The sequence below is a fragment of the Somniosus microcephalus genome, chromosome 8, assembly GCF_052327205.1.
Source record: "Somniosus microcephalus isolate GS21.2 chromosome 8, FLI_Smic_1.0, whole genome shotgun sequence".
NCBI lineage: Eukaryota > Metazoa > Chordata > Chondrichthyes > Squaliformes > Somniosidae > Somniosus > Somniosus microcephalus.
This window is the reverse complement of record NC_140994.1, coordinates 146,911,992-147,055,645: the sequence shown is the minus strand read 5'-3', so window position 1 is coordinate 147,055,645 and position 143,654 is coordinate 146,911,992. Positions and strand designations below refer to the sequence as shown.

General features: G+C 46.5%; 1 protein-coding gene and 1 long non-coding RNA gene across 9 annotated transcripts; one reads left to right on the top strand and one right to left on the bottom strand.

The window, feature by feature from the left end:
* Window positions 1–30,552: 30,552 nt before the first annotated feature.
* LOC147113857 (uncharacterized) lies at window positions 30,553–66,534 on the bottom strand. The gene is made up of 3 exons (XR_015079292.1): window positions 66,446–66,534; window positions 64,294–64,395; window positions 30,553–31,928 (listed from the first exon to the last, which is right to left on the bottom strand). It is a non-coding gene; the product is annotated as an uncharacterized LOC147113857 (long non-coding RNA).
* LOC147113856 (CXXC-type zinc finger protein 5-like) lies at window positions 66,178–98,243 on the top strand. 8 transcript variants are annotated; one of them, XM_085995224.1, is made up of 4 exons: window positions 68,631–68,980; window positions 70,033–70,095; window positions 81,128–82,104; window positions 95,356–98,243. In XM_085995224.1, exons 3-4 carry the CDS (start codon window positions 81,310–81,312, stop codon window positions 95,398–95,400), a joined length of 840 nt encoding a protein of 279 aa, XP_085851350.1. In that variant the 5' UTR covers window positions 68,631–68,980; window positions 70,033–70,095; window positions 81,128–81,309; the 3' UTR covers window positions 95,401–98,243. The 8 variants fall into 8 exon arrangements, with proteins under 8 accessions (XP_085851358.1, XP_085851350.1, XP_085851354.1 ...); XM_085995225.1 differs by lacking the exon at window positions 68,631–68,980 and adding an exon at window positions 69,205–69,404; XM_085995226.1 differs by lacking the exon at window positions 68,631–68,980 and adding an exon at window positions 69,205–69,435.
* Window positions 98,244–143,654: the final 45,411 nt, after the last annotated feature.

The following is a 143,654-nucleotide window of genomic DNA, read 5'->3' as shown; positions in this document are numbered from 1 at the left end:
CTCTTCTCCACTCTGTTCTCCTCTCTGCTGTTCACCACTCTGTTCTCCTCTCTCTGTTCTCCACTCTGTTCTCCTCTCTACTGTTCTCCACTCTGTTCTCCTTCCTCCTGTTCTCCACTCCGTGTTTCTCTCTCCTGTTCTCCACTCTGTTCTCCTCTCTCCTGTTCTCCACTCTGTGCTTCTCTCTCCTGTTCTCCACTCTGTTCTCCTCTCTGCTGTTCTCCACTCTGTTCTCCTCTTTCCTGTTCTCCACTCTGTGCTTCTCTCTCCTGTTCTCCACTCTGTTCTCCTCTCTGCTGTTCTCCACTCTGTTCTCCTCTCTCCTGTTCTCCACTCTCTTTTCCTCTCTGCTGTTCTCCACTCTGCTCTCCTCTCTGCTGTTCTCCACTCTGTTCGCCTCTCTCCTGTTCTCCACTCTGTTCTCCTCTATGCTGTTCTCCACTCTGTTCTCCTCTTTGCTGTTCTCCACTCTGTTCTCCTCTTTGCTGTTCTCCACTCTGTTCTCCTCTCTCCTGCTCTCCACTCTGTTCTCCTCCCTCCTGTTCTCCACTCTGTTCTCCTCTCTCCTGTTCTCCACTCTCTTCTCCTCTCTGCTGTTCTCCACTCTGCTGTTCTCCAATCTGGTCTCCTCTCTTGTGTTCTCCACTCTGTTCTCCTCTCTGCTGTTCTCCACTCTGTTCTCCTCTCTGCTGTTCTCCACTCTTTTCTCCTCTCTCGTGTTCTCCACTCTGTTCTCCTCTCTGCTGTTCTCCACTCTGTTCTCCTCTATCCTGTTCTCCACTCTGTTCTCCTCTCTGCTGTTCTCCACTCTGCTCTCCTCTCTGCTGTTCTCCACTCTGTTCTCCTCTCTCCTGTTCTCCACTCTGTTCTCCTCTCTCCTGTTCTCCACTCTCTTCTCCTCCCTCCTGTTCTCCAATCTGTTCTCCTCTCTCCTGTTCTCCACTCTGTTCTCCTCTCTCCTTTTCTCCTCTCTGCTGTTCTCCACCCTCTTCTCGTCTCTCCTGTTCTCCACTCTGTTCTCCTCTCTCCTGTTCTCCACTCTTTTCTCCTCTTTGCTGTTCTCCACTCTGTTCTCCTCTCTGCTGTTCTCCACTCTGCTATCCTCTCTCCTGTTCTCCACTCTGTTCTCCTGTCTGCTGTTCGCCACTCTCTTCTCCTCTCTCCTGTTCTCCACTCTGTTGTCCTCTCTACTGTTCTCCACTCTGTTGACCACTCTTCTGTTCTCCACTCTTTTCTCTTCTCTGCTGTTCTCCACTCTGTTCTCCGCTCTCCTGTTCTCAACTCCGTTCTCCTCTCTGCTGTTCTCCACTCTGTTCTCCTCTCTCCTGTTCTCCACTCTGTTCTCCTCTCTCCTGTTCTCCACTCTGTTCTCCTCTCTGCTGTTCTCCACTCTGTTCTCCTCTCTCCTGTTCTCCACTCTGTTCTATTCTCTGCTGTTCTCCACTCTGCTCCCCTCTCTGCTCTTCTCCACTCTCTTCTCCTCTCTGCTGTTCTCCACTCTGATCCCCTCTCTGCTGTTCTCCACTCTGTTCTCCTCTCTCCTGTTCTCCACTCTGTTCTCCTCTCTGCTGTTCTCCACTCTGTTCTCCTCTCTCCTGTTCTCCACTCTGTTCTCTTCTCTACTGTTCTCCACTCTGTTCTCCTCTCTCCTGTTCTCCACTCTGTTCTCCTCTCTCCTGTTCTCCACTCTGTTCTCCTCTCTCCTGTTCTCCACTCTGTTCTCCTCTCTCCTGTTCTCCACTCTCTTCTCCTCTCTCCTGTTCTCCACTCTCTTCTCCTCTCTGCTGTTCTCCACTCTCTTCTCCTCTCTCCTGTTCTCCACTCTGTTCTCCTCTCTCCTGTTCTCCACTCTGTTCTCCTCTCTCCTGTTCTCCCCTCTGCTCTCATCTCTACTGTTCTCCACCCTGTTCTCCTCTCTCCTGTTCTCCACTGTGCTCTCCTCTCTGCTGTTCTCCACTCTGTTCTCCTCTCTCCTGTTCTCCACTCTGTTCTCCTCTCTGCTGTTCTCCACTCCGTTCTCCTCTTTGCTGTTCTCCACTCTGTTCTCCTCCTTGCTGTTCTCCACTCTGTTCTCCTCTCTGCTGTTCTCCACTCTGTTCTCCTCTCTCCTGTTCTATACTCTGTTCTCCTCTCTCCTGCTCTCCACTCTGTTCTCCTCTCTGCTCTTCTCCACTCTCTTCTCCTCTCTCCTGTTCTCCACTCTCTTCTCCTCTCTGCTGATCTCCACTCTGCTGTTCTCCAATCTGGTCTCCTCTCTTGTGTTCTCCACTCTGTTCTCCTCTCTGCTGTTCTCCTCTCTCCTTTTCTCCTCTCTGCTGTTCTCCACTCTTTTCTCCTCTCTCGTGTTCTCCACTCTGTTCTCCTCTCTGCTGTTCTCCACTCTGTTCTCCTCTCTCCTGTTCTCCACTCAGTTCTCCTCTCTGCTGTTCTCCACTCTGCTCTACTCTCTACTGTTGTCCACTCTGTTCTCCACTCTGTTCTCCTCTCTCCGGTTCTCCACTCTCTTCTCCTCCCTCCTGTTCTCCACTCTGTTCTCCTCTCTGCTGTTCTCCACTCTGTTCTCTTCTCTCCTTTTCTCCTCTCTGCTGTTCGCCACTCTCTTCTCCTCTCTCCTGTTCTCCACGCTGTTCTCCACTCTACTGTTCTCCACTCTGTTCTCCTCTCTGCTGTTCTCCACTCTGTTCTCTTCTCTGCTGTTCTCCACTCTGTTCTCTTCTCTGCTGTTCTCCACTCTCTTCTCCTCTCTCCTGTTCTCCACCCTCCTCTCCTCTCTCCTGTTCTCCACTCTGTTCTCCTCTCTCCTGTTCTCCACTCTTTTCTCCTCTTTGCTGTTCTCCACTCTGTTCTCCTCTCTGCTGTTCTCCACTCTGCTCTCCTCTCTACTGTTCTCCACTCTGTTCTCCTCTCTCCTGTTCTCCACTCTGTTCTCCTCTCTGCTGTTCGCCACTCTCTTCTCCTCTCTCCTGTTCTCCACTCTGTTCTCCTCTCTACTGTTCTCCACCCTGTTCTCCTCTCTGCTGTTCTCCACTCTGTTCTCCTCTCTGCTGTTCTGCACTCTGTTCTCCTCTCTGCTGTTCTCCACTCTGTTCTCCTCTCTCCTGTTCTCCACTCTGTTCTCCTCTCTCCACTTCTCCACTCTGTTCTCCTCTCTGCTGTTCTCCACTCTGTTCTCCGCTCTCTGTTCTCCACTCTGCTCTCCTCTCTGCTGTTCTCCACTCTGTTCTCCTCTCTGCTGTTCTCCACTCTCTTCTCCTCTCTGCTGTTCTCCACTCTGCTGTTCTCCAATCTGGTGTCCTCTCTTGTGTTCTCCACTCTGTTCTCCTCTCTGCTGTTCTCCACTCTGTTCTCCTCTCTGCTGTTCTCCACTCTCTTCTCCTCTCTCCTGTTCTCCACTCTCTTCTCCTTTCTGCTGTTCTCCACTCTGTTCTCCTCGCTCCTGTTCTCCACTCTGTTCTCCTCTCTGCTGTTCTCCACTCTGCTCTCCTCTCTACTGTTCTCCACTCTGTTCTCCACTCTGTTCTCCTCTCTCCTGTTCTCCACTCTCTTCTCCTCCCTCCTTTTCTCCACTCTGTTCTCCTCTCTGCTGTTCTCCACTCTGTTCTCCTCTCTCCTTTTCTCCTCTCTGCTGTTCTCCACTCTGTTCTCTTGTCTGCTTTTCTCCACTCTGTTCTCCGCTCTCCTGTTCTCAACTCTGTTCTCCTCTCTGCTGTTCTCCACTCTGTTCTCCTCTCTCCTGTTCTCCACTCTGTTCTCCTCTCTGCTGTTCTCCACTCTGTTCTCCTCTCTCCTGTTCTCCACTCTGTTCTCCTCTCTGCTGTTCTCCAATCTCTTCTCCTCTCTCCTGTTCTCCACCCTCTTCTCCTCCCTTCTGTTCTCCACTCTGTTCTCCTCTCTCCTGTTCTCCACTCTTTTCTCCTCTTTGCTGTTCTCCACTCTGTTCTCCTCTCTGCTGTTCTCCACTCTGCTCTCCTCTCTACTGTTCTCCACTCTGTTCTCCTCTCTCCTGTTCTCCACTCTGTTCTCCTCTCTGCTGTTCGCCACTCTCTTCTCCTCTCTCCTGTTCTCCACTCTGTTCTCCTCTCTACTGTTCTCCACTCTGTTCTCCTCTCTGCTGTTCTCCACTCTGTTCTCCTCTCTGCTGTTCTCCACTCTGTTCTCCTCTCTCCTGTTCTCCACTCTCTTTTCCTCTCTGCTGTTCTCCACTCTGCTCTCCTCTCTGCTGTTCTCCACTCTGTTCGCCTCTCTCCTGTTCTCCACTCTGTTCTCCTCTATGCTGTTCTCCACTCTGTTCTCCTCTTTGCCGTTCTCCACTCTGTTCTCCTCTTTGCTGTTCTCCACTCTGTTCTCCTCTCTCCTGCTCTCCACTCTGTTCTCCTCTCTCCTGTTCTCCACTCTGTTCTCCTCTCTGCTGTTCTCCACTCTGTTCTCCTCTCTGTTGTTCTCCACTCTTTTCTCCTCTCTCGTGTTCTCCACTCTGTTCTCCTCTCTGCTGTTCTCCACTCTGTTCTCCTCTCTCCTGTTCTCCACTCTGTTCTCCTCTCTGATGTTCTCCACTCTGCTCTCCTCTCTACTGTTCTCCACTCTGTTCTCCTATCTCCTGTTCTCCACTCTGTTCTCCTCTCTCCTATTCTCCACTCTCTTCTCCTCCCTCCTGTTCTCCACTCTGTTCTCCTCTCTGCTGTTCTCCACTCTGTTCTCCTCTCTCCTTTTCTCCTCTCTGCTGTTCTCCACCCTCTTCTCGTCTCTCCTGTTCTCCACTCTGTTCTCCTCTCTCCTGTTCTCCACTCTTTCTCCTCTCTGCTGTTCCCCACTCTGCTATCCTCTCTCCTGTTCTCCACTCTGTTCTCCTGTCTGCTGTTCGCCACTCTCTTCTCCTCTCTCCTGTTCGCCACTCTGTTGTCCTCTCTACTGTTCTCCACTCTGTTCTCCTCTCTTCTGTTCTCCACTCTTTTCTCTTCTCTGCTGTTCTCCACTCTGTTCTCCGCTCTCCTGTTCTCAACTCCGTTCTCCTCTCTGCTGTTCTCCACTCTGTTCTCCTCTCTCCTGTTCTCCACTCTGTTCTCCTCTCTCCTGTTCTCCACTCTGTTCTCCTCTCTGCTGTTCTCCACTCTGTTCTCCTCTCTCCTGTTCTCCACTCTGTTCTATTCTCTGCTGTTCTCCACTCTGCTCCCCTCTCTGCTGTTCTCCACTCTCTTCTCCTCTCTGCTGTTCTCCACTCTGATCCCCTCTCTGCTGTTCTCCACTCTGTTCTCCTCTCTCCTGTTCTCCACTCTGTTCTCCTCTCTGCTGTTCTCCACTCTGTTCTCCTCTCTCCTGTTCTCCACTCTGTTCTCTTCTCTACTGTTCTCCACTCTGTTCTCCTCTCTCCTGTTCTCCACTCTGTTCTCCTCTCTCCTGTTCTCCACTCTGTTCTCCTCTCTCCTGTTCTCCACTCTGTTCTCCTCTCTCCTGTTCTCCACTCTCTTCTCCTCTCTCCTGTTCTCCACTCTCTTCTCCTCTCTCCTGTTCTCCACTCTCTTCTCCTCTCTGCTGTTCTCCACTCTCTTCTCCTCTCTCCTGTTCTCCACTCTGTTCTCCTCTCTCCTGTTCTCCACTCTGTTCTCCTCTCTCCTGTTCTCCCCTCTGCTCTCATCTCTACTGTTCTCCACCCTGTTCTCCTCTCTCCTGTTCTCCACTCTGTTCTCCACTCTGTTCTCCTCTCTCCTGTTCTCCACTCTGTTCCCCTCTCTCCTGCTCGCCATTCTGTTCACCTCTCTCCTGTTCTCCACTCCGTGTTTCTCTCTCCTGTTCTCCACTCTGTTGTCCTCTCTCCTGTTCTCCACTCTGTTCTCCTCTCTCGTCTTCTCCACACTCTTTTCCTCTCTGCTGTTCTCCACTCTGCTCTCCTCTCTCCTGTTCTCCACTCTGTTCTCCTCTCTCCTGTTCTCCACTCTGTTCTCCTCTCTGCTGTTCTCCACTCTGTTCTCCTCTTTGCTGTTCTCCACTCTCTTCTCCTCTTTGCTGTTCTCCACTCTGTTCTCCTCTCTGCTGTTCTCCACTCTGTTCTCCTCTCTCATGTTCCATACTCTGTACTCCTCTCTCCTGCTCTCCACTCTGTTCTCCTCTCTGCTGTTCTCCACTCTCTTCTCCTCTCTCCTGTTCTCCACTCTCTTCTCCTCTCTGCTGTTCTCCACTCTGCTGTTCTCCAATCTGGTCTCCTCTCTTGTGATCTCCACTCTGTTCTCCTCTCTGCTGTTCTCCACTCTGTTCTCCTCTCTGCTGCTCTCCACTCTTTTCTCCTCTCTCGTGTTCTCCACTCTGTTCTCCTCTCTGCTGTTCTCCACTCTGTTCTCCTCTCTCCTGTTCTCCACTCTGTTCTCCTCTCTGTTGTTCTCCACTCTGCTCTCCTCTCTACTGTTCTCCACCCTGTTCTCCACTCTGTTCTCCTCTCTCCTGTTCTCCACTCTCTTCTCCTCCCTCAAGTTCTCCACTCTGTTCTCCTCTCTGCTGTTCTCCACTCTGTTCTCCTCTCTCCTTTTCTCCTCTCTGCTGTTCGCCACTCTCTTCCCCTCTCTCCTGTTCTCCACTCTGTTCTCCTCTCTACTGTTCTCCACTCTGTTCTCCTCTCTGCTGTTCTCCACTCTGTTCTCTTCTCTGCTGTTCTCCACTCTGTTCTCCGCTCTCCTGTTCTCAACACTGTTCTCCTCTCTGCTGTTCTCCACTCTGTTCTCCTCTCTCCTGTTCTCCACTCTGTTCTCCTCTCTCCTGTTCTCCACTCTGTTCTCCTCTCTGCTGTTCTCCACTGTGTTCTCCTCTCTCCTGTTCTCCACTCTATTGTCCTCTCTGCTGTTCTCCACTCTCTTCTCCTCTCTCCTGTTCTCCACCCTCTTCTCCTCTCTCCTGTTCTCCACTCTGTTCTCCTCTCTCCTGTTCTCCACTCTTTTCTCCGCTTTGCTGTTCTCCACTCTGTTCTCCTCTCTGCTGTTCTCCACTCTGCTCTCCTCTCAACTGTTCTCCACTCTGTTCTCCTCTCTCCTGTTCTCCACTCTGTTCCCCTCTCTGCTGTTCGCCACTCTCTTCTCCTCTCTCCTGTTCTCCACTCTGTTCTCCTCTCTACTGTTCTCCACTCTGTTCTCCTCTCTGCTGTTCTCCACTCTGTTCTCCTCTCTGCTTTTCTCCACACTGTTCTCCTCTCTGCTGTTCTCCACTCTGTTTTCCTCTCTCCTGTTCTCCACTCTGTTCTCCTCTCTCCACTTCTCCACTCTGTTCTCCTCTCTGCTGTTCTCCACTCTGTTCTTCTCTCTGCTGATCTCCACTCTGTTCTCCTCTCTCCTGTTCTCCACTCTCTTCTCCTCTCTGCTGTTCTCCACTCTGCTGTTCTCCAATCTGGTCTGCTCTCTTGTGTTCTCCACTCTGTTCTCCTCTCCGCTGTTCTCCACTCTTTTCTCCTCTCTCGTGTTCTCCACTCTGTTCTCCTCTCTGCTGTTCTCCACTCTGTTCTCCTCGCTCCTGTTCTCCACTCTGTTCTCCTCTCTGCTGTTCTCCACTCTGCTCTCCTCTCTACTGTTCTCCACTCTGTTCTCCACTCTGTTCGCCTCTCTCCTGTTCTCCACTCTCTTCTCCTCCCTCCTGTTCTCCACTCTGTTCTCCTCTCTGCTGTTCTCCACTCTGTTCTCCTCTCTCCTTTTCTCCTCTCTGCTGTTCGCCACTCTCTTCCCCTCTCTCCTGTTCTCCACTCTGTTCTCCTCTCTACTGTTCTCCACTCTGTTCTCCTCTCTGCTGTTCTCCACTCTGTTCTCCACTCTCCTGTTCTCAACTCTGTTCTCCTCTCTGCTGTTCTCCACTCTGTTCTCCTCTCTCCTGTTCTCCACTCTGTTCTCCTCTCTGCTGTTCTCCACTCTGTTCTCCTCTCTCCTGTTCTCCACTCTGTTCTCCTCTCTGCTGTTCTCCACTCTCTTCTCCTCTCTCCTGTTCTCCACCCTCTTCTCCTCTCTCCTGTTCTCCACTCTGTTCTCCTTTCTCCTGTTCTCCACTCTTTTCTCCTCTTTGCTGTTCTCCACTCTGTTCTCCTCTCTGCTGTTCTCCACTCTGATCTCCTCTCTACTGTTCTCCACTCTGTTCTCCTCTCTCCTGTTCTCCACTCTGTTCTCCTCTCTGCAGTTCGCCACTCTCTTCTCCTCTCTCCTGTTCTCCACTCTGTTCTCCTCTATACTGTTCTCCACTCTGTTCTCCTCTCTGCTGTTCTCCACTCTGTTCTCTTCTCTGCTGTTCTCCACTCTCTTCTCCTCTCTCCTGTTCCCCACACTCTTCTCCTCTCTCCTGTTCTCCACTCTGTTCTCCTCTCTCCCGTTCTCCCCTCTGCACTCATCTCTACTGTTCTCCACCCTGTTCTCCTCTCTCCTGTTCTCCACTCTGTTCTCCTCTCTCCTGTTCTCCACTCTCTTCTCCTCTCTCCTGTTCTCCACTCTGTTCTCCTCTCTCCTGTTCTCCACTCTGTTCTCCTCTCTCCTGTTCTCCCCTCTGCTCTATCTCTACTGTTCTCCACCCTTTTCTCCTCTCTCCTGTTCTCCACTCTGTTCTCCACTCTGTTCTCCTCTCTCCTGTTCTCCACTCTGTTCCCCTCTCTCCTGCTCGCCATTCTGTTCTCCTCTCTCCTGTTCTCCACTCCGTGTTTCTCTCTCCTGTTCTCCACTCTGTTGTCCTCTCTCCTGTTCTCCACTCTGTGCTTCTCTCTCCTGTTCTCCACTCTGTTCTCCTCTCTGCTGTTCTCCACTCTGTTCTCCTCTCTCGTCTTCTCCACACTCTTTTCCTCTCTGCTGTTCTCCACTCTGCTCTCCTCTCTCCTGTTCTCCACTCTGTTCTCCTCTCTCCTGTTCTCCACTCTGTTCTCCTCTCTGCTGTTCTCCACTCTGTTCTCCTCTTTGCTGTTCTCCACTCTCTTCTCCTCTTTGCTGTTCTCCACTCTGTTCTCCTCTCTGCTGTTCTCCACTCTGTTCTCCTCTCTCATGTTCCATACTCTGTACTCCTCTCTCCTGCTCTCCACTCTGTTCTCCTCTCTGCTGTTCTCCACTCTCTTCTCCTCTCTCCTGTTCTCCACTCTCTTCTCCTCTCTGCTGTTCTCCACTCTGCTGATCTCCAATCTGGTCTCCTCTCTTGTGATCTCCACTCTGTTCTCCTCTCTGCTGTTCTCCACTCTGTTCTCCTCTCTGCTGCTCTCCACTCTTTTCTCCTCTCTCGTGTTCTCCACTCTGTTCTCCTCTCTGCTGTTCTCCACTCTGTTCTCCTCTCTCCTGTTCTCCACTCTGTTCTCCTCTCTGCTGTTCTCCACTCTGCTCTCCTCTCTACTGTTCTCCACCCTGTTCTCCACTCTGTTCTCCTCTCTCCTGTTCTCCACTCTCTTCTCCTCCCTCAAGTTCTCCACTCTGTTCTCCTCTCTGCTGTTCTCCACTCTGTTCTCCTCTCTCCATTTCTCCTCTCTGCTGTTCGCCACTCTCTTCCCCTCTCTCCTGTTCTCCACTCTGTTCTCCTCTCTGCTGTTCTCCACTCTGTTCTCTTCTCTGCTGTTCTCCACTCTGTTCTCCGCTCTCCTGTTCTCAACTCTGTTCTCCTCTCTGCTGTTCTCCACTCTGTTCTCCTCTCTCCTGTTCTCCACTCTGTTCTCCTCTCTCCTGTTCTCCACTCTGTTCTCCTCTCTGCTGTTCTCCACTCTGTTCTCCTCTCTCCTGTTCTCCACTCTATTGTCCTCTCTGCTGTTCTCCACTCTCTTCTCCTCTCTCCTGTTCTCCACCCTCTTCTCCTCTCTCCTGTTCTCCACTCTGTTCTCCTCTCTCCTGTTCTCCACTCTTTTCTCCGCTTTGCTGTTCTCCACTCTGTTCTCCTCTCTGCTGTTCTCCACTCTGCTCTCCTCTCAACTGTTCTCCACTCTGTTCTCCTCTCTCCTGTTCTCCACTCTGTTCCCCTCTCTGCTGTTCGCCACTCTCTTCTCCTCTCTCCTGTTCTCCACTCTGTTCTCCTCTCTCCTCTTCTCCACTCTGTTCTCCTCTCTGCTGTTCTCCACTCTGCTCTCCTCTCAACTGTTCTCCACTCTGTTCTCCTCTCTCCTGTTCTCCACTCTGTTCCCCTCTCTGCTGTTCGCCACTCTCTTCTCCTCTCTCCTGTTCTCCACTCTGTTCTCCTCTCTCCTCTTCTCCACTCTGTTCTCCTCTCTGCTGTTCTCCACTCTGTTCTCCTCTCTGCTGATCTCCACTCTGTTCTCCTCTCTCCTGTTCTCCACTCTCTTCTCCTCTCTGCTGTTCTCCACTCTGCTGTTCTCCAATCTGGTCTGCTCTCTTGTGTTCTCCACTCTGTTCTCCTCTCCGCTGTTCTCCACTCTTTTCTCCTCTCTCGTGTTCTCCACTCTGTTCTCCTCTCTGCTGTTCTCCACTCTGTTCTCCTCGCTCCTGTTCTCCACTCTGTTCTCCTCTCTGCTGTTCTCCACTCTGCTCTCCTCTCTACTGTTCTCCACTCTGTTCTCCACTCTGTTCTCCTCTCTCCTGTTCTCCACTCTCTTCTCCTCCCTCCTGTTCTCCACTCTGTTCTCCTCTCTGCTGTTCTCCACTCTGTTCTCCTCTCTCCTTTTCTCCTCTCTGCTGTTCGCCACTCTATTCCCCTCTCTCCTGTTCTCCACTCTGTTCTCCTCTCTACTGTTCTCCACTCTGTTCTCCTCTCTGCTGTTCTCCACTCTGTTCTCCACTCTCCTGTTCTCAACTCTGTTCTCCTCTCTGCTGTTCTCCACTCTGTTCTCCTCTCTCCTGTTCTCCACTCTGTTCTCCTCTCTGCTGTTCTCCACTCTGTTCTCCTCTCTCCTGTTCTCCACTCTGTTCTCCTCTCTGCTGTTCTCCACTCTCTTCTCCTCTCTCCTGTTCTCCACCCTCTTCTCCTCTCTCCTGTTCTCCACTCTGTTCTCCTTTCTCCTGTTCTCCACTCTTTTCTCCTCTTTGCTGTTCTCCACTCTGTTCTCCTCTCTGCTGTTCTCCACTCTGATCTCCTCTCTACTGTTCTCCACTCTGTTCTCCTCTCTCCTGTTCTCCACTCTGTTCTCCTCTCTGCTGTTCGCCACTCTCTTCTCCTCTCTCCTGTTCTCCACTCTGTTCTCCTCTCTACTGTTCTCCACTCTGTTCTCCTCTCTGCTGTTCTCCACTCTGTTCTCTTCTCTGCTGTTCTCCACTCTCTTCTCCTCTCTCCTGTTCCCCACACTCTTCTCCTCTCTCCTGTTCTCCACTCTGTTCTCTCTCCTGTTCTCCACTCCTTTCTCCTCTTTGCTGTTCTCCACTCTGTTCTCCTCTCTGCTGTTCTCCACTCTGCTCTCCTCTCTACTGTTCTCCACTCTGTTCTCCTCTCTCCTATTCTCCACTCTGTTCTCCTCTCTGCTGTTCGCCACTCTCTTCTCCTCTCTCCTGTTCTCCACTCTGTTCTCCTCTCTATTGTTCTCCACTCTGTTCTCCTCTCTGCTGTTCTCCACTCTGTTCTCCTCTCTGCTGTTGTCCACTCTGTTCTCCTCTCTGCTGTTCTCCACTCTGTTCTCCTCTCTCCTGTTCTCCACTCTGTTCTCCTCTCTCCTCTTCTCCACTCTGTTCTCCTCTCTGCTGTTCTCCACTCTGTTCTCCTCTCTGCTGTTGTCCACTCTGTTCTCCTCTCTGCTGTTCTCCACTCTGTTCTACTCTCTCCTGTTCTCCACTCTGTTCTCCTCTCTCCTTTTCTCCATTCTGTTCTCCTCTCTGCTGTTCTCCACTCTGTTCTCCTCTCTACTGTTCTCCACTCTGTTCTCTTCTCTGCTGTTCTCCACTCTGTTCTCCTCTCTGCTGTTCTCCACTCTGTTCTCCTCTCTGATGTTCTCCACTCTGTTCTCCTCTCTCCTGTTCTCCACTCTGTTCTCCTCTCTCCTGTTCTCCACTCTGTTCTCCTCTCTCCTGTTCTCCACTCTGTTCTCCTCTCTCCTGCTCGCCATTCTGTTCTTCTCTCTCCTGTTCTCCACTCTGTGCTTCTCTCTCCTGTTCTCCACTCTGTTCTCCTCTCTGCTGTTCTCCACTCTGTTCTCCTCTCTCGTCTTCTCCACACTCTTTTCCTCTCTGCTGTTCTCCACTCTGCTCTCCTCTCTCCTGTTCTCCACTCTGTTCTCCTCTCTCCTGTTCTCCACTCTGTTCTCCTCTCTGCTGTTCTCCACTCTGTTCTCCTCTTTGCTGTTCTCCACTCTCTTCTCCTCTTTGCTGTTATCCACTCTGTTCTCCCCTCTGCTGTTCTCCACTCTGTTCTCCTCTCTCCTGTTCCATACTCTGTACTCCTCTCTCCTGCTCTCCACTCTGTTCTCCTCTCTGCTGTTCTCCACTCTCTTCTCCTCTCTCCTGTTCTCCACTCTCTTCTCCTCTCTGCTGTTCTCCACTCTGCTGTTCTCCAATCTGGTCTACTCTCTTGTGTTCTCCACTCTGTTCTCCTCTCTGCTGTTCTCCACTCTGTTCTCCTCTCTGCTGTTCTCCACTCTTTTCTCCTCTCTCGTGTTCTCCACTCTGTTCTCCTCTCTGCTGTTCTCCACTCTGTTCTCCTCTCTCCTGTTCTCCACTCTGTTCTCCTCTCTGCTGTTCTCCACTCTGCTCTCCTCTCGACTGTTCTCCACTCTGTTCTCCACTCTGTTCTCCTCTCTCCTGTTCACCACTCTCTTTTCCTCCCTCCTGTTCTCCACTCTGTTCTCCTCTCTGCTGTTCTCCACTCTGTTCTCCTCTCTCCTTTTCTCCTCTCTGCTGTTCGCCACTCCCTTCCCCTCTCTCCTGTTCTCCACTCTGTTCTCCTCTCTGCATTTCTCCACTCTGTTCTCTTCTCTGCTGTTCTCCACTCTGTTCTCCGCTCTCCTGTTCTCAACTCTGTTCTCCTCTCTCCTGTTCTCCACTCTGTTCTCCTCTCTGCTGTTCTCCACTCTGTTCTCGTCTCTCCTGTTCTCCACTCTGTTGTCCTCTCTGCTGTTCTCTACTCTCTTCTCCTCTCTCCTGTTCTCCACCCTCTTCTCCTCTCTCCTGTTCTCCACTCTGTTCTCCTCTCTCCTGTTCTCCACTCTTTTCTCCGCTTTGCTGTTCTCCACTCTGTTCTCCTCTCTGCTGTTCTCCACTCTGCTCTCCTCTCAACTGTTCTCCACTCTGTTCTCCTCTCTCCTGTTCTCCACTCTGTTCCACTCTCTGCTGTTCGCCACTCTCTTCTCCTCTCTCCTGTTCTCCACTCTGTTCTCCTCTCTCCTCTTCTCCACTCTGTTCTCCTCTCTGCTGTTCTCCACTCTGCTCTCCTCTCAACTGTTCTCCACTCTGTTCTCCTCTCTCCTGTTCTCCACTCTGTTCCCCTCTCTGCTGTTCGCCACTCTCTTCTCCTCTCTCCAGTTCTCCACTCTGTTCTCCTCTCTACTGTTCTCCACTCTGTTCTCCTCTCTGCTGTTCTCCACTCTGTTCTCCTCTCTGCTTTTCTCCACACTGTTCTCCTCTCTGCTGTTCTCCACTCTGTTCTCCTCTCTCCTGTTCTCCACTCTGTTCTCCTCTCTCCTCTTCTCCACTCTGTTCTCCTCTCTGCTGTTCTCCACTCTGTTCTCCTCTCTCCTGTTCACCACTCTCTTCTCCTCTCTGCTGTTCTCCACTCTGCTGTTCTCCAATCTGGTCTCCTCTCTTGTGTTCTCCACTCTGTTCTCCTCTCTGCTGTTCTCCACTCTGTTCTCCTCTCTGCTGTTCTCCACTCTTTTCTCCTCTCTCGTGTTCTCCACTCTGTTCTCCTCTCTGCTGTTCTCCACTCTGTTCTCCTCGCTCCTGTTCTCCACTCTGTTCTCCTCTCTGCTGTTCTCCACTCTGCTCTCCTCTCTACTGTTCTCCACTCTGTTCTCCACTCTGTTCTCCTCTCTCCTGTTCTCCACTCTCTTCTCCTCCCTCCTGTTCTCCACTCTGTTCTCCTCTCTGCTGTTCTCCACTCTGTTCTCCTCTCTCCTTTTCTCCTCTCTGCTGTTCGCCACTCTCTTCCCCTCTCTCCTGTTCTCAACTCTGTTCTCCTCTCTGCTGTTCTCCACTCTGTTCTCCTCTCTCCTGTTCTCCACTCTGTTCTCCTCTCTGCTGTTCTCCACTCTGTTCTCCTCTCTCCTGTTCTCCACTCTGTTCTCCTCTCTGCTGTTCTCCACTCTCTTCTCCTCTCTCCTGTTCTCCACCCTCTTCTCCTCTCTCCTGTTCTCCACTCTGTTCTCCTCTCTCCTGTTCTCCACTCTTTTCTCCTCTTTGCTGTTCTCCACTCTGTTCTCCTCTCTGCTGTTCTCCACTCTGCTCTCCTCTCTACTGTTCTCCACTCTGTTCTCCTCTCTCCTGTTCTCCACTCTGTTCTCCTCTCTGCTGTTCGCCACTCTCTTCTCCTCTCTCCTGTTCTCCACTCTGTTCTCCTCTCTACTGTTCTCCACTCTGTTCTCCTCTCTGCTGTTCTCCACTCTGTTCTCTTCTCTGCTGTTCTCCACTCTCTTCTCCTCTCTCCTGTTCCCCACCCTCTTCTCCTCTCTCCTGTTCTCCACTCTGCTCTCCTCTCTCCTGTTCTCCACTCTTTTCTCCTCTTTGCTGTTCTCCACTCTGTTCTCCTCTCTGCTGTTCTCCACTCTGTTCTCCTCTCTGCTGTTCGCCACTCTCTTCTCCTCTCTCCTGTTCTCCACTCTGTTCTCCTCTCTACTGTTCTCCACTCTGTTCTCCTCTCTGCTGTTCTCCACTCTGTTCTCCTCTCTGCTGTTGTCCACTCTGTTCTCCTCTCTGCTGTTCTCCACTCTGTTCTCCTCTCTCCTCTTCTCCACTCTGTTCTCCTCTCTCCTCTTCTCCACTCTGTTCTCCTCTCTGCTGTTCTCCACTCTGTTCTCCTCTCTCTGTTCTCCACTCTGCTCTCCTCTCTGCTGTTCTCCACTCTGTTCTCCTCTCTCCTGTTCTCCACTCTCTTCTCCTCTCTGCTGTTCTCCACTCTGTTCTCCTCTCTGCTGTTCTCCACTCTCCTCTCCTCTCTCCTGTTCTCCACTCTGTTCTCCTTTCTGCTGTTCTCCACTCTGTTCTCCTCGCTGCTGTTCTCCACTCTGTTCTCCTCTCTGCTGTTCTGCACTCTGCTCTCCTCTCTACTGTTCTCCACTCTGTTCTCCACTCTGTTCTCCTCTCTCCTGTTCTCCACTCTCTTCTCCTCCCTCCTGTTCTCCACTCTCTTCTCCTCTCTGCTGTTCTCCACTCTGTTCTCCTCTCTCCTTTTCTCCTCTCTGCTGTTCGCCACTCTCTTCCCCTCTCTCCTGTTCTCCACTCTGTTCTCCTCTCTCCTGTTCTCCACTCTGTTCTCCTCTCTGCTGTTCTCCACTCTGTTCTCTTCTCTGCTGTTCTCCACTCTGTTCTCTGCTCTCCTGTTCTCAACTCTGTTCTCCTCTCTGCTGTTCTCCACTCTGTTCTCCTCTCTCCTGTTCTCCACTCTGTTCTCCTCCCTCCTGTTCTCCACTTTGTTCTCCTCTCTGCTGTTCTCCACTCTCTTCTCCTCTCTCCTGTTCTCCACTCTCTTCTCCTCTCTCCTGTTCTCCACTCTGTTCTCCTCTCTCCAGTTCTCCACTCTGTTCTCCTCTTTGCTGTTCTCCACTCTGTTCTCCTCTCTGCTGTTCTCCACTCTGCTCTCCTCTCTACTGTTCTCCACTCTGTTCTCCTCTCTGCTGTTCTCCACTCTGTTCTCCTCTCTGCTGTTCTCCACTCTGCTCTCCTCTCTACTGTTCTCCACTCTGTTCTCCTCTCTCCTGTTCTCCACTCTGTTCTCCTCTCTGCTGTTCACCACTCTCTTCTCCTCTCTCCTGATCTCCACTCTGTTCCCCTCACTACTGTTCTCCACTCTGTTCTCCTCTCTCCTGTTCTCCACTCTGTTCTCCTCTCTGCTGTTCTCCACTCTCTTCTCCTCTCTCCTGTTCTCCACCCTCTTCTCCTCTCTCCTGTTCTCCACTCTGTTCTCCTCTCTCCTGTTCTCCACTCTTTTCTCCTCTTTGCTGTTCTCCACTCTGTTCTCCTCTCTGCTGTTCTCCACTCTGCTCTCCTCTCTACTGTTCTCCACTCTGTTCTCCTCTCTCCTGTTCTCCACTCTGTTCTCCTCTCTGCTGTTCGCCACTCTCTTCTCCTCTCTCCTGTTCTCCACTCTGTTCTCCTCTCTACTGTTCTCCACTCTGTTCTCCTCTCTGCTGTTCTCCACTCTGTTCTCTTCTCTGCTGTTCTCCACTCTCTTCTCCTCTCTCCTGTTCCCCACCCTCTTCTCCTCTCTCCTGTTCTCCACTCTGCTCTCCTCTCTCCTGTTCTCCACTCTTTTCTCCTCTTTGCTGTTCTCCACTCTGTTCTCCTCTCTGCTGTTCTCCACTCTGTTCTCCTCTCTGCTGTTCGCCACTCTCTTCTCCTCTCTCCTGTTCTCCACTCTGTTCTCCTCTCTACTGTTCTCCACTCTGTTCTCCTCTCTGCTGTTCTCCACTCTGTTCTCCTCTCTGCTGTTGTCCACTCTGTTCTCCTCTCTGCTGTTCTCCACTCTGTTCTCCTCTCTCCTCTTCTCCACTCTGTTCTCCTCTCTCCTCTTCTCCACTCTGTTCTCCTCTCTGCTGTTCTCCACTCTGTTCTCCTCTCTCTGTTCTCCACTCTGCTCTCCTCTCTGCTGTTCTCCACTCTGTTCTCCTCTCTCCTGTTCTCCACTCTCTTCTCCTCTCTGCTGTTCTCCACTCTGTTCTCCTCTCTGCTGTTCTCCACTCTCCTCTCCTCTCTCCTGTTCTCCACTCTGTTCTCCTTTCTGCTGTTCTCCACTCTGTTCTCCTCGCTGCTGTTCTCCACTCTGTTCTCCTCTCTGCTGTTCTGCACTCTGCTCTCCTCTCTACTGTTCTCCACTCTGTTCTCCACTCTGTTCTCCTCTCTCCTGTTCTCCACTCTCTTCTCCTCCCTCCTGTTCTCCACTCTCTTCTCCTCTCTGCTGTTCTCCACTCTGTTCTCCTCTCTCCTTTTCTCCTCTCTGCTGTTCGCCACTCTCTTCCCCTCTCTCCTGTTCTCCACTCTGTTCTCCTCTCTCCTGTTCTCCACTCTGTTCTCCTCTCTGCTGTTCTCCACTCTGTTCTCTTCTCTGCTGTTCTCCACTCTGTTCTCTGCTCTCCTGTTCTCAACTCTGTTCTCCTCTCTGCTGTTCTCCACTCTGTTCTCCTCTCTCCTGTTCTCCACTCTCTTCACCTCTCTGCTGTTCTCCACTCTGTTCTCCTCCCTCCTGTTCTCCACTTTGTTCTCCTCTCTGCTGTTCTCCACTCTCTTCTCCTCTCTCCTGTTCTCCACCCTCTTCTCCTCTCTCCTGTTCTCCACTCTGTTCTCCTCTCTCCAGTTCTCCACTCTGTTCTCCTCTTTGCTGTTCTCCACTCTGTTCTCCTCTCTGCTGTTCTCCACTCTGCTCTCCTCTCTACTGTTCTCCACTCTGTTCTCCTCTCTGCTGTTCTCCACTCTGTTCTCCTCTCTGCTGTTCTCCACTCTGCTCTCCTCTCTACTGTTCTCCACTCTGTTCTCCTCTCTCCTGTTCTCCACTCTGTTCTCCTCTCTGCTGTTCACCACTCTCTTCTCCTCTCTCCTGTTCTCCACTCTGTTCTCCTCACTACTGTTCTCCACTCTGTTCTCCTCTCTGCTGTTCTCCACTCTGTTCTCCTCTCTGCTGTTCTCCACTCTGTTCTCCTCTCTGCTGTTCTCCACTCTGTTCTCCGCTCTGCTGTTCTCCACTCTGTTCTCCTCTCTCCTCCTCTCCACTCTCATCTCCTCTCTCCTCTTCTCCACTCTGTTCTCCTCTCTGCTGTTCAGCACTCTGTTCTCCTCTCTCTGTTCTCCACTCTGTTCTCCTCTCTGCTGTTCTCCACTCTGTTCTCCTCTCTCCTGTTCTCCACTCCGTGTTTCTCTCTCCTGTTCTCCACTCTGTTCTCCTCTCTCCTGTTCTCCACTCTGCTCTCCTCTCAACTGTTCTCCACTCTGTTCTCCTCTCTCCTGTTCTCCACTCTGTTCCCCTCTCTGCTGTTCGCCACTCTCTTCTCCTCTCTCCTGTTCTCCACTCTGTTCTCCTCTCTACTGTTCTCCACTCTGTTCTCCTCTCTGCTGTTCTCCACTCTGTTCTCCTCTCTGCTTTTCTCCACACTGTTCTCCTCTCTGCTGTTCTCCACTCTGTTCTCCTCTCTCCTGTTCTCCACTCTGTTCTCCTCTCTCCTCTTCTCCACTCTGTTCTCCTCTCTGCTGTTCTCCACTCTGTTCTCCTCTCTCCTGTTCTCCACTCTCTTCTCCTCTCTGCTGTTCTCCACTCTGCTGTTCTCCAATCTGGTCTCCTCTCTTGTGTTCTCCACTCTGTTCTCCTCTCTGCTGTTCTCCACACTGTTCTCCTCTCTGCTGTTCTCCACTCTTTTCTCCTCTCTCGTGTTCTCCACTCTGTTCTCCTCTCTGCTGTTCTCCACTCTGTTCTCCTCGCTCCTGTTCTCCACTCTGTTCTCCTCTCTGCTGTTCTCCACTCTGCTCTCCTCTCTACTGTTCTCCACTCTGTTCTCCACTCTGTTCTCCTCTCTCCTGTTCTCCACTCTCTTCTCCTCCCTCCTGTTCTCCACTCTGTTCTCCTCTCTGCTGTTCTCCACTCTGTTCTCCTCTCTCCTTTTCTCCTCTCTGCTGTTCGCCACTCTCTTCCCCTCTCTCCTGTTCTCCACTCTGTTCTCCTCACTGCTGTTCTCCACTCTGTTCTCTTCTCTGCTGTTCTCCACTCTGTTCTCCTCTCTGCTGTTCTCCACTCTGTTCTCCTCTCTCCTGTTCTCCACTCTGTTCTCCTCTCTGCTGTTCTCCACTCTCTTCTCCTCTCTCCTGTTCTCCACCCTCTTCTCCTCTCTCCTGTTCTCCACTCTGTTCTCCTCTCTCCTGTTCTCCACTCTTTTCTCCTCTTTGCTGTTCTCCACTCTGTTCTCCTCTCTGCTGTTCTCCACTCTGCTCTCCTCTCTACTGTTCTCCACTCTGTTCTCCTCTCTCCTGTTCTCCACTCTGTTCTCCTCTCTGCTGTTCGCCACTCTCTTCTCCTCTCTCCTGTTCTCCACTCTGTTCTCCTCTCTACTGTTCTCCACTCTGTTCTCCTCTCTGCTGTTCTCCACTCTGTTCTCTTCCCTGCTGTTCTCCACTCTCTTCTCCTCTCTCCTGTTCCCCACCCTCTTCTCCTCTCTCCTGTTCTCCACCCTGTTCTCCTCTCTCCTGTTCTCCACTCTGTTCTCCTCTCTGCTGTTCTCCACTCTGTTCTCCGCTCTGCTGTTCTCCACTCTGTTCTCCTCTCTCCTCCTCTCCACTCTCATCTCCTCTCTCCTCTTCTCCACTCTGTTCTCCTCTCTGCTGTTCAGCACTCTGTTCTCCTCTCTCTGTTCTCCACTCTGTTCTCCTCTCTGCTGTTCTCCACTCTGTTCTCCTCTCTCCTGTTCTCCACTCCGTGTTTCTCTCTCCTGTTCTCCACTCTGTTCTCCTCTCTCCTGTTCTCCACTCTGCTCTCCTCTCAACTGTTCTCCACTCTGTTCTCCTCTCTCCTGTTCTCCACTCTGTTCCCCTCTCTGCTGTTCGCCACTCTCTTCTCCTCTCTCCTGTTCTCCACTCTGTTCTCCTCTCTACTGTTCTCCACTCTGTTCTCCTCTCTGCTGTTCTCCACTCTGTTCTCCTCTCTGCTTTTCTCCACACTGTTCTCCTCTCTGCTGTTCTCCACTCTGTTCTCCTCTCTCCTGTTCTCCACTCTGTTCTCCTCTCTCCTCTTCTCCACTCTGTTCTCCTCTCTGCTGTTCTCCACTCTGTTCTCCTCTCTCCTGTTCTCCACTCTCTTCTCCTCTCTGCTGTTCTCCACTCTGCTGTTCTCCAATCTGGTCTCCTCTCTTGTGTTCTCCACTCTGTTCTCCTCTCTGCTGTTCTCCACACTGTTCTCCTCTCTGCTGTTCTCCACTCTTTTCTCCTCTCTCGTGTTCTCCACTCTGTTCTCCTCTCTGCTGTTCTCCACTCTGTTCTCCTCGCTCCTGTTCTCCACTCTGTTCTCCTCTCTGCTGTTCTCCACTCTGCTCTCCTCTCTACTGTTCTCCACTCTGTTCTCCACTCTGTTCTCCTCTCTCCTGTTCTCCACTCTCTTCTCCTCCCTCCTGTTCTCCACTCTGTTCTCCTCTCTGCTGTTCTCCACTCTGTTCTCCTCTCTCCTTTTCTCCTCTCTGCTGTTCGCCACTCTCTTCCCCTCTCTCCTGTTCTCCACTCTGTTCTCCTCACTGCTGTTCTCCACTCTGTTCTCTTCTCTGCTGTTCTCCACTCTGTTCTCCTCTCTGCTGTTCTCCACTCTGTTCTCCTCTCTCCTGTTCTCCACTCTGTTCTCCTCTCTGCTGTTCTCCACTCTCTTCTCCTCTCTCCTGTTCTCCACCCTCTTCTCCTCTCTCCTGTTCTCCACTCTGTTCTCCTCTCTCCTGTTCTCCACTCTTTTCTCCTCTTTGCTGTTCTCCACTCTGTTCTCCTCTCTGCTGTTCTCCACTCTGCTCTCCTCTCTACTGTTCTCCACTCTGTTCTCCTCTCTCCTGTTCTCCACTCTGTTCTCCTCTCTGCTGTTCGCCACTCTCTTCTCCTCTCTCCTGTTCTCCACTCTGTTCTCCTCTCTACTGTTCTCCACTCTGTTCTCCTCTCTGCTGTTCTCCACTCTGTTCTCTTCCCTGCTGTTCTCCACTCTCTTCTCCTCTCTCCTGTTCCCCACCCTCTTCTCCTCTCTCCTGTTCTCCACCCTGTTCTCCTCTCTCCTGTTCTCCACTCTTTTCTCCTCTTTGCTGTTCTCCACTCTGTTCTCCTCTCTGCTGTTCTCCACTCTGCTCTCCTCTCTACTGTTCTCCACTCTGTTCTCCTCTCTCCTGTTCTCCACTCTGTTCTCGTCTCTGCTGTTCGCCACTCTCTTCTCCTCTCTCCTGTTCTCCACTCTGTTCTCCTCTCTACTGTTCTCCACTCTGTTCTCCTCTCTGCTGTTCTCCACTCTGTTCTCCTCTCTGCTGTTGTCCACTCTGTTCTCCTCTCTGCTGTTCTCCACTCTGTTCTCCTCTCTCCTGTTCTCCACTCTGTTCTCCTCTCTCCTCTTCTCCACTCTGTTCTCCTCTCTGCTGTTCTCCACTCTGTTCTCCTCTCTCTGTTCTCCACTCTGCTCTCCTCTCTGCTGTTCTCCACTCTGTTCTCCTCTCTCCTGTTCTCCACTCTCTTCTCCTCTCTGCTGTTCTCCACTCTGTTCTCCTCTCTGCTGTTCTCCACTCTCCTCTCCTCTCTCCTGTTCTCCACTCTGTTCTCCTTTCTGCTGTTCTCCACTCTGTTCTCCTCGCTCCTGTTCTCCACTCTGTTCTCCTCTCTGCTGTTCTGCACTCTGCTCTCCTCTCTACTGTTCTCCACTCTGTTCTCCAACTGTTCTCCTCTCTCCTGTTCTCCACTCTCTTCTCCTCCCTCCTGTTCTCCACTCTCTTCTCCTCTCTGCTGTTCTCCACTCTGTTCTCCTCTCTCCTTTTCTCCTCTCTGCTGTTCGCCACTCTCTTCCCCTCTCTCCTGTTCTCCACTCTGTTCTCCTCTCTACTGTTCTCCACTCTGTTCTCCTCTCTGCTGTTCTCCACTCTGTTCTCTTCTCTGCTGTTCTCCACTCTGTTCTCTGCTCTCCTGTTTTCAACTCTGTTCTCCTCTCTGCTGTTCTCCACTCTGTTCTCCTCTCTCCTGTTCTCCACTCTCTTCTCCTCTCTGCTGTTCTCCACTCTGTTCTCCTCTCTCCTGTTCTCCACTCTGTTCTCCTCTCTGCTGTTCTCCACTCTCTTCTCCTCTCTCCTGTTCTCCACCCTCTTCTCCTCTCTCCTGTTCTCCACTCTGTTCTCCTCTCTCCAGTTCTCCACTCTGTTCTCCTCTTTGCTGTTCTCCACTCTGTTCTCCTCTCTGCTGTTCTCCACTCTGCTCTCCTCTCTACTGTTCTCCACTCTGTTCTCCTCTCTCCTGATCTCCACTCTGTTCTCCTCTCTGCTGTTCACCACTCTCTTCTCCTCTCTCCTGTTCTCCACACTACTGTTCTCCACTCTGTTCTCCTCTCTGCTGTTCTCCACTCTGTTCTCCTCTCTGCTGTTCTCCACTCTGTTCTCTGCTCTGCTGTTCTCCACTCTGTTCTCCTCTCTCCTCTTCTCCACTCTCATCTCCTCTCTCCTCTTCTCCACTCTGTTCTCCTCTCTGCTGTTCACCACTCTGTTCTCCTCTCTCCTGTTCTCCACTCCGTGTTTCTCTCTCCTGTTCTCCACTCTGTTCTCCTCTCTCCTGTTCTCCACTCTGTGCTTCTCTCTCCTGTTCTCCACTCTGTTCTCCTCTCTCCTGTTCTCCACTCTGTTCTCCTCTCTCCTGTTCTCCACTCTGTTCTCCTCTCTGCTGTTCTCCACTCTGTTCTCCTCTTTGCTGTTCTCCACTCTCTTCTCCTCTTTGCTGTTATCCACTCTGTTCTCCCCTCTGCTGTTCTCCACTCTGTTCTCCTCTCTCCTGTTCCATACTCTGTACTCCTCTCTCCTGCTCTCCACTCTGTTCTCCTCTCTGCTGTTCTCCACTCTCTTCTCCTCTCTCCTGTTCTCCACTCTCTTCTCCTCTCTGCTGTTCTGCACTCTGCTCTCCTCTCTACTGTTCTCCACTCTGTTCTCCACTCTGTTCTCCTCTCTCCTGTTCTCCACTCTCTTCTCCTCCCTCCTGTTCTCCACTCTCTTCTCCTCTCTGCTGTTCTCCACTCTGCTGTTCTCCAATCTGGTCTCCTCTCTTGTGTTCTCCACTCTGTTCTCCTCTCTGCTGTTCTCCACTCTGTTCTCCTCTCTGCTGTTCTCCACTCTTTTCTCCTCTCTCGTGTTCTCCACTCTGTTCTCCTCTCTGCTGTTCTCCACTCTGTTCTCCTCGCTCCTGTTCTCCACTCTGTTCTCCTCTCTGCTGTTCTCCACTCTGCTCTCCTCTCTACTGTTCTCCACTCTGTTCTCCACTCTGTTCTCCTCTCTCCTGTTCTCCACTCTCTTCTCCTCCCTCCTGTTCTCCACTCTGTTCTCCTCTCTGCTGTTCTCCACTCTGTTCTCCTCTCTCCTTTTCTCCTCTCTGCTGTTCGCCACTCTCTTCCCCTCTCTCCTGTTCTCAACTCTGTTCTCCTCTCTGCTGTTCGCCACTCTGTTCTCCTCTCTCCTGTTCTGCACTCTGTTCTCCTCTCTGCTGTTCTCCACTCTGTTCTCCTCTCTCCTGTTCTCCACTCTGTTCTCCTCTCTGCTGTTCTCCACTCTCTTCTCCTCTCTCCTGTTCTCCACCCTCTTCTCCTCTCTCCTGTTCTCCACTCTGTTCTCCTCTCTCCTGTTCTCCACTCTTTTCTCCTCTTTGCTGTTCTCCACTCTGTTCTCCTCTCTGCTGTTCTCCACTCTGCTCTCCTCTCTACTGTTCTCCACTCTGTTCTCCTCTCTCCTGTTCTCCACTCTGTTCTCCTCTCTGCTGTTCGCCACTCTCTTCTCCTCTCTCCTGTTCTCCACTCTGTTCTCCTCTCTACTGTTCTCCACTCTGTTCTCCTCTCTGCTGTTCTCCACTCTCTTCTCCTCTCTCCTGTTCTCCACTCTCTTCTCCTCTCTGCTGTTCTCCACTCTGTTCTCCTCTCTCCTGTTCTGCACTCTGTTCTCCTCTCTGCTGTTCTCCACTCTGCTCTCCTCTCTACTGTTCTCCACTCTGTTCTCCTCTCTCCTGTTCTCCACTCTGTTCTCCTCTCTCCTGTTCTCCACTCTGTTCTCCTCTCTCCTCTTCTCCACTCTGTTCTCCTCTCTGCTGTTCTCCACTCTGTTCTCCTCTCTCTGTTCTCCACTCTGCTCTCCTCTCTGCTGTTCTCCACTCTGTTCTCCTCTCTCCTGTTCTCCACTCTCTTCTCCTCTCTGCTGTTCTCCACTCTGTTCTCCTCTCTGCTGTTCTCCACTCTCCTCTCCTCTCTCCTGTTCTCCACTCTGTTCTCCTTTCTGCTGTTCTCCACTCTGTTCTCCTCGCTCCTGTTCTCCACTCTGTTCTCCTCTCTGCTGTTCTGCACTCTGCTCTCCTCTCTACTGTTCTCCACTCTGTTCTCTACTCTGTTCTCCTCTCTCCTGTTCTCCACTCTCTTCTCCTCCCTCCTGTTCTCCACTCTCTTCTCCTCTCTGCTGTTCTCCACTCTGCTGTTCTCCAATCTGGTCTCCTCTCTTGTGTTCTCCACTCTGTTCTCCTCTCTGCTGTTCTCCACTCTGTTCTCCTCTCTGCTGTTCTCCACTCTTTTCTCCTCTCTCGTGTTCTCCACTCTGTTCTCCTCTCTGCTGTTCTCCACTCTGTTCTCCTCGCTCCTGTTCTCCACTCTGTTCTCCTCTCTGCTGTTCTCCACTCTGCTCTCCTCTCTACTGTTCTCCACTCTGTTCTCCACTCTGTTCTCCTCTCTCCTGTTCTCCACTCTCTTCTCCTCCCTCCTGTTCTCCACTCTGTTCTCCTCTCTGCTGTTCTCCACTCTGTTCTCCTCTCTCCTTTTCTCCTCTCTGCTGTTCGCCACTCTCTTCCCCTCTCTCCTGTTCTCAACTCTGTTCTCCTCTCTGCTGTTCTCCACTCTGCTCTCCTCTCTACTGTTCTCCACTCTGTTCTCCTCTCTGCTGTTCTCCACTCTCTTCTCCTCTCTCCTGTTCTCCACTCTCTTCTCCTCTCTGCTGTTCTCCACTCTGTTCTCCTCTCTCCTGTTCTGCACTCTGTTCTCCTCTCTGCTGTTCTCCACTCTGCTCTCCTCTCTACTGTTCTCCACTCTGTTCTCCTCTCTCCTGTTCTCCACTCTGTTCTCCTCTCTGCTGTTCGCCACTCTCTTCTCCTCTCTCCTGTTCTCCACTCTGTTCTCCTCTCTACTGTTCTCCACTCTGTTCTCCTCTCTGCTGTTCTCCACTCTGTTCTCTTCTCTGCTGTTCTCCACTCTCTTCTCATCTCTCCTGTTCCCCACCCTCTTCTCCTCTCTCCTGTTCTCCACTCTGTTCTCCTCTCTCCTGTTCTCCACTCTTTTCTCCTCTTTGCTGTTCTCCACTCTGCTCTCCTCTCTGCTGTTCTCCACTCTGCTCTCCTCTCTACTGTTCTCCACTCTGTTCTCCTCTCTCCTGTTCTCCACTCTGTTCTCCTCTCTACTGTTCTCCACTCTGTTCTCCTCTCTGCTGTTCTCCACTCTGTTCTCCTCTCTGCTGTTGTCCACTCTGTTCTCCTCTCTGCTGTTCTCCACTCTGTTCTCCTCTCTCCTGTTCTCCACTCTGTTCTCCTCTCTCCTCTTCTCCACTCTGTTCTCCTCTCTGCTGTTCTCCACTCTGTTCTCCTCTCTCTGTTCTCCACTCTGCTCTCCTCTCTGCTGTTCTCCACTCTGTTCTCCTCTCTCCTGTTCTCCACTCTCTTCTCCTCTCTGCTGTTCTCCACTCTGTTCTCCTCTCTGCTGTTCTCCACTCTCCTCTCCTCTCTCCTGTTCTCCACTCTGTTCTCCTTTCTGCTGTTCTCCACTCTGTTCTCCTCGCTCCTGTTCTCCACTCTGTTCTCCTCTCTGCTGTTCTGCACTCTGCTCTCCTCTCTACTGTTCTCCACTCTGTTCTCCACTCTGTTCTCCTCTCTCCTGTTCTCCACTCTCTTTTCCTCCCTCCTGTTCTCCACTCTCTTCTCCTCTCTGCTGTTCTCCACTCTGTTCTCCTCTCTCCTTTTCTCCTCTCTGCTGTTCGCCACTCTCTTCTCCTCTCTCCTGTTCTCCACTCTGTTCTCCTCTCTCCTCTTCTCCACTCTGTTCTCCTCTCTGCTGTTCTCCACTCTGCTCTCCTCTCTACTGTTCTCCACTCTGTTCTCCACTCTGTTCTCCTCTCTCCTGTTCTCCACTCTCTTCTCCTCCCTCCTGTTCTCCACTCTGTTCTCCTCTCTGCTGTTCTCCACTCTGTTCTCCTCTCTCCTTTTCTCCTCTCTGCTGTTCGCCACTCTCTTCCCCTCTCTCCTGTTCTCCACTCTGTTCTCCTCTCTGCTGTTCTCCACTCTGTTCTCCGCTCTCCTGTTCTCAACTCTGTTCTCCTCTCTGCTGTTCTCCACTCTGTTCTCCTCTCTCCTGTTCTCCACTCTGTTCTCCTCTCTGCTGTTCTCCACTCTGTTCTCCTCTCTCCTGTTCTCCACTCTGTTCTCCTCTCTGCTGTTCTCCACTCTGTTCTCCTCTCTGCTGTTCTCCACTCTGTTCTCCTCTCTCCTGTTCTCCACTCTCTTCTCCTCCCTCCTGTTCTCCACTCTGTTCTCCTCTCTGCTGTTCTCCACTCTGTTCTCCTCTCTCCTTTTCTCCTCTCTGCTTTTCGCCACTCTCTTCTCCTCTCTCCTGTTCTCCACTCTGTTCTCCTCTCTACTGTTCTCCACTCTGTTTTCCTCTCTGCTGTTCTCCAGTCTGTTCTCTTCTCTGCTGTTCTCCACTCTGTTCTCCTCTCTGCTGTTCTCCACTCTGTTCTCCTCTCTGCTGTTCTCCACTCTGTTCTCCTCTCTCCTGTTCTCCACTCTGTTCTCCTCTCTGCTGTTCTCCACTCTGTTCTCCTCTCTCCTGTTCTCCACTCTGTTCTCCTCTCTGCTGTTCTCCACTCTGTTCTCTTCTTTGCTGTTCTCCACTCTGATTTTCAGATCTGTGCTGTGCACCCCTCTGTTGTGAACCCATCTATTGTGAACCCCTCTTATGCAGATCCCACCACAGTACCAAGATGCTGCCATGGATGGTGATTGTATTCCTCATTCGATATCCTGTCGGAAACATCCATGCCGGCCCCATCCTGATGTTGTCCGCTTGGAAGTCTCCAATGTCTTCAAAAGCATCGATATTCGCAAGAACAAAAAGTTTGCCAGAATGAAATGACAAAGCAAACTTAAGCACTGGGCCTTTATCGATATCGAGCCATTTGAACATTAAACACTCCCAGAAGTGCCGCTCAACCTTGCCTCCATTTCACTGGCGAGTTTCCTGAGCAATGGGGAACCCATGATGAAGGCTTAAAGTACCTGTTGAAATCATTTGAAAATTGCCTCATTATCATGTGCTAATGATTGGCCCGCCTCCGGCGAGCAGGTTACTTGCACGCAGACAACCACACCTCCATTAATCCTAGAGGTGGGCATGTGGAGGCGGGTTGAGGCCGTGCTTGGAATTTATATAATTTTTACTTCCTACCCACTCTCAACCGACCTGGCCTTGTGGGTTCAAATTCGCCGCATACATTCTGTCCTTATTTTTACATTTCACTTATAAATTTGTATATCCACATTTCTAATGAAAATTGCCTATATAACAGCCAGTGTAATTACACCTTGCCGCCAGTCATGGTTCCGCAGCACACAGTCCTCAGCTCAGTAATACCAACACCTGTGTTTACATCATAAACATGACTACAAGCAGGATTAAATCAAATTTTCTGGATTGAACATTAGATATATGGAAATAATGGATGTTTAAGTGAGCACTAGCCAAAGTATTTGTTAATATAAACTGTATTGTGTTCCAGTTTTTTCAACATATAGTAAGTATAGTAACATAGTTCAACATATAGTAGGTATGCATTCTTAATTTTTAGACTTGGTCTTGCAAACTTTTGCTTTAGACTGATATATTTTTAGTTTTCAGCATCCACAAATAAACACTAATATTATACTAATATTCCATCTATATCTTTTGAAAATGTAAAATATTTTCTTTATCTTTATTTAAGGATACCAGATCCCAGAGTACTTTAATTGGGCGCAAACTAGTTCCAAGGACTAGTTCTTCAAAAAATTGAGGGCCTAATGCTTTGAGGATTGGCATGATTGTATCATAGGGCAATTAGGGATGGGCAATAAATGCTGGCCTTGCCAGCGACACCCACATCCCATAAACGAATATAAAAAAATATACACAACATGTTTGATGTGATTTTCCTCTCCCTAATGTGTTGTTGGCCAAATTGTTTAATCTGTGACGCTAACAGCCCAATCACAGCTGAAAGAAAGCCTCAGTTATGGCACAGCAAAGTTAAGACTTTGTTTGAAGGAGAGCTTTAGGCAGCTTAAAATTAATGGCCCGGATTCTGCGGTGGTAATGGTGGTGAAACTGTCTGCGTTCACCATCATTACTCCTCTGAAAGTGACAGTAACTTTTGGAATCAGCGCATGCGTAGATAAACGCAGAAATCCAGAAGTTGCTGCCAGTAATTCTGCACTTCCCCACAGGTTGCACTGTGGAACTCCCCAGAGCAGGCAATCAATTTAAATCACTGTTCCTGGCAAAAATGTTCCCTATTAACCAACGTTCCGTATAAGTTGTGAGTACACGCGACCGCGCAGCTCTCTACCAGTCCCACGAACCCGGGACCTGCTTTGCAATATAAAAGTTTGCGCATGCGCAAAACTGTGAATGGGCTGTGCAGCCCCTTTAAGAGGCAGCGCACCCAAAAACAATATTACAGGGAACATTGCTTATTACGCTGGAATATTGCTGTTAACCCCCTCCCCCACACCCGAAAAAGTTAAGCCTTGTTGAAAGAGGTGTAACTAGGTTTTTAATGGCATATTGACTGCTGAACAACCGATCTGGCCCTGAAAAACAAATTTTATACTTGTGGAATGTCCAATTTTTCCATTAATAGGATTAAGAATTATATGGTTTTTAAAATAATAATTTTTTTAAAGTTTGTTTATGATATTTCTGCTTCTACCTTAATCCTTTGTGCATGTCCCAATCTTTATTTTGCTCCCTGTAAAATTTATAAAAAGTAAATTAGAATCTGTGTATTTTACTTCCTAGTTTGCTGTCTGTGAGAATTAGTCAATGTGATGGGCTGCTCAGCCTGCTTAATGACATCACTGTTGCTGGATGCTGGAGATTCACTTGATTTGGCCTCAGATTCAAACAACAGTCAGGAGAGCTGAAATTCATGTCACAGAGATCGCGCTGCGGGCAGCTTTTTTCGAGGTCAGCGGCGAACGTTGTCACTTTGCCGCTGACAGCAAATTTCAGGCCATTATGCAATTCTCTAAAACCTGGCTCTTAGCAATAATTGAACTTTTATATTTTCACCCACATAGCAAAAACACATTTTAAAGTGATTGATTTTCATTTGCTGACAGCAGCCACTGATTGAGACTAAGAGCAACCCCTCCTCACCAACTCATGGGGGGGGGGGAAATTGAGTTGCTTTGCACCTCCCACTTGCAACCTAAGAGGGCGATAACGGAGCGCAAAGCAACTAGTGCCCAGGCACGGCGCCACCCACGCCTCCCGTGAAATTCGATGACATCATCACCGTGCACAGCGCCCCACACACACCCCGGCCACGATATTCGGGAGTGCCCCCTGACTTACCACCGGACGCTATGCCCGACGGGGTCAGGGGGGCCTGCCTGCGGCCGGATAGGCGCTATTTAAAGGCAAGGTGGGGGGCGGCCATTTTTATTGCTGGCCGCCTGCCAGCACCTGCCTTCGCTCCCGTCCCCGGCCTCTTGAACGCCCCCCCCCCCCCCGCGGAGTGCCGGCTGCGCTGCAAGAGCCCGGCACTTCTCTTGAGTGCCAGGCTCTTTTGCCGGCACTCCCAATCCCCGGGGACCCAGCTGGGCCCCAGGTCGCGCTGCGCAAGGCCCCTCCCCTTTAAGAAGGGGAGGAAGGCCTGCAATACCGCAGCGCAATATTGACTCGCAGTGCCCCAAGAGGGATGCGGGGTGCTTCCAGTAGCACCCTGCTTCCTTCTTGGGGTGCAATCACTCAGTTTCCGGTGCGGGGCGCTAATTTTTCCGGGGTGCTGCGACCCAAACGGGGAGCTACTCAATTTTTAGTCCATGATGTCATACATCTTGCTTTGGCTAAAATACATGGAACCGTGGCAGTTTTGGATAGTTGAGTATTTTTCCATTAAACTGAAGGGTAGTGATTAAGCTCTTTTCTCTTTAAAGATTTTCTTTCATGGAAACTTAAATAAAAGAGTCCTCATTTTTAATGTTTATAGTTTCTTTGTGCTTTAGTTAACATTAGCAGGCAGTGTGTCACACCATCTGGTGACATAGGGTTTTTAAGTAACTTTTCCAATGCTGTAATATCTATTCTTGTTAGTTGGAAAACATGCATTTTGATTATCTTTTCCAGTGTAGATGAAATGATAAATTAAGCTGGTACTGGGAGCCAGATATTGAAGAAGTTCTTTATTAAAAATAAGTTTTTTGGAACCTTGTTTTCTTTAAAATAATAAAGATACTGCAAACTGGATGGTAGCAGTCAATTGCTGCAGGCTAGTGAGGAGAAGGGTATGCACTAATTTGTTACTGCTATGCTATAACAATTACTAAGTAAGCTTGTGTAATTAATATATATATATATATTTGTTTCTGTTAATGGGAAGTGAAATAGCACTCCTGACTATCACATCTCTTACTGTACCACACAGTGTCTGGTAATGGGGTCAGGCTGCAGGTGGGTGGAAAGGCACAGCTACAGTCTGCTCAGTCTGTCCCATCTGCAAAAATAGCTGCACAGCGTAGCTCCACTTCTGTGAATAAATTTTTATTTGTAATTTTTATGCGATTGATTCTTAGTGGTATAATTGCAATATTATCATATACACAGCTTCCTAAAATTTACATTTGATAAATAGCCATTTTTGAACATTCATCTATTTCCCTCCCCTTTCTTGAGACTCCCTTGGCCAAGAGCTGCTCCCAGGACTTTGCAATCAGATACCTGGAGGTGCACAACAGTGGTGGGTGACACATCTCCAGATTTTCACTTCCTCTCTGTGAGCAAGCACCTGATCTGCACTTCCCCAGATGAAATTAGTAAGTCATCGATGTTTGGAATTTGAACTCAAAGCTCTGTCTTAACAGATCATGGCAAGAGTATTGTTATTCTATGCCCTTTAAATAATAATGGTACTTTAAATAATATTGTTCATGCACAGGTAGATCCATAGGTGGTTTGTTATAATGTTTCATCAGACAGCCTAGAACAGCTAAGATGCTTGTCCTGTACTAGAATGTTGCAGGTTCAACAGTGGAGGCCAGGATTGCAAGCTGGCTATAAATATACTCCGTTTCATTAGTTCAGTGTGGTAGTTGGCAGCAGTGAAAGAGGACAGATAAAGCTGAAGGAAATGAGACAAAGACTCAATACAATTAGCAGCAGGCCTGCATGTGATAAAGGAAAATAGAATTGATCTGCATGATAAGGAAGAATGTAGTAAGAAAACAGGATGTAGGAAGTACAGTATCTATTCCAAGCCTATAGAAGAGAGTACAAGGAATCCTCATTTTAAAAATCTTAGTGACAAACATTTGTAAAATTTAAGTTGCACCAAAACTGAAAAATGTAAAAAGTTCTATGCTTTAAATGTATATTGCACAACATTCAGAATACTACAGTATTATGGGAGGGGGAGGAGAGGTTATCTCTAAACTCAGGCATACTGATTGGGATCCGTCTTCTACCTGGTGTGTGGACTCCACCGTGCAGTCTCAGCTCTCATACTCAGGACTGAATCATATATAGATAGGATACTGAAAGCCTATTGATTTTGACATATGAAGACCAGTTTTGCCAGTGTAGCTGCCAAATCGCTGATAAGGTAAGTTAGTGTCTGTGTAGCAGCTTGTGTGCAGAAAGGGAAAAGCGACTTTCTACCATATAAGGAATGACTTCAGCTATGTTCTATTTCCCACAAAGAAGTAATTCCTGCAATTATTAATAACCAATTGCACGAAAAGGTACAGCGTAATAAATATAATTGATCCTGGTGATGCAGCAGGTTAGTCTGCAGACAAGCTGTTTCACAGAGTGGCAAGATTTCAGTTTGAACCCTGATTTCCCTCACAGCGGGTGCCTGGTCTCAATTAGTCTGTTCGGAAGAGTTGCTGAGGCGACGTCAGGTACTTTCCCTGAAAAAGAAAAAAAAAATGAGGGAGCAAGTTAACTTGCATTGCTCTTGTGCAGCCCCTGCTCATTAGTACAGAGCAGCATTCATGCGGAACTAGAGTTGGTTGACCCACTCATCTTCTCAGCAGAGGAACAGTATGCATGTTCTCATAACTATGCGAATTGCTGTATTTTGCAGGAAAACTTTTGTGTACAAAAATACACTCAGGAAATTTGTAAATCTAAGTTGGTAGATAGATATATAGGAGAAGGTCAAAGTGTGTCACGACGCCTCATTAATAAGCCATTGACAGTTTGTAGTGGTTTTAAAAAAGGGACATGGAGGCATGACAAACAAAATATCCTCCGATATACACAAAATAAAAAAATCCTAATCAAACAAAAAAAATTAATGGAAAGAACACCTCACCCACTCAGACTTGTGGCTTGAGTTTTGGTCTGAAGAGATGGTAGCAGGAATTGCCAATGGTTTTTGTTGTTTTTCTCCTCTGATGATAAGTACAAGCACCAGGAGTTTCCTCAGAGGTTTGCCCAATCGACCGCCAGAACTTATGGCAGAAAATTGGCGGAAACCCTGTTTACGCACCTATCTGGGGTTTCCGCTGAAGTGGCCAATCGTGAGGACCCCAAGGAAATTCCCAGTGCATCTGTGAATATCTCAATATCTGCGCCCGTTATTTTTCAGTGCATTGTAGAGAGTTGGAAGAGTAAGTAGAAGTGGTGAATGCAAGTCAGCTTTCAATTCATAAGATAGTTTTATTAAGCCCCAATGTCACTTGAAATATTATTTGAACATTTAGAGGACAATTTTCATCTCACTCCTGGCCCATTTTTCCATGTGGACTGGATGGTAGTGAGATGAAAATTTAAAAAGAAAATTTACTGCTGACTTCCTGCCCAAGGCCCACCTGATGTGATTTTTGAGTGGACTTGGATTTAAGCGGCCAGTGGCCCATCCAAAACAGCCCAGACTCTCGTTAATATATTTAAATTGGGGTCATATTACAAATTAAGCACCCAGAGCTGTGCGCGCTCACCAGTGTAACTGAACGTATAGCGGCCAAAAAAGTGGCCCAAAAAGGAAGGCAATCGAAAAATGTTCACAGTAAGTTTTCAAATGAACTTAATAAATGTTCCCCTAGCACCACAAAATTATCCTGCCTGCGGTAGCCTCCACCCACTATCGGCTGCTCCCCCGCCCCATGCCAACACGCCCCTGCCATCTCAACTCTGCGGAGGAGCTAATGGATTTTCTACCCACCCCCTCCCCCATCAGTGAGTTACATATCAATGCTCATTTAGCACTGGCAGCTCGCCAATTCTATTATAGAGACCTGATCGCCAAAATCGATCTGGCTTCCCGTCAGTGACATCGGGTGGCGCATGCAATCAGCCAACTCACCGGTATCCCCCTAAATCAAAAATCACCCCCATAGGTTTCTTCTCTTAACTCTGACTGTGTGCAACAGGAAAAGTTTTTTTTTTTTTAAGTATAAACAGGAGAAATAAAATCAACCAAGATGAGCTGTTTGGTGAGAGGTTAACATTTTTCCTCAGCTGCATGTTACTAGATAACCCCTTCAACAGTACTTCCCAAGGTTGGTATTAGGGATGGAGGAAATCTGAAACGTGGCCGGAATTTTCCGGGGTGTCAGTGGGCAGGATCGGTGGCGGGTTGGGTGGGAAAGTGTTTTTTTTTTTGACAGCGGATCAGGTACCCCGCTGTCAACCCGCCGCAACGCGCCTTTCCAAATGTCGGATCTGTCATCGCTGAGCAGACCCGGCAGGCAGCGGCGGGCAACAATATTAAACTCTTCTCTTTTCTTAGGCAGTCCCTCGGAACCGAGGATGACTTGCTTCCACATTAAAAATGAGTTCTCAGGTGACTGATGAGTCCAGTGCGGGACCTACAGTCTCTGTCACAGGTGGGGCAGACGGTGGTTGAAGGGACGGGTGGGTGGGGTGCTTGGGTTGATATGCGCTCCTTGCACTGCTTGCGCTTGGCTTCCGCTTGCTCCCGGCGAAGAGACTCGAGGTGTTCGGCGCCTTCCCGAATGCTTCTCCTCCACTTTGTGCGGTCTTGGGCCAGGGATTCCCAGGTGTCGGTGGGGATGTTCCACATATTCAAGGGGGCTTTGAGGGTGTCCTTGAAGCGTTTCCTCTGCCCACCTGGGGCTCTCTTGCCATGCCGGAGCTCCGAGTAGAGCACTTGTTTTGGGAGTCTCCCATCGGGCATGTGGACGATGTGGCTCGTCCATCGGAGCTGATCGAGGGTGGTCAAAGCTTCGATGCTGGGGATGTTGGCCTGAGCAAGAACACTGAGGTTGGTGCGCCTATCCAGCCAATGGATTTGCAGGGTCTTGTGGAGGCAGCATTGGTGGTACCTCTCCAGTGCTTTGAGGTGCCTTCTGTACATGGTCCATGTCTCTGAAGCATACAGGAGGGTTGATATCACTGCTGCTCTGTAGACCATGAGCTTGGTGCTGGGTTTGAGGTCCTGGTCTTCAAACACTCTCTACCTCAGGCGACCAAAGGCTGCACTGGCACACTGAAGGCAGTGTTGGACTTCGTCATCGACGTCTGCCCTTGTTGACAGTAGGCTCCTGAGGTATGGAAAGGCCTCATCATGGATTTAGATAATCGGGGAGCAGTACTGTGTGGATGGGGCAGGTTGGTAGAGGACCTTTGTCTTACGGATGTTTAGTGTAAGGCCCATGCTCTCATATGCTTTGGTGAAGGTGTTGACGATGGTTTGGAGTTCGACCTCAGAGTGTGCGCAGACGCAAGCGTTGTCTGCATACTGTAATTCAATGACAGAGGATGGGACGACCTTGGATCTGGACTGGAAGTGACGGAGGTTGAACAGTTTCCCGTTTGTTCTGTAGATTAGCTCCACTCCAGCAGGGAGCTTGCTGAGGGTGAGATGGAGCATTGCAGCCAGGAAGGTCAAGAAGAGCGTTGGTGCAATGACACAGCCTTGCTTGACCCTGGTCCATACGTGAATTGGGTCTGTGGTGGATCCGTTGGTCAGGATCACGGCTTGCATGTCATCGTGAAACAGGTGGAGGATGGTGACAAACTTTTGAGGGCAGCCGAATTTGAGGAGGACACTCCATAATCCCTCATGGTTGACGGTGTCGAAAGCCTTTGTGAAGTCAAAGAAGGCCATGTACAGCGGTTGGTGCTGTTCCCTGCATTTCTCTTGTAGTTGACGCGCGGTGAAGATCCTGTCCATTGTGCCCCTTAGTGGTTGGAATCCACATTGCGACTCTGGGAGGAGCTCTTCAGCCACTGGGAGAAGGCGACTGAGGAAGATTCTTGCGATGACTTTCCCTGTGGCAGACAGCAGGGAAACTCCTCTGTAATTACTGCAATCGGACTTGTCACCTTTCTTGAAGATGGTGACGATTACGGCATTTTTGAGATCCCCTGGCATGCTCTCCTCCTTCCAAATAAGAGAAATTAGTTCATGTATTTGCGCCAATAGTGCTTCTCCGCCATGTTTTAGCACCTCGGCAGGGATTCCATCTGCTCCTGAGGCCTTGTTGTTCTTCAGTTGTCGGATGGCCTTTTCAACCTCATGCCGGGCTGGGGTTGTGCTGAGAGGATGGCGGGTAGCATGTTGTGGGATGGAGCTGAGGACACTCGCGGTGAAGACAAAGTCTCGGTTAAGGAGATCTTCGAAGTGCTCCTTCCAGCGGGCACTGACTGCCTCTCTGTCCTTGATGAGTACCTCTCCGTTCCTGGCCCGCAGTGGGGTAGGACCTTGGATACATGGGCCGTAGGTGGTCTTGACTGCGCTGAGGAATCCACGCACGTCGTGGTTGTCGGCTAGCTTTTGGATCTCCTGCGCTTTCTCCACCCACCATCTGTTCTTTAGGTCGCAAGTTTTTTGTTGGACCTCGGCCTTCAGGCATCTGTAGAGCTGCCTTTTTTGCTCTCGAGTTCTGTTGCTGTTTCCAGATCAGGAATGCCTTGCGCTTGCGGCTTATTAGCTCCTGGATCTCCTGGTCATTCTCGTCGAACTAGTCTTGGTGTTTTTGGTCGAGTGACCGAGCATCTCTTCACAGGTGCTGATTATGGAGGCCTTGACTGCAGATCATGCGCTGTGGACATTCTGGGCAGGATTTTCATTGGGCCGTGGAGGCGGGATTGGAGGCGTGTGGGGGGTTAAAATCCCAAAATCGGGGGGCACGAACCCATCCCGCCCCCAACCCGTCTCCATGCCAGTTTCAAAGGAGTCAGGTACCCGCCCTGCACTGGGACCCGCCTCCCCGAGGCGGGAAGGGGATTAGTGCCAATTAACTGCCTGTTAACAGGTAGTTAACAGACAGTTTTTAGCCTAATCCCTATTTTCATTCTTGAAGTGTGGGATTCCCGACAGCTCCAAACCACGGCAAGTTAGCGAGGCGGGCCGTTGGGCTGAAGGGCTTGGAGGGGTCGAGATGTCCGGTGTTCAGGTGAGTGATGGGTGCGTGAGTGCAGAGGTAAGTGTGTTTGGTGTGTTTAAAGTGTTTAAAGAAGCTTTACTTACCTTTACAGCCTTCCTTCCTTCAGGTCTCAGGAGTCCCTCATCTCACCGGCACAGAAAGCAGAATGGCCGCGATCTGTCAAAAATTGCAACATTCAGCTTTCTGTTCCGGAGAGATCTCTAAATCATCCTGAGAGGAAGGAATTAACTTAGAGAACAGATTGTCAGTGTTTGACAGCTTCAAACAGCTGTCGAATGCTGATATTTCATCTGTCAAAAGGTCTTGACAGATGAAATATCAATCTGTGATGTCACCTGTTGCTGGGTGGCCCTTAATTGGCCTGCTGAGCCCGAAAGTTGTAGTCCCACCTCCTACCCACCTCCTCAATGAAAATCCAGCCCTCTGTGTCTCTGAATCACTGGGAGTCATCAGGTTGGTTGTGAGGCACAGGCTGAATAGAGCTTTCTTAGCAGTGTCTTTGAGTGCTCCAGCGTTGATTTTCCTGCGGCATTGCTTCTGTTGCCGCCGCTGTTTTGGGGCTACATTGATGGCGATGACAGAGTGGATTAGGTGGTTAAACTGAATTAAACTCATTACAATGTACTTAACAGACCCTCAACAGGCTTTTTTTAACTTACTCTTTAACTTTAACTTCATGGCCATGGGAAACACGCTGCTCGGGGACCATGTCTGTCAACCTGAGGCAGGAGTTCAGTGGCCATTGCTCCAGCAGATTACTTGACAGCTTCAAATGTACAGTAGAAGCTCTCACCTGACAGATCACCACTTTCCTCAGCCACAAGCTGTTTCTTAGTCCATTTCCAGCACAGATTCTGCAGGCTTTCCACTTTCCACTCTGCATCCACTCTCACTTCATTGGAAGAACTCTCTCAACATTGACAGATCGCTTCTGTCATCTCTACTGCACCCATCAACATGGGTGCCCTTTATACTGTCTCACTTTGGTTCTCAGAATCCGACCATGATCAGCCCCAACATCAGCAGCACCAGGCGCACCAGCAGCACCAACAACAACACCAACCTTCTCCGCAATCACCTGATGCTGCACAGGACACAGGGCATCAGCACCCGACCACATTGCTGCCCGGGAGGCCAGCGATGGCATCACCATGGCCAGATTTACTTCACTTGATGCTGTACACCTTGGCTGCCACATGATGCGCCAGGTTGGCACCGCCCCACACCTACACCATAAAGCATCCATACAATGTCCAAGCCATTCCTTTCACACTCACCACCATTGCAGGGGTACCATTATGTCTCACCATTCACTGCAACTCACTGAGTCACTTTCAAAGCTGCACGCAAATCTGTCCAAGAACGTAAAGTGTTGAAAATAAAGGGTTCAATGTTTGACACTGCATTAACAGAAACTTTACATGAACATTGGCTAAAACACCCAAGTGCCTACCCTTGTGTGTTGTTAGTTGGTATGATTGCACCAGGATGAGGGTGAGTGTGATGGGTGGCTAGTGAGATAGGGATGTGATAATGTAGATAGAGAGAGAGGGATGGGTGGAGGTGTAAGGTAAGTTGATGTGAGTAAGGATGTGTAGGGGTAGGGTAGGGAAGGCAGAGTGATGGGGATGTGATGAGAGGCACAGGAGGATGAAGGTGAATGTGGCTTTGTACTAATGTTTCATGATCTAACGAGATCATTGAAAGGTTTGCACCACTGCACCCAGGTACTCCTGATGACATCCCTACTTGTGCCTTCCTGTGCAATGTGCAACCAGGCTGTGTTGGCCTCCTGGGGAGGTCTCTTCCACCCATGGGAGGGGAAGAGAACCTCCATGCATGCTGTGACTCCCTCCATAAGCATAGATTCTGCAGGCTTTCCACATTCCACTCTCCATCCACTCATGGAGCATATGGAGGGAGTCATAGGAGAGCCTGGGTGCAGCCCTGCACCTCTGTGCAGTGATTGTCAGTGTTTGCAGTACTTCAATGCGGTAGAACACTGACAGCACAAATGTCAAAAGTAAGGTGGCCATGGTCCCTTTAAGGAAACCGGATGGTAATGCGTCACAAATGATGTTAGCAGACCCACTTCCTCTATTGGACCTGGAAACGCGCTTAACAAGCCCTATCAATGTAAATTCATTTTAGGCAGCGGGATGGAGCCAGCAGCAAGGCTATGACCCGCCGCTGACATCGCTCACCCCAGACCCGCTGAGGTGAGCAAAATCCCGGCCAGGTTCCCAGCTACTGCTGCTAGTCTTAAAATAAACAGCTTGCAAATCTAATAATGCTCATTCTCCTGGTTACCAACTGGAACAAAATCCAGACCATTATGACTTAATTAGAGAAGAGTTAACAGTGTATATGATGCATTGATGAGCTTGATTGCATTGCAAAACATATACAAAGCAGTGAGTTCAGCGCTTTTATCTCCTTCAGATTTAAAGAATATATCCTCACCTAAGCATACATGTACAAACATTCAAGATCAACCTAGAGTATAAAGTATTGCTCATGATTCTTGTAGATTTCCACATTAACAGGTTGCAACTCATGAATATCAAATCTGCTATTGACAGATCGATTGCTACAATTGGCCTCAATGGCTCTGGGTTAGGGAGGAGAAATTCAGCTCGCGTTCCCATTCCTAATTGCTATCCAATGATTGCCGCTTAAAGTATTTGTATATGGATGTCAGATAAGGACAGGATTGGACTCAGCAGTCAAACAACCTACTGTCACTTGCTGCACTATTATGTCTCGCACATGAAAAATAACCACTTGGACAAGGTACTGGAGGACAAATACACCCGCGGAGCTATACCAAAGCAAGGAGTCATTCCTTAGGGAGAGGAGGGGAGGGGAAGGAGATATTTTTACCAGGATTTGTGCACTCTACAGCTAGATCAGACTTTTCAAGATTATAGGGATCAAGTGGCTCATTAGCTACTCCAGATGCAAGAAAAGATAATTATTACAAGAGCATCATAATTGACTCCTGCCTTCTTATTGTGACTAACCAACGGATCAGATCAAAGCTCTGCAGTCCTGCCACATCCAGTCGTGAATGGTGGTGGACAATTAAACAACTAACGGGAGGAGGAGGCTCCATGAATATCCCCATCCTCAATGATGGCGGAGCCCAGTACGTGAGTGCTAAAGACAAGGCTGAAGCGTTTGCAACCAACTTCAGCCAGAAGTACCGAGCGGATGATCCATCTCAGCCTCCTTCTGAGGCCCCCACCATCACAGAAGTCATTCTTCAGCCAATTCGATTCACTCCACGTGACATCAAGAAACAGCGGAGCACACTGGATACAGCAAAGGCTATGGGCCCTGACAACATCCCGGCTGTAGAGCTGAAGACTTGTGCTCCAGAACTAGCCGCGCCTCTAGCCAAGCTATTCCAGTACAGCTACAACATTGGCATCTACCCAAAAAAATGGAAAATTGCCCAGATATGTCCTGTCCACAAAAAGCAAGACAAATCCAATCGGAACAGTTACCGCCCCATCAGTCTACTCTCAATCATCAGCAAAGTGATGGGAGGTGTTGTCGACAGTGCTATCAAGCGGTACTTACTCACCAATAACCTGGTCACCGATGCTCAGTTTGGGTTTCGAAAGGACCACTATGCTCCAGACCTCATTACAGTCTTGGTTCAAACATGGACAAAAGAGCTGCATTCCAGAGGTGAGGTGAGAGTGACTGCCCTTGACATCAAGGCAGCACTTGATTAAGTGTGGCATCAAGGAGCCCCAGTGAATTTGAAGGCAATGGGAAACAGGGGGAAAACTCTCCACTGGCTGGAGTCATACCTAGTACAAAGATGGTTGTGGTTGTTGGAGGTTAATCATCTCAGCCCCAGGATATTGCCGCATGAGTTCCTCAGGGCAGTATCCTAGGCCCAACCATCTTCAACTGCTTCATCAATGACGTTCCCTCCATCATAGGGTCAGAAGTGGGGATGTTCGCTGATGATTGCAGTGATCAGTTCCATTCGCAACACCTCAGATAATGAAGCAGTCCGTGCCGAAAGCAGCAACACCTGGATGACTCACTGGCAGCAGAGGCAGCGAGAGCGGCCCTGGGTGGAGACTGAGTGCAGAGACCGAGGATTTAAAGAGCGGGGAGAGAGAGAGCGCGGGCAAGACTCACCGGCAGCATCAGCAGTGAGAGCACCCCTGGGTGGAGACTGAGCGCGGAGACCGAGGATTTAAAGAGCAGGGAGAGAGAGAGCGGTCCAGACTCACCAGCAGCATCAGCAGCGAGAGCGGCCCTGGGTGGAGACCGAGCACAGAGACCGAGGATTTAAAGAGCGGGGGAGAGAGCGGGCCAGACTCACAGGCAGCAGAGGCTGCAAGAGCGGCCCTGGGTGGAGACCGAGCGCAGAGGCCGAGGATTTAAAGAGCGGGGGAGAGAGAGAGCGGCCCAGACTCACCGGCAGCAGAGGCAGCGAGAGCGGCCCTGGGTGGAGACTGAGCGCAGAGAACGGGAAAGAGAGAAAAACCACAAGGACGTCACAGGCAGCAGCAGCAGCCCTGGGTGGAGCCTGAGCGATGACACCGAGGATTTAAGCAGCGGGAGAGTGAGTGAGGCCCAGACTCACCAGCAGCAACAACGGCCCTGGGTGGAGCCCCAAGTGCGATTTAAGCAGAGTGCTGCAAGTTGGGAATTGGCTCTTACTTTACACCAAGGAACGAGTCCGAGAGCGGGAGCAGTCAAACAACAACAACTGCGAAACCGCTAAAGTGACATCACAACCAGGGGAGAAGCTGATTGGTAAGTAGGACCTGGTGAGCATTTCTACAGTCCAGTCGTTGAAATAAAAGTAAGGTCTCTAGTTTAGAGTAAGTAGTGTTTAAAGGGAAGTAAGGTCCCTAGTGTATTTAATATTCTTTAGTTTAAGGAAGTAAAGGGAGTAAATTAAGGGTAGGACATGGCAGGGCAGCTCGGTTGCGTGTAGTGCTCCTCCTGGGCTATGTAGGAAGTCAGGGACACTTTAGGTGTCCAGGGTGAACACATGTGCAGGAAGTGTCTCCAGCTGCAGCTACTCGAAATCCACGTTTTGGAGCTGGAGCTGCGGCTAGAGTCACTTTGGAGCATCCGCAAAGCTGAGATCTTCGTGGATAGCATGTTTAATGAGGTGGTCACACCGCAGATAAAGAGTGCACAGGCAGACAGGGAATGGGTGACTGCCAGACAGAGTAAAAGAACTAGGAAGGTAGTCCCCTGGGTCCATCTCCTTCTCCAACAGATTTTCTGTTTTGGATACTGATGGAGGAGATGGTTTCTCAGGGGAATGCAGCAAGAGCCAAGTGGCTCAGCTGCACTGGAGGAGAAGTAAAAGAGTGGGAGAGCAATAGTGATAGGGGATTCTATCATAAGGGGAGCAGATAGATGTTTCTGTGGCCACAGACGTGACTCCAGGATGGTTGCCTCCCTGGTGCCAGGGTCAAGAATGTCACTGAATGGCTGCAGGGCATTCTGAAGGGGGAGGGCGAACAGTCAGAGGTCGTGGTTCACGTTGGTACCAACGACATGGGTAGAAAGAGGGATGAGGTCCTGCAACAAGAATTTAGGGAGCTAGGTAGCAGATTAAAAAACAGGACCTCAAAGGTTGTAATGTCTGGATTACTCCCGGTGCCACATGCTAGTGAGTATAGGGATAAGAGGATTGAGCAGATGAATGCGTGGCTAAAGGGTTGGTGCAGGAGGGAGGGCTTCAGTTTCCTGGATCACTGGGTCTGCTTCTGGGGAAGGTGGGATCTGTACAAGTCAGACGGGTTGTACCTGAACCAAACGGGACCAACATCCTTGCAGGGAGGTTTGCTAGTGCTGTTGATGGGGGGTTTAAACTAACTTGGCAGTGGGATGGGATACGGAGTGGAGCAATAGTAGGGGGTGATGCACAGCCAAATATAGAGGAAAAAACAAGTCAGCCTGGAAGGCAGAGCAAATATGTAATGGCACAAGGGAGTATGGCAAGGCTGGATGGCATTTATTTTAATGCAAGGCGTCTTGCGAGTAAGGCAGATGAATTGAAGGTGTTGATGGACACATGGGAGTATGATATTGTTGCTATCACAGAGACATGGTTGAGGGAGGGGCAGGACTGGCAGCTCAATATTTTGGGGTATAGAATCTTCAGGCAAGACAGAGGGGGGTGTAAAAGAGGAGGGGGTGTCGCAATATTAATCAAGGAGTCAATTACTGCTGTAAGGAGGGATGATATCTTAGCAGGTTCCTCTAATGAGGCCATATGGGTAGAACTTAAAAACAAAAAGGGGGCAAGCACTTTGCTGGGAGCGTACTATAGGCCCCCAAACAGTCAGGGGGAGATAGAAGAACAGATATGTAGGCAAATCCCAGAGAAGTGTAGAAATAATAGGGTAATAATAGTAGGGGATTTCAACTTCCCCAATGTTAACTGGGATAGTCAGAGTGTGAAAGGCTCAGAGGGTGCAGAATTCTTAAAGTGCATCCAGGAGAGCTTTTTGAGCCAGCATGTAGAATGTAGCCGGGCAAGTGGTAGAAGTGTCAGTAGGAGAGTATTTTGGTGACAGCGACCATAATTCGGTGATATTTAAGGTAGTCATGGAAAAGGACAAAGATGGACTGGAAATAAAGGTTCTAAATTGGGGGAAGGCCGATTTTAATATGATAAGGCAGGATCTGGCCAAAGTGGACTGGGATCAGCTACTTGTAGGAAAATCCACATCAGAGCAGTGGGAGTCTTTCAGAAAGGAAATAGAGAGAGTACAACGCCAACATGTTCCCATAAAGGTCAAGGGTAGGACCAACAAGCCCAGGGAACACTGGATGTCAAGGGATATACAAGAATGGATTAGGAAAAAAAGGGAGGCTTTTTGGTAGATACAAAGGACTAAAAACAGTGGAAGCCCTAGAGGAGTATAGAAAGTGCAGGGGGGGGTACTTAAAAAAGAAATTAGGAGAGCGAAGGGGGGGCATGAAAAAACACTGGTGGGCAAAATAAAGTAAAATCCCAAGGTGTTCACTATGGAGAAGGATGATGTAGGCATAGAAATCAGGCAGGGAGATTGTGATATACTTGAACAAATTAGTATTGAGAGGGAGGAGGTACTAGCGGTTTTAGCGGTCTTAAAAGTGGATAAATCCCCAGACCCAGACGAGATGTATCCCAGGCTGCTCTGTGAGGCAAGGGAGGAGATTGCAGGGGCTCTTACACAAATTTTCAGATCCTCTCTGGCTACAGGGGAGGTGCCAGAGGACTGGAGGACAGCTAACCTAGTACCATTATTCAAGAAGGGTAGTAGGGATACACCAGGGCTCTGAGGTAGCGCCTCGCTCGTCAGCCTTTGCGCCTTAAGACAGAAGCGCCTGATTTAGTGCTCCAATCACCTGCAGGGCTGATAAAAGCCAAGTTTGCAGTCGGAGGCGATAATTAGCGCCAGGCCCTAATCTTTGAGCCTGGCCAATAATTGCGCCCCAAATGGGGCGTTACTGAATTTGACATTCAGGCTTGGGCTGATAAGTAGCAAGTAACAATTGCGCCACTCAAATACCAGGGCAATGACCATCCCCAACAAGAGAAAGTTTAACCACCTCCTCTTGACATTCAATGGCATTACCATAATTGAATCACCCAACATCAACAGCCTGGGGGGGTCACCATTGATCAGAAACTTAACCGGACCAGCCACATAAATACTGTGGCTGCAAGAGTAGTGCAGAGGCTGGGTATTCTGCTGTGAGTGACTTACCTCCTGACTCCCCAAAGACGTTCTACCATCTACAAGGCACAAGTTAGGAGTGTGATGGAATACTCTCCACTTGCCTGGATGAGTGTAGCTCCAACAACACTCAAGAAGCTCGACACCATCCAGGACAAAGCAGCTCGCTTGATTGGCATTCCATCCACCACCTTAAATATTCATTCCCTCCACCATTGGTGTACCGTGGCTGCAGTGTGTATCATCTACAAGATGCACTGCAGCAACTCGCCAAGGCTTCTTCGACAGCCCCTCCCAAACCCGCAACCTCTACCACCTTAAAGGACAAAGGCAGCAGGCATACGGGAACAACATTACCTCCAAGTTCCCCTCCAAGTCACACACCATCCTGAATTGGAAATATATCACTGATCCTTCATCGTCGCAGGGTCAGAATTCTGGAACTCCCTCCCTAACAGCACTGTGGGAGTACCTTCACTGCACGGTCTGCAGTGGTTCAAATAGGCGTCTCACCACCACCTTCTCAAGGGCAATTAGGGATGGGCAATAAATGCTGGCCTTGCCTGCGAGGCCCACATCCCGTGAATGGATAAAAAAAATTAAATTAATCACAGTTCTCACATTCAGCATTTAGGAATGCCAAACACTCCCATAAAAAGGTTAATGTTTCATTAAAATGGTCAACACACATGCTTTTCAACTAATTTCGATGAATAGAAGAATGTAAGTCCGCATAGCACCAAAAGAAATTTATTTTTTCTCATCTTCTATCCATGTTCATTTTATTGACTGTTAAGCTTTCCAAATGTTAGCATTTGCTGGTCCAACTGGGTTTTTGAAATTCCTGATGATTGTCAGTTTATCATTTTAACCATCAAAACAATATATTGAGTGAAAACAGTCCATCACTGAGCACTGCTGCTTCCATTTCTACCATCATAGATAGTACATTATCACCAGAAGCTTCTTATTCTTTGCTTACATGGTTACCTCTGATGTACCCCAGTAGTCCAAATATGCCCCCCCCCTTCATCATTTACATCCTAACCATTCATCTGGAACCACAAGATCAGTTTTCATGTACCTTAATGACATTCCGCTCTCCCTCTCCATCTCGACCATCAGTCTCAGAGCTATTGTCATTGCTCCAATTACTTATTCAATGTTAATTCCAGATGAACCAGTGCAGTGAAAACCAAAATGATCCTCGTCAGCTCTCGAAAACACACATGTGCCTCCAGCCTCAAACTCATCAGCTTATCCAGCTGACATGTCAGGCAAAGCCCTGGCGTACTGCCGGGCCTCGAGGGAACACTGTACCATCTCTCCTTCTCATTTCAATCACACACTCACCTGTTGCTCCTGCCCTCTCAATAGGCACGACCGCAATTCTGTTTCTACCTGGTAGCAACTACAAAGAATGTCATTCCTTTGCTGATTGCTTTCATCCTTCACAGTGGAGCCACTTTTGTACACATTACCACCTCCCCATCCTGCTCACAACTTGCTGCTTCTCCCTCTCAGCTGTCTTACACATCCACATAAATCTTTAAAAGAACCACACACTTACTCACTTACATTCTTTCTGCCGGACAAGTTGGCACACAACAGCTGGGAGCGGGCCAGATCTGGGGAAGGGCCAGCCTTTTAAAGCCCTCACCTAGATAGAAGAGGAAGCCCTGCTGATCCTATCTGTAGGCAGCAGAATGAGTGTTGTGAATGGTGCAGCTAAGGTCACCTGCAGCAGGATGTCTGCCTATTACTCTTATCGTTTCTCTTTCCTCAAGCAATCACACACATATATAAAGGGGAACCAGTGGATGTAGTATATTTGGATTTCTAAAAGGCATTCGATAAGGTGCCACATAAAAGATTATTACACAAGATAAGGGCTCATGGGGTTGGGGGTAATATAATAGCATGGATAGAGGATTGGTTAACTGACAGAAAACAGAGTCGGGATAAACGGATCTTTTTCAGGTTGGCAGGCTGTAACTAGTGGGGTGCCACAAGGATCAGTGTTGGGGCCTCAGCTATTTACAATCTATATTAATGACCTAGATGAAGGGACTGAGTGTAATGAATCCAAGCTTGCTGATGATACAAAGCTAGGTGAGACTGTAAGCTGTGAGGAGAACACAAAGGCTGCGATTTTGCCGGTGCTCAGAGAGGCAGGTCAGAGGTTAAAGTGTTATTGATTGACGACAGGTCTGGAACCTGCCGTCAACCCGCCTCCAAACAGCTTTCCCAAGTGTCGGGTCTCCGATTTGCGAATGGACCTGACACCTAGCGGTGGGAAATGGATTAAAGGCAATTACCTGCCTATTAACAGATACTTGTCGGTAGTTTTCAGCCTGTTTTGGGATTTTCCTGCTTCTGGGTCGGGTTTCCCGACGTCCGGACACCACGCCAGGTAAGTGTGGCGTGTTGTGAGTCTGGTGTAATGTTTGTGAAAAGATGACAGCTGCAGAAGTGGTGTGAATGATGCAATGTTGCACATGGTGAGTTTCAGAGCAAAGAAAATGTTGGTTACTACATTTTTAAAACATATACAGATTTGTTTAGCTTAAAAGTTTTTAAATCCAACTATATGTCCAGTGCCACCTCATTGGGAGAACCTCTCTCACCAGTGACAGATCACTTCTGCCATCTCACCTGCAGCTGCCATCTATTTCAGCATATGGAGGGAGTCATTGGAGAGCCTGTGTGCAAGAGGTCACATTTGTGCAGTGATTGTCAGTGTTTTCAGCACCTCAATACTGTCAAACACTGAGAAATCAACTGTCAAAATAAAATTATTCCTTTAAGGAAACCGGCAGATGAGGCATCATCAAAGGACGTCATCAGACCCGCTTCCTGTTAATTGGCTGGCAAGCCCACAGGGCGGGCTTAATAAGGTCAATCAAGGGAAAATCATATCTGTGGAGCGGAGGCAGCTGGGGGCAGGACTGGAACCTGGAAACCAGCTGTCCCACACCCATCCAGACACCGCTGACAAAATCGCGGCCAAAGAGTCTGCAAAGGGATATAGATAGACTAAGTGAGTGGGCAGTATGGCAGCAGATGGAGTATAATGTGGGGAAATGTGAGGTTATTCACTTTGGTAGGAAGAATAGAAAAACAGAATATTTTTTAAATGGTGAGAACCTTTCAAATGTTGGTGTTCAGAGAGATTTGGGTGTCCTCATGCAAGAAACACAGAAAGCTAGCATGCAGGTACAGCAAGCAATAAGGAAGGCAAATGACATGTTGGCCTGTATTGCAAGGGGGTTGGAGTATAAGAGTAAGGAAGTCTTGCTACAATTGTACAGGGCCTTGGTGAGACCACACCTGGAGTACTGTGCACAGTTCTGGTCTCCTTATCTAAGGAAGGATATACTTGCCTCGGAGGCGGTGCAACGAATGTTCACTAGATTGATTCCTGGGATGAGAGGGCTGTCCTATGATGAGAGATTGTGTAGAATGGGCCTGTACTCTTTGGAGTTTAGAAGAATGAGAGGTGATCTCATTGAAACATACAAGATTCTGAAGAGGATTGACAGGGTAGATACTGAGAGGCTGTTTCCCCTGGCTGGAGTGTCTAGAACTAGGGGGCATAGTCTCAGGATAAAGGGTAGGCCATTTAAGACTGAGATGAGGAAGGATTTCTTCACTCAGAGGGTTGCGAATCTTTGGAATTCTCTGCCCCAGAGGGCTGTGAATGCTGAGACTTTGAGTATATTCAAGGCTGAGATGATAGATTTTTGGACTCTGGGGGAATCAAGGGATATGGAGATCGGGGGGGAAAGTGGAGTTGAAGTTGATGATCAGCCATGGTCTTATTGAATGGCGGAGCAGGCTCAAGGGGCTGTATGGCCTTGTGGTAAACCACTGTTTGTATTCCACTGTGTACATGCCTGGACATGCCTCGGCTGACTCCTCCCACAAGTCCTAGTATAAAGGTGACTGCTCCCCAGCCCCTTTGTATTCTGGACCAGTCGACCACTCGAGGCAGACCTTCATTCTTTTGTTAATAAAAGCCTTTAGTTACTCTCTTAACTCTCAGTCTTTTATGAGTAATTGATAGCGCATCAGGCCTACTCCTGCTCTTTGTTCTTATGTTCTTATACAGGTAGCGTGGCAACCTGGTGGAGCAATACCACCCATTCTTGCCCAGTGGAGGTAATGAAATCTGGCCCCATGGTCTGTCAAAGAACTTTTAAAAAAATTTGGGATGTGACCAGTTCCTTTTTTTGAGAATAGGAATTTTTAAAAAGATACAATAGTGCACTGATGACACCTAGCTCTACCATACCACCACCTCTCTCGACCCCTCCACTGCCTATGATTTGTCACGTTGTTTGTCTAATATCCAGTATTGGATTAGCAGAAATTTCCTGCAATTACATATTGGAAGACCGAAGCCATTGCCTTCGGCCCCAACCACAAACTCCATTCCCTAGCCACCGACTCCATCCCTCTCTCTGGTAACTGTCTGAGGCTGAACCAGGCTATTCACAACCTTGGCATCCTATTTGAGCCTGAGCGGAGCTTCTGACCTCATATCCTGTCTGTCACCAAGATCGCCTATTTCCACTTTTGTATCATTGCCCGTTGCCATCCTGCCTCAGCTCATCTGCTGCTGAAAGCCTCATCCATGTTTCTGTTACCGCTAAACTCAACTATTCCAATGCTCTCCTGGGCAGCCTTCCATCTTGCAACCTCCGTAAACTTGAGCTCATACAAAACTCTGCTGCTCGTATCCTAACTCGCAGTGAGTTCTGCTCCCCCGTCACCACTGTGCTTACTGACCTATATTGGTATCCAGTCTAGCAACGCCTCAAATTTAAAATTCTCATCCTTATGTTCAAATCCCACCATGGCCTCACCCCTCCCTATCCCTATAACTTCCATGAGCCCTACAACTCTCAATTCCGGCCTCTTGCGCATCCCCAATTTCCTTTGCCCCACCATTGGCACCCGTTACTTCAGTTGTCTGGGCCCCAAGCTCTGAAATTCCTTTCCAAATCCTCTCTCCCCCTCTACCTCACTCTCCTCCTTTAGATCGCTCCATAAAACCTCTCTTTGACCCAGCTTTTGGACACATATCCTAATATCTCCTTACGTGGCTCAGTGTCAAATTGTGTCCGATAATGCTCCTATTAAGCACCTTGGAACCTTTTACTGCATTGAAGGCACTATATAAATGCAAATTGCTGTTGTTGTTCCTGTTGCGTTATCTGTTAGTGATCGTTTTAAGTATTTTGGATTGGTTTATTTTTTAGCAAAATGTGAATTTTTTTAAAAATCGATAGTGGCTTTTGATTGTTTGACTCTAATGCCTATTCACCATAGATCAATCAGCTTATTTTGGATCCTAAGAACATGTAGGACACTTTCCCATGCCCGAAGCACATGTTGGTCCAATGCTAGATCCAAAATTTTAATTATATTGATCTTCTTTCCTTCTTTTCAATTTTTTGTGCTCCTGAAGGATGTGCTGGAGAATGGAACACTTCCCATTTCAGATACCCAGTGTTATCATCAAGCACTTCCAGATTAGGTATTGCACAGCCAGATGCAAAGCAAAGCTCCCTCTACTCTGCTCTAACAACATTCCTCAACCCCAAACTCAGAAGTGTATCCTCTAGAGTACCAGTGTGATCTTTCATCTCGTCACTCTGTGCTAGATTTGAACCCAAGTTCCAGTGGTGAAAGACCAGTGCCTAACTCGCTATTTCACTCATTGCACCGCACCCCCCCCCAACCCCCCACCCCAAATTAATTTTCTTTGTTTTTTAAATGAATTGCTCAGCACCAAACCCCACTGCCTACACAGCCCAAACCTCAACCTGCCATCCACAGTCACCCTAAACCTCGCTACTGTGTTAGTACCTTCCATCTGGCTGCGCTCACACCTGCCCCTGCCTGACACAAGGCCCAGTGAGCTTCTCACCCCGTGCACAACACAGCAAGCGATCTGCTGGTTGTTTGAAAAGAGAAATCATGTCTTGCAAAAAAGGTTCATGTCTCTTATAAATTATAGGTCATCTATTCCAGTGAGAACCAAACTCAGGAGGACTGTTATATTTTTTGCTGTTTTCTCCCTGAAGACATTTACTCTTGCTGGACTACAGTTCAATGGAGACTGGAAGCTGTCCAGAACTTTACCTAAGTAGCCATTCATTACATAGCTAGACAATGAGAGCCAGCAGCCGATTTGATCATGGAACCCTTTGCACTGAAGCATGATTCTATTCTCATCTGATGTTCACACACATGCACTTTCTATCACGACCTGATTTTTGCCTTCTTAACCCAGGTTCAATGAGGTCAATTGTAACGCTCCAGCTCCAGCCCTGACAGAGATCAGGGGATGAAATATGAGACTTGCTAGTCAGTACAACCACACCTGGCAGTGTCATTAGCCAGTAAGCCATCAGGGAAACTCGGTTCTGATTCAACCCATTGATAGAGGGAAGGATCACTTAGATCCAATCACACTGGTGACATGCCAGTTGTTCCATAAGTCATCTTTCATTGCCTAAAGGAAGATTGTCAATGGGCAGTACTTATGTATCTCCTTACAAATCCATGCAAGTAACACCAGTACCTGTTTTGCAGCAGTGCGAGCAGACAGGACCAAGTTACTTTGCCAGTGTGCACCAGTCACTAATCAGTATGCATACATAAGCACACATGTAGAATTCTATTCATCGGCCTCTGACTGCGCCTGAAAAAACAATGGGTGGCTGATGAAATGTGGCAAGCGTGCTGCCCACACAAGGAGGGGGGGGATTTTTCGGGGGGTCTGCGGGTGCGTTCGGTGGCGGATCGGGTAGGAAATGTTTTTTTTGACAGTGGGTCGGGGCTGAACAGACCCGACACACAGCGGTGGGGGAGACAATTCAAGACATTATGACCTTGTTAACAGCCCATTAAGAAGTATTTTTAGCTCACCGTTACATTTTACGAAGTCGCCCACAGGGTCCACGTGCTCGGGGATCATGTCAGTAAGCAGGTCGGAAGTTGTCACCATGGAATCATCTCATTACTTGACAGCTGCAAATGTGCTATAAAAGCTCCCATCTCATAGCTGTTCACTTTTCAAGCTCAGAAGCTGTTGCTTACTGCATTTGGAAGACAGATTGAGCTTTATGCAGGTTGCATGTGTTTGGAGTAAACTCAGTATCCAGTGTCACCTCATTGGAACAACCTCTCTCACCATTGACAGATCGCTTCTGTCATCTCAAGTTCACCTGCCATCTATTACATCAGCATCGGTGCCCTTGAAACTATCTCACCTTGGTTCTCAGAATCCCAGCACGATCAGCCCCAACACCAGCAGCACCAACAACAACACTAACCTTCTCCTCAATCAACTGATGCTGCATAGGACACAGGGCATCAGCACCCAACCACATTGTTGCCCAGGAGACCAGGGATGGCCTCACCATGGCCAGATTTACTTCTCTTGACGATGTACACCCTGGCTGCCACATGATGCGCCAGGTTGGCACCACCCACCCCAACACCATAAAGCATCCCTACAATGCCCAAGCCAATCCTTTCATACTCATGACCATTGCGGGGGGTACCATTATGTCACACCACTCACTGCAACTCACTAAGCCTCTTCCAAAGGTGCACACAAATCTGTGCAAGAACACAAAGTGTTGAAAATAAAGGTTTCACATTAACAGAAACTTCACATGAACATTGGCTGAAACACTCAAGTGCCTACCCCTGTGTGTTGTTAGTTGGTGTAGTTGCAGTAGGATGAGGGTGAGTGAGAGGGGTGGCTAGTGAGATGGGGATGTGATAATGTAGATAGAAAGGTATGGGTGGAGGTGCAAGGTAAGTTAGTGTGAGTAAGGATGTGCAGGAGTAGAGTAGGGAAGGCAGAGTGTTGGGGATGTGATGAGTGGCACAGCAGGATGAGGTTGAGTGTGGCTTTGTATTAATGTTTTGTGATCTACTGAGATCATTGAAAGGTTTGCGCCACTACAGCCTGGTCCTCCTGATGACATCCCTGCTTGTGTCCTCCTGTGCAATGTGCAACCAGGCTGCGTTGGCCTCCTGGGGAGGTCTCTTCCACCTATTGGAAAGGAAGAGGACCTCCCTGTGTACTGTGACTCCCTCCATAAGCATATGGAGGGAGTCATGGGAGAGCCTGGGTGCACCTCTGTGCAGTGCTTGTCAGTGTTTGCAGCACCTCATTGCTGTGGAACACTGACAACATGAATGTCAAAATCAATTTGGACATGGCCCCTTTACGGAAACCGGGTGATGATGTGTCATCAAATGACGTCATCAGACCCACTTCCTTCAATTGGCCGGCAAACGCGCTGGGCAGGCTTAAGAAGCCCATCACGGGAAAATCATTTTGGACAGGGGGCTGGAGCCGGCAGTGGGGTCAGGACCCCCCACCGTCATAGCCCGCCATGGACCCGCCAAAGTAAGGTAAATCGCGGCCAAGGTACCTGAATGTTGCATATTGACACTTGCATAAGGTGGATGCTGATCTAGGCACTTGGGTTACACACATTTTCTTGTACCAACATATGCATCATTTTATCTGCTTGCAGAAGGCCATAATCAACACCAGCAAATGCACACAGGAGGGAATGTGTCTAAGCCACAGTCCCTGGCTCATTGTGAGGAAGGCCCCTGGCAATTCTGGGTGTGGAGGCAATAGGAGTGGGGAGAAAGAGATTGGAACCCTTCCTCAGAACATGGCTATTACCATCCTTTGGTTTTCATTCTTTATTTCCTTAATCACTCACTCGCATACAAATACAAACTGCAACACAACAAATACAGTTTCCTGCTATGTAATGTTCTGTTCAAAGGGTTGGCTTACTACGAGCATTCTAAAATATATTCTCTGTTCCTCCAGGTGCCAAAGAGGAGGTGATGAGCCAAATGAGCAACATCAGCAAAGTACCTCATCACACCCCTTGATCATGCACACCTTCAGTGGCAAGCAAAAACATTCAGTGGGGGGAAGGGGGCAAACAGTTAATGTGTTGCAGAAGGAAGCACGTGGTGAAGCACAACTGAGAGGAGCAAGTGCAAGTGGAATTGAAAGGTGAAATCTTCTGGCTAGAGAAGTAGCTTAAGGGCTTCAGCAGCTGTTGATCCCAGAGCTTCTGAGGTCACAGGACCTGCCCACAAGTTGGTAGGTCAGCATCAGCAATTCATGCAGTCACTTCAGAGTTTCCAAGCAGACCATATGTTTGGGGATGACTATGGAGGAGTCCACAACACAAGACTGTGCAGTGGCATCTGACCAAGCTACAGGACATTATGGAGAGTATGGTCACTCCTGGGCCACCTGCAGTATACCACCACCCCACCCTGTTAAATCTCAAGAGTTTAATAACCTTGCTTGTATAGCAATTAAAAGAGTACGCAGGAGACAGAGTTCAGTTAACAGCCACCTTTCCAGAGAATCTTCTCCACTTCATGCACTCTATTTCCCATAGTGCATTGCACATCACAACTACGGTAAGCTATGTGGGACAATTCAAATACAACATTCAAAATACACAACATCTCCTCCCCTCTTACATTAGATGTCCCAATAGAACCACAAAATTTAAAAACACAATAATAATTCAAAATTTTTAAAACACAATAATAACACAATAAAACACAGATAAAGGATAAGCCTCTGAACTATAAGTTCAAACGTATAGGGGGCCGCCGCTCTCTGGTAGGATACCGGCGGTCAGCCTGGCTCTCCAGTTCATTGTCTCTCACAGGTGATGTCAACACAGGTGTAGGCGGCTGAGGTGCCTGTATACAGGTCTCCCTTGCTGATGAGATAGGGGCGGAAGTGGCTGCTTCCTCAGAAGGTGAGCCTCTCGGTGTAGAAGGCGGATGACCCACAGCATCACCCAATGGCAGATAAACTGCTGTTGGTGGTTCAGTGGGTGTTGCTGCACTTCGTAGAAGCTGATCGGTGTGTCTCTTCCAGGCAATGTCCTCGGGTGTCTGTACAGTGTAGGATACTGGACAATGACAGTAGCAGGAACCCACTTAGGTCCACCACTGTAGTTCCGTGCCAACACATGTTCACCTGGACTGAAGACTCTGTCTATGGAGCGTTGTTCACGTCACTTGATAACATAAGAACATAAGAAATAGGAGCAGGAGTAGGCCAATCGGCCCCTCGAGCCTGCTCCGCCATTCAATAAGATCATGGCTGATCTGATCCTAACTGCCAATCCACTATCACAGAACCATCTCCTGCATCTAACAGAATTAGACACACGAAATAGGAGCAGGATCAGGCTACACGGCCCCTGGGCCCGCTCCGCTAACCACAGGGCCATGACCGATCCGAACCTAGACTCATGTCCAAATTCCTGCCCGCTCCCCATAACCCTTAATTCCCTTTACTTCTAGGAAACTGTCTATTTCTGTTTTAAATTTATGTAATGATGTAGCTTCTACAGTTTTTTGGGGCAGCATATTCCATGGACCTACCACCCTCTGAGTGAAGTAGTTCCTCCTCATCTCAGTTTTGAAAGAGCAGCCCCTTATTCTAAGACTATACCCCCTAGTTCTAGTTTCACCCATCATCGGGAACATCTTCCCTGCATCCACCCGATCCAACCCCTTCACAATCTTATATGTTTCAATAAGATTGCCTCTCATTCTTCTGAACTCCAATGAGTAGAGTCCCAATCTACTCAACCTCTCCTCATATGTCCATCCCCTCATCCCCAGGATTAACTGAGTGAACCTTCTTTGTACTGACTCGAGAGCAAGTATGTCCTTTCTTAAGTATGGACACCAAAACTGTACGCAGTATTCCAGGTGCGGTCTCACCAATACCTTGTACAACTGAAGCAATACCTCCCTATTTTTATATTCTATCCCCCTAGCAATGAAAGCCAACATTCCATTGGCCTTCTTAATCACTTGCTGCACCTGCATACTAACCTTTTGAGTTTCGTGCACCAGGACCCCCAGATCCCTTTGTACTTCAGTACTTTCCAGTTTCTTACCATTAAGATAATAACTTGTTCTACGATTTTTCCTGCCAAAGTGCATAACCTCACACTTTCCAGTATTGTATTCCATCTGCCAAATCTCTGCCCACTTACTTAGCCTGTCTATGTCCCCTTGCAGGTTTTTTATGTCCTCCTCACTCACTACTTTCCCTCCCATCTTAGTATCATCTGCAAACTTTGATATGTTACACTCAGTCCCCTCCTCCAAATCGTTAATATAGATTGTAAAGAGTTGGGGACCCAGCACTGACCCCTGCGGAACACCACTAGTTACTGATTGCCAATCTGAGAATGAACCATTTATCCCAACTCTCTGCCTTCTGTTAGATAGCCAATCCTCTATCCATGCCAGAATATTACCCCCAATCCCGTGATTTTTTATCTTAAGCAATAATCTTTTGTGTGGCACCTTGTCAAATGATCTGCTTGTCCTGCTGATACTGTACCACGTCTTTCACCTTTGGCAGTTTCAGCAGGTCAAAGTTGGTTCATAGCTCTCTTTTGAGCAGTAGAGTGGCAGGTGATGCTTTTGTGGTCGCATGTGGTGTGTTCCTGTAACTCAACAGGAAACTATTCAGGCACTGATGACGCGTTCCCTGGCCTTGCAATGCCTTTAGAGAGTGTTTCATGGTCTGAACAAACCTCTCAGCTAGACCATTGGTCGCAGGGTGGTGTGGTGCAGCCCTGATATGTTGTATGCCATCCACCTGCAAGAATGTAGCCATTTCTTGTGACACCCACTGTGGACCGTTGTCTGAGACAAGTTGCATCAGAGATCCAAATCGGCTGAACACCTCACCTAACTTCTCGATGGTCTTCTCAGCGGTGGTGGACCTCATTATAACAACCTCTGGCCACTTACTGTGCACGTCAACAGCCACCATGAACATTCTCTCCTCGAATGGACCTGCAAAGTCTACATGAATGCGGTGCCATGCTTCCTCCGGAAAGTCCCGGGGTGAAGAGGTGCAAGCTGTGGCACATTACGAACTCTCTGACATGAGGAACAGGTTTTAGCTTTGTCCTCAATCTGTCCATCCATACCCGGCCACCAGAAGTAGCTCCTCACTATTTCTTTCATACGAACCATTCCGCAGTGTCCGGAGTGTAGTTGCTGTTACACTGGTTTCCGTAGCGATGGTGGAATAACCACTCTCCTCCCCCACAGCCTTAAGAGATATGGTTTCAGGTTTGGGTCATCGCTGTCAAGCTTGCCCCTGACGATAATGTCCAGCACTGCAGACAACACTGGGTCGTTTGTGGTGTTTCGTCGGACCTGTGTCGAAGTAACAGGTGCGTTCTCCACCTGCCTGAAATAGCAGATGTCCATGCTACACATCATAGGCTTGGTGACAGGCAGCGGCAACCTGGAAAGACCATCGGCGTTGCCGTGCAGGTCAGACTTGCGATATCTAATGTCAAAGGTGTGTGCAGACAACAGCAGTGCCCACCTTTGCATTCTGCTCGCAGCAAGTGACGGAATCCCTGTATGTGGCCCGAAGATGGTCGTGAGAGGGCGGTGATCTGTTAGTAGGGTGAACTGTCTCCCGTACAAATATTGGTGAAACTTGCGAATGGCAAAAACGATACTCAGTGCTTCTCGTTCTATTTGGGCGTAGTTAGTTTCAGCTCTGTTCAAAGTCCTAGATGTGAATGCTATTGGCTTCTCTTCTCCGTTTGGCATGATATGAGAAATGACTGCTCCCACACCATATGACGATGCATCGCAAGCTAACTGTATTGGTAATGAAGGGTTAAAATGCGTCAAAGCCTCTGACTTCAGGAGCGTGTCCTTTGCTGTCATGAACGCCTCCTGGCACTTGTTAGTCCATTCCCACTTCTTGTCTTTACATAGCAACCAATGCAGCGGCCTCAGCATCGAGGCTAGGTTCGGTATGAACCGTGTATAGTAGTTCAGTAACCCTAAAAAAGAATGCAGCTGGCTGATATTTTCAGGTCCTGGGGCATCCACGCTTGCCTTGGTCTTGGACGGTGCCTTGCGAAGGCCTGTGGCATCGATCACATGACCGAGGTACTCAACAGATGCCTGAAAAAAATCGCATTTATCCCTGCGAACTCCGAGTCCGTAATCCCTCAGTCTCTGTAGCGTTGCATCCAAGTTACGCAGATGGTCTTGGTCATCACACCCAGTAACTAAGATATCATCTAAGTAGCACTGGACTCCAGGCAATCCACTAAGGATCTGGTCCATAGCACGTTGGAAAAGCGCTGGAGCTGATGTAATTCCGAAAGGAAGTCGACGATACCTAAATAGGCCCTTATGCGTCACAATAGTCAGCATTTCTCGTGACTGTTCATCCACATGCATTTGCAGGTAAGCTTGACAGAGGTCGATTGTGCTAAACTTCTGGCCCCCAGCAAGTCCCGCAAACAAATCATCAATATGGGGAAGTGGATATTGCTCCACTGACAATACAGGGTTAACAGTTACTTTAAAATCTCCACATATCCTAACTCCAGCCCCTTTCTTGAGCAGTGGTACAATGGGCGTTGCCCATTCACTCACACTGACTGGTTCTAGTACTCCACTTTCAACTAGGGCTTCAAAGTCAGCCTCGACTTTTGGTCTTATTATGTCCGTGTATAATTGAGACACGGACTGCAGGAGTTGATTATAACAAGTCTTTACTGAATGGAGACAACCTGGAAACTGAAACTACAGATGCCTGCTAGGGCCTTTTATACAGGGGTGGTCACTGCCGGTACTGCAGTCTGAGACCAGTTATTCCCTTAAAGGTACATACACAACAATTCCTCCCCTTTTAGATAAACAGTACATAACATTCATTTAACAACTAAATAATAACTAATTACAATTACAATTACGGTTGCTAGATACATTGGTTGAAGTTAAGCAATTATAAGTTCAGTCTTTGAGGAGGCTTCCTGATTCTGTCTGGATAACGCCTCTTTGGAATATCAGGTTCTTCTGCCAAGGTTGAGTCGGGATCAATGTCGTTGTTTGGTTCGTCTGCTTCCAATATCACCGATTCTGCGGTAGATGCAATTGGTACTTCGGTTTCATCGCCAGGTGTATCAGATCGTGGTGTGGAGTTGACGTTTTCCAGTGACTCTAGAATCTGGTCAGCATGGCGTCTTACAATGCTCTCTCCAACGTCCACGGTATACATTAGAGGTCCTTGCCGTGTACAGATCGTTCCTGGCTGCAATTTCTCTGTGCGGTAGTCCCGGGCCAAAACTGGTTGACCTATCTTAAAACTCCTGGTCGGCCTTTCATTCATATTCTGAAACTGCCTGTTCTCCACATCTCTTCTGACGTTTGGCTTAACCAAATCCAAGCGGCATCGTAGTCTTCGATTGAAGAACATCATGGCTGGAGTTTGGTTGGTAACCGCATGTGTCGCATTCCGGTAGGCAAACAAGAAGTTATCCACCTTGTGTTGTAAGGGTATATCTTCATTACACATTGCCTTGATAGCCTTCTTGAATGTTTGAACAAACCTCTCGGCCAATCCATTAGTGGCTGGATGATATGGGGTGGATGTGTAATGCTTAACACCATTGTTTTTTAAGAACCTCCGGAACTCTTCAGACACAAACTGTGGTCCATTGTCAGAGCAAATCTGTTCAGGCAGCCCATTCCTGGTGAATATGGTTCGTAAGACTGTGATAGTTTTTTCTGTGGTGGTTGAGGACATTTTTATTACCTCTGGCCACTTTGAATGTGCATCCACCGCAATTAAAAACATCGAGTCCATAAAGGGACCAGCAAAATCAATGTGCACCCTTTGCCATGGAGAGGAGGGCCACTCCCATGGATGTAGAGGGGCTTGTGGTGGGGCGTTTTGGACCTTCTGTCATCCAGTACAGCTCTTGGTCATCTCTTCGATTTCTCTATCGATTCCCGGCCACCACACAAACGCTCTGGCTAAGTTCTTCATTTTTATCCCTCCCAGATGACCCTCATGAAGCTCATTGAGCACTCTATCCTTCAATTTGGGTGGAATTACTACTCTGGATCCACACATCAAGGTTCCTCTGCACACTGACAGCTGTTCTCTTCTCGGCGAGAATGCTGGCAGCGGTGGTTCACCATGTGCTGGCCATCCCTTCACCGTTAAATCATAGACCCAGGAGAGTGTCGGGTCATTTCGTGTTTCCTTTTCTATGTTTGCATTCGTCACAGGGAGACATTCGACTATAGTCGAGTGGAATAACTCCACTGGATCCACTGCCAGTTCCACTTCCACTGTCAGCAACGGTAGGCGCGACAATCCATCAGCATTCCCATGCTGTTTAGTTCCTTTGTACTCGATGTCATATTGGTGTGCCCCTAGGAACAGGGACCACCTCTGTAGCTGTTGTGCCGTCATTATCGGTACGCCCTTCTGAGGGTTGAAAATGGAGATGAGAGGTTGATGATCAGTTAATAGAGTAAATTTCTGACCGTGCAGGTAGTGATTGAACTTCTTCACCCCCCACACCAGGCTGAGGGCCTCTCTGTCAATCTGGGCGTAGTTACGCTCGGCTGAAGTTAACGAGCGTGACGCAAAAGCTATCAGCCTCTCTGAACCATCAAGGAATTTATGTGACAGTACCGCCCCAATGCCATAGGGAGACGACGCATCACACGCCAGTCTTATCGGTAGTGATGGGTTGTAGTGAGCCAATACTTCTCTTGAAGTGATTAGGTCCTTACTCTTCTGAAAGACCCGCTTACATTCATCGCTCCATTTCCATGCTACTCCCGTTCATAGTAGGGCGTTCAGTGGATGCAGAATTGTGGACAAATTCAGCAAAAACTTATGGTAGTAATTCACCAATCCGAGGAATGACCTCAGTTGCGACACATTTTCAGGCGCTGGAGCCTTAACTACCGCTTCAATCTTGTCAGGGGACTTATGCAACCCCTCTTCATCAATCACGTGGCCACAATACGATATCTGTTTCTTTAAAAACTCGCACTTGGGGCGATTGGCTCATAGCCCATGTTCACGTAGTCTAGTGAGCACCTGCTCTAGGTTGGCAAGGTGTTCACTGTCATCTTCACCTCTCACTAGGATGTCGTCCAAGTAACACTGAGTCCCCGGAATCCCTTGCAGGGCTTGTTCCATCGCTCTTTGCCATATCGCCGGAGCTGATGCTACTCCGAATACCAGTCGATTATACTGGTAAAGACCTTTGTGAGTGTTTATCGTGAGATACTTCCTAGAGGATTCTTCAACCTCCATCTGCAAATATGCTTGAGCTAGGTCAATTTTTGTAAAACGCTTCCCTCCAGATAGTGAGGCGAAGATATCTTCTATCCTTGGAAGAGGATATTGTACTGTGTGAAGGACTGGGTTCACCGTCACCTTGAAGTCCCCACGGATGCGAACCTTCCTTGGCTCCTCAGACTTATTGTTTAACGTTTTCTTCATGACAGGAACGATGGGTGTCGCCCACTCGCTCCAGTCTACCTTAGATAACACGCCTGCATTCTCCAGATTCTCCAGCTCTGCCTCGACGGCTGGGCGAATTGCATATGGTACCGGTCTTACTTTGAAAAACTTGGGAATTGCATTCTCCTCTATTTTTATCGAGGCGGTTACGCCTTTAAGAGTGCCCAGTTCTTGTTGACATACCTCTTTGGCGTCAGCTAAGATTGTTGACAATCGTCCAGGAGTGACGTCGTCATCCTTTTTACCAGCCACCGTCAGTGCCTGAATGGAGTGCCAGTCTAAACTTATCTTTCTGATCCATTCACGTCCCAATAACGGTGGTCCACCATCTTGCAGAATGTAGAGATACAATTTCCGTATTTTCTTGCCGTTGTATTCGACAGGCACCCTTATTTTTCCTCTGGGGTATACTTTTTGCCCCGTATATGTCCTCAAGACAATGGATGTCTCTCTCAAGGGTATGTGTGAGAATAGCCGCTCGTAGTCTCGTCGATTCATGACGGTTAGAGCTGATCCTGTATCCGATTCCATTTTGACTTGGGACCCTGCTATCGTGAGGGTGACCCAAATGGTTCGGTGATCCTCTTTTGCGATTATGTTGTGAAGTTTGAGACAGCTTAGTCTCTTGTTCCCGGATTCACTATCGCTCATCTGGTCTTCGGAAGTACTGTCCGTCATCTTTTGTACTTTCCTGTACGGTTCCTTCGTAGCCTTTTTGTTGTCGTTGGTCTTCTTCCCAGACCTGCAAACTCGTGCAATGTGTCCCATCTTTCCGCATTGCCTGCATATTTTGTCCTTGGACCAGCAGTCCTTCTGGTCATGGGTTGTTCTGCCGCAGCGATAACATTTTGCAAATCCCCGTGTCATTTCGTGGGTGCCGTATTCCTATGGCTTTTGTTGTATTTCCGCAGCTCCCCTTGCTGCTGCTTCGTACGATACTGCCATGCTGAAAGCCTTATCTAGCGTCAGCTCTTTCTCTGAGAGTAACCTCTTCTGGGTTCCTTCACTCAGGACTCCACAGACAAATTTGTCCCGTAAGGTACCTGCCAGTCCTGCTCCGAACTGGCAGTGCTTTGATAGCTTGCGTAGTTCCGTAAGGTAATCAGCATTGCTCTCATTTTTATGCTGATTTCTCCTGTGGAATTTAAATCTTTCTGCTATCAGCAGCGGTGTAGGATTTAGGTGTTCCTGTAGGATAGCAACAATTTCATTAAAACTCTTCGCCTTCAGTTTGGCTGGAGTAATCAGGTCCCGCAATAGGCCGTACGTTCTTGCGCCCATTAAATTTAGCAATACCGGTGCCTTTTTCTCATCGGCTATTTTGTTTGCCTCGCAATATGCCTCGACTCTTTCCACATACATGGTCCAGTCTTCTATTGCATTATCGAAGGCAGTGATATCGCCAGTCTTTGGCATCTTGAAAATCTAAGATGGCGCCTCCCGTGCTTTGCCTTCGTCCCCGATGGATCAAAATGGCGCCTCCTGCGCTTTTCCTTCTTCCCCGCCGAGTTAAGATGGCGCCTCCCGCGCTTTCCCGCCGCTGCCAACGCTGTTGCTGGCGATTATATTTATTTTACTATCCTGTAATGGCGACGCCCTATGGTCTTCGCGCCTCCCCAATCGCTGCTGCCAATGCCGCTCTCCGCGGTATTTTTATTTTTCTATCGCGCTTCAATATTTGCTCCATTAATTGAAGAACCGTTCCCGGCGTGGAGCAGACCCTCTGGGACACTTCCCTCCCTCTTCTTAGGTCCGAACGCTGCCCGGCTTCGAAGCACCGGCCGCGCCCTGTGTGCTCCACCCTCTCTCTCTCTCTTTGCTTCCCGACTCGCTGCCCGGCCCCGTTGCAGAGCAACCCGATCGAGCTCTAGCCCGCCGCAGCCCAGGAGGGATCAGTGCACTACCTGCCACCAGCCCGATTAGCTGGGAAACCACAGACTGGAAAACAAAGCCTGGCTCTCGACAGTCTCTCCTGCACTTTTCAATTCGATGATTTGGAGGGCGGTTGCCCACGGTCGACGCCCGTTTCTCGAGTTTCTTTGGATTTTTTTTTTTCTTTCTTCTGGCTTCGACCTTCAAGAACGTCATCTGAGGTGCTGCCGAGTTGCAGGTAAGTCCGTTTCTTACTCGTTGCCAGTATTATGTCCGTGTATAATTGAGACACGGACTGCAGGAGTTGATTATAACAAGTCTTTACTGAATGGAGACAACCTGGAAACTGAAACTACAGAAGCCTGCTAGGGCCTTTTATACAGGGGTGGTCACTGCCGGTACTGCAGTCTGAGACCAGTTATTCCCTTAAAGGTACATACACAACAGGTCTGATGGCATAAGGTACGGGTCGTGCCTTCATGAACTTGGGTTTGCTATCCTGCTTAATACGAAGCTTCACAATAATATCTTTCATGCTACCCAGTTCTCCATTAAAGACTTCTGCATGTTTCTTTAAGATGGCGGGTAAACCTGGATCATTGTGTGACATCATATAGACTGATAACCAGTCTAATTTTATTCTCTCCATCCACGAACGTCCCAGCAGGGAGGGGTAGTCTCCTTTAACTACGTAGAGTGGTAACTTCCTAGTCTGTCCATTCAACTGAACTGTGACCTCAGTGATACCTCTCACGGTTACTCTTTCACCGGTATATGTCTTCAACGCTATGTTAGCTGGCTGAAATGGAAGGTACTTTAATGTCTTTTTGTAGACTGTTTCTGACATAAGTGATACTGCTGCCCCGGTATCGATCTGTATTCACACAGGCTGCCCCTCTGGCAAGGGTGAGACCCAGTAGCCATGCAAATCCCCAGCAACAGTCAGCACGTTCAGTAATAGTTCCTCCTCTGAAGTGTCACTTGCCTCTGTTTTGTCCTGTTCTACAGAGCGGACATGCTTCTTTGTCTTTTGTCTGAATGTTTTTTTTCTTCCTTCTGTCTTTGGCGTTTTCTCTGTGTCCTTTTTATTTCTGCATGCGCGCTGAATATGTCCCTTTTTACCACAGCTGTCGCAATCCATGTCCACACACCAGCATGCAAACGCAAGATGCCCCGTTTTGCCACAACGGAAGCATGGCCCTTGGCTCTCTGTTCTTACTTTGTGCACTTTTTCTGTTGCACCCAACTGTTGAGCTTCCTTAGCTGCCAATTCCATGGAAATACTGATTTCAATGGCCTTTTGTAGTGTCAGATTACTCTCCGTTAATAGTCTCTTCTGTATGGCTTCAGTTCTCATACCACACACTAGCCTGTCTCTTATAGTATCATTTAGCATGTCATTAAAGTGACAGTGCTCTGATAGTCTTTTTAGTGCAGCTACAAACATGGTCACTGTTTCTCCTTCTTCCTGGTTACACCTGTGGAACCTAAACCTCTCAGCTATGACTAGGGGTTTGGGTGAAAAATGCCCTTTTAGTATCTCTACAATTTCGCTATATTGTTTAGTCCCTGGTTTATCTGGATGCACTAAAGTACGCAAAAGATTGAAAGTCTTTGGTCCCATCACACTTAACAATGTAGGCACTACTTTGTTCCCTCCAATGTAATTTGCTTGTGTGAAGTATTCAAATCGTTCTGTGTATGAGCTCCATTGTTCGACATTCTCATCAAACGGTCCAATATTACCGATAATTCCAGCCATTTTCCTTCTCTCAGGCTCCTAATTATCATTCACTAAGGATCCTTCCAATGTTGGACTCAACTAAAATCACTATCAGTTAAGTGCTTCAATTCACAGATCATTTCACAGTTGAATAAATGTCCTTCCCGATTTACTCACTGTTTTTCCTTCCCTTCCTCAAGTCGTTAGTACCTTATACACCGTCTCATCTTCCCGCCATTTCAAGCTCCTTTATCCTCGAGCCAGCCTCAATTTAATTAACTGTCCACGGCAAAAATAACAGTTTTAAACACGTAAAACCCGATTATCTTCCACGCATCAGAGCCACATAAGTTCAGATGTCCGCGTCGCCACTTTTGTTAAATCTCAAGAGTTTAATAACCTTGCTTGTATAACAATTAAAAGAGTATGCAGGAGACAGAGTTCAGTTAACAGCCATCTTTCCAGAAAATCTTCTCCACTTCATGCACTCTATTTCCCATAGTGCATTGCACATCACAACTACGGTAAGCTATGTGGGACAATTCAAATACAGCATTCAAAATACACAACACACCCCACCCCACTCCCATAGCTAAGATTCTAAACTCAGCTATAGCATCCATTACAAGTGCTTTAACCAGGCGTCTGAGGGTCTTGGGCTCCAGTCTAGAGAAATCTGTCTTGTCTGGATTCACAATGTTGGGGATCTGATTGAAACAACTATAATGTAACTATAATGATTCTTCAACAACCTCATTACTGCCCAGTGGTCTCTTCCCACATGGATCACTGGCTATGCTAAAGGAAGTGTCCAGCAACAGGATAATGGAGCATGGTGGCTGAATATTATGTGTGTGATGTAACCCTGACAGATCATGGCATAGACAATGTTCTGTCAGGGTTACGTCACACTCATAATATTCAGTCACCACACTCCAATTACTATGTGTCACACAGCACAAATACCCAGCCAGCAACCAATCAATACTGTAGCACCTACAGTTGCTGGGCCACCTACTGACCCAACAAAAACAAGTATTGGATCATTTTCATCGGTAAAGAGGCAGACACTGAAATGCAGCAGCCAACGACTTCACTTTCTCCTCCCACTGGGGAACTCATGACAAGAAGTACACAAATAGGAAATAGAAAGCATGCTTTCACTAAATGGAAGCAACTAGGCAAAACCCACTGAACAAATTTGCACCATGCACTGTTAGGTTAAATGATGCTTTAATATATCAAGAGTTCATTTGGGATGGGGAAGAATAAGGTAATTGTGGAGAAATGCAGTGGTATTCTTAAGTCTTATGGATGGGGCCAATGAATATGATGCTTTAATTGGCCAGGGTATTGGGCACATATGCAGATGATTGTTGCGCATTGGATGTTTCATTAACTAAATGTGCCCTCTGTGAGAGCCTGCTGTAAAATTCTTGCCGAATGACTGGTTCATTGGGTAGACAAGTCTGTCTCAGTTGTCTCCTGCCTCTGGTTGCTTCTGCCTCTCTTCTCCTAGTGGCTTCATGGCAAGGCCCCCTTACACAGAACACAGAATCCCCACAGTGCAGATAGAGGCCATTTCGGCCCATCGAGCCTGCACCGACACATATCCCACCCGATCCCCGTAACCCCTACACCAACACATATCCCACACTATCCCCGTAACCCCACGTATTTAATCCCCCTAACACTAAGGGTCAATTTTGGACACTTTGATCAGCCTGTACTGCGGCACTCCCCCTGATCATTCCAGGCTTCAGCATGCCAATGGTCTGTTCCATCAAGACTCTGGTAGCAGCTTGCCTCATTAATTGCTCTGCAAGTCTTGTCCTAAGGTGCCTTATTAGGATAAACCCTTTCCCACTAGCAGGTAAGAAAGCAGCTGTGAGTACTGACTCCTTCCCTGAGATTGATTGACCCCCTCAATTGCCGCTGTCCTCTCACCTTGCTTTCACTGGCGAGTTTCGGGAAGCCCAGGGAACCCGTGGATGCACCATTAAACTTAAAACTGTGTTGAAATATCGCTTCAATTGAGCGATTACCATATGTTAATAGGCAACCCGCCTCTCCTGAGGAATTTGCGCATAAGCAGCCTAACATGCTCGAGTTAAATACGGAGATTGTCAGGTTGGAGCCGGCTTCCCGATGCGCTCGCACTTTTGCCGGATTTAACCTCCCACCCACACCCTCCTCCAGGTTACCATTTCCACTAAGGTATCGGTGCCTGAATGATGCAACTGTGCACTGCAGCTTAGAACATTTTGCAGAGATTTCCTGATGCTGCTTTAAAGGATCCAGTGGCATTAAAGTTCAATACAGCGGTTACCTTCTCAGCTGCTGATGGTCATCCCTGTCCTGGAAGGGGTTTCCAGAATGGACTGCAGGGTTGTGCACAGTTCAATGACAGCTTCCTTGGGCAATCATTGTCTCGCCATTGCAAATGTCTTCGAGCATACACAGGTGCAATTCTTTGGCCTGTGTGGTGGCACAAAGGTGGGTCTTAAGTGAATGTCTAAAGTGCAAACACACCTGTCTGGTATCCCACATCTATCTGCCTTCTCCTCCAACATCTGCAAATATGGAAGGATGGCCAAAGGGATACCCATATAGATAGCACACAATGATATACCTCTTGGGGAAAAAAGGGCAGATCTAGCAGATGGAGTTCAACTTTAAGAAATTGTACATTTATTTGTGTGGCAAAATAGCTGAACAGCAAAGAAGCACTAAAATAGGTGGAACAGTAAATATCAAGTACAAAACAAATTTACTTTCAGAACAAAGGCCCAACATACAGAATGGCCCTTTCTTGCAGTGCCAATTTGTATAAGAACATAAGTACATAAGAAATAGGAGCAGGAGTAGGCCATTCGGCCCTTCAAGCCTGCTCCGCCATTCAATGAGATCATGGCTGATCTTCTGCCTCAACTCCATTCACCGGCCCTATCGCCATATCCCTTGATGCCCTTACTAGTCAGAAATCTATCGACTTCTGTTTTGAATATACCCAATGACTGAGCCGCCACAGCCCTCTGGGGTAGAGAATTCCAAAGATTCACCACCCTCTGTGTGAAGAAATTTCTTCTCATCTCAGTCCTGAATGGCCTACCCTTTATCCTGAGGCTGTGGCCCCCTGGTTCTAGACTCCCCAGCCAAAGGAAACATTCTCCCAGCATCCACCCTATCAAGCCCTGTAATAAGTTTGTATGCTTCAATGAGATCCCCTCTCATTCTTCTGAATTCAAGATAATACAGGCCTAGTTTACTCAATCTCTTCTCATACGACAGTATGGTTGCTGAGCATCTGGAGTGCTTTCAGGTGCTGTAAACTTATTATGGCACCTAGCACAACATACATATGTCTCAGGGGCTTAACAAAGCTAAATGCTCAATATGCATGCAGGTTCTCTGTGCTGGAAATGCTTTTAAGGTGTATTGTGATACTGCACATGGAGCACATAGCAAACTTCAGTGCCCTGTAATTCAGAGCGCCCAGTACATAGCAGTGCTACTGGCACTGAAGGTTGCATTATCAGCCCCATACTTATTTTAACTGAAGAGTTAGGAAGTAGCTGCTTTATAAACTCTTGATTTATGGTACATCAGCTTAATACTTAAATATTTGCCTTCAACCACCGTCTGGCCCCACCTGTGACAGAGACTGTAGGTCCCGCATTGGACTAATCAGTCACCTGTGAGCTAATTTTTAATGTGGAAGCAAGTCATCCTCGGCTCCGAGGGACTGCCTAAGAAGAAGATCCATATCAAGGGTAAATAAAACTACATTTTGTTAACCTGCTCCCGAATATATGTCCCTCAAACTCCCACGCGAGAACAACCAGCCCCCCACCAAGTATTCAATTGCCAAAATGATTATGAAGGGAAAACAAAGAACCACCATATTTTTTTCTTTCTAAACTGAAAGTCCTGGGAGTAAAGCCCATTGGTAAGAATAGATATCAAAGGGTACTGGTGTAATATCTTAACTCAATGACAAAGGACCTCCTTGTGTAGATCAAATCATTCAGTAGTATTCAAGAAGCCTCTTTCTGCCTGGTTATATATTACACTTTACTGACACCTTTGCTGCAAGAAAATAATTCTCCATATAACAGGGAGGTTACAAAGAATGGCATGGGAAAACAATGTATCATATCTGAACCTACTAAAAAAAACTCAGCAAAATACTACCATAGTTAAAACAAAGTAATGCAACCAGATGTTGAAGAAAAAATCATTTTTATTCAAGTAAAATTGAAGTCAGCAAAACTTTAGTTAATGGTTACCTGCCATTAGTTTTAGTATTAACAATAATGCTCAGGTTTTATGAATCAATTTTCCCACATTTATACCAGAGTAAGACTGAAATTTGTGCTTAACTCCCCTCTTTACACGTGATTGGAAATCCAAATTTGCTGTTTATTCAGATTTGATCACTCAGGTTAACAAACCCTCGGTATAACGGCGCTTGGGTTTTTTTTATTTTAAAATAAACCGTGTGTAACTGGAGTTAGTCTGGGGGAAATATGGAGACTATCTGAAGTGAGAATGCAGAGCGTGTCCGTGCGAAAAAAGATTTCGACAGTCCGACTGTGCAGCGAAAGCTTAAGGCAGTCAGTGTGTGGTGGCTGTGCGGTGATGTGTTGTTTGCTGGTTGCAGAGGCTCAGCCCGATCGATGCTCATTGATTGTCCCTGACGAGCTGCTCCACTTTCCAACCAATGTCAGCGTGTCTCCGGCTCGCCAGGATGGGGGAAAAATGAAATTAAGGAAAATCTCTGCCGCCCTGGCGGTGTCGTTTCCACACACTTCACTTGGCAGTCTGCCAAATCCGAGGAGAAGCACACCGAAAAGATGGACTGGTAATCTGTGTTAAGGATCAGATACGTTTTAAATGCTCTCCAGAGCACAAACCCACGCATTTCAACCTGTCCCGAATGTTGCAAGCGTTTCTGTAAAATCCACATTGACCAAACAGTGAGATATTGCGATTGGTAGTGCATTAAAAAAAATCATCTGCATATCTGTGGCAAAACTTCTCGCGGCGGTTTCTAGACATTTATATATTTCTGCAAACTGGATTTCAGGTTTAAAGGCGCGGTTAGAACGAAGTAAAAATAGTTGCCGGTAGTTGCGTTGGATTATATTTCAGTTCAAAAGGTTGAGTCTTCGGTTCACGAAGATCCACTTCGGTTTTTGTGGCGCGCTCCAAAAATCTATGAAATGTATTTGCATCTACTTCCAGAGCGGTCTGGGATGTAGAGGAAGGCTTGCAGGAATCGGAAGGTTGTAGCCCCCTCACTTTTGTGTGATTTTAGTGAGTTTTTGCAGCACAGTTGCCTTACAGCAGAGTTTTTGCACGGGATTGTTGTTGCTGCTTTGAGGTGTGATTGTGATCTGTGTCTGTGGGTTTGTTTGATCCTCACTGCTGCAGCTGTTAGACACTGGCTGGACTGGCACATCCCTCCCTCCGTTGGATCTGCCTTTGGTAGGTGCGGGGGGTGAAAAAAAGGGGCCTGTGTTTGCAAATATGCAGATGTTATCATGCCGAAATCTTAGTGTGCTGTGGTGGATCAGAGGCCAAAAAAATTATTTTTTTTGCAGTTTTTTTTTGGCTGGCCGGTGGGAAAGGAAAGTAGTTGTTTTTGTGCTGCTAGTGAAATGTATCGTGGTGTTGGACGCTGTTAACATACGGGTTTCAGCTCACTGGTGCAAATTAGCAGAAAAAGAGAAAAATGAAACAAAAGTATTTGATGTGAAATTGTACACGCAGATAGTCCATGCTGCCAAGCGTGTAACTCGTGCAGTTTGTAAATTGGTGAAGGCGTGTTTACAGATTTTTTTAAAGAAAAAAAACATGTATGCATTTGCTTCTTTTTCACTTCGCCTCTTTTTTCATTTTTTTCCCTTACAGTTTATCGAGGGCAATGTTTGCCAGCTCCACCTTCTGTTAAACGAGGCTTTCCTTTCAAAAGATGTACGTCTATTAATCGAGAAGTTGTGGTTCTTATCAATGAAAAACATACGTGTCTGTGTTTGTTTTGTTTTCTCAGCCATAATCACTAGGACTATATATTTTGTTTTCCTGAAACTAGTATTTGTTAGCTGTCGGAATGCTGTTAGTGGTTCAGTTCAACAGGATAAATAAATTAGCCGGTAGTTTGCTAAACGTGAGTAGCGCGTTGGATCAAAGCAGCGTTTTGTCTAGTGGTTGTGCAGAACGTTATTGCTACCTTTTTAATGGACAACCTTTGTGTGGATCAAGAAGTACTCCGGAGATTGCAATAGCAGCGATTATGGGAAGTTAAATAGTATGGAAAGACCAACAACAAAAAAATCTTGAAATAAGTAAGGGGGGAGGGGGAATGGGGATGTACCAGAGTTTTTGAGACTACCTCATTCCTAGGATAGGACTAGGCAGAATTTCTGACTGTGACTCGAGTGGCTTTTTGGGTCCCTGAATGACATCACTATGTATTGGAGCAGTTGTTAGGTGGAAACAGTTGGTAAAATGCTGATATCTGCCAGGTAATGAGGCTGAAAAATACAGATGTGCAATAAATCATTTTTCCTAGTTTATATAGCAAAAGATGCAGAAAATTTTGAAAAAGGCTGAAGAATATGCAAAAGTTCAAAATTGAGATCCTGTATGATTATGATAACCATATAATGCTCCAAAATATGTATTAAATAGGTTACCTGAGAGCTAATTAAGGCATCAGATGTAACTGTTTCAAGCAGCTCCAGGTATCATATTTGAAATGAAAATGTGCTGAACAATTATTACCATTAGATAATACACAGTACAACATCAAATAAATGAACATTAAAAAAAAAGTACTGAATTTTGAGAACCTTTAATAGGTGAGAAGGTGGTTATATCATCTAGTGCACTTAGCAGACAGACTGGGAAGGTATGAGTTGAAATGCTGGTCTGTGCTTACTTTGTTGTTATCGACTGGGGTAGTAGGAGGAGTGCGATTGTTGGCCTCTGCTTTTTGGCTGGAAATGGAAAAAACAGACATGGTTCACATTCCTGATCACTATACAGTTATGCCTTTTACAAAGGGCATATGTGTGGAAGCCAGGTGAGGGAGGACAGGACCAGGCTTGGCTGTGTTATCCTTCCCTCTCCTCAGTGGTTGGGTGGCCTGCCAACACTCGGGTGACAAATGAAGAATGTTTATTTGAGCGAGGTGTTGGAGGGGCAGCTGGAGCCCATGTGATCCTACCTCGGCGTGAATCACTGCCTTCAGGAGGGAAGAAAATTGGGGACAAAATGTAATGACTTTTTACATTCTATTAAAATATTGCAGTTCAGATTCTTATTTGTTTGAAAATGTACTTATTTTGCCTCACATTGGTAATCCTATAGCCTGTAAAGGAAAGGAGCATAAAGTGAAGAGATGTAACATTGGGGACAATTTTTACTTTGGGCAAGGGCAGGAAGCCTGCCAATAGTGGATCAGCTGCCTGTTGTACATCCCACCCAATTTTCCCTTCCATTGATTTTTAGCAGAAAGGAAAATTAGGCAGGGTGTATAACGGGAGACCGAACCACTACTGCCAGCTTCACCTCCACCACCCAAAGTGAAAATGATTCCCATTGTCTTTCGACAACCATGCTTTCAGTAGTGGTAAAAATGTGAAACACACTTTTTGAAATTAGGATTGAATATATCCTGTTCATTTTAACAACAGTGCAAGAGTCTTTAAAACTTTTTTTTGAAAAGAAATTCTATGCATCCACGTTTGATCTTTGGTTGTTGAATAAACTGTCTGGAGAACCACATGGTGCTGTAGGTGTTGTAGACCAGTGCTTGTTGAATGACTGCATGATAGTGTGATCTGTGGAACCTGCTTTAGAAATGTAGGCCTAGAAATTCGGTTGGTAGCGCCAGCGATTAGCGCCTAAAGAGCCCGAGAATTGGAGCATTACCCAATTTTCGGGCGGGCGCTGTGAATATAGCGCCACCTCCCATATTGAGTATGATTTTAGCGCCGGCGCTAACTCTTTGCGCGCGCCTGCGGGCGCAGGCAGATCATGACATCATTTCAGTGTGCAATGCCATTTTTGCGCCCCGGACCAGATATTCGGTGGCGCCCGCAACCTTTCCGCCTGGCGCTATTAGTGACAGTTGGATGGAGCGTTCCCAGGCCCTTCTCGGACTCGGGGGGACGCTATTTAAAGGGGACAGCACTAGTATAAAAGCTGCAGCTGTTTGGGCTGGCCATCCTGATCATTGCTGGAGAGAGTTGCTGACCTTCTGTTGGACAGTAATTTTCTCATTGAGCCTTCAGAGGCACTGGCACTGGCAGCTTGAGGGCCCGGCTCCCGAGCTGGTGATGCAGCACCTGAGAGCAGAGAGGTGGAAGAGTGGCTTTAGCAAAAGGACAGGTTCGCAGCAAGGGATGCCAGATTGCGGCAAGGCTATGACATGGGTCCACAGTGAGAAAGCATGCTGGCGGGGGGAACAAGTAGAAGGAGACAGTTGTAAGAGGTGAGAAACGTACCATTGCTGTCGACAATGGGGTCGGTAGCTGCAGTGGTTACAGGACCACTCAGACGCCCTCCAAGAATCTGGTGGACTCTCTCCTCGAGATCCGTGAGAGTGACCACTTGTGGAGGTCCTCCACCGGTGCGAAGCTGGTCTTTGCCAATCCTCGCCAGCATGGACTGCAGGGAAAAGGAGGGGAAGTTATGTTACCTGATGCCCTGAGTGATCATCTCATGCCCCCCATGGTGCAAGAGCCCTTACATGACGCCCTGAGTCAAATGTGCATGTGTGTGCCCAGAAAGGGCCATGGGTGCTTGCTGGCAGATGGCCAATGGGGCACAGGCCACCCTGTAGCCATAAAGTCAGGTGCAAATGAAGGGATGCAGAAGTTTGCAGGAACAACACCCACCCTCACGACCCGAGTGAGGTCGTTGAATTTCTTTCTGCATTGGACAGGGCTCCTGGTCACCATGCTGCTGGAGTTGACCCTCTGGCATACATCCCTCCAAGCTCGTCGGTAGTCCTTATGATTCGGCCTCCTGCCATTGTCTGGGTAGAGAACATCTCGCCGGCGCTCCACTGCGGCCACCAATTGCTCCAGAGCCTCATTGATGAAGCGCTCTGCTCTCTGTCTCACCTTCTCCATCTGGTCCAAGTTTTTATCGCCAGAGAAGGGCCTGCACCGATTCTGAGGCCTGCAAGGCGCAGAGTGTGGATGCTGAAGCTGACTGACCCACCCCTTTAAGAGCTAGCCGGCGCCTGGATGTCTCGTGGTCATCGGTAATTGAGAGCACCTGCGCTGAGCCCGTCCGCTCCGATAATTGGGTTGCGCCGGAAGTTTAGCGCCTTAGGAGTCCCGTGTAATGCCTGAATTCGCGCCTCAATCACCTTTAGGGGCGATGCAACCCAATATCGCGCCAGGCGGCGATTAAGTTTCATCTGGCTATAAACTTTGCGCAGCGCCAGTTCTAATGCCTCAAGCTGGGCTGTACCCAATTTCTAGGCCGTAGGTTTTAATGCACAGTAATGTTCAAGTAATGGCTAGTTGGAATGAGTAGTCTATCTACCATTAGGTCTCTGGGTACCAAATTTAATTTTAAGAGTCTGGGCTAGTCAATTGGAAAAATATTGTAATGTATTCTTTATATCGGCAGATGAATGGTTAATGTATATAATTAATTCGCATCTATTAAAATGACATTCTGTATATAAGTATAATTAATTAAACAAACTATAGATCTGCACTTTGCTGTAGTCTCTTAATTTTACACTGATTTTACATGCTGTCTGTCCTTATATACTCTTAGGGTTGCTGTGACTGCACAGACATCTCTCCCAATGGCTGTGATTCATCTTGCACTGACCTCCACTACTGATTAGTTCTGTGTGCAGTAGAGGGAATGAAAGGAAGGCTCTTACCTCTCATGTTTATTGCAGGACTCTGGGTTTATGATTCTGGTGGTTCAGTGCTAATACTGGATGAGGTTTCTTCACATTTCTAAAGATCTGCAGGCCTTATATGACAGGAGATACTTTATTACCAGTTAACATCTGTGTCTTCACTTTTGTGGCTTTGTTCAGTTCAGTATTTTTAGGGAAAGAAGGAATCGGAAAAGCTATTCGGGCATAGATATCAGAGTATATTATTTTAGGCAAACATCTGCATTGTGAGGCATTTTTGAGAAAAGTATATGATCAAGTACATGAATGAAAGGGAAAAACACTTTTACTGGAAGAGATATGTAGTTAACAGATCATATAGTGTACTTATCTGACAGCTCTTCTGCACTGCTGGATGTAACAGCACCTCCCTGGCTGTGGCAACTGTTTCAGTAAAGTGCCAAAGAAGCAGTTGGCTTTTTTTGCCTTGACCTTATTTGAACTGTAATTCATTCATTAATCGCTGCAAAACTTCACTTTTAACCCTAAAGTGCAGCTTCAACTTAGAATTAATTTTGATTTTAATATTTTGTTTGTTGAAAATGCCCCATTCTTCAAATTGTTGAAAAAAGTATTAATTTGTTACAATATTTAATTTAGTGCTTCTTGTAAAAGTAGACAAAATTCTATTGGTACAAAATATTTTAAAAGCATGAACTCTTGATTCCCCTTAGACACATCTACATTACCACTCATAAAGGGTTTGAAGTCAAGTGAGAGAAGACAGTTTCTGGATTAATTCTGGGTGAAAAAACTATCAACTGTTTACCAATAGTACACTATTTTCTCCTTTTTATATGTCAAATAAATGTTGCCCACTTTTTTTTTCTAATTTTCCCATTGGCAGTGCTTTACTTGTTACTTTTCAACACTTTTTATTTTAATCCATATCTTCCAACAACAAAGTCTGCTGGTTGAGAAGTGTATCAATATTCCAAGCAACACAGAAAAACTTTGACATTTTTTTGTATCATTCAGAGAACTCATCTAAGATGGTGATATAAAGCAAGACAAAGTTGGAAACGCTAGGCCTTATTTTTAAACTTAGTTTTACTTATTTTTAAACTTAGTCTTATATAATCCTGATTTGCAGAGTTTTGTCAATCAGTGATTGCAACGTAAATATAGTCACCTTGCAAGTATTTTTACTTTCACAGTTCAAACTTGTGTATGTGTCAGAAGTTTTTAGTGATTGGTACTTGTTAAAATTGATACATAATTTTAAATGTAGTGACTGTGAAAGGTATATTCAATATATTATTATAGAAACCAATGTGTTGCAACAGCAACAATGACCTGAAGGACAAATGGACAATGCAACGTTGAGATACTTTTACATTGGTAAAATAGCTGTTTTAGATTAAGTATAAATGCAGTCTGCAGGCAAGAAAGCATTCCTGATAAATATAAATCAATTGTTATTTTCACATGAAGAAATACATGTGGCTATGCAACTCAAAGATACACTTCTACTCAACTAAGACAGTAGTGTGTAAAGTATTGATGCTGAAGCTGTTGTTTACCATAGGCTTTAAAATGCAAAACATACTATATTACTGCTATTTTTCATCACATCTGTATAATAACTATAAGTTTACGCGGATCTATTTTAGTCCTGGATTTTCCGCACTAAAAACACGAAAACAAAAGCTTGCTGATTGATTGCTGGGTTTTTCCAGTTTTGCTCTAGCTTAATTATTTTAATCAAAAGAATTTTGGGCAAATGTAGAAGAAAGCTGCATCCAAACAAAGGGCAGTGCTGATTAAACAAACAGTTTTCTTCAGTCAAAATGGTTTCTGCCCTTGAGTCAAGGCATGAGTGACTTGACTCTGAGATTTGTTCATAAGCTTTTTTTTTCAGATCCAACCTCTGTTGATCATTGACTATTGTATCTTTATTTTCTAGTCTCATAATATCACTTGTTTTGTGTGTATTTAATGTTTTGTCTGAAGCCAGAAAAAAATAAAATGTGTGTACTTTGTATATAAATTGTAGCTATGAGGTCTTTTGCAAAGTATGCTTAGTTTTGTAGCTGTCCTAACTGAAGTAATTAAATATTACACAAATCCTGTTTCTAATTAAATGTCAAGGTAACTAATTATGTTATGTGTTCACATAACAATCCAATACCTGTATTAAATTATTGTTGCCATTTAAAATGGGCAGCAGATAATTTGTTCCTCTTTTTTTCTCCTGAAGACAATGACTCCTGCTGGGAGTGGCTTCTCAGGTGTTGCCCAATGCCTCACCTAAGTGCCGATTTTCATTTGTGAGCCTGGATTGTAGATGTTGACAGGGTATATATATTTAGTCATGGGGGCATCACACCAAGCCTGGACCTGCCCTCAACCAACACCTGCTTTCACACTTTCAACAAGGGCCACTAGATAGTAATCAGGAGCAGGAACCCGGCTGACCAACTTCTCCCGAACTCCAGAGGGCTGAAGTCAATTGTAGTGCCCCCCATAACTATCCAGGCTGCGATTTGCTAATTCAACCAGTCCTGGTCTTTATCTCAATTATTTGCCCCCTTAACCAGCTGAAACATCAGAGCCATTTTTTATATAGAGCTTATGAAGAAAACAGTTCCATTAAAGTTGTACTCCACCATGCGTACTTCACAATAAAAGTACAGAATTGTTTATTAGAAGCAGGAAGATGTGTTCTTAATGTGTATAGGTAGAGTCATCACAACTCTAATATTTTCAAGTTGGTGCTTGTTCTCTTTCAATGTGGAGAACTATTAAAGAGAGGTTTGAGGACTTGTCCAGATTAACAAAGCAGAAATTGATAAAGTAACCATGATATGAAGTAGTAAATTCAGGAAGACAGCAGATAACTAAATAGGCAAATTAGTTAGAAAATGATTGTTATTATGGCACAACTTAATAGGCAAGTGGAACAATTCCACTATATGGTGGACATTATTTCTTAAATGTTATGCAGACTAAAAACTTTTAAAAATCAATCTAAACTCTAGGTGAGTCACTAAACTCTAGCTGAGTCAAGGGTTTGGCTTGGCTGGCACAACTGAAATTCCAGGTAAGTTGGATTGAAAATGAGAATGGTGCTTTATACAAATAAAACAAGAACTGTAAAATATATGACAAAGGGTTTCAACCTGAAACGTTGACTCTATTTCTCTCTCCACGGATGTTGCCTGGCCTGCTGAGTTTTTTCCAGCATTTTCTGTTCTATACTGTAAAATATATGTTTATTAATGGCTTCGTATTGGGTCTTCAACACTTAGCTGAACAGAATAGAACATGTTTACCATTGTTTTACTGATGTTTTGGTGACTAAATCTGTTAAAAACTGTGCAACCATCAAGATCTTTATAGTAATTTGATTAAACTAATTTTGCAGTACCTTTTTAACACACTTAAATGTTTGAATTAATTTTTAAGAGTGCTGTACTGCAACTCTTGTATCCATAGACTTATCTTTTTTCATTATTCTTGACATGAGCTGGACCTAGACTTATAATTTAAATGAAAAATCTAGGATAGCCATCAGAAATTTCTACGGCTACCAAGGCAATAACCAAATGTTCAAGAGGTTTTCATCTGGTGAAGATAGTACAACAATATTTTTATTCAAGCCATGCAGAGATTGTGAGAAATGTTAGTCAGAATATCGCAAATCTCTAAATTTTCAAAAGAAAGATTTGCAGGATGAAGACTTTTAAGTAACTTGAAGGAAGACTTTCTACAGGAAAGATTACATGCTAAAAAGGGATCTCACTGACTGCTATTCAAAAGTTGAGAGATTGTTCTACTGCTTGGAAGAGGTTAAGGTTGCCATTGACACCTTTGCTCACAATCTGTTCATTGTTTGAATGAAACAATTTGCATCTCAAGTAAAAAAGAAATACTTCTTATTCAGACTCTGAAATAATAAAATCTACTTTTATAATGCTAAAGTTAAGATTGAAATACTGAACAACATTTTCAGCATTTCTAGATCTTGTTAATCTAAAGAGTTGTGATCAGCAGGGAACCTTTCAATATCAATGCTTGATAGCTCTGCTTAAGAAACACTACTGATACATCTGTAATTTTTCAATAGGGTAATGCAGAATTGACTGCCCAGCTAAAACACCGCATTAATCATTTTGTTTACCTGTCATTATTATCACTTCCTTCTGGGCAAAATATTCAAAATGGTTATAGACTTCTTGTCCAAATTTATTAGCTTTTATATAGCTCTTGTATTAAACAGGACTAGGTGTTATGCAGTGGATATCAAAGGATGCTGAGTCCCATCCTTTTGTATATGTCCATGCTCATGTCTATAACAACATTCATATAGTGCCTTTAACAGAAACAACATTCCAAGGTGCTTCACAAAAGCATTTGAGAAAAAAGTGGAAGTTGTACTAAAGAGGGAGATATTAGGAGAAGTGACTGAAAGCTTGGTCAAAGAGTTGGGTTTTAAGGAAGGTCCTAAAGGAGGAGAGGGAGGTGGAGAGGTTTGAGGAGGGAATTCTGGAGCGTAGGGCCCAGACTGATTAAGGCACGGCTCCAAATGGGGAGGGGGGCGGGGTGGTTGGCAGTGGCGAAGGGAAGGAAGGATGCACAAGTACAAGGGATGACAAGATCAAGTACTCTTTATTTAAAAAAAAAAAAAAAAATGTTGTTGCTAATTTTCCCCCCTCTTGAAGACATTGGTCCAGAATTTGGGGTCGAGATGATGGCGATCTGGAGTGTGTCTCCATGGTTGCTGGTCATCCCTTGGTACTTGGCCTAAGTGACCATTCTACAGGTGTGAGCTGAGTCAGTGATTGTAGACTGAGATCATGTCATGACAGTTGACCCTATTCTGGTTTTCACCCAACATCAACACACATACACACTTGCCAGCAAATGCCTTAGGATAGCAATCAGGTGTGGGAAACCTGGGTGATTATCCCGTCCCCAGCTCAGGAGTACTGAAACCAATTATAACATTCTCTATTACAATTGGTGCCAGTATTCCTGGGCTAGGAAAATCATCCTCAACTAATTAGTAAATACTTCTAATTTAATAATTTTATAGGGCAGATGTAATAATATGTCCACCCCTACATTATCTGACGCTGCTGAATGACCAGGCTGGAAGAGTACCTCTAATACATCATTGTAACTTTTCCACTTCTCGTTTCTTGCAACTATGTTAAGTGAAAGGGCTGAACTTGTGCAAATAATGCTTCATTTGAGGGCAGTCTTGTAATATGGAATCTAATGTTAGTTAAAACATTGTGCAGCTATTGGAAGGCAAAGCCTTTCATCCAATTTTTCTGGGATAGATCTAGATACTGGAGATGAAAGAACTATGTTCTAACTACAATATATAATCCCACTTTTTTGACTCAAGTCATCTGTTCATGGAGTCCAGAATGTTTGAGTAGGTTGAAATGGGACTGTGAAGGAAATTATTTTCGAAGGGAAAAATCTTGGGAAAATGTTCTTAATATAGCCTTGGCATCAAAGGTATACATACATTTTAGTCATATACATGAGTGGCAATTTAGCCAAACCTGAAAAGAACATTCTCTGTGTCTGGTTGAAAAAAGTTACTGGTAGTTTACCATTGAGCTGTCATTACATTTTAAACCCTTTGGTGGATTGTGTGGAGTCATGTAACTACTTAATCTTGATTTATTTATCCTGAAGCATTAGTAAGACTCTCAGCTGTTGAGTCAGTTATTTTATTCACATTGTTCTAGTTTCAATACCTTGTTGGTATAACCACAGCAAAAGATTCTTCCCAAGAAACTTTATAAAGACTGTCCTAACTCGGAGATAACAAGTGATCCGCATTCAAGGGATGTGACCCTCATTTTGCTACTCAAATCATGTGCTACTGAAGCTAAAATAAAACTTACATGAGACAATCCTTTGCCGATCTAGAGAAAGCAGCCCTCTGGGTGCTCTGAAAACCAACAGTTGAAAAAACAAAAGCGATGAAATTCAATTTCAACAGGACCACAAAATGGGCAGCAATGGATCAGGCATACATTGTGCTGCATTTTGCTTTCCAATGAAGTCAAATCGGGCAGGGTGTATAATGGGCAGCCGCTCCATTACCACCTGTGCTGTGCTCGCAAAATTGAATTTCACCCCCAAAGTTTTATTCATTTTCTTTTTCTGTTTTAAGGTTTGGGGACTTCCTAACCCCCAAAATCCAGTGAGACTTTTGTTTTAGGTGGGAATGGGGTGATGGGACGGTGGTATCACCAAGTCAGAAATTAAACCCGTACATCTGCTATCTTTGGTCAAGGGTATGATTTTCCTCCAGTTTCTACTGTGGTCACTGGGCTATACAAAGGCTGCAACCAGGAAGGCAGATTTGACCTGCTCCTAGGCCTGCACCAATCCATTTGTGAACCAGCTGCTGGATGTTCGAAAAGAACTCCCAAGGATAGTTTTCATTCTCCTCTAATGCCACATGCTGTGGGGGGAAAAATAGGCCACTTCCCAGTAATTCCCATAGCGACATGGCTGAAATTGAGAACTCTGGAGTGGGGAATCAAAATGCAGCCCACCTACTCTGTGACACCATATATTGGTGAGCTAAGATACAGTATCATTATGCCATCCACATTTAAGCAAAACAAATAGCTAGTTCATTAGTTCCTCAGCATGAAATAGTGTACATGTTCTTTAGCAATGTCACAATAGCTGCTATGAGGTAACTTAATCTGAGATAAGTAGTTGACTATCTTCACAGAAATTAATTTATATATGATTTTTATTTTTGAGTTGATAATCCAGTTTGTATTACATTAGCAGTTACTTGTATTTTACTTTTATAAACTAACTTCATGTAGAGTTTGTGGCCAAGTTAGGGAAATTTAAATGTGTAAATATGTCAGGATTTCAGAAAAACATTGATTTATAAGGTGTTAAAAATTAAGAATATCAGTTATGAATGTTCTCTTTTCACAATTTTTTGTAATGTTTGGAAAGCTACTGTTGTGATGTACTGTCTTATCACATCAATAGCACAATACGCTAGTAAAGTAATTCTTAAAATTTCCTATAAAAGTAAGGCCAAGGATAATCATTTTTTATTTCCTTTATTTAAAGAGCCTGCTGGTTCCTGGGGTAACTGCAGAAAGTGCTAAACAGAAGGTACGCTGAGATTTTCAGATCAACTGTTGAGTTGGTAAAGATTTACACCAGTTTTCCAGTTCAAGTTGGTTACAAAGAGCTACTTCAACATAGATTCTTCATAATTTTGATTTGCAAAATACACTTCAGAATCTTTAATGATGTCTAATGCCAGCAAACTTACTGAGCAACAAATCACTCAGAGCACCGATCCATCGGAAAAGGATAATCGTAAAGATGATGAACTTACTGCTGATTTAGAAAAAAGGAGCAGAAGTGGTATAATAAACGAGCCAATAAGCAAAGTTTTAAAGAAACCTCGTTCATCAACACGCTTTTCTACATTTGGCAGTACCAGCTCAATGAATGGGCAGTTGCAGAATGGAAGTATCTTAGTATATGGAAAAGAATCAACAGTTCTTCAAAACAGTACTACCTCAAAGCATAAAAGAGTCTCTCACATGCTAGACAAATCTGACAGGTCACTGGAAAGCTCATCAGAAGCACAGAATGAAGTACACATTATTCCTTCTTCAGATCTTCAAAAGCAGGTGGAACCTGAACATATTTTCCTCTCGAGTGAGCGAGAAGCTGGCATTTCTGACATGGAGGTGGTCTCTGCTGCTGAAGCAATAAGCAGTCCTGTTGATTTACCCTTCATGAGTGGCATTCCCTTGAATCCAGGTGTTTTTATTATGACTCCTGCTGGGATATTCATGGCAGATAGTGCACTTCAAATGGCCGGTCTGGTAGAATATCCATTGCAGAATGACCTTGCTTCCGCCATTCATTCTGGAAAAAAGAAGAGAAAGAGATGTGGCATGTGTGAGCCCTGCAGAAGAAGATTAAATTGTGAGGAATGCAGTAGCTGTAGAAATCGCAAAACTGGCCACCAAATTTGCAAACTGCGAAAATGTGAGGAACTTAAAAAAAAACCAACAGCAGCATTGGAGGTAAGGGTAACTCTAAAGGTTTTCATTCAAATTGGGTTTTTATCAATGTGAGGAAAAAGCAGGATAAAACAATTCGAAATGCATCCATTTATGAGGAGAAATAATTTATAGAGTCATTGGCCTAGAAATTCAGTGGGCCTTGCGCCCACTTAGCGCCTAAAGAGGTCTTCTGCGTCGGCGGGGTTGGTAGCGCGGAAATTGAGTGCAGCGTTAATGGCGGCGGTAGCGCTGCGCCGGCACCGATGACGTCATCGGTGTGCGCAGCGCCCCGGTTCCGCCCTGATGCCGGCCCGACGCCCATATTCAGTTGCTGCCGCCTCTTCCGCAGCGGCCGCAAACAACGTTCGTGAAACACGTCCTTCATGCAGCGTTAGTGGGGCGCATAAAGGTGGAGGTGCGGCCGGCCGCTTTTTCGGCGGCCGCCTGCCCGCACCTCCCTCCCCGGCCTCCTACACCACCCCCCCCCCGCGGCATTGGTGGCTGATTCCCGCGAGCCCGGCACTTCTCCGTGGTGCCGGGCTCATTTGCCGGCAGAATCCAGCGGCGATCTCACGGCTGCAGGCAGCTCCTCCTTAAGAGAAGGAGGAGGCCTGCAGTACCCCAGCCTGCCGCACCGCATCGGGTGGCGCAGCGGCAGCTGGAGCGCTGAAATTCACTTTCAACGCCCCAAGCGGAGGCGGGCACACCCTGGAACAGCGCCCGGTTCCGACTTGGGGCGCTAAAAGTGAATTTCTGGCGGGCGCAACGGGCTCCGGGCGCAGCGCAAACTTTTGGGCGCAACTGAGCTGGCGGGGCCATACCTAATTTCTAGGCCATAGAGTTATACAGCACAGAAAGAAGCCCTTTGACCCATCGTGTCTGCGCCGGCCATCAAGCCCTGTCTATTCTAATCCCATTTTCCAGCACTTGGTCCATAGCCTTGTATGCTATGGCGTTTCAAGTGCTCATCTAAATGCTTCTTGAATGTTGTGAGGGTTCCTGCCTCTACCACACTTTCAGGCAGTGAGTACCAGATTCCAACCACCCTCTGGGTGAAAAAGTTTTTCCTCAAATCCCCTCTAAACCTCCTGCCCCTTACCTTGAAACAGTGCCCCTGGTTATTGACCCCTCTACTAAGGGGAAAAGTTCCTTTCTATCTACCTTATCTATGCCCCTCATAATTTTGTGCACCTCAATCAGGTCCCCCCTCAGCCTTCTCTGCTCTAAGGAATACAACCCCAGACTGTCCAGTCTCTCTTCATAACTGAAGCGCTCCAGCCCAGGTAACATCCTGGTGAATCTCCTGCACCCTCTCCAATGTAATCACATCCCTCCTATAGTGTGGCGACCAGAACTGCACACACTATTCCAGCTGTGGCCTAACTAGCATTTTGTACAGCTCCATCATAACTTCCCTGCTCTTGCCTTCATTAGCTGAGGCATAGAATATAAGTATCCCATGTGCCTTTTTAACCATCTTATCTACCTGTCCTGCTGCCTTCAGGGAACTATGTACATGCACACCAAGGTCCCTCTGATCCTCTGTCCTTCCTAGGGTCCTACCATTCATTGTGTATTCCCTTGCCTTGTTAGTCCTCCAAAAATGCACCACCTCACGCTTTTCAGGGTTAAATTCCATTTGCCACTTCTGCCCATCTAACCATCCCGTCTATATCGTCCTGTAGCCTGAAGCTTCCCTCCTCGCTATTTACCACTCCACCAATTTTCGTGTCATCTGCGAACTTACTGATCATACCTCCTACATTCATATCTAAATCATTAATGTACACTACAAACAGCAAAGGACCCAGCACCGATCCCTGGGGTACACCACTGGACACAGGCTTCCAGTCACAAAACCAACCTTCGACCATCACCCTCTGCCTCCTGCCACTAAGCCAATTTTGGATCCAATGTGCCAAATTGCCCTGGATCCCATGGGCTCTTACCTTCTTGACCAGTCTCCCATGTGGGACTTTGTCAAAAGCCTTATTGAAGTCCATGTAGACGACTGCACTACCCTCATCCACACACCTAGTCACCCCCTCGCAAAATTCAATCAAATTGGTCAGACATGATCTCCCCCTGACAAAGTTATGCTGTCTATCCCTGATTAATCCCTGCCTCTCCAAGTGGAGACTAATTCTGTCCCTCAGAATTTTTTCCAATAATTTCCCTACCACTGATGTTAGGCTCACTGGCCTGTAATTCCCTGGTTTATCCCTACTACCTTTCTTGAACAATGGTACTAAGTTAGCTGTTCTCCAGTCCTCTGGCACCTCCCCTGTGGCCAGAGAGGTTCTGAAAATTTGTGTCAGAGCCCCTGCAATCTCCTCCCTTGCCTCACACAGCAGCTTGGGATACATCTTGTCAGGGCCTGGGGATTTACCCACTTTTAAGCCTGCTAAAACCGCTAGTACCTCCTCCCTCTCAATAATAATTTCTTCAAGTATATCGCAATCCCCCTGCTTGATTTCTATGCCTACATCGTCCTTCTCCATAGTGACCACCGATGCAAAATATTCATTTAAAACCTCACCTACATCTTCCGGCTCTACACACAGATTGCCACTTTGGTCCCTAATGGGCCCTACTCTTTCCCTGGTTGTCCTCTTGCCCTTAATATACTTATAAAACACCTTGGGATTTTCCTTTATTTTGCCCACCAGTGTTTTTTCATGCCCCCTCTTCGCTCTCCTAATTTCTTTTTTAAGTACCCCCCTGCACTTTCTATACTCCTCTAGGGCTTCCACTGTTTTTAGTCCTTTGTATCTGCCAAAAGCCTCCCTTTTTTTCCCTAAACCATTCTTGTATATCCCTTGACATCCAGGGTTCCCTGGGCTTGTTGGTCCCACCCTTGACCTTTAGGGGAACATGTTGGCGTTGTACTCTCTCTATTTCCTTTCTGAAAGACTCCCACTCCTCTGATGTGGATTTTCCTACAAGTAGCTGATCCCAGTCCACTTTGGCCAGATCCTGCTTTATCATATTAAAATTGGCCTTCCCCCAATTTAGAACCTTTATTTCCAGTCCATCTTTGTCCTTTTCCATGACTACCTTAAATCTCACTGAATTATGGTCACTGCCACCAAAATGCTCTCCTACTGACACTTCTACCACTTGCCTGGCTACATTCCCTAGAATTAGGTCCAGTACTGACCCCTCTCTTGTAGGACTTTCTACATGCTGGCTCAAAAAGCTCTCCTGGATACACTTTAAGAATTCTGCACCCTCTAAGCCTTTCACACTCTGACTATCCCAGTTAATATTGGGGATGTTGAAATCCCCTACTATTATTACCCTATTATTTCTACACTTCTCTGAGATTTGCCTACATATCTGTTTCTCTATCTACCCCTGACTGTTTGGGGGGCTATAGTACACTCCCAGCAAAGTGCTTGCCCCCTTTTTGTTTTTAAGTTCTACCCATATGGCCTCATTAGAGGAACCTGCTAAGATATATTATGAGGAGCTTTTTAGTGGTTATGCTTGAATGATTTCACAGAAATCACAGAAACCCCACAGTGCAGATAGAGGCCATTTCAGCCCATCGAGCCTGCACCGACACTTATCCCACCCGATCCCCGTAACCCCTACACCAACACATATCCCACCCTATCCCCACGTATTTAATCCCCCTAACACTAAGGGTCAATTTTTATCATAGCCAATCAACTTAACCCGCACATCTTTGGACTGTGGGAGGAAACCGGAGCACCCGGAGGAAACCCACGCAAACACGGGGAGAATGTGCAAACTCCACACAGACAGTCACCCGAGGCCGGATTCGAACCCGGGTCCCTGGCGCTGTGAGGCAACAGTGCTAACCTTATGCAGTCTTCAGCAGGGATTATGCAGTGATTGTGTTAGTATCTTACACACATCTCTGGCAATTACGTAATTATAAGAGTGTACTTCTTTTAGGAGCAAAAGTTCTGCTTAAGAGTAAACTTCACCCCTTCATGCATTTGGGCAAAAGGCAAGCTGTTCTGTTTCAAGAAATGTTTTCATCTGTTGTAAAACCACTTTGTATCCCTGAGACCTACAGTGTGGACCATTAATTAACAATTATTGTTCCACAGTCACACAAGATATAAAAAACGCACTCCTGAACATTGTAAATGGCTATCCTTTAAAAGATGAGTATAAATAATGAAGGGTCCCAGACCTAAAACAATGGCCCAGAAATTCAGGTCGAGGGCTTCCCGTGGGTGTAAGCCCCCGACCTGCACTTACCCAGCGCACCGGCCGTTGAGCTGTGGGCCCCCGTGGAATTCCGATCCTGGGCCTGGTCCAGCTGCCGGCGCACAGTGCTTGCGTATCCCAGGGGCGCAGTTAGTTCGATGCGTCCCCTGGGATCACGTGGGCCATGGGGAGCCAATCGGAGCAGGGACTGCTTCATTCATAAGTTTGACAGGAAGGGCTGTCAAACTTAGAAATACTACGGGCCCCAAAACATCCTTTAAATCTTCAAATAAATTTTTAAAAATCACATCTTTTAAATAAACTATAAATTACATGAAATAACTATTTTAAACAATAATTTAAATTTTTGAAAAAAATAATTTTATTTTCTAACGGGGCCAAAAATATACTTACCCTTCTTTAAAGTATTTAAAAATAATAAACCTGTGGAAAAAATGTTTTAATTTTAATTAATTCACCACTTACCTTGTAAAAAGCAGGCCTTGCGACTGCTTTTTAAATGTCTAACTTCTGCAGACTTACCCTCCCGGAAAAACCTGCAAAAAAAACGTAAGTTCGATGCACATGCGCAGCCTCTCCCGCGCACGTGTTCGAACTTTGAACCCCTTCTTTCAGGGGAACGGAAGTGCCGGTTTCCCGCGCATGCGCAGTACATGCAGGAAACCGGCACTTCCATTGGGCCTACGGGTGAGTACCCCGTGCGTACTCGCCCGTGGAGACCCGAAGTTCTGGGCCGTTAACTCTGTTTCTCTCTCCACGGATGCTGCCTGGCCTGCTGAGTATTTCCAGCATTTTCTGTTGTTGTTTCAGATTTTCAGCATCTGCAGTATTTTGCTAGTATATGAGTCTAAATAATGTCAGTTTACTTCAACACCACCTATTGGTTTGTTACTGCTATACAATTATCCCTATTTTGTTTAGTTGCCAATTTTTAAAAAATTAGTGTACAGTACTATGTTTTAAACATTTATTTATTTGAAAGTGCGCAACTATAGACCAATTTGGCATGTAACAAGTGTTGCATCCATTAGTAACAATGGAAAAATGACATTCCAAGAATAGAAGATGCTTGCATTATGTTGGAGAATTGCACTTGCTATTAAGAAAATTTATTATATACACACACGAGAGTGATTTTACAAATGTTAAGTTAGTTGGCTTATCAATCCTTGTCTTCCAAGCTTGCAGCCAAGTCTTACTGCACAGGTTTCTGTACCCTTCCCTTTTTGTCATTCAGGTTTCTGTTTCACTCTCCTACTGCACAGTTTGATGTTTGGTTTGTATCTTCTGCTGCCATGTTCTCATTTGGATTCAAATCACATGAGAGGAACAAGGAAGGTAATTTTGACTTGGGGCGATAGTGTATAACGAGCGATATCGGAACAGCCACCCTTTATACATCTCTCCTGATTGAACTCCATGGAAATGAAAATTGGGAGAGATGTATAATAGGCGGCAGATCCTATAAGAGCTCGTTTTACACTATTGCTCAAAGTCATAATTACCCCCAAGGAATGACAATGTGCAGTGACAAAAGTAGTTTCCTGGATCATGATCCTGGAATAGGTATAGGAACAAAGACATTCGTGTAGTGCATTACAAATTATATTTACTGTCTTGTAGATATTATAGCACAATTTTAGTAGTACAACTTCTGGAGTTAGGTAGCTTTACTAAGAAATTAAAGCAGATGATGTACTGGATTATGCTAGAGCTGGATGGTCATGGTGGCACAGCACATTAATGTGGTGACATGTAACACTGCAGTGTTAGGACAAGGGTTCCTTGTGATTCCCCCACTTAGTGAGTTCCTGATCTCGGTAGGGCCACCTGAAGAGATATCAAATGTGGCAGAATCTTCAGAAAGGGAAAAATCAAGAGGGAGTATCAAGCTGTATCATTGGTAAAGGTGCGGAAGTTGATTGTGTGTCCTTGCATTTAATTGGCATACAAGTATTATGATGTGACAAATAGGGGTGTAATAAAAAATCTGTAAATGTTTTTATATTTACTCATATCAACAGAAATGTTGGTTCATAACACTGTTTTGGATTGTGTGTAAAATTCTACAACATTGTCTTATTTTAGGGGAAGTAGAGGAAAATTGTTTTATAAATTGGACTAATATTTTTATTGACTGCAATTAAAGATTTATACCTGAGGGTAGAGCTTCCGCTTTGGGTGCAATTGGCGATCCAGGTGCGAATTGCACCCAGAATTGCGCTGGAAGTGGGTTTTTTTCCTCAAGTTTCCGCTCAAACACATTGGCATATCACCAAACGTAAAATCTGTCATGAACCAACGCAATCGGGCAGCGGTTTAGAACATAATTTTTTTTTTTAAATTTGACTTTAAAAAATATACCCCGATATGTTTAAGAGTGATAACTTGGTGCAGGTTGAAATGTGTTTATCACAAATAATAAGCATTTTTAATCAGAGTGCCTAGTGAGTAACCCAATTTTAAATAATTGAAAATGATTTACAAAACTATACAGAACCTTTTGTTAGTTATAAGAACATAAGAAATAGGAGCAGGAGTAGGCCATTTGGCCCTTCGAGCCTGCTCCGCCATTCAATAAGATGGCTGGTCTTCTACCTCATCTCCACTTTCCTGCACTATCCCCATATCCCTTGATTCCCTTAATATTCAAAAATCTATCGATCTCTGTCTTGAATATACTCAATGACTGAGCCTCCACAGCCCTCTGGGGTAGAGAATTCCAAAGATTCACCACCCTCTGAGTGAAGAAATTTCTCCTCGTCTCAGTCCTAAATGGCCGAACCCTTATTCTGAGACTGTGACTCCTGGTTCTAGACTCCCCAGCTAGGGGAAACATCCACCCTGCATCTACCCTGTCAAGCCTTGTAAGAATTTTATATGTTTCAATGAGATCACCTCTCATTCTTCTAAACTCTAGAGAATATAGGCCTAGTCTACTCAATCTCTCCTCAAAGGACAATTTCGCTCCCCCCCCCCCCCCCCCCCCATTCCAGGGACCAGTCTGGTGAAACTTTGTTGCACTCCCTCTATGACAAGTATATCCTTCCTTAAGTAAGGTATATTGGTGTACCGTAGTCAGTTTCTGAGTATAAATTATAAAAGTATAATGCAAAGCTTTTAAAAGGTGACCAAAAGAACCAGCTTAATTTTAAGAGCCTCCTCGAAGGTCTGCAAACAAGCTCAATTAGCAGAAACGAGCAATGGTGATTAATTCAATCTAGAGTTGTGGCCACTTTTGTGGGTGGGGCCGGCTTGTAGCGCAATATTTTTTAAACCAGCGGAAAAGATCACGGAAAATCGATTTGCGCTGAACGTAATTTACGCTTGAAATTCCACGATCTTTTGTGCTGGTTTGGCTGATTTTGGGCGAATTGCGCTTGCGGGGTGGGGGGGGGCGCGGAAACAGCGCAACCTCGTGGAAACTCCAGGCCCTGATGTTAATCTAGATTACTGTTGGTGGGACTATGGGGGAGCCATGGAATAACATAATTATGCCATGTTTATCCAGATTACTAAAACAAAAGTGAAAGCTGAACGGTTTGAAAGATTGTTTTGCAATGGTTACATTGGACTTTATGGTAAATTTAATTAAAGATCATTTGAAAATTTATACTTATTAATGTCCTTGACACTACTTGATTTAAGAAAAGGTGCTGATTAGTTTATATAGATTAATTCTATGGTACATCCTAATAATATGTACTTAGTGCAGTGCATTCCTAAATTTATTATGATTCATAATTAAGCATTTCCCTATTTCATATTCCCGTATTGTTGTACTTGTACTATGGTAGTAAAAAGGGTTAATAATTGTTACCAAACATTGCCCTATTGAACCCAGTAGGTGTGTTAAGGATCTATGAAAACTACCTTGGTTGCTGTAAATTATGTCATCAAAACTAAAGCAATTGACGAGTGAAGCAACTGAATTTTATCAATGACTTATTTCCAAATCTTTTACAATACTGGTCGGTACTAGTATAAGGATATAATATTCCAGTGTCTAATTGTCTAAAATGAAAGTTGCATTGTGCATTCTTAGAAAATAGTTCACTTTCACAAAACAGTCCTCTCCTCTTCAATTTTCCCTACCCATTAACTATAAATGGAGCAGAATTCTGGCCTTGGTAAGTTTATTTCTAATTGTCTTCATTTTAGTAGTTTTGATGGAACCTTTTCTTGAGGCCCATCTTCTTTAATGTTAAAAACGTCATTGTCAGGCTCCGCCAGTGGCTCAGTGAGTGCCTGAGGCAAAGGGATGGAAAACGTCCCAATTTTAATCCTCGGTCTATGCTGAGTCAGCTAATCTCAGTGAGGGTGCTACAGATAACTCCAGCACCCTTGGGTTAGACGGGGGAAATCAAACCTCTGTTGGGATTGCATGTGGGTGGATATTAAGTGAGGTCAGGATCAGGTAAGTACTTCCCATGATTGAATCGCCCACCAGCACTCGCTGTTAAAGCTCATGCACAAATAATAGCCACTTGGACAAGGTGCCAAGGACAAAGAGCAATCTGTACCAGTGGAACCCTGAGGAGTCACCTCTTTCAAGATGGGGAGGGGGGAAATTGGCAAGAAAAGGATTTTAAAAAAAACTTTGATTTTTAGGCAAACTTGAGCAGTTCTTGCTTGCAGGCATCTTTAGCACCCTAAACCTATGTTATTATTATATTAAACTTTTACTACTGATATTAAGGGAATGCTAAAATGAAATATTATATTAAAGTAGTGGTGTTATCAAGGCAAAGCACCTTTTCAGTGCTGTGACACAATCCGTGCCACAACAGCATTATTGCATTGTTAATTGCATCTTTACTATTTTTTAAACTGCAGTTAGAAGGAAAACTTCAGAAGTTTATGCTGCAATAAGATTACATTAAGAGCTTTCCCTTGTGGCTAACTTTGCGATGTTTGAATAATATTTTCACAGTAGGCTGTTCCAGGAACTAACGCTGTCTGAAAATGGTGACGCTGGCCCTTTAATAGAAGGAGAATGCTTTCCATTCAGGCTCTAGCATGGTCAGCTGCTTTTATTTACAGTAAGGATGCTGCAGCATGAATGAATTAATTATAAAATATGTTTATAACACAGTGGATTTAGTGCACTGAGGAACTATTCAGCTTTTAAATGGACACTTATTCACTAGTTTGAGGTCACAGCATTTCTGCAAATGAGTACAATGTTCCAGACAGGACTCAAGTACAGCCTGATTTTAGAGAGTCCATTTCATTCTTCTGCTTATCGATAATCTGGACTCAGATCTCTGGACCAATTCATCTTCGACAAAGAGGGAGAAATAGGCCAATCTATTTCCACACCGAGTTTACAGATGACTATTGATATCCATTACTCTCTGCTGTTGTCTAAAGAGCAAACTCGCCTATTAAGGCAATTGAAGGCCAGACCGCCAAAGTTCTTGCAGTGTCCTTGACCAAAATGATATCAGTATCATCCACAGTGATCTGCAACACATTGCTTTCACATTTTTTTAATGGTATATTTAGACAAACGCAGCTGATTGGGAACAATTTAGCGCTGGACTTTAGTGCCCGTCACAGAAGATAAATGCCTTCACCTATGTAGCATTTGTCTCCTATGGAGGGATCACCTTGACAGGTTATCTCTTGGGTAAGTACAATTTTGTTGTTACGTAACTAGCACTGAAGTGTGGGGAACAGCTCATTAGAAGAAATAAAGTGGATTACTCATTAACTTTCTGTTTTTATATTTAAATAAAAGGTCTGTTAAACATGTAATCTATATTTCTGGGTGAATTTAAGATTGAGCAGCATCGTTATGGGTTGGAAGTATGTTTGATATTTGGACAATATGTATCAGTTCTTCAGGACTGCAATAGGTAGCTAAATCGCTTGTTGAATACAAAGACTACAATAATAAGGATTTTTATTGGCGAAATTAACTACAGTTGAAACCTGATGCAATCGTGATATAAAAAAAATTTGCTACAGCTACTCTAACTGTGTGATACTGTGCTGAGGGAGCCAATCTACAATGGTTAGGTTGGCATCCCTGGGCTGGGGACAGGAAAATTAGCCTGGATTCTTGCGTGCTTACCAGTGACCTCAGATGCAAGTGTTTATGTGTAGTTATTAGTTTACAAGGTCCCACATGGCAAGTTGGATCCAAAAGTGGCTCAATGGCAGGCAGCGAAGGGTAATGGTCGACGGGTGTTTTTGTGACTGGAAGACTGTTTCCAGTGGGGTTCTGCAGGGCTCAGAATTAGGTCCCTTGCTTTTTGTGGCATATATCAATGATTTAGACTTTTATGTAGGGGGCATGATTAAGAAGTTTGCAGATGATACAAAAATTGGCTGTGTGGTTGATAGTGAGGAAGATAACTAGACTGCAGGATGATATCAATGGACTGGTCAGGTGGGCAGAAATGTGGCAAATAGAATTCAATCCGGAGAAGTGTGAGGTAATGCATTTGAGGAGGGCTAACAAAGCAGGGGAATACTTAATAAATGGTAGGATACTGAGAAGCGTAGAGGAACAGAGGGACCTTGGATTGCATGTCCACAGATCCTTGAAGGCAGATAAGGTGGTTAAGAAGGCATACAGGATGTTTTCCTTTATTAACCGAGGCATAGAATACAAGAGCAGGGAGGTTATGCTTGAACTGTACAAAACATGAGCTAGGACACAGCTAGAGTACTACATACAGTTCTAGTCACCACATTACACAAAAGATGTGATTGCACTAGAGGGAGTGCAGAGGAGATTTACGAGGATGTTACCTGGACTGGGGGAATTTTAGCTATGAAGAAAGATTGGATAGGCTGGGGTTGTTTTCTTTGGAACAGAGGAGGCTGAGGGGAGATTGGGGTGTATAAAATTCTGAGGGGCATAGATCGAGTAGATAGGAAGGACTTATTTCCCTTAGCAGAGAGGTCAATAACCAGGGGGCATAGATTTAAAGTAATTGGTAGAAGGATTAGCGGGGAGTTGAGAAATGTTTTCACCCAGAGGGTGGAGGGGGTATGGAACTCACTGCCTGAAAGGGTGGTAGAAGCAGAAACCTTCGTCGCATTTAAAAAGTACTTGGAGATGCACTTGAAGTGCCGTAACCTACAAGGCTACGGACTAAGAGCTGGAAAGTGGGATTACGCTGGATAGCTCTTTTTTGGCTGGCACAGACACGATGCGCAAAATGGCCACCTTCTGTGCCTTAAATTTCTATGATTTAGGTGGGGTCACGCTCAACTGTGACACCTCCACAAACTGCCGACACCCACTGATTAAGCTCTCATGTGAAGAATCATCACTTTGATAAGGTACTGCAGGGCTCCCACCTTCCACGGAACTGCACAACTCCTCAGATAATGAAGCAGTCCATGCCCATATGCAACAAGACCTGGGCGATGTTCAGGCTTGGGCTGATAGGTGGCAGGTAACATTCGCACCACAGAAGTGCCAGGCAATGACTATCTCCAACAAGCAAGAGTCTAACCACTGTTTCTTGACATTCAACAGCATTACCATTGTCGAATTTCATCAACATCCTGGGGGTCACCATTGGCCAGGAATGTAACTGGAACAGCTGCATAAATACTGTGGCAACAAGAGCAGGTCAGAGGCTAGGTATTCTGTGGCGAGTGTCTCGCCAACTGACTCCCCAAAGCCTTTCCACCATCTACAAGGCACAAGTCAGGAGTGTGATGGAATACTCTCCACTTGCCTGGATGAGTGCAGCTCCAACAACACTCAAGAAGCTCGACACCATCCAGGTCAAAGCAGCCCACTTGATTGGCACCCCATCCACAACCTTAAACATTCACTCCCTCCACCACCGGTGTACCGTGGCTGCAGTGTGTACCATCTACAGGATGCACTGCAACAACTCGCCAAGGCTTCTTCGGCAGCACCTCCCAAACCCGCGACCTCTTCCACCTAGAAGAACAAGGACAGCAGGCGCATGGGAACACCACCACCTCCAAGTTCCCCTCCAAGTCACACACCATCCTGACATAGAAGTATATCGCCGATCCTTCATCGTCGCTGGGTCAAAATCCTGGAACTTCCTACCTAACAGCACTGTGGGAGTACCTTCACCACACGGACTGCAGCGGTTCAAGAAGGCGGCTCACCACCACCTTCTCGAGGGCAATTAGGGGTGGCCAATAAATGCTGGCCTTGTCAGCGACGCTCACATCCCATAAACAAATTTTTAAAAACTCCTCTCCCTGATATGGGAGACAGCCTGCTGAGAGGAATGAGAAGGGGAGAAGATTGTAAGAAAAATTGGAAGGCTCAAAATAATATAGATTGTTGCCATGGGCAGCATTTTCTTGTTGGTGGTAACCAGGGGTCATGTTGCACAGCTCCATTTTGGCTCTTCACCATAGATTATTTCTCTCACTCCAAACCCCTTGGAGTTTGGAAAGAAGGAATGCTTATTGATAAAGGTAGAGATGGTGGAAGTACTGACCCACTACAGTATCTGGTTTTCCACTCTGGGGACATTAGTAGCAGCCAAACAGAAACTGATCTTCTCTAGGTAACTGATGAAGAAGTAGGCACTCTAAGTCATTGTAGCTATAATTGGACAGGAGGCCAGCTGGGCATCATATAACATTATGTCTAAACACATTTATTTAATACATATTAAAAAAAAAAAAAAAAATCAACAACCCAAAACAATACACTTGACCAATGAGCAGAATTAGCACCTGGTTTTCCTCTGGTGGAGGCCAAAGGAGGTGATCAGTGCAGTCTGTTTGTCAGAAATCCAGATGTTTGGTGATAGATTTGCTACTGGAAAAGTAGATAATTTGCCACCCATTCTGGAGTAAGTGCCTCCTATGTACTAATTTGTGTTTTTAAAAAAATAAAAAAAATCTGGGTGGTTACTGAGAGAAATTGTGTAGTCACCCTGGTACAATCAAGTCTAGTTTTGTTAAAACTTCTTGTCCTTAAGCGATTGCACATAACAGGATTTCACTTTGCCGTATGAAGAATATTGCATGTTCGATTGTTAACATTTGCTATTGATTATTTCTTATATTAGGTAATTATTTCCCTTTTCTTTTTTCTGGTTTCAGAAGGTGATTCTTCCTTCAGGAGCAGCATTTCGATGGTTCCAATAGATGTGAGCACGCAATTCTCAGAGTTGTGTCATTAAGTGCAATGTGTCTGCTTGCTTGTATTGTCTCAGGCAAACATTGTCGGCTGAAGTAAATGGACGCACCCTGTGTTTTCTTAGAACCAAAACTCTCTTTCTGCAACTTTCATTCCAATTTTTATGGAGGTGAATTTTATGTTGTAAGAATGAATATCTTTAGTCATTGTACAATGTGTCAGTGCTATTCCAACAAATCTGTAAAATGCAGTACCAAGACAAAATGGGCAGAGTATGGACAATCAGATTTTATTTGTGTTTGATGTTGATGTCTGTTGTGTATGTTGGAAGGTGCTAGGAGTGTTTAGGGAGTTAATTTTACAGATACCTTTTAAGACTAGTTGACTGAACACACTGTTCTAGACATAGCACAATGGTTAAATTACATGCCTTTTCCAATCTACCTTTCTTCTATATTTTAATGCATATTTCCCCAGCTGTCATTGGGTTGATCGTTGTATAATGGCACCTCTTGACATTGTAGTCTTGGACACTTAAGTAGACACTAGAATATAATTTTCATAATTTTGTTTGTAAACATCATTTTTGTAAATTGCTGAAATAACATCACTTCTGTGGTGGTCGTTAAGCCACTGGTTTTCATGTAAAATCACCAGCTTCACACCTATTGCATGGTGCATTTTGTAATGATTTGGCTGTTTTTGGCTGTTTTGTGTGGAAAATTAGTGTTTGTTTTTTTGTCTGTCAAATTTCAATTTTGCAGCTCATAACTTTGCATGTGGCACTTGGCATCCCCTATGATGAGCAGACTGATTTCTGGAAATGCTCTTTAGAGAGGTTAGCTTTTCATGATCTAGCAAACTTTATGTTGCTTCTGGTATAAAGATACACTTAACACAATTGTTTTAATTGCCTGCAAAAGAAAATCAGTGCCCCAGCGACGCCTAGGCAAGGTGGATCACAGGAATCCTTTGTTTGTGAAATCTCGTCAAACCTCATGGCTGTTGAATCACAAAAGCATGTCATTTTAGGGACACAGCATATTACAGAAATGGTTTAAAGGTGACCAAGGAATTAAGGCTCTATACTTGGGGGGGCTGGGGGGAGGGGTGGTGGAAAGGACTCTTCAGCAAGCAAATACTTTTCACGCCAGATAAATTGTACTTTGTTGCTTAAAACAGCAGAGAATGGTATTTCTGTTTCTACAACTTATGTGGAAAGGAGAACAGTGCTTTATTTTTGAGAGAGAACTACAGTACTTTGAAACAAATGACGCACACATTGAATGTAATCAGGAGCTGCAACTTAATTGCACCTCACCAAATTGAGCACTGAATCCCTAATGTATTACCATTCCTGTCCACGTAAAAGTACATAATAAAAAATAGACACAAAAAAGAATTTTAAGTAAAATATATGGTTCAAGCTGCATTCACACTGCAAGTGTAGCAACCGTGCAACCTGATTTAAGCTTCGTGCCGATGCGGTGTAAATCCAGAGGAAGGGTCCAATCTGATTCCAGAACAAAGTGGAGTGAGACTCTGGATTGGGTAGTCTCGCACTGCTTCCATTTGACACCACATGAAGTGTAAATTCAGTGCAGTGGATCCCCTGGGTGCTTTGTAAACCCACGTTACCTCAATTTAAATGTTTAGAGAGAGGGGTCGTTCCCTCTCTCTCTGCTTTCTTGACATTTAAATTACCAACTGTTGTGGGAGAGCTCTGGACATGTGTATATTCAGGCATGCACAGAGCTCACTCTTGAACAGGACAGTTGAAGTGCCAGCTAGGCAGAAGCCAGGAAGTGTGAACAAGCAGTGTGCATGATGTAAACCCACCCTTTAATACATGCACTTGTGCTATTTAAGAATTACAGAGCCAAAATTCTTTTTTGGAAAAGCACTGATCTCGGTAAGCATTTTCTGTCTGAAACCCAGGGGGGATGAAATTTCTCTTGCAAGGCCGCGCAAAATGGGCGATAGCAAATGCATTGGAAAAGAAAATCGGGCGGAGTGTAAAACAGGCTGCCGATTTGCTATTGCCTGTTTTGCGCTACTTCCCAAGAAAAATTGCACCTCCTCAGGGAGTCCAAATAGATGACATCAGTCACCTTTGTTCGGTATGTTTAAAGCAAAAACAGATCGCAGGCTGATGGGCATTACAAATGGTTGCTAAGCTGAGCTGGTGAAAATGAGCTCTGACAAGAGCCAAGGTCTAGAAACAATTAACCCGTGATGATTCCAATACTGTTGCTGTGTCATATCCAAAACGAATACTACATGTTTTTTGTTACACTTTTTGAATAATATAACATTGGACACAAAAAAAATGATGTAATATGTTTGTTTCCCAGAAACACAAGTTTTATAGTCCTCATAAGATAAGCCAGAGAAAAAAGAATGGTTGTTGTAAATTCGAAGAATGTACCTGTTTTTGAATGATTCATAGGAGTCAGTATTGGTTCGGGGTGAATCACATGACAATGTAGACAAATCTGTTAATAGACCGGATTCATGCTACTTTGAAATAATCACTATTTTAGGACCCTTGGCTATTTTGGCTCGGCTTGAGCACCAATATTTTTTTCTCTGTTAATTCTAAAAATGCCTTCCAGATATTGTGAGAGATAGCAATGCACAGGATTTGCAAAGAAACACACAAAATCTATGGGTATAGTTTTTTTTTCTAGTTATGTAATTCATTTCAGTGTTGTAAACTGGTCTTAAGATTTGTTTGGTATGTTTAAAGCAAAAACAGCAAAAGAAAATGGAACAAATTATATGCATCAGCAATATGGTGTCTCGTCTGTAGCAATTCTGTATACAAATAAAATAAGTACTGTAAAATTTAGTAAGTTTCTCATTTTTGATCATTTTAGCTTTCACATTGGTTTAAATTCACGCTTAAAGTATTTGAATGGAATATTAAGAGTCGTAACGAGGCAAATACTGACAAAAGTAAATTACCAGTGAGTTCAGTATGAACTGTTGTGTCTGTGGAAAATGGCTGTTACTTTCTGTCTGGTAGTGATCTTGTTAGGGTTGTTACAGCTCTGGGGAGCAACATTACCAGGGTGATGGTGACTGAGGCGTTTGTTCCTACAGTTATGCTCTCATGAGGCATTAAATATTGTTTGCAGTTCTGTGAATCACAGAATCACAGAAACCCCACAGTGCAGATAGAGGCCATTTCGGCCCATCGAGCCTGCACTGACACATATCCCACCCGATCCCCGTAACCCCTACACCAACACATATCCCACCCTATCCCCGTAACCCCACGTATTTAATCCCCCTAACACTAAGGGTCAATTTATCATAGCCAATCAACCTAACCCACACATCTTTGGACTGTGGGAGGAAACCCACGCAAACACGGGGAGAATGTGCAAACTCCACACAGACAGTCACCCGAGGCCGGATTTGAACCCGGGTCCCTGGCGCTGTGAGGCAACAGTGCTAACCACTATGCCACCGTGCATGTCTTGCATTAAAACCTTTTAAGTACCGAATGTTTCCAATTAAACATCCTTTTGCAAATTTGTAATAAGGGCTTCTAATATGGAAGGGTTAAGCCAATATATGCTGCCATTACTTTTTGTCATTTTCTTAAGTCAAAAAAAAACTCTATTCTGTGGCGGTTAAAGGAGAATAACAAAATAATTGCTACACTCCTGAACAGAGGTTATACAGTTAAATTATCTTGTTTTTATTATATTTAATTATTTCAATATACACAATACTCTTCTGACTTCTCTCAAACTGTCATTTAATTGGGAGTAATTTTAACCCCCCCACGTTGGGCAGGAGCGGGTTGGGAGTTTAAATCGGAAATTTATGAAACCCGACCCCAATGGGCCTACTTACGGTTTAACTGCGGCGGATATCCGGCATGGAGGAACCCGCTCTGGAGAGACGGGTCCCTAATTCTAATATTCAAATGAGACTCGGGTCGTGATATTTTCACACTGATTTAAATTTAACGCTGGCCGACTGGGTTTCCCAGGACTCTGGGAAACCCGACAGCTAAAGGGAGGTGGGAGCAACTGGATCCGGCAGGTAAGTGCTAATTATAGCACTGCTTGTGAGCCAAGAGGAGCAGGAGTGCTCTCCCCCGGCCCCCAAGCCGTGATCAGCTGACCCCCACCCCCACAAACCGTCCCGGCCCCCTCTCCCTCCTGATTGCTGGTCCGACCCCCCCCCCCCCCTCACCAACCTGGCAATTTCTCCCGGTCCCAGAAGGACCTCTGCGTCCCCATCCTTTCTGGATTCCCAAGGAAGTACGATCCTCCGCTCCCTCCCACATCCCCGTAAATATCAGGGCCGTTGTTTAAAAAAAAATATGATAAGCTAGTTTTTAAAAAAAGTATTGAATTATACCTAACTCACGTTACATACATTAAATAGTTTAATGACTTTGAATAACCAAAGAGAAATATATGTGTAATAAGCAGAAATTTCCTCCGACTAAATATTGTCAAGACTGCCTTCAGACCCCACCACAAACTCCGTTGCCTAGCCACCAACTCCATCCCTCTCACTGGTCACTGTCTGAGGATGAATCAGACCATTCGCAAAGTTTGTGCCCTATTTGACCCTGAGATGAACTTCCGACCACAAGTCCACTCCATTACCAAGACCACCTACTTCCATCTCTGTAACATCGCCCGTCTCCACACCTGCCTCAGTTTATCTGCTGCTGAAACCCTCATCCATGCCTTTGTTACCTCTAGATCTGACTATTCCAATGCTCTCCTGGCCGGCCTCCCACGTTCTACCCTATGTAAACTTGAGCTCATCCAAAACTCTGCCCGTATCCTAACTCGCACTAAGTCCCGTTCACCCATCACCCCCTGTGCTCGCTGACCTACATTGGCTCCCGGTCGGGCAACACTTCGATTTTAAAATTCTCATCATTGTTTTCAAATCCCTCCATGGCCTCTACCCTCCCAATCTCACTAACCTCCTCCAACACAACTCTCCGAGATCTCTGCGCTCGTCCAATTCTGACTTCTTGCACATCCACGATATTAGTTGTTTCTCCATTGGCTGCTGTGCCTGCAGCTGCCTGGGCCCTAAGCTCTGAAATTCCCTCACTAACCCTGCCATCTCTCTACCGCTCCTCCTTTAAGTTGCTTCTTACTATATTAAAAGCACTATATAAATGCAAGTTGTTGTTGTTGTACATTACAACAGCAACTGCACTTCAAAAGTACTTACTTAACTGTGAAGCACTTTGGGATGTCCTGAAGTTATGAAAGGCATTTATATAAATGTACATTCTTTCTTTCTCGAGACATTAACCTTTTATTTGTTTTCACTGTGGTTAGTCTTCCCAACTATGTTGCATTTGTGAATGAAATGGATAGAATTTAATGCATCGAGTCAACTAAGCCAATACACGAAGGTAACTTAATTCCCAATCTATGTGTGTGATCAAAGGCAGTCAGTGAAAGTTTTAATGAAACGTTGTCTCCTAATTTGTTTTTTTAGAATGAACAATTTCAATGGCCCAGAAATTCGGGTCGGGGGCTTCCCGCGGGTGCAAGCCCCTGACCTGCATTTACCTAGCGTGCCTACCGGTGAGCTGTGGGCCCGCATGGGATTCCGATCCTGGGCCTCCTCCAACTGCCAGCGCACAGTGCTTGCGTATCCCAGGAGCGCAGTTAGTTTGAAGCGTCCCCTGGGATCACGTGGGCCATGGAGGCCAATGGTAACAGGGAATGCTTCATTCATAAGTTTGACAGGAAGAGCTGTCAAACCTATAAATACTATGAGCCCCAAAACATCACTAAAACTTCAAATACATTTTTTTTTTAAATCACATTTTTAAAATAATTAATTACATGAAATAACTATTTTAAACTAAATTTTTGAAAAAATTAATTACATTTTCTAACGGGGCTAAAAATAAACTTGCCTTTAAAGTATTTAAAAACAATAAACCTGTGGAAAAAATGTTTTAATTTTAATGAATTCACCACTTACCTTGTTAAAAGCAGGCCTTGCGCCTGCTTTTTAAAAGTGTAACTGCTGGAGACTGACCCTCCCGGAAAAACCTGGAAAAAAAACGTAAGTTCGATGTGCATGCGCAGCCTCTCTGGCGCACACGTTCCACCTGTCAACCCCTTCTTTCAAGGGAACGGAAGTGCCGGTTTCCCGCGCATGCGCAGTGCATGCATGAAACCGGCACTTTCGTTGGGCCTACACGTGAGTACCCAGCAAGTAATCACGCGTTGGGACCCGAATTTCTGGGCCATTAAATGTACAGACATGTATATGCAAATATATGGGTCGAGTTTCCGCTTTGGGCACAATTGCCAATTCTGGCGCAAATTGTGCCTAAAACTGTGCCCGTTTTGACAAGTGATTTTCTCCCCCCCCCCCCCCCCCCCCCAAAATTCCACTCAAACTCATTTGCATATCATCGAACACAAAACCAGCACAATCGGGCAGCGTTTTAAAATGTACTTTAAAGAAAAAATTTGCTTTAAAAATTTCCTTCATATATTTAATAAAGTGGCAACTTGGTGCAGTTTGATTAAAACAGCTGAAAATATGTTTATCACAAAAAATAAGCATTTTTATTCTCGTGTCAATTATTACCTCTGAGTAACCTGATTTTAAATTACTGAAATCCACTTTAAAACTATTTTCTAGTTTATATTGGGGGACATTAGTCAGTTTCTTAGTAAATTAAAACAAAAATCACATCTAAAAGCTTCTAAAATGTACTGTTTAGTGTCCTTGCGTCCACAGAACCAGCTTAAATTTTGGCGCCTCCCTCGAAGGCCTGCAAACGAGCGCAATTAGTGGAAATTCCCAATGGTAATTAATTCACTCTGGGGGCGTGGCCAATTTTGTGGGAGGGACCTGCTTCCAGCGAAATGTTTTTTAAATTAGCACAAAAGATTGCAGAAACTCGAGTTGCACTGAACACACATTGCGCCTAAAATTCTGCGCTCATTTGCGCTGATTTCAGCCGAATTGCGCCGAAAAAACCAACGCAATTGAGTGGAAACTCCAGGCCATAATCTCTCTCGAAGATTTTTTTCTCTACTAGAAAGTACAGATTTGTATACATTCTGCTGTGATTTTTTTTTGTTCTGTGCTGTAGCTTTTTGCTGTGCATTTGGCAGAAAATAAGGGTAAATAGTGCCGGTTGGTATCAGTTGTGTGTAGACTATATATACTTCCTTTTGTTGATCCCTGCTACCCTAGTAACAGCCTAATCTGATCATGTTTGGAACATAATTTTTCACATTTTCGTGAAGCCATGCATCCTGAGAAAATCAATTGAGTACTGAAAGTTTAAACTTACCCATTTATTCTGCTAAAACTGGTTTATTGCCTGTAGCCTGGCAATGCCCTGATTTTAAAACACTCATACTTGTTTTTAAATCCTTGCATGGCCTCACCCCTCCTTATACCTATAACCTCCTCCAGCCCTACAACTCTCCGAGACCTACATCTTTGACCAGGCTGTCGGTCATCTGTCCTAATATCGCTTCAAGTGGCTTGGTGTAAAAAAAAAATTTGATAACACTCCAGTGAAGCGCCTTGGGATGTTTTACTACATTAAAGACGCTATATAAATGCAAGTTATTGAATATATAAACTGTTGCATGTCTCTTTACTGACTGCTTTTTGGGCAATCCCATCTTAAACTAAATAAAACTGATTTTACTTATTTCATTTAAAAATGGCTTATCGTGATAATATCACAACGCTATATATGTTTTGCTAGACTGCAATATCCATTTAAAATTTTGGTTGAAAAAATCCTATGCCCAAGGACTCTATAGACATATATGGGGGCCCCCACCAAGAGCCCCAAGTAAATATGCATCATTTAAACAAAAATAAAATGTATTCTGGGTTTATAGACAAGGGTAATAAATACAAAAGTAAGGAGATGATAAATTTGCATAAGATATTGGTTAGGCCACGAATAATAAGGGGACGGTAGCATAGTGGTTTTGGACTAGTAATCTAGAGGCCTGGACTAATGAGCCAGAGAAATGAGTTCAAATCCCACCACAGGCAGCTGGGCAATTTAAATTCGGTTAATTAAAAACAAATTTGGTCTGGCCTACATGTGACTCCAGACCCACAGCCCTCTGAAAGGCACTCCGTTAAGGGCAAATAGGGCTGGCTGGGCAATAAGTGTTGGCCTTGCCAGCGATGCCCACATCCCGTGAATGAAGAATAAAAAAAATTATTGTACAGTTTTGGGCACCCCCATTATAAAAAGGATACCAAAGCCATGGAAGAGATCCAATGTAGATTAACTAGGAAGATACCAAGGATGAGCAGATATAGTTATGATAAAAGACTTAAGGGGAGAAATTCAGTTTTGCCACGTTTGGGGCACGATTATCGGCCGAGCGCAAAATTTTAGCGCCTGGCGCTAATGATCGCCTACGACTGCAAACTTGGCCCCTGGAGGTGATTGGAGCGCTAAATCAGGCGCTACACACCTCTCTTAAGGTGCTAAAGCCGAGGAGCGAGGCGCTAACTCAGAGCACTGGCGAAGCTTGTGATGTCAGTCAGCAATGGAACACAGACACACTGGCGCCGGCCATTTCTTAAAGGGGAGGGTCGTTCTTGCTCTCCATCCACACCCTGCTCATTGCAGCCTTGAATCTCGGCCTGGAGAGACCTGTACATCAAATCTGTTGGAAAGAACAATGGAGAGGCCCAGGGAAAGAGCTCAGAGTGCACCCCCCATAGTCTCTTCTAAATCGATGCAAGGAAGATCAAATCAAAAAGAACCTGCAAAGTGCCGCTCAGTACCCAAAACTCCTCAACACAGCTTTGAATATCTCCTGCAGTCTCTCTCTCTCACTCAGAATGCGTGGCGCAAAAATTTCACTGAAAATAAAGGCAGGAACCGGCCGCCTTTAAATAGCGCTCCCCCAGTCCCTTCCCGACTGCAAAACGCTCCCCTCAACCTGTCGTTGCTAGCAGCAGGCGGTAAGACGGGGTGCCACTCAATATCCGGTCCGGGGCGTTGCATGCTCGACTGACGTCACGATCTGCGGGCGCAGGAGATCGCAGCGGTAGTGTTTAGCGCCACCGCAAAATGTCTGGTCAATTTCGTGAGCGGCGCAAACACCGCCTCGCACGGGCGATAGTTACTTTGCATCCCATTAGCGCCCTCTTAAGGTGCTAACAGGAGGCACAAAACAACCAAATTTTCCCCCCTTAAACACTGGGGCTGAATTCACTTGAGCAGAGAAGGTTAAATGAGATCTAGCATTAAAAATTATGAGAGTCGAGAGTATATAGTAAAAGATTACTTCCTTTGAGAGATGAATCAGTAACAAGGGAGCATTAGTACTGGAAGCATAAAGGCAGAGATGAGAATTTTTTTCCTGCTAAAGGTTTTTAGGATTTGACATTCCTTTTCATAGGGAGGCAGAGAGGTTTAGGGAGGGAATTCCAAAACTAAGGCCTAGGCAGTTGAAGGCATAGCCACCAATGGTTGAGCGATTAATAACAGGGTTGCACAAGAGATCAGAATTGGAGGAACGTAGAGATCTCCGAGGGTTGCAGGGCTGGAGGAGGTCACAGAAATAGAGAGGGAAGAGGCCATGGAGAGATTTAAAAACAAGGATGAAAATTTTAAAAGTGAGCTATTGCCAGACCAGGAGCCAATGTAGGTCAACGAGCACAGGGGTGAGGGGTGAATGGGACTCGGTGCGAGTTAGTATACAGGCAGCAGAGTTTTGGATGCACTCAAGTTTATGGAGGGTGGAATTTGGAAGGCTGGCCAGGAGAGCATTAGAATAATCAAATCTAGAGGTAACAAAGGCATGGATGAGGGTTTCAACAGCAGATGCGCTGAGGCGGGGTGGAGATGGACAACTTTACTGAGGTGGAAGTAGACGGTCTTGGTGATTGAACGGATATGGGGTCGGAAGCTCAGGGTCAAATTCTTGAAGAAATATTTTGAGGGTACAGGGAGAGAATAGGGAAGTAAGATTACAGTAGGTACTTGAGTGTGGAAACTGCCACAGACACACTATACTGAATAGCTTCCTTTTGTACTGAAATTTCTGTGGTTCTATAAACTGCTACAGTCAAATGGTCAGTCAAAAGACACAAGATTTTGTTTAAAGGCAGAAACAGGAAATGTGCCTGTTGAATTGAATTCTCACCTGTTGTAATCTTTTGCCATATCATTTCCTACATAGTCCCCCTTGAAACCTATTTCAGTTTTTGCCAAGTTTCAGCAACAGATGTATTTCTGTTGCTTTCATAAATGAGCAGGAAAATGTTCAGTACCATAGCATAATTCTTCTTGTGCTTTGGGTTATTAGATTCAGTAAATTCTATAATTGGTTTACTTGTAAAACATTGAAATTGGTTCTGATTAGGGCAAGTGGTGGCTAAAATTTTGGGTAAATTGCAGGAAGGTTTTCCTTTTACCATGTATCACATTCAGTGCCTTTCAATCATTCTAAAAGAGATCCATGAATCATTTCTTGAATCGATTATTAAATTCAAATTGTCTACACCCTCCCAAATTGTTCCATGATGATGTCTCCGACCTAGAAACTGAGTCTTGACCGTTTTAGGGCACGTGGGGGAGGGACATAACTCGCAACCCCTGCGCCTGAATCATGAGGCCCGAGGCTCTCCAGATATTGGGCCCCGAATCCCATTTCAGTGTTGTCGGCGCAGCATCAAGAGCTCGCCGGTGAAGAGGATTCCAAGTTTAGAGTAAGTATTGCCGGGGGTCAGTGTCAGGGATTGCGGGTGTCGGGGATCGCGGGGGTTGGGTCAGGAGCAGAGGGGAGATCGGGAATCGAGTATCGGGTCAGGAGCGGCGGCAATGGCTGGAGGAGGGGATTGGGAGCGACTATCAGGTCCATTATGTCTTGTTTTGCACACTTTGTACAAAAATAATAAATTGCAGGACAACGGAGTATTACAGTTTAAACTCTTTTAATGAAGCATCAGGTCTGTGCTTACTCACATCAGTACAGCACCGTGTGGACAAGATGGAGTCCGGACCCTGGGTCCTCCAAAACAATAGCAGTCCTTACAGATGCCTGCAGGCCAATGACAACTCAGCATGTGATCACATGTGAATAATAGTTATTCCTTACAGATGCCTGCGGGCCAATGATAAATCAATATGCAAATGTTACACATTAATGTGTGGTCGGTATTGCATCTTGACCGAACAGTAATGAATAGAGGAGACGGAATGTACCTTTTACTATTTACTGAGTAAATGGGTGGACATTACAGCACATTGCATGGCAGAACCCAAAACTGAAAGTGAAAGACAAAGTAAAACCGAGCCCCCCAGCACCCCCTTCAGGTAACACCCGGGAACTGGGACAAACTTAATTGAAGCAAAACTCAAAACACAACAGTCGGAAGGAACACGCCTGCTCCTCCCAGCTCCATGTTCAGGTAAGTTACTTACCTTATGGTGTTCCCTATGGCTAGTTTCCCTGAGTGCAAGCGGCAATGGTGTGGACTTTTTCAGGGCAAAGCAATCTTACAGAATGGGGCTTCAAACAAATGTTCGGCCCCTTATGTGTATATTCGAGGTCCTAACACCGGCTTCAGGCATGGGCAAAGGATGTCTCTTGTTTTATCCTTACCCAATATGGCGGGTGGTACGCTTCCAGCTAGAAATGTGCACACATTTCCTGGCCACCATATTGGGGTCGTAATAGTCCAAGTAGCTCCCGAAAAACGGGCACAGCACGGACCAATTTCCCGCCTCCGTGTCTGAGTCACACAGACCAATAAGAGTCCAGGTTGCATCCCTGGTTTCTGCTGAGTTAACTAACCTAAGACACGGCATGTGTAAGGGTGCTACAATTAGCATTAATCAAGAGTTCCTGCTCCTAAACAACAACTCCTACTTGAAGCATGCTTGTGTGGATGCCAGGTGAAACAGGATCAGACTCGTGTATGATGCCCTCCACAAACTATGGGTATTCACATATGGGTTCCTCAAACTACTGCTCTTGCCGCATCTTGAGATCCACACTCAACGCCATGTGGCGCCACATGAACACTCTCGATCTTTCTCTTCGGCAACACCGGCGCACTCTATCTCAAAGCTGTCCGGGTCCACAGTTCCATTTCATCCTTCGACTCATCCGACGCTTCAACAAAAAACTTTTTTTCTTCCTTTCCGATGTCAAGGATCGCAAGCTTCATCAACTCTTGGACACCAACGCCCCTCCAGAACCTTCTTCCCCTTCACTTTCCTCTGACCCCCCTTCTCCCAATCTCACCCCGCCGCATTTTCACTATCCCCTCTGACCTTCCCCTCTCTGACCCCGAACGATCAGTCCTCAGCAAAGGCCTGAGCTTCATCCCCTTACGCACCCACCTCAATGAATTTCGAGCTCGGCACGATGTTGAGCTCTTTTTCCGCCGCCTTCATCTCCGTGCCCACTTCTCTGGCCAGGAGTCTTCCCCCCGCACGACTGACCCTTTCTCCCGCTTTCAGAATTCCCGTTCTATCTGGACCCCTCCCCCTGCCTCTTACCCTCTCTAGATCTTTTCATCGCTAACTGCTGCCGTGACATCGGCCGTCTCCATTTCTCTGCTCCCCTCACTTTTTTTAAATTCATTGATGGGATGTGGGCGTCGCTGGCTGGCTAGGCCTGCATTTAGTGCCCATCCCTAATTGCCCTTGAGAAGATGGTGGTGAGCCACTTTCTTGAACCGCTGCAGCCCATATGGTGTAGGTACACCCACAATGCTGTTAGGAAGGGAATTCCAGGATTTTGGCCCAGCGACAGTGAAGGAACGGCGATACAGCTCCAAGTCAGGATGGTGTGTGGCTTGGAGGGGAACTTGTAGGTGGTGATGTTCCCATGCGTCTGCTGCCCTTGTCCTTCTAAGTGGTAGAGGTTGCGGGTTTGGAAGGAGCTGTTGAAGGAGCTTTGGCGAGTTGCTGCAGTGCATCTTGTAGATGGTACACACTGCAGCCACAGTGCACCGGTGGTGGAGGGAGTGAATGTTGAAGGTGGATGGAGTGCCAATCAAGCGGGCTGCTTTATCCTGAATGGTGTCGAGCTTCTTGAGTGTTGTTGGAGCTGCACTCATCCAGGCAAGTGGAGAGTATTCCATCACACTCCTGACTTGTGCCTTGTAGATGGTGGAAAGGCTTTGGGGAGTCAGGAGGTGAGACACTCGCCGCAGAATTCCCAGCCTCTGGCCTGCTCTTGTAGCCACAGTATTTATATGGCTGGTCCAGTTCAGTTTCTGATCAATGGTAACCCCCAGGATGTTGATAGTGGGGGATTCAGTGATGGTAATGCCATTGAATGTCAAGGGGAGATGGTTAGAGTCTCGCTTGTTGGAGATGGTCATTGCCTGGCACTTGTGTGGTGTGAATGTTACTTGCCACTTGTCAGCCCAAGTCTGAATGTTGTCCAGGTCTTGCTGCATATGGACACAGACTGCGTCAGTATCTGACGAGTCTCGAATGGTGCTGAACAGTGCAATCATCAGCGAACATCCCCACTTCTGACCTTACTCCAACCTACCTCCCTCTGAACTTGCAGCACTCCATTCTCTTAGATCCAACCCTGACATTGTCATTAAACCTGCTGACAAGGGTGGTGCTGTTGTTGTTTGGCGAACTGACCTCTACCTAACTGAACGCCAACTCTCCGACACCACCTCCTACCTCCACCTGGACCACGACCCCACTACCGAACATCAAACCACCGTTTCCAAGACTGTCACTGATCTCATCTCCTCTGGAGATCTTCCCCCCCGCGGCCACCAACCTCATTGTTCCCCAACCCCGCACAGCCCGCTTCTATATCCTTCCCAAGATCCACAAACAGGACTGCCCTGGTAGACCCATCGTTTCAGCCTGTTCTTGCCCCACGGAAATTATCTCTTCCTATCTCGACTCTGTCTTTTCTCCCCTTGGCCAGTCTCTTCCCACCTACATTCGCGACTCTTCCGACACCCTCCGTCACTTTAACAGTTTCCTGGCCCCAACCGCTTCCTTTTCACCATGGACGTACAATCCCTCTACACCTCCATCCCCCACCAGGATGGCCTGAGGGCGCTCCGCTTCTTCCTTGAACAGAGGCCCGACCAGTCCCCATCCACCACTACCCTCCTCCACCTGGCTGAACTTGTTCTCACATTGAACAACTTCTCCTTTAACTCAACTCATTTCCTCCAAATCAAAGGTGTTCCTATGGGTACCCGCATGGGTCCTAGCTATGCCTGCCTTTTCGTGGGATATGTGGAACACTCTTTGTTCCAGTCCTACTCGGGTCCCCTCCCTCACCTCTTTTTCCGATTGATGACTGTATCGGTACCGTTTCCTGCTCTCGCCCTGAACTAGGCAATTTCATTCACTTTGCCTCCAATTTCCACCCTTCCCTCACCTTCACATGGTCCATCTCTGACTCTTCCCTTCCCTTCCTCGACTTCTCCGTTTCCATCTCTGGGGATAGGTTATTGACCAATATTCACTACAAGCCCACTGACTCCACAGCTACCTGGACTACACTTCCTCCCACCCCGCCTCCTGTAAGGACTCTATTCCATTCTCCCAGTTTCTCCGTCTCCGCCGCATCTGCTCCGACGATGCCACCTTCCACACCAGTGCTTCCGACATGTCTTCCTTTTTCCTCAACCGAGGATTCCCCTCTACCATGGTTGACACGGCCCACGACCATGTCCGTTCTATCTCCCGCACTTCTGCCCTCACCCCTGCCCCTCCCTCTCAGAACCACGATAGGGTTCCCCTTGTCCTCACCTTTCACCCCACCAGCCTCCAAATTCAACGGATCATCCTCCGCCATTTCCGCCACCTCCAAAGTGATCCCACCACCAAACGCATCTTCCCCTCCCCTCCCCTTTCAGCATTCCATAGGGACTGCTCCCTCCGAGACACCCTAGTCCACTCCTCTATCACCCCCAGCACCCCTTCCCCTTCGCCTGGCACCTTCCCGTGCAAGCGCAGGAGATGTAACACCTGCCCTTATACCTTCCCACTGTCCAGGGCCCCAAACACCCCTTCCAGGTGAAACAGCGATTTACTTGTACTTCTTGCAATCTAGTATACTGTATTCGCTGCTCACGATGCGGTCTCCTCTATACTGGGGAGACCAAACGCAGATTGGGTGACTGCTTTGCGGAACACCTCCGTTCAGTCCGTAAGGGTGACCCCAAGCTTCCGATCGCCTGTCATTTTAATTCACCGCCCCATTCCCACTCAGACCTCACCGTCCTTGGCCTCTTGCATTGTTCCACGGAAGCTCAACGTAAACTCGAGGAACAGCACCTCATCTTCCGATTAGGCACTTTACAGCCTTCTGGACTCAATATCGAGTTCAACAATTTCAGATCATAACCTCGGCCCCTATTACATTTTTACTTATATTTTTCATCCACACCTTTGTTTTGGTTTTTTCCCCTCCCCCCCCCCCCCTTTTCCTTTTTTTTCCTCTCTCCCACATGGCAGCTGTCTCCCATTCTGCCAGTGCATTTCACACCTAATCTAGAGCTGTCTTTTGTCTCCACTAGTCCTATCACCATCTTGTCTCATTTTGAATACCTCTTAATGTCTCTTCTCTTTTGTTCTCTCCCAGCCCGGCCTCTTCATCTATTTCATTCCCTGTGCCTCTTTAGTCTTGATAAAGGGATTCGACCCGAAACGTTGACTCTAATTTGTCTCCACGGATGTTGCCTGGCCTGCTGAGTTTTTCCAGCATTTTCTGCTGTTATTATGGGTACTCACTGTCCAGTTTCAAAAAAAAAAGTGTCAATACTGTTGGCCCTTTTCTCAACACTGGTCTGCCTGCCCATGGCACGAACTTCAATCTGGATTAAGGATAGGACTAAGAATGATGACAGGTGGAATGACTTTCAGACATGAAGAGCAGTCACTTTGACGAGTTTTAGAGGGAAACTGGTGCCTATGTACTTTAGTGATGGACTTTCAGGAGAGAAATCAAGAAAGAAAATTGAGTAAAAAATTAAGTTGGCTGAAGCACTCAGTCATTCTACCTGTCATAGAAACATAGAAGATAGGAGCAGGAGTAGGCCATTCAGCCCCTCGAGCCTGCTCCGCCATTCAATGCGATCATGGCTGATCATCCAAATTCAGTACCCGGTCCCTGCTTTCTCCCCATACCCCTTGATCCCTTTAGCCTTAAGAAATATATCCAACTCCTTCTTGAATATATTTAATGAATTGGCCTCTACTGCCTTTTGTGGTAGAGTATTCCACAGGTTCACCACTCTCTGGGTGAAGAAATTCCTCCTCATTTCTGTCCTACATGGCCTACCCCTTATCCTTAGACTGTGACCCCTGGTTCTGGACTCCCCAACCATCGGGAACATCCTTCCTGCATCTAGTCTGTCCAGTCCTGTCAGAATTTTTAAAGTTTCGATGAGATCCCTCTCATTCTTCTAAACTCCAGTGAGTACAAGCCTAATCGACACAATCTCTCCTCATACATCATTCCTGCCATCCCAGGTATCAGCCTGGTGAATCTTTGTTGAACTCCTTCCATGGCAAGAACATCCTTCCTCAGATAAGGCGACCAAAACTGCACACAATACTCAAGATGTGGTCTCACCAAGGCCCTGTACAACTGCAGCAAGACATCCTTGTTCCTGTACTCAAACCCTCTTGCTACGAAGGCCAACATACCATTTGCCTTCTTAACCGCCTGCTGCACCTGCATGCTTACCTTCAGCGACTGGTGCACAAGGACGCCCAGGTCTCGTTGCACTTCCCCTTCTCCCAATCTATTGCCATTCAGATAATAATCTGCCTTCCTGTTTTTGCCACCAAAGTAGATAACCTCACATTTATCCACGTTATATTGCATCTGCCATGCTTCGGCCAAATCACCCAACCTGTCCAAATCATACTGGAGTTTCTCGGCATCCTCCTCACCGCACACACGCCCACCCAGCTTTGTGTCGTCTGCAAATTTGGAGATATTACATCTAGTTTCCTTGTCTAGATCATTAATATATATTGTCAATAGCTGGGGTTCAAGGACCAATCCCTGCAGTACCCCACTAGTCACTGCCTGCCACTCGGAAAAAGAGCAGTTTATTCCAACTCTTTGCTTCCTGTCTGCCAACCAGTTCTCTATCCAAGTCAATACCTTGCCCCCAATCCCATGTGCCTTAACTTTACACACTAATCTCTTATGCGGGACCTTATCGAAAGCCTTCTGAAAGTCCAAATACACCACATCCACTGGTTCTCCCTTATCTATTTTACCAGTTACATCCTCAAAAAATTCCAGTAGATTAGTCAAGCACGATTTACTTTGTCATATCCTGTCACTGTTTTCCAAGTGCTCTGCTATTACATCTTTTATAATGGACTCTAACATTTTCCCACTACCGATATCAGGCTTACCGGTCTGTAATTCCCCGTTTTCTCTGTACTACCTTTTTTGAATAGTGGGGTGTCATCATTCTTAGTCCCATCCTTAATCCAGATTGAAGTTCATGCCGTGGGCAGGCAGACCAATGTTGAGAAAAGGGCCAACAGTATTGACACTTTTTTTGAACACTTGTACAGTGAGAATCTGACCCCAAATCAGCTGGAACCAAACGAGGGCAGTCCCACTCAGCTGGACAACACAGGAGAGCCATTGGAGGAGGGGTGATTTAGTTGACCATTTCAAAGGCTGCAGAGAGGTCGAGGAGGACAAGGAGGGATAGAGGATGGTCTACCATGGTTACTAGAGGATGCCGTTGTGACTTTGATTGGGGCAGTTTCAGTGCTGTGACAGGAGCGGACTCCTGACGGGAGAGATTCAGATATGGAGTTGCAGAAAAGATGGGCACGGATTTGGGAGGTGACAAAATGTTCAAGGACTTTGGAGTGGAAAGGGAGGTAGGAGATGGGGCGGTAGAGAGGGGTCAAGCAAGGAGGGAGGTGATGGTGGAGGTTTGAAAGGGAGAAGGACAGTACATAAGAGATATTGTTACAATGCCAACATCAACATAGCAGGTGTTAAAAGATCAATATGTGTATCAAATGAGCAGTTGACATTGAAGTTCAAAGCTTCAATCGAACTGCAGTATAATTGAGCGGAGCCTGCCAATCACCAATGACAGATCTCAACGCCTCAATTTTAGCTAGTTTCTCCAAAAGGAATTGGAAAGCAAGCAAAGTCCTCTTCAGACCTGGTATCTACAAAAGGTTTCCTAGACATATCTACAGTGTGACATGGGGCAATTTTAACTTTAGCTGTCCTGGAGCTGCTGGGAACTGACCTGCTGCCATTTTCAGCTGCTCAACTAACCAGGCGGCAAGAACACCCGCCCAAAGTGGGCGGGTCCTTTTTTACATTTTCATGTTGGGTCCCAAGGATGTCATCAGGACCTCGCTGCAATTTTTACTGCTGGGGCAACCCAGCAAGGAAGCAGATTGGAGCCAGAAGAGGCCCAGAAAATGTAATTTTTTTTTAGTTATGGGGTTAAGGGAGCAGGAGTATAATAAAGTAAATCCACTTTTTGAAATTAAGGATAAAAATGAGGAAGCAAGTGAACAGATCCAAATCTGGAATATACACTCTACTCACCCCACAAAGCTTAGGTCTCCCCTGCCACGATCTTGTCCCCACTCCCGATTATGGGACGGTCTGGCATCCAATCCTGTGACGGGTGTCGTCCAATCCATGCAATTTTCTGCCTTGGAATGGGTGGGATGTCAGCCGGTGGGATTTAAGTGAGGCCCAGAGTTTAAGTGCCCCGGCTGTCATTTATACCCCCATGAGTTTTGTACACAATCACTTGGCGTCAACATCCAGAATTGTCACCTCTTTTGACTTTGAGGGTATTGTGTATATTCCAGATTTGGATCTGTTCACTTGCTTCCTCATTTATATCCTTAATTTCAAAAAGTGGATTTATTTTATTATACGTCATTTTACTTGAAAGTAAATGTGTTCTTGTTGTGAGAATAGCCCCCTTGCTTCTTCACCATGTTTGTCTCAGCTTATTGCGAAGATAGTTTTGACAGGCCTGTCAGAATGATTCAGTGCACTGTCTCTTCATTGTGAACTGCTCTAAATTTCCTCAGGGCTACTAGCCACTATGCAACTAGGATGTGATTAGTTTTGTTAACTGAATTCTTAGCCAGGAATGTGTGAAATGCTTCTATCACTGGTCTGAAATCTTCTCTGACAATTGCTTTTTCTGCAACTATATTTATTACATTTACACATGGGATCAGGGATGGAGTTTGCCTTGTGGGGTCCCCCGTGCAAAAGTTTGGTTTGAGGCTCCTATATTTTACTAGAAAATACTAACTATTCATTGGATCCATTCAGGGGCCGGGGGCCCGTGCGATTGCACAGGTGCAGGGCCCGAACACTGGCCTACTCTCTTGAGCTCTGTCCAGTGATCATTGTTGGAACATGTGACTGATTCGGCCTATGATCCTGTCCGTAGTTGAATGCCTACCAACACTCACTACCTCGGGTCATACATGAAAAATGGCCACTGGCATGATGTACCAGAGAGTGGCTGGTGCCCTGGGAACATACCCCAGCAGGAGTCCATGTCTTCAGGAAAAGGGGAGAGAAAAAACAGTAATACCATAACTTAGAATTAATATTAAAAGAAACAGACGAGCCTTTGAGATGTTTCAGTCCTTGTGTATCACTGTATACAATGATTCAAAAATCTCCAATGCTTGCAAACGGGAAGATTGCAACTTGTTTTAGTTTAAGTGTAACCATTGCTATTATTTTTCAGCTTTATTGCAAGAAAGTCCAATCGGTTTAACTAACAACGGACAAAAGACCTTAAGCATGGAAGTACCAACCAGTATCATAGAAAGTGAAAAATTGCCCAGGTTTTTGTTGCTGGTTTTCTCCAGCAAGGTAGAGATCAGTAAAAAAAAATAAGCTGAGGCAGTGGACATAATATTAACATAGTTAAGATAGATATGTTGTAAAGTTTTATATATTTTTGGTGTTCATCAAGGTAGGAGACACCAGGGTTGGATAGTTTAAGCACTACTTTCAGTCTTTCTCAGTCAACCTCAGTATAACTGCTGGCTCAGGTATATCCAGAGACCTCAGTACTGGACAATTCTGTGGCCACAGGAACTGGCAGAGCTTGTCTCTTGCTGCATAACCAAAAGCAGGAGGACCAGCAACAGCTGAGAGAGAAATGCCAGAAATACAATCGACTTGTACAGTAAACTCAGTTCAAAAAGTCTTGGGCTCTCAGTGAGACTTTCAGATTAACAAAGAGGTTTACTGTAGAAACTGAGCCAGCCCCCACTTTCCCTACCTCCCAGATTATTTCAGTTACCGCCTTTTGCTCTTTGTTAAATGCTCTGAGACATTTCCATTATGTGAAGAGTTCTATAGAATGACACATCATGAGACACAAAAATTGGGAATGGGAGAAACGTGAGATACACAATGTCGACGGCACAGTCAAAGTCAAAGCGATGTTTAGGTGGCTTTTGAAGGCAGGCAGGGAGGTGGGAAGATGGAGTGGTTTTGGGAAAGTGTTACAACAGGTAGGGGCTGAGTGATTGAAAGAAGGGTTCCAATGTGGGGTAGAAGGGGCAAGAAATGTCGACTAAATTAGTATCAGAGGAACGAACAATGCATATGGGAAGGTGCACTAGAGAATGCTATGATAGCACAGAGCAAGGCGGCAGAAGGATTTGACAAGGACAAGAAACTTGAAGTCACTTTGCCAGGGCACACGAGCCAGTGGGGATGGGGTGCAAAGGACTTTGTGAGTGAGAATGCAAATCTGAGATTTGTGGATAGGTTGGAATTTGTGAAGAGTGGAAGCGGGGAGATCAGCAAAAAGAGTGTTGGAGAATTAAGCCCTTAAGACAATGAAAGCATGGTATAGCTTTTCAGCATCCTATAATATCTGATTTCTTCTGAAGAGTTCGGGGTCGATTTTAACTCGGGTGCGGGCTATTGTCGTGTTCCCCGAATTTCATGTTTCCCACACGAATCTAATTGGATGTGGGAGATTGATGCAATTTTAACTCAATTGGCCAATTGATTTCCAACATGTGGGAAGCCTTTGCAAAGGGGTTTTTCATGACTGAAAGTCCCCTCCGATGACGTCATCATTGCTGCTGCATTTAAGGTCCACAGCAAGCCTTGCTTCTTCTGCAGGCTTCCAAGCTTTCTCCATTTGATGGCACAGGAACCTGCAGGAACAATGGCCAGCGGGAGGCCAAGAGCAGCTCCTAAGTTTGATGAGGCAGCACTACAGGCATTGGTGGATGGGGCTAGAGCCCACAGGGAGGTCCTGTTCCCTTCATCAGGGAGGAAGAGGCCTCCCAATCAGACCAAGGCTGTGTGGATACAGGTGGCTGGGGAGGTCAACTCCTTGAGGGTCACATGGGGCACCTGGATGCAGTGCAGGAAAAGATTCCATGACCTTCAACGCACTGGAAAAGTATAGGAAACTTTGTTATATCCGGCACCGACGGGACCGAGCTGTTGCCGATCTATCAAAACTGCCGGACATACCAGCGTTAACGTTGAAGCATACGGAGGTTTTCATCTCCGTATCTGACAACAAACACTGTTGCTTAGCAACAGCTTCTAAACAGTCGGCCTGTACCTTAGAAGCATCTCTGTAGCTTAGCAACAGCTTCAGAGAGACTTTCCAGAGCCTGACTGTTGGAAAAAAAAGCCACGAGAAGAAAAAAAACCTAACAAAACGGCTCCTGATTTCTGCCGGTAGATTGAGGTTTCCGGACATACAACCTCCGGATAAACCAAAGTTCCCTGTAAGTATGAAGTTCCCATCACCCTCAATCTGATCCCCATTGCCTTTCCTCACCAGCACTCAGCTTTAGCAATCTCTTCCTCCACATCCCGCTTGACACTCACATCCATGCACCCTTACCCATTCCCTCTCCCTCTATGCTCACAATCACATAACTATTCCACCATGCAGCCCTCACACTCCCTATCACTCTGATGCTTTGAACACAAATGACAACACACAGGGAGGGCCCTTGATCTTGCAACCTCACTCCATCTTTGTCTCCTTCTAAATATCTATGCTATGCAATCTCTACACTCACTCCTTCATTCTCACTCAACCACCACTTGTCTCCCTCATTGCAGGAAAAGAGAGCTCACAATAAAAGGGAAAGAGCCAGGACAGGAGGAGGCCCACCATCATTAGCCCAGCTCATCCCCTGGGAGGAAGCCGTCCTGGAAATTGTTGGGGTTGAAGAAGATGCGCAAGTTGGGGACGGACAGACGGGTGCATCACAGCAAGCTGGTGACAGAATAGTTTTCCATCTCTCTCATTGACATTGCATGAGTCGCTGATAATGATTCTGAAGCTATAACAGATGGACTTATCATCATCTGCAATATGCAATGTGCATGTAACCTTGACCTCACATCTCTAACTCTTTCCTTTACTCCCCCACAGGACCATCGAGAGCCCCCATCCCCACTGTCCAGGAGGAAGAGCCTGAGCTTCCACACTCCTCAGAGGAATCTGCAACCTCTGAGGGCGCAGCATCAGCAGAAATAAGTGCACCCAGCACCAGCGCAGACACTCACACCTCGGTGGGACCTTCGGGACATAGAGTAGTGTTGTCACCTGGCGTATCACAGCTCACAAGTGAGCATCAGCAGATTGTGGAGACAGGGACAGCAGTGGAGAGTCCTCGTCGGAGGGCACAGGACTCTGCCAGCTCGGCTCAGCTGCATGTCGACCCTCTGCCTCTGGTTCCATCCATAAGATCAGAGGTGATGAAACTCCATACACAGATGCAGGAGTCTCTGGCAGGTTTTGTCTCTAGGGTCGCTGCGAGTGTGGAGCGAATGGAGGAGTCCATAGCGAACATGAGCAGAGCCTTTGTGGAGTCATTGGCGCATGAATGCATCAACACGGAAAGGATGGCTAACTACGTGGAAATGATTGCTGCCTCCGTGGTAAGGCTGGCTACGGTAGAGGAGAGGAGGGTTATGGCCATGGAGGAGGTTAGTCGCCACGGTATGGAAAACATGGTCATTGTTCAGAATAGAATGACATCTCTTGAGGAGCGATGGGCATCTATTGAACATAGAAACCAGACCTTCATGGAAGTCCTTCTGAGTAGGACTGCCATTGCAGATACAGGTCCCCATGGCTCCCCTGATGTGCAGCAAGGTGCTCTCCAGCCACTTGCAGGCGCGGAGGGGGAGCTGACCCATGAGAGGGATGTTGGTGGCAGACCTCAAGGAAGTGGGGGTTCCTCTCCAAGTGCTCACACTTCCATGCCACTGCAGAACCCTCGGTCAGAGCCCCACCGGAGTCCACACCCAAGTGAGATAGATGTCTCAACCCCTGCACAGCTGCAGGAGCAGCAGACTGTTGACGAGCCCCCACAGGCTCGCCACCGCAGAGGACGCCCGCCAAAGGTGTCGAGACAGGAGCAGCAGGAAAGTGAGCAAGGGGCCTCCACATCTGCTGAAGCCACAGGGGAACCACTACGTAGGAGCACGCGTAAGAGGAAAATAAAGCACAAGTAGTCACAAGGGTAGTCACTTGGGTGAAATTTTATGTATTGTTAAAAAAAGCCATCAGATGAATTCTGTCAATAAAAAGTCTGATGGCTACTGCTGTATTTGTGGCGTGTGTCATTTCGTGAATGGGACTTTCACATTGAGGGCTTAGGATTACTTGCAATTGTCAGTATGCTGGACAAATAGCTAGGAATCCGCAGAGTCTTGGCCATTGTCGATGCTCAGGTAAGAAGCTGTGACGCAAAAGTGCTTGATTGGCTAGGCTAAGCAAATCTGGCCAGGATGAGTGCGTTCCTTGCATCCCGGGCAGCAATGTTCTGGCGTAATGCTGCCGCTGGTTGTTGGTCCTCTGCAGGATGGTCGTTTTCCTCCTCCTCCTCCTCATCTGAGGAGGGTATGTGAGGAGCCACTTGGTCCTCAGGAATCTGCAAGCCACGACTCTGTGCCATGTTGTGGAGTGCACAGCAAACCACGATGATTCTGGAGACCCTGGCTGCTGAGTACTGTAGGGCTCCACCTATCTATCCAGGCATCTGAAGCGCATCTTCAGCAAACCGATGGTTTGCTCGATAATGGATCTGGTGGAAATGTGGCTGGAGTTGTAGCGCTCCTCAGCTTCGTTGGCTGGCCCCCTCAACGGCGTCATTAGCCAAGTCCTCAGGGACTAGCCTTTGTCTCCAAGTAGCCATCCGTGAAGTTGGTCTGGCAGCCTGAATAGCGGAGGCACACTAGACTGTGTGATTGTGCGCGAGGGCAAAGAGGGCATCGGTTACCTGCATGATGCAAGTGTGTGTGGCCGCCTGGGAAATGCCGCTGATGTCTGCTGATGATCCCTGGAATGAGCCTGAGGCAAAAAAGTTGAGTCCGGTGGTGACTTTGATGGCCACTGGTAAGGAGTGTCCACCTGGTCCTCTGGGCAGCAGGTCTTGCTGTAGCATTGCGCAGATGTCAGTCACTACCTCTCGCGAAAGTCGGAGCCACCTTTGACACTGCTGCTCAGTCATGTTGAGGTAGCTGACCCTGTGTCTGCAGACGTTTGGGGGGGTATCTCCTGCGCCGATGGGCTTCCAGGCGCTGGCCCCTTCTGGCCTGTGCAGCTTCAGGTGGGTGAGCAGCAGCCTGGCGCTCCTGCTGCTGCTGCTGCTGCTGTTGCTGGTGCTGCTGTTGTTCCTGGTGCTCGACCTCTAATGCCCAGAAGTGAAGGAAAAAAATGGCTCCCATGCTTCTGGCATATGCCTCCGTTGAGGAAGCGCTGAGTGAAGGTGGTGAGAGGGGTTTCCCAGGAGTTCACACTGGAGATGTATGTGAGGCTTCAACCTTCCACAGGTGTGGTTAAGCCTGGTAAAAGTTGCCCCAGGCCTGAGACAACAAAGTCCTGCCACCTGCAAATGATGGCTGATGAAATCTCCTCTTTAATGGTTGACCTGCAGCTGATAGTCAGCAAGCCAATAGTGCTCCCGCCAGGTTTCACAGTCGTGATTCCCACCAGGCGTGTTTTACGTGGGAAAAGGGTTAAAATTGCAAGGGACTGTTAAAATGGGATTATAGAGGCCATTTAGTGGTGATTAAGGGCCTTAAAGACCAGTCCCGCCTGTTGGATGCGGGACGGATTCGGGACCATCAGACACGCCTGAGTAAAAATGGCTCGGAGTCGGGAACCAGACGGGGGGCGTCCCACCCACCAGTTTTTGTGATTTTAACCCCCCGCACGCCTCCAAGCCCGCCTCCACGGCTCAGTTAAAATCGACCCCTTCGTGTTGGGATGGCCGAGGTAGCTGTTTCATCCTGTACATCAATCTCTCATTAAATTATATCTGAAACATTAAATTCTGCAATAGCAGCCAGTGATCACTACCCCGTTTGCAACATCCAGTCAAGTGTTAGTTTAACACGCCAATTACACTGCACGATTTGTGCAGGCGGAAGTCAATTTTGGCTTCACATGGTGCGACCTTTATTGTGTGACTCCTCAGGCAAAGTCATCCAGATTGAATTCTGGCAAGCAGAGGAAGCATTTCTAACAGCTAACCTCAGCAGGGAGAGAGTTTGTGACAGAAAGAAAGACTTGCATTTATTCAGCACCTTTCACGACTTCAGGATGTCCCAGAGCGCTTTACAGCCAATGAAGTACATTTGAAGCGCAGTCACTGTTGTAATGTAGGAAATGCGCACAGCAAGATCCCACAAATGTGATAATGACCAGCTAATCTGTTGTTGTGATTTGATTGAGGGATAAATATTGGCCAGGATAGCTCCCCTGCTCTTCTTCAAAATAGTGGCATGGGATCTTTTACGTCCACCTGAGAGAGCAGACGGGACCTCGGTTTAACATCTCATCTGAAAGACGGCACCTCCGACAGTGCAGCACTCGCTCAGTACTGCACTGGAGTGTCAGCCTAGATTTTTGTGCTTAAGTCTCTGGAATGGGACTTGAACCCACAACTTTCTGACTCAGAGACGAGAGTGCTACCAACTGAGCCATGGCTGACACGTGTTGCAAGACTCCCAAGCAAAATTTTGGTTAGGGGACCAGATCCACTCAAGATCCTGTGCAATTAACACGGCCCGTATATATGATCTAGGGTTGCCAGCTCTGGTTGGAGGCATTCCTGGAGATTTGACCATGTGACATTTGATAAATGACATCTGACCACGTGACATCTGCCTTTATGTTATAAAGGTTGGGTCACCAGTAGTTGAGTGTCTTTGCTTGTAGCTTCATGTCAGTAGCTGTTGTGTGAGTAGTTCTGAGAACCAGAGGCCACACACAAGCAGGCGAAGAAGGGAAACCAAGGGCCGGGAAGGGAATCACAGAGAGGAAACCAGAGGTGGGAGGAACTTTGATTCCACCAGTAACCAATAGTAACTCAAGGAAATTGCACCAATAACTAATAGTAATACTGATAACACTCAGATTCCCCTCATAACCAACAGTAATATAACAGGGATCAGACAGGGGGCAAATGCGAGACAGTCTAAGATGGGTTTGGAGTGCATGTGCATAAATGCATGTAGCGTGGTAAATAAGGTTGGTGAGCTGCAGGCACAAGTCGTCACATGGAACTATGATATAGTGGCAATAACAGAGACCTGGCTCAAAGAAGGGGAGGATTGGAAACTTCATATTCCTGGCCACAAGGTATTCAGGAAAGCTAGGGAAGGAGGAGAGGGGGTTAACAGTATTGATCAAATAAACTATTCTAGCACTGGATATAGTTGAGAGGCCAAAGACAAAGTCTATTTGGTTAGAATTAAGGAACTATAGAGGAGCTATTAAGCTATTGGGTATAACTATAGGCCACCAAATATTGGGAAGGAGATACAGGAGCAAATTAGCAGGCAAATTGCAGAAAGCTGCAAGAATTACAGTGTAGTGATAATGGGTAACTTCAATTATCCTAATATAGACTGGGATAGTAACAGTGTAAAGGGCAAAGAGGAGGAGCAATTACTGAAATGTGTACAACAGAACTTTCTTGATCAGTGTGTTTCCAGTTCAATGAGGAATGAAACAGTGCTGGATCTTGTTCTGGGGAATGAAATGGGGCAAGTGGAGCATGTTTCAGTGGGGGATCATTTGGAGAACAGTGATCATAATATCATCAGGTTTAGAATAGTTATGGAAAAGGACAAGGAATAATCAAGTGTAAAAATAATTAACTGAAGGAGGGCTAACTTCAGTGTGCTGAAAAGAGATCTGGCCCAGGTGGACTGGAATCAAAAATTGGTAGGCAAAATGTAATTGAACAATGGGAGGCCTTCAAAGAGGAGATGGTTTGGGGATAGACACATTCCCACGAGGGGGAAGCAAAGGGAATGCTAGATCTCCCTGGTGACAAAAGATATAGGGGGAAAAATTCGGTATCGCCCCATATGGGGCGCCATTATTGGCGGTGCGCAAAGTTTAGCGCCTGGTGCTAATTATCGCCTCCGACAGCAAACTTGGCTTTTATCGCCCCTGGAGGTGATTGGAGCGCTAAATCAGGCACTACACACCTCTCTTAAGGTGCTAAGGCCGAGGAGCGAGGCGCTACCTCAGAGGGCAGGCGCAGCGCAGGTGCTGTCAGTTACCGATTGAACACAGACACACTGGTGCCGGTCAGTTCCTAAAGGGGAGGGTCGATCTTGCTCTGCAGCCACACCCTGCTCATTGGAGCCTTGAATCTCGGCCTGGGCAGACCTGTGGCTAAATCTAGCAGCCAAACACTATGGAGAGGGCCAGGGAGCGAGCACAGCGCTTCTGCGAGCGGGCCTTGGAGGCTCTGGTTGGTGCGGTGGAGCGCAGAAGATCCATTCTGTACCCAGAGAGTGGCAGGAGGCCTTTGCCACGCGAGTACAGAAGAGTGTGGAGGGAGGTGGCTCAGAGAGTCTCCTCAAGCAGCATGGTGCCTAGGACCCATCTCCAATGTAGGAAAAAGTTCAATGACCTCACTCGGGTCGTCAGGGTGAGTGCCTTTTTTTCAAAACCTCTCCATCCCTCCATCTCAACCTCACTTTATGGCCAGAGGCTCTTAAAAGCCCCAATGCCCAACACTCATCCAACACCTATGGCCCTTTCATCAAACACACGCATATTCCACATTTTGCATACTGTAAGGGCTATTCAACCATGGGAGGCATTTCAGGCAAGACCATGGCTGCATATAGTAAGGGCTATTCAACCATGGGAGGCATTTCAGGCAAGACCCTGGCTGCATATTTACTCAGACGCCGTCCTTTTTCTTGCAGGCCAAGCTGTCTCATAATAGGAGACAGCAGCAACGGACCGGTGGAGGGCGGCCTCAGCTGCAACCCCTCAGCGATCTTGAGGAGCGCGTCCACAGGATTGTGGCAAGCCGGGTGATTGGTCCCGTCGCCACTGGAGACGCCGACCCCGTTCTAGACAGCAATGGTAAGGTCATCACCTTTTTGTCCTCTCTCCTTCCACTTGTTCCTCACAACAGCAGCCTTTGACACTTTCAATCCAAATCACTAAATCGCTGCACTCATGCCTCCCTTGCTGCCACCCTGTCCTCACGCTAAAGCCACTGTTGTACCTCCCTGCTTTCAGATGGTGATTCACCAGGTGAGGAGAGGGCCCTCAAGCTGCCAGTGGGAGTGAAGCTGAAGGCGAGGAGGAAGAGGAAGCCGGACCATCAGCGCCACCCTCTCCCGAGGAAGCCCATGCCCACACTGGGAACATGCCTTCCCTGGAGGGGAGCAGGGGGGAATGGTCTGATGAGGGTGAAGCTCCAGGACCCAGCGGGCTGCAGCAACGCGATGGGGGTAGGGAAGCTCGGGGGCCTCCTCCCCGGAGGGAGAGTATGGCTTTGAGTCCTGCTGCATTGGACGCAGAGGAGGAGCGGGTCCTTGCTGAAATGAGCGCCCAGGCGGAGCACAGGCACACTGACCTCATGGCTGCAGTGGCAAGGGTGCCCGAATCCATTGAATCACTGGCAAGGAGTGTGGAGCACTTCGCTGTAGCACAGGTGGCTGCCACGCAAATGCTGCAATGCAGTCAGTGGCTGGTCTCATGCAGACGCAGATTGAGGCCACGCGAGCACTGACTGCTGCCACCCTCACTGGATCGGGCACATTTCCCCGGGGCTCTCACCGCGCCGCAGCAGGCCAGCAATCTGTGCTCCATCAGATTGCTCTGGATGCTGAAGTGCTGCCCCGTGGGAGTGCCAGTGTGTCGGTCGAGCAGGGAGTTGCTGTCTTCTCTCAAGATGACAGCATTCCTACTGCCACCACTGGCACTTCTTCACTGCAGTTGCCACCACCTGTAGGACAGACTGCTGCCGCCCATGCAGAGTTGGTGCAGTCAGCAGCCAGGCCCTCCAGGCCCAGAGCTGGTCCAGGCCATCCTTCAAGGGCATCTGCAGACTCAGTTTCTGACAATCAGCAGCCTTCCCCAGCCTTGCTCCAGCCACTGGGGTCCCATTACGGAGGAGCTGCAGGGTGGGAAGGAGATCACCCTCGAAGGGCAAAAAGTAATAGGTGTGACAAAATGTTTTTCATTGTTTTATTGAAGGCCGAGGTTCGTGGTCAAATTTTTGTAACTGTTTTGGACATTGTCTCCAGGTTGTGAGAGCCAGTTATGTGAATGACTGCTTTTTTTTTTGTGTTTCTTTCTATTACTTTGTCATGCGGAAATGAGACACACAGAGTTTGTGAAATAAAGAAGTGTCTGTATTCAAAATGTACATGTTTGGTCTTTGCAATCATTGTTGCCTTGACCGGCTTAGGGGTTGCGGGATGGTTTCATTCAGGTTGTTTGAATGGCAGAAGCCATTTCCTCAGAGGGGGCCTAGAAGCGACTTGCTATGAGCCTTTGACGGACAGCCCTTCCGCCTTGGTGCTGCTGATGTTCATCCTCCTCCTCCTCCTCTGCTGGTGCTCCAATGTCTGGTGGCATTGGCTGGGTCCTGAGGATTGCATGGTTATGCAGCATGCAGCACACAACAACGAAGTGGGAGATTCGCTCAGGCGAGCACTGAAGGGCTCCTCCAGAAGGGTCCAGACAGCGGAACCATTGCTTGAGCACGCCGATTGTGTGCTCAACGATGTTCCTGGTAGCTTGATGGCTCTTGTTGTATCGCAGCTCAGCAGGGATGCTGGGCGTACGGAGCGGTGTCATCAGCCAGGTGCACAGAGGATATCCCTTGTCCCCGAGAAGCCAACCTCCTGGGTGATGCGGTGCCTGGAAAAGGTCTGCCACAGAAGTCTGGCGCAGGATGAAGGCACTGTGGCTGCTGCCAGGAAAGTGGGCATTGACAGCGAGTATCCGCTGTCTGTGGTCACAGACCAACTGGACGTTTTAGGAATGGAAGCCCTTTCTGTTAAGTCCGTGAATGATTGAGACACGGACTAGCAGGAGAGAAATAAACAAGTCTTTACTGGTGAAAGGCATAAACGAAACTAACCAACAGAGGCGCTCTAGCGCCTTTTATACAGGGGTGGTCACTGCCGGTATTGCAGTCTGAGACCAGTTATTCTCTTAAAGGTACATACACAACAATTCCTCCCCTTTTAGATAAACAGTACATAACATTCATTTAACACTAATGATAACGAATTACAATCACAATTACTGTTGCTAGATACATTGGTTAAGTTTAAGCAATTATAAGTTCAGTCTTTGAGGAGGCTTCCTGATTCTGTCTGGATAACGCCTCTTTGGAGTATCAGGTTCTTCTGGCAATGTTGAGTCGGAATCAATGTCATTGTTTGGTTCATCTGCTTCCAATATTACCGGTTCTGCGGTAGCTGCAATTGGAACGTCGATTTCATTACCAGGTGTATCAGATCGTGGTGTGGAGTTGACGTTTTCCAGTGACTCTAGAATCTGGTCAGCATGGCGTCTTACAATGCTCTCCCCAACGTCCACGGTATACATGAGAGGTCCTTGTCGTGTACAAATCGTTCCTGGCTGCCATTTCTCAGTGCGGTAGTCCCGGGCCAAAACTGGTTGACCTATCTTAAAACTCCTGGTCGGCCTTTCATTCATACTCTGAAACTGCCTGTTCTCCACATCTCTTCGGACGTTTGGCTTAACCAAATCCAAGCGGCATCGTAGTCTTCGATTGAAGAACACCATGGCTGGAGTTTGGTTGGTACCGCATGTGTCGCATTCCGGTCGGCAAACAAGAAGTTGTCCACCTTGTGTTGTAGGAGTATATCTTCATTACACATTGCCTTGATAGCCTTCTTGAATGTTTGAACAAACCTCTCGGCCAATCCATTAGTGGCTGGATGATATGGGGCAGATGTGTAATGCTTAACACCATTGTTCTTTAAGAACCTCCGGAACTCTTCAGACACAAACTGTGGTCCATTGTCAGAGCAAATCTGTTCAGGCAGCCCATTCCTGGCGAATATGGTTTGTAAAACTGCGATAGTTTTTTCCGTGGTGGTTGAGGACATTTTTATTACCTCTGGCCACTTTGAATGTGCATCCACCGCAATTAAAAACATCGAGTCCATGAAGGGACCAGCAAAATCAATGTGCACCCTTTGCCATGGAGATGAGGGCCACTCCCATGGATGCAGAGGAGCTTGTGGTGGGGCGTTTTGGACCTTCTGGCATCCTGCACAGCTCTTGGTCATCTCTTCGATTTCTCTATCGATTCCCGGCCACCACACAAACGCTCTGGCTAAGCTCTTCATTTTTACCCCACCCAAATGACCCTCATGAAGCTCATTGAGCACTCTATCCGTCAACTTAGGTGGAATTACTACTCTGGATCCACACATCAAGGTTCCTCTGCACACTGACAGCTGTTCTCTTCTTGGCGAAAATGCTGGCAGCAGTGGTTCGCCATGTGCTGGCCATCCCTTCACCGTTAAATCATAGACCCGTGATAGTGTTGGTTCATTCCGTGTTTCCTTTTCTATGTTTGCATTCGTCACAGGGAGACATTCGACTGGTCGAGTGGAATAACTCCATTGGATCCACTGCAAGGTCTTCTTCTTCCACCGTCGGCAACGGTAGACGTGACAATCCATCAGCATTTCCATGCTGTTTAGTTCCCCTGTACTCGATGTCATATTGGTGTGCCCCTAGGAAAAGGGACCATCTCTGCAGCCGTTGTGCTGTCATTATCGGTACGCCCTTCTGAGGGTTGAAAATGGAGACAAGAGGTTGATGATCGGTTAGTAGAGTAAATTTTTGACCGTGCAGATAGTGATTGAACTTCTTCACCCCCCACACTAGGCTGAGGGCCTCTCTGTCAATCTGGGCGTAGTTACGCTCGGCAGAAGTTAACGAGCGTGACGCAAAAGCTATCGGCCTCTCCAAACCATCAAGGAATTTATGTGACAGTACCGCCCCAATGCCGTAGGGAGACGCATCACACGCCAGCCTGATTGGCAGTGCTGGGTTGTAGTGAGCCAATACTTCCTTCGAAGTGATTAAGTCCTTACTCTTCTGAAAAGCACGTTTACAATCATCGCTCCATTTCCATGCTACCCCCGTTCGTAGCAGGGCGGTCAGTGGATGCAGAATTGTCGCCAAATTCGTCAAAAACTTATGATAGTAATTCACCAACCCGAGGAATGACTTCAGTTGCGACACATTTTCAGGCGCTGGGGCCTTAACAACCGCTTCAATTTTGTCAGGGGACTTATGTAACCCCTCTTCATCAATCACGTGGCCACAATACGATATCTGTTTCTTAAAAAATTCGCACTTGGGGCGGTTGGCTCGCAGCCCATGTTCCCGTAGTCTAGTGAGCACCTGTTCTAGGTTGTAAAGGTGTTCACTGTCATCTTCACCTGTTACAAGGATGTCGTCCAAGTAACACTGAGTCCCCGGAATCCCTTGCAGGACTTGTTCCATCGCTCTTTGCCATATCGCCGGAGCCGATGCTACTCCGAATACCAATCGATGATATTGGTAAAGACCTTTGTGAGTGTTTATCGTGAGATACTTCCTAGAGGACTCTTCAACCTCCATCTGCAAATATGCTTGTGCTAGGTCAATTTTTGTAAAACGCTTCCCTCCAGACAGTGAGGTGAAGATGTCTTCTATCCTTGGAAGAGGATATTGTACTGTGTGAAGGACAGGGTTCACTGTCACCTTGAAATCCCCACAGATGCGAATCTTCCTTGGCTCTCCGGACTTATTGCTTAATGTTTTTTTCATGACAGGAACGATGGGTGTCGCCCACTCGCTCCAGTCGACCTTAGACAACACGCCCGCCTTCTCCAGATTCTCCAGCTCTGCCTCGATGGCTGGACGAATTGCATATGGTACCGGTCTTGCTTTGAAAAACTTGGGAACTGCATTCTCTTCTATTTTTATCGAGGCAGTTACGCCTTTAAGCGTGCCCAGTTCTTGTTGAAATACCTCTTTGGCGTTAGCTAAGATTGTTGACAATCGTCCAGGAGTGACGTCTTCATCTTTTTTACCATCCACCGTCATTGCATGAATGGAATGCCAATCTAAGTTTATCTTCCTGATCCATTCCCGTCCCAATAACGGTGGTCCACCATTTGGCAGTATGTAGAGATACAATTTCCGTATTTTCTTGCCATTGTATTCGACAGGCACCCTTATTTTTCCTCTGGGGTATACTTTTTGCCCCGTATACGTCGTCAAGACGATGGATGTCTCTCTCAAGGGTATGTGTGAAAATAGCCGCTCATAGTCTCGTCGATTCATGACGGTTAGCGCTGATCCTGTATCCAATTCCATTTTAACTTGGGACCCTGCTACCCTGAGGGTGACCCAAATGGTTCGGTGATCCTCTTTTGCGATTACATTGTGAAGTTTGAGACAGCTTAATCTCCTGTTCTCGGATTCACTATCGCTCATCTGGTCTTCGGAACTACTGTCCGTCATCTTTTGTACTTTCTTGTACGGTTCCTTAGTAGCTTTTTTGTTGTCGCTGGTCTTCCCAGACCTACAAACTCGTGCAATGTGTCCAATCTTCCCGCATTGTCTGCATATTTTGTCTTTGGACCAGCAGTCCTTCTGGTCATGGTTAGTTCTGCCGCAGCGATAACATTTTGCAAATCCCCGTGTCATTTCGTGGGTGCCGTATTCCTGTGGTTTTTGCTGAATTTCTGCAGCTCCCCTGGCTGCTGCTTCATACGATACTGCCACGCTGAAAGCCTTAACTAGCGTCAGCTCTTTTTCTGCAAGTAACTTCTTCTGTGTTCCTTCACTCAGGAGTCCACAGACAAATTTGTCCCGTAGGGTATCTGCCAGTCCTGCTCCGAACTGGCAGTGCTTTGATAGCTTGCGTAGTTCTGTAAGATACTCAGCATTGCTCTCATCTTTGTGCTGAGTTCTCCTGTGGAATTTAAATCCTGTAGAACAGCAACAATTTCGTTAAAACTCTTCGCCTTCGGTTTGGCTGGAGTAATCAGATCTCGCAATAGGCCGTACGTTCTAGCGCCCATTACGTTTAGCAATATTGATGCCTTTTTCCCCACCGCTATTTCATTTGCCTCGAAATATACCTCGACTCTTTCCACATACGTGGTCCAGTCCTCTAATGTATTATCAAAAGCAGTGATACAGCCAGTCTTCAGCATCTTGCAAATCTAAAATGGCACCTCCCGCGCTTTGCCTTCTTCTCTGATTTAACAAAATGGCGCCTCCCGCGCTTTTCCTTCTTCCCCGCTGTTGTTAGCGCTGCTTTCCACGGTTTCTTGCGCGTATTCTTTTTCTTTTATTATTTTCCCGTCGTGGAGCGGACCCTCTGGAACACTTCCCTCCCTCTTCTGAGGTCCGAACGCTGCCCAGCTTCGAAACACCGGCCGCGCCCTGTATGCTCCACCCTCTCTCTCCTTGCTTCCCGACTCGCTGCCCAGCCCCGTTGCAGCCCAGGAAGGATCAGAGCACTACCTGCCACCAGCCCGATTACCTGGGAAACCACGGACCGAGGAACCCAGCCTGGCTCTGGAACATCGCTCCTGCAAAGCCTTGAACCCGATGATTGACGGTCGACGCCCGTTCCTCGAGTTTCAATGGACTCTATTTTTTTTTTTCTTCCGACATTCAACGTCGTCGGAGCTGCTGCTGAGTTGCAGGTAAGTTCTTTCTAACTCGTCGCCAGTGTTAAGTCCGTGAATGATTGAGACATGGACTAGCAGGAGAGAAATAAACAAGTCTTTACTGGTGAAAGGCATAAACGAAACTAACCAACAGAGGCTCTCTAGCGCCTTTTATACAGGGGTGGTCACTGCCGGTATTGCAGTCTGAGACCAGTTATTCTCTTAAAGGTACATACACAACACTTTCGGTTGCGGAAATGCTCGGCATTCTCTTGCGGCGCACGCAAAGCCACATGCATGCAGTCAATGGCGCCCTGCACCATGGGGAAGCCCGCTATCATCGCAAAGCCCATTGCGCATTCTTGCTGCTTGTCCGGGGTCATGGGGAAAGAGATGTACTCTCGTCTCCTTTTAAAGAGGGCATTTGTTACCTGACGGATGCAGCAATGCACCGCGAACTGGGAGATTTTGGCGATGTCCCCAGTAGCTGATTGAAATGAGCTGGTGACATAAAAGTTGAGAGCCACTGTTATCTTCACTGCCACTGACAGAGACGTCCTGCTCCTCAGTTGAGGCTGCAGATCTGGCTGAAGCAGGTGGCAGAGCTCAGTGACCACCTCCTTGCTGAAGCGCAGCCTTCGCAAACACTGCTCCTCAGACATATTAATGTAGGAGAACTGTTGGCGAAACACCCTGGGAGGGTAAGGTCTCCTATACAGAGGCCTATTGGCCCCCCTCCATCTGGCCATGGTTGCCACTCTCTCTCTGCGTCTCTGTGCCCTCCGAATGTGATGGAGAAGGACGATGTTCCCATCCATTGCAGCCCCCATAGTATCTAGGCAATCAAAGTTATGAAGGTCAAAAAGCAAAGTACCTGCAAAGTTATGGTCAGAAGCCAAAACTACCTCAGACAACGTTGACTCAATGCAGAAGTCTCTCTTTCTCTCTTAGTCTCTCTCAAAATCTCTCTCTCTCAGAACGAGTGGTGCAAAAATGGCTACCACACAAAAGCCAGGAAGAGGCCCCCTTTAAATAGCACCCCCCAGCCCCACAGCGATTGGGAAGTGTTCCAGTTAACCTGTCGTTGGTTGCGCCAGGCGGAAAGGAGGGGGGCGCCACTCAATTTCCAGTCCGGGGCGTAACAAGGGCGTCGCACTCTCAAATGACGTCAAGATCTGCGTGCGCAGGAGATCGGGCGGTATTGTTTAGCGCCACCGCAAAATGTCCGGTCAATTTCACGAGAGGCGCAGATATCGCTACGCCCGGGCGCTAGTTGCTTTGCGCCCCACTTAGCGCCCTCTTAAGGCGCTAACGGGAGGCGCTACCAACTGAATTTTTCCCCCATAGAGATTAAAATGAGACAGAAAAATGAGGCTGATGACAAATGTAAGGTACATAATACAGTAGAGAATGAAGTTGAATATAGAAATTAGAGATGAGATCTAAAAAAGGGAATAAGAGGGGCAAAGAGAGTGTATGAGAATAGATTAGCGGCTAACATAAAAGGGAACCCAAAAGTCTTTTTATAAACCTATAAATAGTAAAAAGGTAGTCAAAGGAAGGGTGGGGCCAATTAGGGACCAAAAAGGAAATCTTCTTGTGGAGGCAAATGGTATAGCGGAAGTACTAAATGAGTACTTTGCATCTGTCTTCACTAGAGAAGAGGATGCTGCCAATGTAGCAGTGAAGGAGGGAGTAGTAGCGATATTGGATAGGATGAAATCGATAAAGAGGAGGTACTTTAAAAGTAGAAAAGTCACCCGGTCTGGATGGAATGCATCCTAGGTTACTGAGGGAAGTAAGGGTTGAAATTGTGGATGCTCTGGCCACAATCTTCCAATCTTCCTTAGATATGGGGGTGGTACCAGAGGACTGGGGGACTGGAAATGTTACACCCCTGTTTAAAAAAGAGTAGAGGGATAAACGCAGCAACTATAGGCCAGTCAGCCTAATGTTGGTGGTGGGATAATGCTTAGAGACAACAATCCGGGACAAAATTATTGACATTTGGAAAAGTGTGCGCTAATAAATGAAAGTCAGTACGGATTTATTAAAGGAAAATCATGTTCGACTAACTTGATTGAGTTCTTTGATGAAATAACAGAGAGAGTTGATGAGAGCAGTGTGGTTGATGCGTATATTGACTTTCAAAAGGTGTTTGACAAAGTACCACATAATATACTTGTTAGTAAAATTGAAGCCCCTGGGATTAAAGAGACAATGGCAGTGTGGTTACGAAATTGGCTAAGAGAGTAGTGGTGAACGGTTGTTTTTCTGACCTGAGGGAAGTATACAGTCGTTTTCCCCAAGGGTCGGTATTAGGACCACTGCTCTTTTTGATATATATTAATGACCTGGACTTGGGTATAAAGGGCATAATTTCAAAGTTTGCAGATGATACAAAACTCGGAAATGTTGTAAACAATGAGGAGGATAGTAACAGATTTCAGATGGACATAGACAGACTGGTGAAATGGGCAGACACATGGCAGATGAAATTTTTATGCAGAGAAATGTGAAGTGATACATTTTGGTAGGAAGAATGAGGAGAGGCAACATGAACTAAATGGTGCAATTTTAAAGGGGGTGCAGGAACAGAGAAACCTGGGGTTGTATGTACACAAATCTTTAAAGGTGGCAGGACAAGTTGAGAAGACTATTAAAAAAGCATATGGATCCTTGGCTTTATTAAAAATGGCATAGAGTACAAAAGCAAGTAAGTTATGCTAAACCTTCATAAAACACTGGTTAGGCCTCAGCTAGAGTATTGTGTTCAATTCTGGGCACCACACGCTAGGAAGGATGTCAAGGCCTTAGAAGAGGGTGCAGAGGAGATTTACTAGAATGGTACCAGGGATGAGGCACTTTAATTACGTGGAGAGACTGGAGAAGCTGGGGTTGTTCTCCTTTGAGTGTTCAAAGTCATGAAGGGGTTTGATAGAGTTAATAAGGAGAAATTGTTTCCAGTGGCAGGAGGGTCGGTAACCAGAGGACACAGATTTCAGGTGATTAGCAAAAGAACCAGAGGCAACATGAGGAAAAAAAAATTTACACAGCGAATTGTTGTAATCTGGAATGCACTGCCCAAAGGGTGGTGGAAGCAGATTCAATAGAAACATTCAAAAGGGAATTGGATGAATACTTGAAGGGAAAATTTTTGCAGGGCTATGGGGAAGAGCAGTGGAATGGGACTTGTTGAATAGGTCTACCAAAGAGTCGACATAGGCACGATGGGCCGAATGGCCTCCTCTGTGCTGTATCATTCTATGATTCTATGAACTCACTGATAATATGTAACTGGTAGTAATAGTTGTAATGCTTGATATCCTACCAGTAACTAGTAGTAATTCTATAACCTGCTGCTATTCACCCTGTAGCTACAGCCAGAATCTCCCTGCACTACACAAGGTACGGTTAGGTTCCCCAGTCTATCCCACTTTTAACAGGCCCGATTTCTCTCCCTATCACCTTGAATTCTGGTTTGGTCTCAGGTTCTGTGTGAAGATGACGACTCTAAACTGAAAGCCTCAGTCAGAGTCCATCTGTACTTGTCAATTAAGGCACATGGGATTGGGGGCAAGGTATTGACTTGGATAGAGAACTGGTTGGCGGACAGAAAGCAAAGAGTTGGAATAAACGGGTCATTTTCCGAGTGGCAGGCAGTGACTAGTGGGGTACCGCAAGGATCGGTCCTAGGACCCCAGCTGTTCACAATATATATTAATGATCTGGACGAGAGAATTGGATGTAATATCTCCAAATTTGCAGACGACACAAAGCTGGGTGGGAGGGTATGCTGTGAGGAGGATGTCATGAAACTTCAGTACGATTTGGACAGGTTGGGTGATTGGGCAGAAACATGGCAAATGCACTATAATGTGGATAAATGTGAGGTTATCCACTTTGGTGGCAAAAACAGGAAGGCAGATTATTATTTGAATGGCAATAGATTGGGAGAAGGGGAAGTGCAAAGAGACCTGGGTGTTCTTGTGCACCAGTCGCTGAAGGTAAGCATGCAGGTGCAGCAGGCGGTTAAGAAGGCAAATGGTATGTTGGCCTTCGTAGCAAGAGGGTTCGAGTCCAAGAACAAGGATGTCTTGCTGCAGTTGTACAGGGCCTTGGTGAGACCGCACCTTGAGTATTGTGTGCAGTTTTGGTCACCTTACCTGAGGAAGGACGTTCTTGCCATGGAGGGAGTGCAGCGAAGATTCACCAGGCTGATACCTGGGATGGCAGGAATGACGTACAAGGAGAGATTGTGTCAATTGGGCTGATACTCACTGGAGTTTAGAAGATTGAGAGGGGATCTCATTGAAACCTATAAAATTCTGTCAGGTCTGGACAGACTAGATGCAGAAAGGATGTTTCTGATGGCCAGGGAGTCCAGAACCAGGGGTCATAGTCTAAGGATAAGGGGTAAGCCATTTAGGGCTGAAATGAGGAGGAATTTCTTCACCCAGAGAGTGGTGAACCTGTGGAATTCTCTGCCACAGAGGGCGGTGGAGGCCAGTTCATTAAATATATTCAAGAAAGATTTGGATATATTTCTTGAGGCTAAAGGGATCAAGGGATATGGAGAGAAGGCAGGGACAGGGTACTGAATTTGGATGATCAGCCATGATCTCATTGAATGGCGGAGCAGGCTCAAAGGGCCGAATGGCCTACTCCTGCTCCTATCTTCTATGTTTCTATGTTTCTATGACCTGAAATGAAGTGAAAGATCGCACAAAGGACAGTGGGCTCGGTGTTTGGGGTACTAGTCACAGGGCACATCCTCCTAATCTCAGCTCCGCATCAACATTTCTAAATCACTCTCCTGTAACCACATGTCCCCCCAGTTCAGCTTATATTCATCCCTTTCAAATACTTATCCCATTATTTTTAAATGACATTCTATTCTCTGCATCAATAGCCACTTGTGGTAAGCATCCCATAATAGCACTGAGTGCAAAACCCTCCTTTCTTCTTTCCTCCTTGTTTCTTCCAGTGAGAATCCTCAGTCTCTGCCCCTTTGCTCCCCATTCACCCACCAGTGGTAACAATCTATCACTATTTACCCACAGTAATGTCCCCAAGTTTCACTCACCCCATTATTGGCTGCTCCTCTCTTGGTGCTGCTCCCACTCACCACGGCTATGCTGCTGCTTCGAGCTCTGCAGGAAATGCTGGGCCCCACCCTATTCTCCAGTCTTCCTCTTCCCCTGCCCAAGCCCCCATCTCTGACAACCAGTCCCCTGTCTCGCACTCCCTCGACTCTCAGTCCTCTGTCTCATTGTTCCTGTCCGTTCCCAAGTCTTCCTCTCCCGAGCCCCAATCCCCTGCCCTCTAGTCCTTGTTCACCCTGGACAGGAATAGATGACACACAACTCACAGAATAAACCACCACAAGCAGTGAGTCTACCATATCAAAGACCACTCCCAGGACATTATGGAGGAGCAGTGCTTGATGGAGTTGAAGCTCAGTTAGGAGGCTGGGATGGAGGTGTGCAATTCGTCTGAGAATCTGCAGGAACAGTCAACTATCCACAGTGAACAATCTAGTGAAGGTCACCACTGCTGTTAACTTTTATGCCAGAGGGACTCATCAGGCATCCCCAGGGATATTACGGGAGTCAGCCATTATGCTGTCTATTCCTGTTAAAAGCTAACAGAAATCCTTTTATGCTACAGATTTACCAAGATACAATTAGTGATGATTTCCACAAAGTACAGGACATTATTGACTGTGTGATGTAACCATTCATGTAACTAACAGCAATCCTGTGGCATTCCTAAATGGGAGGGGATATTTATCCATCAACAGGCAAATCGTATGTAACCACTGACCGAAAATAATACACATCAATACATGCTTCGCAGGAGAGTGCATGGTGTTTTCATTCTGAAGTCAAACGTGACAGAGCTCTATGAAGGGGAAGATGTGATGGAGGGCTGGTTCCTCGGAGAGCTGGGCAATGGGGTCCAACTATGACTGCACAACACTTCTACACAACCTCCACATCCAAGCAGAGATCAAACACAATGTTGCACTTTGGCTGAGCATACATTTGGATGCTAAAGTAACAGTTCAGGTACTTAAAATAGTTAGGGTGGAGGACAGGGTGGGTGGGGTGGAGCGGGGCGGTGGTTGTGTGGTGCTTACAGTATGTCTTGGTGAAGGCTGGCAAATTCACAATAATATGCTGCACAATATTACCATAAACAGAAGTCTCGCTGTGTATTTGACTGAAGAGATGCAGCAGCAAGCCATGGAAGACGATGGTGTGATGCAGCTACAGCAGCACACCAGCCGCTGCAGGCAGGGAAACAGGTGAGTGAGGGCCTCTTTGTCCACTTCTTCTTTCACTGTTACTATCTACCGGACGTATTTGCAATCATGGAACTTCCAGACACCTTTCCAGTTTAGTTATTGCCAAACAGTTTGCTTTTCTTTTGGATAACTTTTGTGTTCTTTTCTGTCCAATAAAGAAAGACACTGGAAAATACATTAAAATTGAATAATTGTTATGGTGCATGTGTGCATTCTATTTTTCCTAGTGCATTTACCATGAGTCATGACAGTCTGAATTTGCCTTAAGTAGATGCCTCAGTCCAGTGTTGTCCAATAGAAATCACTGACTAGCTACAGGGCGTGGCTATGGCAACACCATCTCAGCCACATGCACTAATTTTAGTACAACACGCCTTATACACAATATAGGTAAATGTACTTCAGGTGTATATTTACTTAATAAACATCTACCACCATTCAGTGTGAAACTTTGCAAACTTTCTCTTTCACCAAAGTTTGAAATTCTGGCATGAATTTATCAGACACATCTTCTGATGAAAGGTCATTGACCTGAAACGTTAACTCTGTTTCTCACTCCACAGATGCTGCCTGACCTGCTGAGTGTTTCCAGCATTTTCTGTTTTTATTTCAAATTTCCAGCATCCGCAGTATTTTGCTATTGGTCCAGGTTTTTGTCCATCAGTTGCGAGCAGTGCTTTTATTTCAGAATGATTGCTGAGAATGTTGACTCACACAATGCACCAGTCCTGCCCCTGCTTTCCATCCATCCATCCATCCAATGTTGCTTTCCCTTTGCCATGATGTGCTCTGTTGCAGCAGCTTGTTATTGGTTGGGCTTGCTTTCTTCTGCTGGCCTGGAACGGTGATAACAATTGGTCCAGCTGACCATGAGGACAGTTTGCCTCCACGTGCAATGCCCCTGGTGTTTCCATGCTGCTGAAATCCGGCATTTTTACATGTGATCGGGCTGTCTGGGCTTGAGTAGCAAGCTTCCCTGTGGTAGGGGAGGGTGGAGGCAATGATAGGTCTACCTGCCTGATTTTCCTACATTTTCCTCTGCAATACTGTTCAATTTGGGGCAGTAAAGCAGAGGAATATTGAAGCCTTATATTGACTGTAAATCATGTTGGGTTTCAAAACTCTCTTTTATATGTTTTTAATATTATGACTGTGCATTCATAGGGGTGCAATAAATGTCCATTTACTGATTTACCAATGTACCAATTTTTGAAAAACAATTTTGCTTCTACGATAACTCTATAGGTAAATACAGACCTGATGTGGACCAAAAAGGTCCTAGCTTCAAATCCTGTTCTGTGCTACTAGCTGATCTGAACTGGTCAGCAATGGGGCCCAACGATTAGCCTCAGTATCCCTGTGACTAGGGAAGAGAAATATTAGTCAGAATTGCCACTCCTGATTGCTATTCAGTGATTCCTGCTGGAAAGTGTGTGCGTGCGTGCGTGTGTGTATGGACAGTGAATGATTGGCTTCAGCTGTGATGCTCCATGCTTGAATGACCATCGCAACAATCAGTCTCTAGGCTCATGCATTAAGAATAGTCTCTTGGGCGATACTGGAAGGCTCTCAGCACCTGTGGAACCATACTCCAGCATCAGTCACTGCCTTCAGGGGAGGGGAGGGGAAGAGGAGAAAAACAGAAACAGTTTAATATTGGTCTGTTTCAATTGATATTTAGTAGAGTATGGAAAGTTACATATATAAAATCTAGCTTATATTAAATATGGGACTATTGAGATTTGCTGTATATGAGGCTGATCTGGAAAACAAAGCTCCCGCATATAAACAAGTTATTTTTAATCAACCAAAAAGACACTGGCTTGCATTTCCCTCTTTGCCGAAATGCAGTGGATCTTCGGTGGGTGTACTGTCACTGCCCCGCTCATTACCTGCACCCCTACCCCTGTCTCATTTTCTGTAGTCAAGGTAATTTCAAGCTATACGGTGATTGCCAGGACTATTTACATCACTGCCTCGGCTAGGAGATGGAAAATTGCTGTAGTGCCTTGCTGCGGTGTAGTGTGGCCAACGTGTACCTGCACACCCAAATCCCTTGGCTCCTCCCCAGTTCCTAATCTCTATAAAAATATTCTGATTTGTTATTCGTGGATCCAAAGTGGATGACCTCACACTTCCCCATATTGAATTCCATCTTCCTCAGTTAACTTAATCTGTTTATGTCCCTTTTTAACTTCCTGTTCCCATCTACACAACTTATTGTACCTCATAACTTAGGGCGCAATCTTGCTAGCCCTGGAGAGGTGGGTATGGAGGCGGGACTGCTGGGAAAATGGCAGAATTTGGGGGCGCCTCCATGCCATCTTCCCAGGAGGCGGGTAACCGTCCCGTGCCAGGTCCCGTCTCCTTGGAGGCGAGAAGGGATTAAAGCCTATTAACTGCCTGTTAACAGGTAGTTAACAGGCAGAAAATAGGATTATCCCTTTTTGCCCTCACAAGTGCGGGCTTCCCGAAGGCTCCAAAACCGCCAGGTCAACGAGGCGAGTAGTGGGTCTGCGGGGGTGCAAAAGTGTGCTATGAAGGTAAGTGATGGGTGCAGGCGTGGAGAGGTGAGTATCTGAGGTAAGTGCAAAGTGTTAGTAAAAGTGTACTTACCTTTGTTTCTTCCTACAGGCTTCAGTCGATGGGTATGCGGAGAGTCTCGCACCTCCACATTGGAGATGACAGATGGCCGTTGCATTCTCCAATGCAACAACCATCTCATTTCTGCAAATGAAAGAGGTTTGATGAGGTCTTGAATTCAAGCTTTGCGGAACACCTCCGTTCAGTCCATAAGGATGACCCCGAGCTTCCGGTCGCCTGTCATTTTAACTCACCGCCCCATTCCCATTCAGACCTCACTGTATTCGGGCTCTTGCATTGTTCCACGGAAGCTCAGCATAAACTCGAGGAACAGCAACTCGTCTTCCAATTAGGCACTTTACAACCTTCCGGACTCAATATTGAGTTCAACAATTTCAGATCATAACCCCGGCCCCCATTACATTTTTACTTATTTTTTATCCACACCTTTATTTTGGCCCTTTCCCCCCCCTTTTTTTTCTCTCCTACATGGCAGCTCTCTCCCATTCTGCCAGTGCATTTCACACCTAATCTAGAGCCGTCTTTTGTCTCCACTAGTCCTATCACCATCTCATCTCGTTTTGAATACCCTCTTAATGTCTCTTCACTTCTCTTTTGTTCTCTCCCAGCCTGGCCTTCAGTCTTGACAAAGGGTTTGACCCGAAACGTTGACTCTATTTTCTCTCCACGGATGTTGCCTGGCCTGCTGGGTTTTTCCAGCATTTTCTGTTGTTATTTATGGCTGATCTGATCTTGGCCTCAACTCCACTTCCCTGCCCGCTCCCCATAACCCTTGACTCCCTTATTGTTCAAAAATCTGTCTATCTCCACCTTAAATATATTCAATGACCCAGCCTCCACAGCTCTCTGGGGCAGAGAATTCCAAGATTCATGACCCTCTGAGAGAAGAAATTCCTCCTCATTTCCGATTTAAAAAGGTGCCCCCTTATTCTGAAATTATGCTCCCTAGTTCTACATTCCCCCACGAGGGGAAACATCCTCTCTGCATCTACCCTGTCAAGCCCCTTCAGAATCTTATATGTTTCAATAAGATCCCCTCTCATTCTTCTAAACTCCAATGAGTATAGGCCCAACCTGCTCAACCTTTCTTCATAAGACAACCCCTTCATCTCCGGAATCAACCTCGTGAACCTTCTCTGAACTGCCTCCAATGCAAGTATATCCTTCCTTAAATAAGACGAACAAACTGTACGCAGTACTCCAGGTGTGGTCTCACCAACACCCTGTACGGTTGTAACAGGACTTCCCTACTTTTATACTCCATTCCCTTTGCAATAAAGGCCAACACACCATTTGCCTTCCTAATTATTGCTGTACCTGCATGCTAACTTTTTGTGATTCAAGTAAAAGGTACCCCAGATCCCTCTGTACCTCAGCAATTTGTAATCTCTCCACATTTAAATAATAATTTGCTTTTTTATTTTTCCTACCAAAGTGGATAGCCTCGCATTTTCCCACATTAAACTCCATCTGCCAGATATTTGCCCACTCACTTAGCCTATCTGTATCCCTTTGGAGATTCTTTGTGTTCTCCACACAATTTGCTTTCCCATCTATCTTTGTATCAAAGATAGAACCAATTAGCAAACCACATCACAAGATTATCTTCAATTGTGTACACTTTTATTTTTGATAATCTCTTGTGTGGAACCTTATCAAATGTCTTCTGGAACTCTGTGTAGACACATAGAAACATAGAAGATAGGAGCAGGAGTAGGCCATTCGGCCCCTCGAGCCTGCTCCACCATTCAATGAGATCATGGCTGATCATCCAAGTTCAGTACCCTGTCCCTGCCTTCTCCCCATATCCCTTGATCCCTTTAGCCTTAAGAAATATATCCAACTCCTTCTTGAATATATTTAATGAATTGGCCTCCACTGCCTTCTGTGGTAGAGAATTCCACAGGTTCACCACTCGCTGGGTGAAGAAATTCCTCCTCATTTCTGTCCTAAATGGCTTACCACTTATCCTTAGACTGTGACCCCTGGTTCTGGACTCTCCGGCCATCGGGAACATCCTTCCTGCATCCAGTCTGTCCAGTCCTGTTAGAATTTTATACGTTTCAATGAGATCCCCTCTCATTCTTCTAAACTCCAGTGAGTATAAGCCCAATCGACCCAATCTCTCCTCATACATCATTCCTGCCATCCCAGGTATCAGTGTGGTGAATCTTCGCTGCACTCCCTCCATGCCAATAACATCCTTCCTCAGATAAGGCGACCAAAACTGCACACAATACTCAAGGTGTGGTCTCACCAAGGCCCTGTACAACTGCAGCAAGACATCCTTGTTCTTGTACTCAAAGCCTCTCGCTACGAAGGCCAACATACCATTTGCCTTCTTAACCGCCTGCTGCACCTGCATGCTTACCTTCAGTGACTGGTGCACAAGGACACCCAGGTCTCGTTTTACGTCCCCTTCTCCCAATCTATTGCCGTTCAGATAATAATCTTCCTTCCTGTTTTTGCCACCAAAGTGGATAACCTCGCATTTATCCACATTATACTGCATCTGCCATGCTTCTGCCCAATCACCCAACCTGTCCAAATCATACTGGAGTTTCTCTGCATCCTCCTCACAGCACACACGCCCACCCAGCTTTGTGTAATCTGCAAACTTGGAGATATTACATCTAGTTCCCTCGTCTAGATCATTTATATATATTGTGAATAGCTGGGGTCCTAGGTCCGATCCCTGCGGTACCCCACTAGTCACTGCCTGCCACTCGGAAAAAGAGCAGTTTATTCCAACTCTTTGCTTCCTATCTGCCAACCAGTTCTTTATCCAAGTCAGTACCTTACCCCCAATCCCTTGTTCCATAACTTTACATGCTAATCTGTTATGCGGGACCTTATGGGAAGCCTTCTGAAAGTCCAAATACATCACATCCACTGGTTCTCCCTTATCTATTTTACCAGTTACATCCTCAAAAAATTCCAGTAGATTAATCAAGCACGATTTACCTTTTGTGAATCCATGTTGACTTTGTCCGATCCTGTCATTGTTTTCCAAGTGCTCTGCTATTATATCTTCTATAATGGACTCTAGCATTTTCCCCACTACCGATGTCAGGCTTACCGACCTATAATTCCCCGTTTTCTCTCTACCACCTTTTTTGAATAGTGGGGTAACACTAGCTACCCTCCAATCCATGGGAACTGTTCCAGAGTCTATCGAATTTTGGAAGATGACCAGCAATGCATCTACTATTTCTAGGGCCACTTCCTTAAGTACCCTAGGATGTAGATTATTAGGCCCTGGGGATTTATCGGCCTTCAATCCCGTCAATTTCCCTAACATCATTTCCCTACAGATACTGATTTCTTTCAGTTCCTCCCTCCCATTAGACCCTATGTTCCCCGACATCTCTGGGAGGTTATTTGTGTCCTCCTTTGTGAAGACAGAAGCAAAGTATGTCTTTAATTGGTCTGCCATTTCTTTGTTCCCCATTATAAATTCCCCTGATTCTGACTGCAAGGGACCTATGCTTGACTTCGCCAATCTTTTTCTCCTCACATATCTATAAAAGCTTTTACAGTCAGTTTTTATGTTCCCTGAAAGCTTACTCTCACACTCTATTTTCCCCTTCTTAATTAATCCCTTTGTCCTCCTTTGCTGAATCCTAAACACCATCTATAAACATAGAAAAAGAATTAATATAAAATAGCAAACATCTGGTGTATCTTACATTTGATTTCTAGTGGAAACATTTAAACTTTGTGGCTTGAGGTCGGGCCGGCCCCAATTTTAACCCAACCTGTTCAGCGGGAACAAGGTAGGTGAGCAGTCAGAATCGTGAAAATTCCAACAAAAACCCGCTGACCACCATTTTAACTTCGGAGCTGACTCAGGTCGCCTACATTCCCAGCAGAAACAGGAGGGTGCCTCATGAATAACTTCAAATCAAGGTCCTATGATATCATTAGTACCCAGACTCAATTTTAACTCAGCGGGACAGAAGTCCCACCCAGCGACAAACCCGCTCAGTAAAACCTAGCGGGATTGGCTTCACAAAGGGACTGACTCGACTGGAAGCACCATTTAAAAAGACACTCATCTGCATGCGCTCAGGTCGTTCGGATCTACGTGCTATCGTGAGTAGTCAATTTTCAAGGCAGTTCTGAGCTTGCAGTGATTGTTTTCTCATTACTAAGCCTAATTAATCACTTACTGGTTACAATGGGTGCTATTTTTGCTTCACTCCTTTGATACATTCAGGGATATATCTGTTTATACACTGTATGGATAGATCTGCGTTTATGTGTTCAACCATAAATGTTTTTCGATGCTTTGGCAACATAAGATGTACCTTGTCATGCCAATAAAGCGATTTGAATTGAATTGAATTGA

What these genes read in the sequence shown, in the direction of transcription:
- LOC147113856 (XM_085995232.1), top strand. Translation starts at nt 81,310, where the DNA reads ATGATGTCTAATGCCAGCAAACTTACTGAGCAACAAATCACTCAGAGC. An exon ending in AACCAACAGCAGCATTGGAG is followed by an intron (nt 82,105 to 95,355) that starts GTAAGGGTAACT and finishes TTCTGGTTTCAG; the next exon opens with AAGGTGATTCTTCCTTCAGG.